This window comes from Canis lupus, chromosome X, assembly GCF_048164855.1.
Source record: "Canis lupus baileyi chromosome X, mCanLup2.hap1, whole genome shotgun sequence".
NCBI lineage: Eukaryota > Metazoa > Chordata > Mammalia > Carnivora > Canidae > Canis > Canis lupus.
This window is the reverse complement of record NC_132876.1, coordinates 37577475-37721653: the sequence shown is the minus strand read 5'-3', so window position 1 is coordinate 37721653 and position 144179 is coordinate 37577475. Positions and strand designations below refer to the sequence as shown.

At 36.0% G+C, this 144179-nt stretch overlaps 1 pseudogene; it reads left to right on the top strand.

Annotated features, from left to right (window-relative positions):
- Window positions 1–74104: 74104 nt before the first annotated feature.
- On the top strand, window positions 74105–74449 carry LOC140628777 (large ribosomal subunit protein eL37 pseudogene; annotated as a pseudogene).
- The last annotated feature ends 69730 nt before the right edge of the window (window positions 74450–144179 follow it).

Here is a 144179-nt window from a genome sequence, read left to right as displayed (position 1 = left end):
ACTATAGATCATTGGAACAGGTAAAGAAAGCTACTGGAAGAACTGAATGTGCATTAAGAGCTAGAAGTACTTCATTTCTATTCAATAATTTAAATTAGATCATATACCTTAGATAAAATTTAAAACCAAAACCTTATAGAAGAAAAGACAAGGGAAATATTTCTGACCTTGGGTTAGGCAAAACTTTCTTGTAACCTTTATATAGGATGCAGAAAGCACAGACCATAGAAAATAATTAACAAATTGGCCTTTATCGAATTTTAAAACTTCTGTTCTTTAAAACATACCACTAAGAAAATGAAAGTGCCAATTAAAGACATATGGCAAAGCATATATCCAACAAAGTACTTTTATTTAAAATTTATAAGGAACCCTTAAAAACTAATATTAAAAAAAGAAAAAAAATTAAAAATGGGCAGAGTGCTGAGTAATTTTCTATTGTATAGATATTCCATATCTTCTTTATCCATTCATCAGTTGGTGGACATTTGGGCTATTTCCATAGTTTGGCTATTATAGACAGTGCTGCTATAAACATTGGGGTGCATGTATCCCTTTGATTTAGTATTTTTTTTATCCTTTGGGTAAATACCTAGTAGTGCAATTGCTGAATTATAATGCAATCTTGCCATTTATGATGACATGGGTGGAGCTAGAGAGTATTATGCTAAGTAAAATAAGTCAGAGAAAGACAAATACCATATGATTTCACTATATGTGGAATTTAAGAAACAAAACAAATGAGCAAAGGGATAAAGAAGGAAAGAGAGATGCAAACCAAGAAATAGATTCAACTATAGAGAACAAAGTAATGATTAACAGAGGGAAAGAGATTGGGGGAATGAGTTAACTAGGTGATAGAGATTAAGGAGTGTGCTTGTGATGAGCACCAGATGGTGTATGGAAGTGTTGAATCACTATATTATACACCTGAAACTAATATCATACTGTATGTTAACTAACTGGAATTTAAGTTAAAACTTAAAACAAACACCTTAACAAAAAAGATATATAGATGCCCAGAAAGCACATGAAAATATGCCCTATGTAATTCAAGTTAAAATCACAATGTGATACCAGAATGCATTTAGTAGAATGACTAAAAAGACTTGGAATACCAAATGTTGGTGAAAGTAGAGATCAGTTGGAACCTTCATACACTGGTGATGGATATGTAAAATGTATCATCACTTTGGAAAATTATCTAGCAATTTTTTATAAAGATAAACACACAATTATGTTACCTGACAATTTTACTCCTAGATACTTTCCCAGAGGAACAAAAACATATATTGCCCCAAAGCAATTTTAATGTTTATTGCCCCTTATTAACAAATACTTATAGAAGCTTTATTCATAATAGCTAAAAACTGGACTTAATCCAAATGTTCATCAGTAGATGAATGACTAAACAAATAATCTTATATCTATAAAATAGTATACTACTCACAAATAAAAAGGAACAAGCTACTAATACACATGACAACCTGTGTAACCATAAAAACATATACTGGGTAAGAGAAGCCTCACACAAGACATTACTTCCTTTGTAATCTCATTTATCAGAAATTCTAGGGGCACCTTGGTGACTCAGTTGGTTAAGCATCTGACTCTGGATTTCAGGTGAGGTCATGATCTCATGCATCATGAGATGGAGCCCCAGGTCAGGCTCAGTAGAGAGTCTGCTTGAAGATTCTTTCCCTCTGACCCTCCCCGTCTCAAATGAATAAAAAAAATCTTTAAAAAGAATAAATTCCAAAACAGGCAAAACTAATCTAGAATGATGGAAGACAGACAACTAACTGCTTGTCTTTAGCTAGAGTTGGGGGAAAGAGTGCAAGGAATGCTTTTAGGGTGAAAAATATTACATACTTTGACTGTGGTTGTGATTACATGGGTACTATTAGGTGAATCTCTTTGAACTGTACCCTTAAATTGGTGCTTTTTTTGGTATATTACACCTCAGTTGAATTTTATTACAGTTTTTAAAAAAGAAATTATGGTAAGCATAAACAAAAAAATGAAAACAAAAACAAAAACAAAACAAAAGCGAGGTATGATACCCAGTCACACAGGCTACTGATGATTTTATATGTCTTAAACCATGATGGGTACTATATTTCTTAAAGATAAATCTGTCTGGAAGTATTATCAATGAGATTGTAAAACAAGAAGAGGGTTTAGAGCAGACTTCCTTGGGAAGTGACATTTGTGATATGAAATGAAGGATGAGCAGAGGTTAACTATGTAAAGGGGGGAATGAAGATGGCACAAGGGAAAATGTCCCGAAATGTAAAGGAAAAAAAAACACATGATAAGAAGACCTGGTGGAAAAATAATGAAGGTCAGCCTGACTGAAACACAGAAAACTGGCTGAAATCTGGTTGAGATGTAGGAAGAGAGGTAACAAGAACCTGGCCATGTCGGACTTTATGGGATGTTAGTCTCACATCCTAAGGCTGTTGAAGGATTTTTTTTAAAGATTTTATTTTTTAAAAAGATTTATTTATGTATTTATTTATTCATGATAGACACAGAAAGAGAGAGAGAGAGAGGCAGAGAGAGAAGCAGGCTCCATGCTGGGAGCCTGACGCAGGACTCGATCCCTAGACTCCAGGATTGCACCCTGGGCCAAAGGCAGGCGCTAAACCACTGAGCCACCCAGGGATCCCCGATTTCATTTATTTTTGTGTGAGAGGAAGATAGAGAAAGAAAAAGAAAGAAAGAAAGAAAGAAAGAAAGAAAGAAAGAAAGAAAGAAAATGAAACGAAATGAAAATGAGCAGGGGAACAGGAAGAGGCAGAGGGGGAGGAAAAGGGAGCAGCAGACTCCTCATGGAGTGCAGGGAGAGGAAAAGGGAGCAGCAGACTCCTCATTGAGTGCAGAGCCCGAAGTGAAGCTCAATCCCAGGATGCTGAGAGATCACAGCCTGAGCTGAACTCAGACAATTAACCGACTGAGCCACCCAGGTGTCCCTGCTGTTGAAGGATTTTAAGTTGGAAACAGTCACATGTGCCATGATCAGATTCACATTTTAAAAAGATTGCTCTCACTGCTGGATACAGGTCAATGCAGTGGGCTAGATTCAGGAAAAGTGTTTAGGTGGCTTCTGCCATAATCCTGAAAAGAGGTGATGGTGTGCTAGGTAACTTAAGGTGTGCTAGTAGAAGTGGTGATGGAAAGTAGTGGACAGCTGATAAAGATGTTTAGGAGGTAAAAATCAAAGGGACCTGGTCATATATTGGATATGGGGGAAGAGGGAGAGTACGGTATCAGGGTTGCTCCCTACATTTCCCTCTTGTAGAATGGGATGTATCAGGATGCCATTCACTGAGATAAGAAACACTGGAAAAGGATGCAGTTTGGTGGGGAAAAGTTCATGAGTTCAGATTTTGATATATTGTTTGAGGTACCTTTTTTTGGACAGCTAAATGGAGCTGGTGGAGTACAGATCAATTTGAGATTTGAAACTTTTTCCATATTTGCCCCTTTTTTCCAGTTTATTTTCCATCTCTGGAAGATTTTTCTCCTTGTCTGAAAACCCAAGACATAAATGTTGTTTACCTACATTTATGTGAGCATTTTGATGGTGCATTTCAATTAAAGTACTGTATCCCAATTCTGTTATTTTGTCAGAGCACATGATTTTATTTTTCAAGAATTTATTTTTCTTTATTAGGAAAAGGCAGGTGAAAAAATTTGATGGTTTCTCTCTTGTGCACTCGGCATGAGTGTCACCTGGCATGTTTTGTTTAACTGTACAGAGCATTTGCAAACAAATTCTTTAGAACTATTGTTAGTTGTGCAATAAAATGGAATAAAGGTGGGTTCTGTACCTCTGATTAATAATGTAGTAGACAGTGGAAAACTTATAATGGAGAATAAATCGAAGAAAAAGTACTAAGAACTAGACTGGATTTAAAAGCTCTTTTCAGGGAGTGAAGCTGAGAAGATGGCAGAGGAGTAGGATCCTCATCTCACCCGGCCCCACCAATTTACCTAGATAACTTTCAAAGCATGTTGAACACCTATGAATTCGGCCTGAGATTTAAAGAGACAACAGCTGGAATGCTACAGAGAGGAGTTTTCACTTCTAACAAGGTGGGGCGGGGGGGAGGCGCTAAGAGCCGGGTTAAGGTCCTGCAGTGAGAGCCTCCAGGACAGGAAAGCCCAGACCTGGAGAGGCGGGAACGTTAAAAATCCGCACTGGATTCTTCCTGGACAGAAAATGCTCAGGAGGGAAATTGAGCAGAATAGCCGGAGGGGCAGTGGAGCCTCCAGGTTCCTGGGGTCACTCACAGAGGACGTGCCCCTGGGGGAGAGCACACTAAACACCGTTGGCTGATCTTGGTAAGGGCTGGAGCGTGTGCCCAGTGGGGCCTCGGGAGCAGCTCAGGTGGTGGCTCCAGGCGAAGGGGGCTGCGCCCTGCTGCCCGGAAACGCGATTCCAGCGGCGCAGGCCCCAGAGCCCAGGGTGCCGGGGGACACAGCCCACGATCCTGTGCTCCCCAGGGACAGGCGGAGGTGGGGAGGGCACAGGACAGGGAGGACTATCCTGCCGCCATGAGCCTCCAAGCTGTGCAGATCAGCGCCCCACCCCCTGCCCCACCCCTGGAGCATCCAACCAGTGCGGAGGGGGAGCTGCGGGAGTTACTGTGGGAGCTGACTCCAGGACTGGAGAGCTGGCCGCTGCCAGTGTGGTTGTCCCTCCTGGTGTCACCCTGTGCCTGGGAAGGGGGGGCCGCCAGGGAACAGAGGCCTCACAGGATAAACCGCTCCCACTGAGCCCACCTGGTGGGGGTGGGGCAGCTCCCCCAGGTGCACACACCTGAGAATCAGCACAGCAGCCCCTCCCCAGAAGACCAACTGGAAGGACAGGAGAAGAGCAAGTTCTTGACCAAGCAGCACTGGAAAGCTCCAGGGGAAGTTGAGGGATTCATAGTACATAGAACCAGAGGATACCCCTCCTATTTTTTTCCTTCCTTTTTCCAGTACAAGTTGTTTTTATATCAGACGAAAATTTTCCATTTTTTTTTCTTTTCCTGCCTTAACTACAATGTTTTACCACCTCTTCATTTTTAAGATTCTTCCTTTTTAACATTCATATTTCTACAATTACAGGTCCTAGATATATTTTCCACTTCTATATTCCTTTCAACATACTCAACTTAATTTTGGAAGATATACAAGATATGTTTTTTTGTTTTGTGTTTTTTGTTTTCTCTGCCTCATTCTGTTCTACAATGGGGGAAGTTTATACCTTCTAAAACATGACCAGCATGCACCCAGAACCAAGTGGTATACCGTGCTGGTTCATTCTGTGAGATTCCTCATTCCCATTCTGCCCCCCTCTTTTATCTTATTTATGTTTTGATGGTCAATGTTGGGGCCTTCTACAAGTATTTCTGGTTTATATAAATTTGGGACTGAGTACCTTCTAATATACAGATCTTAATATACACAGAAAAAAAGGGAATCTCCTTCTAAAACCCCTCAGGTAGACTACATTCTCCCTCCACTAAAACTTCATCACCACTACGATCCCCCAGTCGCCCCTTTGTTTTCTTCTCCTTTTTTTCTCTTCTTTTTGGGATTATTGGCCTTTTACTTTTTACTACTTTGTTTTAAAATTTGTTTTTCACTTTAGTGCTCCTTTTGTTTTATATCATTCTGATCTTTGTTTTCAATTTATGGTCTCTGACCTCAGCAGAATCATCTAGGGTGAAATTTATTTAGGTCATGGTTGATATTCGTGACTCAGCCCCCTCATACAGCCACTCAGCACTGTGCAAAATGACTGGAAAGAATAACTCACCACAAAAGAAAGAATCAGAAGCAGTACTCTCTGCCACAGAGTTACAGAATATGGATTACAATTTGATGTCAGAAAGCCAATTCTGAAGCACAATTATAAAGCTACTGGTGGCTCTGGAAAAAAAGCATAAAGGATTCAAGAGACTTCATGACTGCAGAATTTAGATCTAATCAGGCCAAAATTAAAAATCAATTAAATGAGATGCAATCCAAACTGGATGTCCTAACGACGAGGGTTAATGATGTAGAAGAAAGAGTGAGTGACATAGAAGACAAGTTGATGGCAAGGAGGGAAGTTGAGGAAAAAAGAGAAAAACAAAAGACCATGAGGAAAGGTTAAGCAAAATAAATGATAGCCTCAGAAGGAAAATACTACGTACAACTGGGGTTCCAGAAAGCACCGAGAGGGACAGAGGGACAGAAAGGATATTTGAACAAATCATAGCTGAGAACTTCCCTAATTTGGGGAGGGAAACAGGCATTCAGATCCAGGAGATAGAGAGGTCCCCCCCACCAAAATAAAAAAAAAAAAGTTCAACGCCTCGACATTTAATAGTGAAACTTGCAAATTCCAATGATAAAGAGAAGAACCTTACAGCAACAAGAGACAAGAGATCCCTAACTTATATGGGGAGAAATATTAGATTAATAGCAGACCTCTCTGCAGACACCTGGCAGGCCAGAAAGGGCCGGCAGGATATTTTAGGGTACTAAATGAGAAAAACATGCAGCCAAGAATACTTTATCCAGCAAGGCTCTCATTCAGAATAGAAGGAGAGATAAAGAGCTTCCAAGATAGGCAGAAACTGAAAGAGTATGTCACCACCAAACCAGGTCTACAAGAAATATTAAGGGGGACCCAGTAAAAGAGGAAGTCCAAAGAAATAATCCACAAAAACAAGGACTGAATAGATATTACGTTGACACTAAATTCATATCTTGCAATAGTAACTCTGAACGTGAATGGGCTAAATGATCCCATCAAAAGATGCACGGTTTCAGACTGGATAAAAAAGCAAGACCCATCCATTTGCTGTCTACAAGAGACTCATTTTAGACCTAAGGACACTTCCAGCCTGAAAATGAAAAGTTGGAGAACCATTTACCATTCAAATGATCCTCATAAGAAAGCTGGCGTCTCAATCCTCATATCAGATAAATTAAAGTTTATCCCAAAGGCTGTAGTAAGAGATGAGGAGGGACACTATATCATACTTAAAGGGTCTGTCCAACAAGAAGACCTAATAATCATGAATATTTATACCGCTAACATAGGAGCTGCCAAGTATATCAATCAATTAATAACCAAAGTAAAGACATACTTAAATACTAATACGCTCATAGTAGGAGACTTTAACACGGCACTTTCTGCAAATGACAGATATTCGAAGCACAACATCTCCAAAGAAGACCTTTAAATGATTCACTGGACCACATGGATTTCACTGATATTTACAGAACTTTGTATCCAAGCGCAACTGAATACACATTCTTCTCAAGTACACATGGAACTTTCTCCAGAATAGATTACACACTGGGTCACAAATCAGGTCTCAACCAATACCAATAGATTGGGATTGTCCCCTACATATTTTCAGACCATACAATGCTTTGAAACTAGAACTCAATCACAAGAAATTTGGAAGAAACCCAAACATGTGGAAGTTAAAGAGCAACCTGCTAAAGGCTGAACGGGTCAACCAGGAAATTAGAGAATTAAAAAGATTCATGGAAACTAATGAAAATAAAGATACAACCATTCAAAATCTTTGGGATACAGCAAACACAGTCCTGAGGGAAACACATCGCAAAACAAGCATCCCTCAAAAAATTGGAAAAAACTCAAATATACAAGATAACCTTGCACCTAAAAGATCGGGGAAAGAACAGCAAATGAAACCTACACCAATTAGAAGAAGAGAGTTAATAATGATTCAAGCAGAACTCAATGAAATAGAGACCAGAAGAGCTGTGGAACAGATCAACAAAACCAGGAGTTGGTTCTTTGAATGAATTAATAAGATAGATAAACCATTAGCCAGACTTATTAAAAACAAAAGATAAAAGACTCAAATTAATAAAATTACAAATGAAAAAGGAGAGATCACAACCAATACCAGGAAAATACAAAGGATTTTAAAAACATACTATGAACACTTATACGGCAATAAATTAGACAATCTAGAAGAAATGGACGCGTTTCTGGAAAACCACAAGCTACAAAAACTGGCACAGGAAGAAATAGAAAACCTGAAGAGGCCAGTAACCAGGGAGGAAATTGAAGCAGTCATCAAAAACCTCCCAAGACACAAAAGTCCAGGGCCAGATGGCTTACCAGGGGGATTCTATCAAAGGTTTAAAAAAGAAATAATACCTATTCTACTAAAGCTGTTTGGAGAGATAGAAAGGGATGGAATACTTCGAAATTTGTTCTATAAGGCCAGCATCTCCTTAATTCCAAAACCAAAGACCCCACCAAAAAGGAGAATTATAGACCAATATCCGTGATGAACACAGATGCAAAAATTCTCAACAAGATACAAACCTATAAGATCCAACAGTACATTAAGAAAATTATTCACCATGACCAAGTAGGATTTATCCCTGGGATGCAAAGCTGGTTCAACACTCGTAAAACAATCAACGTGATAGATCATATCAACAAGAAAACAAGAACCATATGATCCTCTCAATAGCTGCAGAGAAAGCCTTTGACAAAATATAGCATCCATTCCTGATCAAAACTCTTCAGAGTATAGGAATAGAGGGAACATCGTAGCATCTTAAAAGCCATCTATTAAAAAGCTCACAGCAAATATCATTCTCAATGGGGAAACACTGGGAGCCTTTCCCCTAATATCAGGAACATGACGGGGATGTCCATTCTCACCACTGCTATTCAACATAGCACTAGAAGTCTTAGCCTCAGGAATCAGGCAACAAAAAGAAATAAAAGGCATTCAAATTGGCAAAGAAGAAGTCAAAGTCTCCCTCTTCGCAGATGACAGTGTACTGTACAGAGAAAACTCAAAAGACTCCACCCTAAGATTGCTAGAACTCATACAGCAATTCGGTAGTGTGGCAGGATACAAAATCAATGCCCAGAAATCAGTGGCATTTCTATATACGAGCAATGAGACTGAAGAAAGAGAAATTAAGGAATCAATCCCATTTACACTTCACCCCAAAGCATGAGATACCTAGGAATAAACCTAACCAAAGAGGTAAAGGATCTATATACTAAAAACTACAGAACACTTCTGAGAGAAGTTGAGGAAGACACATATAGATGGAAAAATATCCCATTGGATATTGGAAAAATTAATATTGTGAAAATATCAATGCTACCAAGGGCAATTTACACATACAATGCAATCCCTATCAAAATACCATGGAGTTTCTTCACAGAGTTGGAACAAATCATCTTAAGTTTTGTGTGGATCAGACAAGACCCCAAATAGCCAGGTGAATATTGAAAAAGAATACCAGAGCCCAGGGCATCACAATGCCGGAGTTCAGTTTGTACTACAAAGCTGTGATCATCAAAACAGTGTGGTACTGGCACAAAAACAGACATAAATCAATGGAACAGAATAGAGAACCCAGAAATGGGCCCTCAACTCTATGGTCAACTAATATTTGACAAAGCAGGAAAGAGCAGCCACTGGAAAAAGGACAGTCTCTTCAATAAATGGTCTTGGGAAAATTGGACAGCCACGTGCAGAAGAATGAAACTAGACCATTCTCTTACCCCATACACAAAGACAAACTCAAAATGGATGAATGATCTAAATGTGAAACAAGAATCCATCAAAATCCTAGAGGAGAACACAGGTAACAACGTTTTTGAACTTGGCCACAGCAACTTCTTGCAAGATACATCCATGAAGGCAAGGGAAACAAAAGCAAAATTAACATTGGGACAGCATCAGGATAAAAGGTTTCTGCACAGCCAAAGAAACAGTCAAGAAAACTAAAAGACAACCTACAGAATGGGAGAAGTTATTTGCAAATGACATATCAGATAAAAGGTTACTATCCAAGATCTATAAAGAACTTATTAGACTCCACAGCAAAGAAACAAATAATCCAATCATGAAATGGGCAAAAGACATGAACAGACATTTCACAGAGGAAGACATAGACATGGCCAACAATCACATGAGAAAATGCTCCGCATCCCTTGCCATCAGGGAAATACAAATCAAAACCACAATGAGATACCACCTCACGCCAGTGAGAATGGGGAAAATTAACAAGGCAGGAAACCACAAATGTTGGAGAGGATGTGGAGAAAGGGGAATCCTCTTGCACTGTTGGTGGGAATGTGAACTGGTACAGCCACTCTGGAAAACTGTGTGGAGGTTCCTCAAAGAGTTAAACATAAATCTGCCCTATGATCCAGTGATTGCACTGCTGGGTATTTACCCCAAAGATACAGATTCAGTGAAACAGCAGGACACCTGTGCCCCAATGTTTATAGCAACAATGTCCACAATAGCCAAATTGTGGAAGGAGCCTCAGTGTCCATTGAAAGATGAATGGATAAAGAAGAAGTGGTAAATATATAAATGGAATATTACTCAGCCATTAGAAACCACGAATACCCACCATTTGCTTCGACTTGGATGGAAGTGGAGGGTATTATGCTGAGTGAAGTAAGTCAATCAGAGAAATACAAACATTATATGGTCTCATTCATTTGGGTAATATAAAAAATAGTGAAAGGGATTAAAGGGGAAAGGAGAGAAATGAGTGGGAAATATCAGAGAAGGTGACAGCCAGAACATGAGAGACTCCTAACTCTGGGAAATGAAAAAGGGGGGGTGGAAGGCGAGGCAGCGGGGGGATGGGATGACTCGGTGACTGGCACTGAGGGGGCACTCGATGGTGTGAGCACTGGGTTTAAACTATATGTTGGCAAATCGTACTCCAATAAAAAAATTAAAATATAATATAATATTATAAAAATAATAAAATAAAATATCTTTTCAGGGATACCCTGGTGGCTCAGTGGTAGAGCATCTGCCTTTGGCTCAGAGCATGATACTGGAATCCTAGGATCGAGTCCCTCATTGAGCTTCCTGCATGGAGCCTGCTTCTCCCTCTGCCTATGTCTCGCCTTTCTCCCTCTCTCTCTGTGTCCCTTATGAATAAATAAATAAAACATCTTCAAAAGAAATGAAAGCTCTTTTCAGCTTTTTTGGAACATCTGGTCATTTAGTTTGATGGTAAGCACAGTACATTATGTAAATTTTGTGGAACATTTTGCAGAGTCAGTGCAGTGCTGTGGGGATGATGTCAATATGAAGGACACTGAGGTCAGAAATTAGCCAGCACCAGAGAAGTGATGCCTATAAACAAAATTTTTTATTTTTAAAAATTAGCTAGGGGTCATTAGGAAACTCAATAATTTATGGTCAGCAGTATTTGTCTTGTATCTACCAAGTGCAGACATGAACTGGATACTGCAGGCGATGTGAAGATAAATAGCATATTATCTAATAATGGGTTGAACAATGTAAAATAAAAATGAACCAAAGACAATGAGTCCCCTTGGAAATTAATCTACTATGATGTTAAAGTGCCATCTAATTGCACATAGTACTAGACTCAAATACCGTAGTAGAGTTTGCTGCTACTCTATATGCTGAGCTCCTCCCTCCCTGCCACTTCAAGGACAGGGATGCTAAGATATATCTGGGGTATTTCTGAAAGCTCAGTGGTCTCATTGTTTTATCTTGAAAAGTGTGAGCACATTTTGCATTCTATTCTTCAATATATTTATGCTTGTTCATATAGGAAATGCTTCCAATCAGTTAAAATACATTAAGAAAGGATTCTTCAGAAAAATGCTGTTGTTTGTCCTGTGACATCATATATCCCCTAGCACAATTCAGAAACCCTAAAACTATGCATAATTTAGTTGAAACACACGATTCTATAGGTAAACTTTAGTTTATAGAATAGACATGCTCAGTGGTTGAGCATATGCTTTTGGCTTAGGTTGAGATCCCCAGGTCCTGGGATCGAGTCCTGCATCAGGATCTTGGCGGGGAGCCTTCTTCTCTCTCTGCCTATGTCTCTGTCTCTATCTGTGTCTTTCATGAATAAATAAATAAAACCTTAAAAAAAGAACTTGAGATCTCTTCTTTTGAAATAATTGTATGCATGATCATGGCATATACCTTTAATGGCCTAATAACTAGGACAGAGAACAGTGAGCATATTCATATAGATAGAGCTCAGTTTATAGTTATCAGTGGTAGTTACTTAAGAAATTATCTGTTGCTTTGTGACTAGTGCCATGAACGCATGAAAATATTTGCTTATCTGGCTCTGGGTAGAAAATTGAAAACAACTTGTAAAAAGTAAGATATATTTTTGAAATGCAAACATTTTTATTATAGTACATAATGGTAATAACAATGTACTATGTATTTGCCAATAGCTTGGAAATAATGATGACTTTTGATAGCTAACTCAGTAGGACTCATACATGATTAATATGAATACCTATCTGGTAGATGGTAAATTGTGATATTATTATACATGTATGATTGAAGCCCCCAAAACTCCTATTAAGATAACCTGGGTACAATTCTAAGTATCTGGAACTTTAATGTGGCTATAATTTTAGCAACAGGAAGCTAATCAACTCTTATATACTGTTTGGGGAAAAAACTGTGTATGTAAAAGAGCAAGAATTATCCTAGAGGGCACCTTGGTGGCTCAGTTGGTTGAGCATCTGACTCTTAGTTCATCTCAGCTCTTGATCTCAGGGTTGTGAGTTCAAGCCCCATGTTGGGCTCCACGCTGGGTGTGGAACCCACTTAAAAAAAATACATCCTAGAAAAGTTATTCTAAAAAGTCTAAAAAGTGGTTGAGAGCCCCCTGTTTGGCTTTGGCTTCCAGGGGTTTCTGATGGGCCAAGAGCCAGTTTTTAGTTCTTATAAATGAGTATTGCACAATTTCATATGCTTTATTTTCATGTGTGTCTAAAGTACCCTTTAAAAAATCAATAGTAAAAGTCACCTTTAGAACACCTAGACAAATTAACATGGTACTAGAATTACTAAGTATTCTAATTCAGTATTGTACAGAGAAGTACCTCTTAGAGGTACATAAAAATAAGAACATTACATGGCTGTCAACTGTGAAAAGCCTTCGGTGAAATCCTTAAAAGTTTTAGGAAGAATGCTGTTTCTGTATCATCAGTTCTTCCTCATTTTGGTAATGAGGTTCAATTGCTATTATTCTTATTTAATTAAAGGAGATTATAGAATTAGCATTAGTTTTACATGTGTTTATAACTTTCTTCTTTGGTCATGGTTTTAATGTTACTTTATTTCTTTCTAATTCCTTGTTATTACCATTTTTTCCCTGCAAGGGGTAAGATGCATACACCTATGGCTATGTTGGCTGCCTAAGAGGGCTGGTCAAAAGTTAGAATACTACTGGTCTCTAACACAGACAAGGGAGCCTAAAGAGCCATTAAGATTGTCCAAAGACTGAATTTGTAGGACATAAAGTTTCTATTCACTAGGGAAATATATCCTGTATTGGAGCAGGAATGATAAACTAGACTTCATTGTGACTTGTATGAAATTTTCCTCAATCTTATGTTCTTTGATTGGTTGTGATTGTATGTATGTTCAGCAACCAATCCTCTAATTACTCATTTAATTTCCTGGGATTTCTGAAATACCGGGAAGTGTTACCCCTTAGAGACATAAGTACTACAGCAATTAAAAAGGAATGTTTACTGTTGTAAATTTATTGACAGTCTCTCTATAAACATCATTTTTATGTGAATATGACTCTCCAAGTTTGACAAAGGTCAGAACCTAATCAGTAGTAAAAGTTACCTTGCTAACAATGCCATTTGCCAAATAGTCTTCTAACCATTTTTGTTGATATCTAGACTTACTGTGATCTATTATAAAACTATCAGAATTTTCATATAGTAAGAACCATGAAAAAAGTATGAAAGCTAATTTAATTTTTAAAATTTTATATGAAAGAAATCCACCCATGCAATAATCTTTTAGAACTATATCGTTCTTTACAAGTTCTTGTGGCTTCCATTGGTATCAGTTAGCTTGCAAATTGTCCCCCAAACCTACTCCAGCCATTCATCTAACTGTACTCTAGAAATGCCAAACCCTGCCCTAAACTCTAAGCCACCTGGAGTTTGTTGTGATTGCCTAATATACTAGAGGTATCTGATAAGGATTTGCTCTGTTTGTTTATTTTCTTCATCAAGAGTAATTTGAAAAAGTCAATGGTTTTACTTTCTGGCATTATTCACCAAAATGAAGTTCTAGCATTATGAGTCTGAAAGTATTCTGATATTTTATATGACTTAACAACAATCATATTTCAGACTGAATCAATGTCCTCAAGTTAAAAGAATTGACCATTCAGCACGTGATGACTTCCAGTTTTAACTTTCTTTGATGATGGAGGTAGTTTCAGAATTTGAAAGTTGCTCACACTCCGTTTAACATTAGAGCTAAACAGAATTACAATCATCCTGAAATAAAGCCTTACCAGAAATAAGTTTTTAAATGAAACAGTTATCTCTCAGAGCTATTGACTGCATTTCCCTTAGGGATTGGTTCCAACTCTCATTTGTGGTCCTTCTGTTACCACTTTGGATGGGATTTGGGAAGATGAAATACACAAATAATAGAAGGGTTACTTTTTGGAATGTGGTGGCATTTGTCATGTTTTTGATTTATCAGTCAGATCACCATTCATATTACCCTTTTAAGTATGGGCTCATTTTTTACAGCTTTATGCCAAAGTTAAAATGTCAGCTACATATCACTATCCAAAAGTTCAGGATAGAATTTGGTGGTGGTGACAGGAACTCTAAAGATATTGATTCTGCTCGGAGTCATTCCTCAAATGCATGTACCGCCTTTAATTTAAATGCAAAAGCATCCTCCAAGAGGATGGGGATTTAGTAATTTTAATGTCTGTGAAATTAGTTCATTATTTAACTCTCAGGATTTGTTCTCTCAAATCCTTGTTTTCTATTCTTCTTTTGCCTTTTGCTCACATTATAAGTCAGTGTAGTCACTTTCTAGGCATATTTTCTAACAAAGTATCAAAACATGTATAGGTACACAATTTAAGAAAGTAATTCTAATGCTTTCATTGCATAGCCATGTTCTCTCTTCTACTACTCTCCTGAATGATTCACCTGAGGGCCTTCCAAGTTGACAAAATAAACTTTGAAAATTTGGGGGAAAAAAAGAGGATGCACAAGATTTGCCACAAAATGTACATGTACCATCACTTTTTTTCTATCTGCTAGCTCTTCTGAGTGTGTATGCTAATATTTGCATTAATTCATCAAACACTGAGTGTCTATTCACAGCGCAAAGTTAGGTGCTAAGAAGCAAAGATGAATGAGACCAAAATAATTTTGAGGTGAATCCTCTTTAATATCCATCTGGTGCAGGCAGACTAATAAGAGTATAGCTATATGGCAGCATCTCATATGGTGAGTAGTAAAGCATTGCATTTGGCCTCGAACTGGATTTGAACTGTGTGGATCCACTTATATAGGTAGATTTTATTTCTTTTTTTTTTTAAATAAATTCAGTTCCAAAAGATACTTTCTCTTCTTTATGATTCTCTTAACATTTTCTTTACTCTAGCTTATTTTATTGTAGAAATACAGTATATAATACACATAACATACAAAATATATGTTAACCAACTGTTTATGTTATCAGTAAGGCTGGCTTCAGGTCAACTTCTGACTATTACTAGTTAAGTTTTTGGGAAGTCAAAGTTATATGTGGATTTTTGACTCCACAGCGGTTGGTGCCCCTAACCCACACATTGTTCAAGAAACATCTTTACAATGATGAGCCAAACCTCACTAAGACAGGTTGCACCTTTGAAGTTCTGTCTCCTGAACAAACGAGGAATAGAATTGGTTTTGTAGCTTCAAATATGTTTATATACCTTGTCTAAGAAACCCTGAGCACCAACCTGCCCACAGAGCAGGTTTGTGAAATCTGTATGTCTTGGACACTGCTTTTGTCTTCTAAATGGATTTATAATTTCTCTTGTTGGAATTAAAGTCCTGGTGTAAACTACTCTCTACTTGTCTAAGCCCTTCCTTCTAGGTGCCACATCTAGTGTTCTCTGTCCCCAGTTTAAGGCTAGTAGCATCTTTAACCTCAAAACTATGGTGTGGAAATCCATGTGATTCCAAACATCACCATTACTTTGAAATCGCTGCTGCCATGTCATAAGCCACTATATCAAATAATCCTTAGCTATCATTAATACAAGTTAGATCCAACATTACTTTGCTCCTTTGTGTAATAGCATTCACATACTTCTTACTCCAACCTCAATTTCCTCACAAACATCAGCCTTATATTCTGTTTTCTGCTTCTTCCTCCTCACTGTTGATTTGTTGCTATGGTCCCATTGTGTCTCACAATTGAAGCAAAATAAGATTGCCTATCTTATAATGGCCTCTGGTTTACAGCAACAGAACCAGTCATATCTTCCTGGAACTATAAAGAACTTATAGTTAGGTTAGCAAATCTAAACACTTCATTTTACAGAAGAGAGAATCTAAGACTCAGAAATTTTAACTGACTTGCTTAAGGTCTATAATCAATAGAAGAGCCAGTACCTGTTTTTCTTTATGTCTCTAGATTTTTAAAAGAGCGAACGACAAAGATGTTACCATGTCCTTCTTGTATATCTCTGAAACATAAAAGAAGTTTGTTCCTATTTCCTACCGAAGCTGTTTCACATTTTCACTACCCCTTTCTCTACCACCTCCCTTTCTTTTTTCCAGCTGGTGACCATGTCTCCTACCTCACAGAGAAAATGTGTTGCACAGTAGATGTAAGCAATCAATAAGTGTCAGCTATAATCACTACTTCTCTTATTTCTTTTAATCATTCTATTCAGGGCTTGGAACCGCTCTCAACATTCTACCCCTTTTGTCACTGATCTACACAATCTATACCCATGTCCATCCTTAAAACTATAGATTTTTTCCTAAATAGAGCACTTTCTCATAGCTAATCCATCCACGTCTGTTCTGGATCCCAGTCCGTTCTACCCTTCAGGGCCCTCCCCTCTTTTGATATAAATTTTGATATTCAGTACATGAAACTTCTTCCTCTCCATTCTGTTTTATTCCCTCCATTTTCTTTTAGCATAGCCACATGTTCAAGTTGCTCTCATTAAAACCAGACAAAACCTCTCAATCCTATTACTCTATCTTTTCTTCCCTTGGAATACAAACTTCTAAGTGTATTCTACACTTAACATATCCATATTTTATTTCTCATTGTTTTTTTCCAGTTACTTTAGTTTGAATTATGTCTCCCAAATTCCACTGATCCTGCTTTTGCCAAGATTTCTAGTGGCTTTTTCATTGCTAAATCTAATGGACATTTTCTCCATAACATATGACACTGCTACCTCTATTGCCTCCTTGAAAATACTTCTCCTAGGACTTCTTTGAGGTCAAACCTTCCTACTTTCTAGGTGTTTCATCTTTCTTTTTTTTTTTTTTAACCTCATCTGTGGGATTTCTCCATTACCGCTTTACATAATAAGTCTTAAATGTTAACTTTTCCGTATACCATGTTTGTAGACTTAAGTTTTCTTCTTTTAGCTTATCTACTTTCTTTTGGATAATCTCATCAACCACCGTGGGTTCACCTATCATAATAAATGGATGACTTCCATATATTTACTTCCAGTATGAAAATTTCACTTGACCTCCAGAATTTATATCCAATTGCCTATCAGATGGGTCCATATGTTTGTACTAGGTATACTGAAGTCTTCAAATTTTCCCTCCAACTCTTTTCCTCTTCATGTGTTCCCATTCTTGTTATTACCCACTACCATTTACTCATTTCTCTAAGACAACAACCTGGGAGTTATCTCTAATTCTTCTTTCTTAAGGATACTTCCTATCAAATTAATCACCAATTCTGTTTCTTCTACATTAATTAATTATTGTACTTCCTTCTCCTTTACCCACTGCTACTGCCTTAGGTTATGTCCTGTATCACTTTATTCCTATAGTTTGAACATAATTATTCAGTAAATGTTTATTGATTGCCTACTATGTGCAGGGCACTATTCTAAGTACTGGTGATGTACTAATGAGCAAAACAGACCAATATCTATTCTTGTGACATTTGCTTTCTACTTGAGGACCGTAAATAAATGAGTAAATAAGTTCAAACAGTGACAAGTGTTATGACAAAAGCAAGGCATAACAGAATCAGGATTAGGAGTATACTTGTGTCTGTTTTAGACAGAGTAGTAGGCAGGGTTTTTATGAGGAAATGCCATTTGAATGAAGATCTGGGTATGACAAGGAGTCAGCCAAGTGAATGGAGAAAGAACATTCTTGAAATAAACAATTGTAATCCTGAAAGGAAAATGAGCTTAATGATTTCACAAATAGCAAAAGGGTCACCAGGACAGAAGCTTAGTTGAGTGGAGTGATAGGAGATGAAATTAGAGGGAAACAGGGATAAGATTATGTAGGCTGTTTTGGCTATGCTACTTAACTTGAATTTCTACTCTAGGTTTAATGGAAATACGAATCAATGAAAGGTTGTGATCTGCTTTACATTTTGGCTTCTGTGTGAAAAATAGACTATAGAGGAACAAGTAAAGACATGGGAGATCAGATAGGAAGCTAATGCAAGGAGTCCAGGTGAGAGTTTAGGATGATAACAATTGGAATGGTGAGAAGTATTTTGATATCAGATATTTTTTAGAGTTAGTGCTGATAGGAGTTGCTGATGAAGTGAGAAAAGAGATGGATCAGGATTTGTTTTTAGTAACTGATCGCTCTTTTTCCAGTTTTGTTCTCCCTTAAACCTATTCTCCTAAATAGTTCCAGTGTTGTTTTTCTTAAGGACTCTTCTGATAATGACACTTTATACCTCTGTGATTATCAACCAGGGATAATTCCCAGCCCCTCAACATGTTTAGCAATGTCTAGAAACATTTTTTGGTTGTTGCAACTGCATTGTAGGGGGAGGTTGTTACTGGTATTTAGTAGACAGAGGACAGGGATGCTGCTAAAGATTCTCCAAAGCAGAGAACAGCTTCTCCCTCAACAAGGTATTATCTAATCTAAAATATTAATAATGCTGAAGTTAATCAATATCACTTCACTCAGTTTAAGTGTCAGTGCTTCTGGAAATCCTCTCCCAGTTTAACAATATAATAAATAATAGCTAACGTTAGGCAATTACTATGTTTCTTCTAGTGTTAAGAGTGTGCATTAGTGAACTGGAAATTGCCATTATCCCCACTTCACAGTGTTAGGCAAGTAATAGAGCAGAGATTTGAACCCAAATGTATTTGACTAAAAGGTTCTTAAAAATTACACAATTCTGACCTCCATTCCCAAGGTTGAAGTAGAGTAGCTCCTCCACGGTAAATGGGTTGATTTTAGAGCTAATTACATTGTATTTTAAGTGTTTATTTGGTTATCCCCCCACTAAATAGTGAGTTCCTGAAGGGCAGGCAATGTGCCTTTTGTCTATGTATCCATAGTGCCTGGAGAAGTGTCTGGCACATTATAAATTCTCAAGAAATGTTTACTGAATGAATACTTACATTCTAGAAATGTGTGCACAGTTTATTATTTCCCCAGAGCGGTTGTTTGGAATCAGTTTAATTCACAGATTCATTTAACAAGTTTTACAGATGGGGATTAGTCTCTAAGGGAGTTAGCAACTGGCAAAATTTACATTTGTAATCACTCAATTGAGATTCTGTGAGTGGTAAGATAGTGAGAGTAGAGGGGGAGATGAGCAATTGTTTTGCTTCTTAAAAGCTTTAAAGTGTGACTTCAGAGAGCAGACAGCTCCCTTTTTGTTGTTGTTGTTGTTGTTGGAGACATTTAGCAGCATTATGTTTTCTAACTGGTTTTCTGAGAAAAGTTTGAGTTCCTTCTCTGGCCCAAGGCTCACTTAAATTAAAAAAAAAAAAGTGTGTGTCCCAGAAAGAGAGTTATGCTAGTCTCTGCCTTTCTTGAAATCAAGAATCTCTGGAACCTGCCAAGGCAGAATTAGATAAGGATTAGCAAAATTTACCTGTTTCATCAGCACAGTTGTGCAATATTCAATGAATCTGGTTCTAAGACAAACCCACAAAATTGTTTTCCATGTTTGTGTATTTGTGGTTAGCATAGTAGTTTTCTACCAACCCTATCTGGCTTTCTATATCTGTCTCTAATTTTACAAAATCAAAATTATTCTTCAGAAAATATTAATCTTATCAGTTCCTTCATAAATTTTGTCTCTTCCTGGGACATACACTCTGGATCCAAAGTCCAGTACAGGTTGTAATTCAGAATTTCTCTCCCTGGCTTGGCTACTAAAAAAGACTCTTTTGAACAAAGATTAGGCAGGCTCCTCTGAGTCCCTTTTTTTGACAAGGCCTCACCCTCAAACTCTGTTGATGGCCTATTTATTCCAGTTTTAGCAAGAATCCTGCTGGGTCAGTTTAGTGTAAATCCCAGACCTTGACATCTGATCTAATTTCTCATCCCTCACTCTAGATATCTTATCATTCTGGTCTGCCTTCTGCAAAACATCTTGTCAAGTCAGTTTAACCAGAATCCCTCCACCCCTAATATTTCTTCCTAGTATTTTCCATACACTGACAACCACCCTGCTCCTTGGCTTCTAAGTCCCTACTTGTTCCTGTAAGACTTGAACTCAATCTCTCTCCCCTGCTACAAAAACCCGATTGTAGTGACCCCCTGTATAAAGTCTGCCTTACCTACTGTAACAATCATCATGAATATTTTTTTCTTTAGCATTACCCTACTCAATTTTAAGGATTTAGATGATCAAGCCATCTTGCTAAATAAGGCTGTGGATCCACCCAGTAAATAATCATTATTCTTTCTATCTAGTGGAGCTCCTCTGAATAACTAGTAATTAATGACAACTAGAGATTTGTTAAGAGAAAGGGTGGGGGACAGAGAAAGGAAAAGAAACTACAGAGAAAGGAAGATGAACACTTAGAAGAATTTAGGGAGTGTCAGGCAATTGTGATTATGATTATAATCCCAGAATTAAAAACAGCAGTCAATAAACAAGAGGGTAAAGACAATTTTGCACATATCCAGGAAGAGTGGCAGGGAACAAGTTTTTAAGGTTGGATCCAAGGAAGAAAAGACATTTTTTTTTTTCCTGGGATAAGTGGCCAAGAAAGAAAAAAAGAAAAGGAAAGGAAATCCTAGAATTGAAGGAAAAGACAGTATATGAGAATAAGGCAACAGAATCAGTTCAAAATTTATAGTGCTCTTAGCTAGATTGACTTGATATTGAATTCTTGAAATAGTTGTCCAAAATATCTTATACTTGCCCTCACCAGGAAGAGTATTAGCTCTAAAACCAAGAGAAGAAAGAGAATCCCATCATATCATTTTATACCTTCCTTTCCAAGGCAAATAAAAAAAGATAAGGTGAATGATGGATCCCTTTACCCCATAGGGTGACTCACTCTGAGGGGTAAGAAGGTCTTCTGGCTGCCAGGTAGAAGGATTTTCCTTAGTCCAATGATTTATCTTCTGGTTCACGACCCCTAGTGCATTTTTCCTCCACGTAGATCTGGATGTCTGTCCATTGGCTGGTTCAATGTTACAATGTCTTCTCTAAGACTCTAAAATAACTCCGAAGGCATCAGGTTCATTATATGTCTTCACAGAATGATGGTTGGCATTACTTAGCTTGCTTTCTTCCATGTACAGGTGCCAATATTCTATATCCATTGATTGGGTCTACAAGCTGCTGGTCAGCATCACCAAAGTCTCTCTTCCCGAATACTGCTTGTGGCTGTCTCCCAGCACCTTTCCAGGATAGCCAGTACCAATGCTCCCACTGAGCCCTCTAGTGGCAGTATGGAATCATGCAGATTTTTCAGGGATTAGTTCACTTACATTAACCTCGTACTTCTTGATTTGGCTCAGCAATTAAATCTAAGCCAAAGTAGAATATAGATCTGTTGAACATTTCCTGGACTCCCAATGAACTCTTATATCCTCAAATGTAGCTTTCCTGTGGTATTTCCTTGTTTCTTCTTTGTAAACACCATCTCAAATTATCTAGGGGATTTGATAACAGTTCCCAAAATATTTCAAGAAAAAAGGCTTAGGGAACTAAAAAAAAAAAAAAAAAAAAAGTCTCACTTATAGGAGCAAGTGACTTTAAATCATCAGGCATTTCTTGAGAGTAATTATGTGAGGTGATGGAGGCGTTACCTTGATGAGGAGAAATCTACAGTATATATATACATATATATATGTAAATTTGTCATGTACGCTTTAAATACTTTAAAATTGTTTTACAATTTTACTTGTCAAGTATACCTCAATAAAGCGAAGAGTGAGAAATAGTGCTTATGAAAGCACTATTCATTTAGTGACGTACCACAGGAAGATTCCCCATATCTTCAGTAACTACAGCCTTATATTATGATTATAGATATTAAGAATGATAACTTTTAGACCTTTTATAAGCTTCAATATTTAATGGAATATTACTAAACATGTCAAGGCAGAGAGGAAACTCAGTGATTCAACATATGCTTGTGGAATTCTTTCAAACAGTGAGATACAAAATGTTGTTGGAATGGTAGAAGAAGGAACAATTACTTCCATTGGGAGTTAGGAATAGGGCTGTAGGGAAGACTTTGTGGAAAAAGTGGTAAGCTGGAGTTTGAAGAGTGAGTCCTATAGGTATAAAGCAGAGAAAGAATCTGAAGTTGAGGAAACAGCAAGAGTAATTTCAATAAAGGAGTGAAATTGCATGGTGAGTAATTTGACATAGCCAGCACTTAAAAATATGTGAGGGAAAATAGTATTAAAAGGTGGAAAGTTATCTAAAGGTAGAAAATTGGGGCCAGATCACAGAGGGCCTGAAATGTCCATGGAATAGGGCAAAAATCTACCTAACATAAATCAGATTTTCAAAAAATTGAAATTGCCTTGTGTTTCTTTGTCTGCATATCTTGATTTCAAGCCTTCATACATGTTGATAGAAGAAAAGGACTGGTCAGTTAAGGGTGATCTTTTTTTTTTTTAATTTAAATTTTAGTTAACATACAGTGCAGTATTGGTTTCTGGAGTAGACTTCAGTGATTCATCACTTACATACAATGCCCAGTGCTCATTATAAAAAGTGCCCTCCTTAATACCCATCCACTCATCTAGCCCATCCCCTACCCAGCTTCTTCCATCAACCCTCAGCTTGTTCTCTATCATTAAGAGTTTCTTAAGGTTTGTTTTCCTCTTTTTCTCCCCCTTCCCATATGTTCATCTGTTTTCTTTCTTAAATTCTACATATGAGGAAGATCATATGGTATTTGTCTTTCTCTGACTGGCTTAATTCCCTTAGCATAATACATTCTAGCTCCATCTACATCTTGCAAATGGCAAGATTTCACTTTTTGATAACTGAGTAATATTCCATTGTGTGTGTGTATTAAAACTTCTTCTTTACCCATTCATTAGTTGATGGCCATTTGGGCTCTCTCCATAGTTTGGCTATTGATAATGCTTCAACAAACATTGGGGTGTATGTACCCCTTCAAATCAGTATTTTTGTATCCTTTGGGTAAATACCTAGTAGTGTAATTGCTGGGTCATAGAGTAGTTCTATTTTTAACTTTTTGAGGAACCTCCAAATTGTTCTCCAGAGTGGCTGCACCAGTTTGCATTTCCACCAACAGTGCAAGATGGTTCCTCTTTCTCTGTATTCTTGCTAACACCTGCTGTTTCTTGTGTTGCTAGTTTTAGCCACTCTGACAGGTGTGAGGTGGTATCTCATCGTGGTTTTGATTTGTATTTCCCTGATGATGAGCAATGTTGAGCATCCTTTCATGTGTCCTTTAGTCATCTGGATGTTTAAAGGTGATCTATATTCTTTTACTTTATAGAACAACTTATTTTATGTAAATATCCAGCCAATTTAAGGTGAAACCTGCTTGTCAGTTTATATTTGCTCTTCAGAGAGATTCTTTTCTCTCTTCTCAAGATGGTGTCAGGATGCACAGAAAATGGTGGGTCCTTATAGCTTGGAGAAAAGTTTCAACTCCTCATGCTGTCCTTTGGGTCTTCTGTAAACTCTACCAAGATGATCCTTATCTTGTGTGGTCACTAGTAAGCCTTTGATGGTATCTGATGAAGTGTTACTTGCCAGTGCTTTCATTCATGAGGTCTTTACACAACGCAGCTTTCTTGTCCAGACCCTAGGCCTTTGGCTTTTTCTAGACTCCTAAAACTCTTCTCTAAGGTGTGTGGGGACTTCTAGATTTCCTAGGTGTCATATTGTTGGCTATGGGAAACTGGAATACTGTTTAATTATGACATGCCTCTACTTCTCCTCTACCAGGACTGTCTTATGTTGAGGCAGAGCCTCAGAGCATGCAACAATGTGGTCTGTTTTTAGTGTTCCAAATGGCCATTCTGATTTTATCTTCCCCCAAACCTATCTGGGATTTTTCACATACCTTTCTACATCTTGTTTTTGTACTGTGGCACGAGTGCACACCATGTTTTCTCAGGAAATCGGGCAACAGCTTAACCTCCATCTTATAGTATGTGAATATCTCTATCTGCCTATTATTCAAACTATTTTTTGTACCCTGTTTTATGACTTGTGGTAAAACAAGAAATTTATGATTCTATGCTTTACTCTTGATATTTAAAGAGAAACATTTGGAATTTAGAAACAGACATATATGAGGAAGCACATATCTAACTCCAACAAAATCTGGCTTCTAAGACCAGTTTTTGTACTGTGGACTGCAAATATACAAACCAAAGTATTTAACTGGAAATCAAGAACTAATCAGTGACCTCACTAATGCTATATCTACTCCACCTCCACCGTTATGACATCTACTGATTCAAAAAGTGGGACAACCTAAAACAAGTAATACAAGAAACCAAAATACATTGGTTTCACATAACTAGAAATACTGCCTCACTTCCCTACTATGTGTGATGCTTCAAAGATATCTCTGGAGGAGGGGCAGAGGACAGGATGGCTTAGAGGCAGTGTCAGGAGAATAATGTAGATGAGAGGTGATGTAGAAATTAGTGGTATCTAGTAACTAAATATGGAATGTGAGAGAAAAGTTAAACATGAATGAATTTCTAGTGGGAAGAATATCGTACATGGCAATTCTACACTGCTATTAACACAAATCCATGACCTGAAGCAGTGACTACCAGATGGATACCAGTTATTCTGAAGATATAAGCCTTGATGGCTAAGGGAGTAGATTAAGTTGATTCTGAGTCTGTTTTACTGAAACAACTAGTTTGGTGGTATTTCTATGATCTGAGTTAGTAAATGTAGTGGAGGGGCAGGTGAAAGAGTGAAGGAAAAAATGATGCTGAATTGGACATGTTGTGGTTTTTTAGCCAGAGGAAAAGCCATGTGGAGTTGCAAAGCAATCACTTGGAAATTAAGTTGTGGAATTTAGGAACAAGATCAAGGCTGGAGATACAGATTGGGAGTTACTGATGCTAGGATGATATTAATTATAGAAGTAGATCATGTAATCAGAGAGAGAGAGAGAGACAGAGAGAGAGAGAGAGAGAGAATGGACATAGCAGAACAGAGAACCATGCAATAACAGAATTTCAAAAGATGGTTAAATTTAATAAGTGGAAGTAGGGTAAAAAAGATCCAGTTAAAGAGATGAGGGGAAAAGATCAAAATATACAAAACAGGCAATACAAATCAACAAAGCTTAAAGAGGAGAAAGACAAGAGGAGAAACTACAAAAGACTGTTAATAATAGCTATTAATAATCTTTGAGAGAGTTGTTTCACTGGAGTGGCATCAAGATGTCAGTAAAATATTCTGAAGGATAGCTAGTGAGAAAGAGCTTCTTTGGAAAGAAGGAAAGCTGAAATAAGAGAAATAGAGGGAAGTACAGTTAAGGGAAGTGGCTTTTTGTTAGGGTGGCGAAGACTTGATATACTAGAAAGGACTTGTAGGCAACAGCAAGGTTGCATGGAGAGTATCAATTGAAGATAAAAGAGAGAAAAATGGAGAGCTGATAATGCAAGTTAGCTATAGCATTGGGATGCCATAACAAGCACTAGAGAAGATGCTTGCCTTCTCAAGGAAAAGAGATACTTTTCTCTCTTTGAGACAAAAGCAGAAGAGTTTAGGATCAGGAAGGTAGGGAGAAATTTCAACCACAAGAGTCACAGTATTTCAATCCCTAGTGAATTTTATAAATACACTTTTAAAGCTTTCTGGATAATCAAAGATTTAGAGTATTGGGCTTATTATCATAAAGGGGAAAACATATGAGACAGAGTACTCGATAAATTTATACAGAAAATTTACAGATACATTCCTGTTGGGAAGAGCAGCTACTTGTGTGTCATATTCCGGCCCTTGCACAATCACATAAGAATGTGCCTTGAGCCCAGAACATTTCCTTGCAGAGAGATAAAGAGATCTCAAGCCTGTGCCAGGCATATCTCTTTGGGAATATCTTTCTCTGTTCCTGTTCTGGGTTTGATTAATATTTCTTTGTTCTGCTTAATCATCTGTGTCACTGGTACCCGGCCAGCCTTCATGATATATCTGTTTCCTGAGGAGAGAGAATAGAGTCCTTTCCTTGCAGCACAAGAGGAGTATGTGAAAACCATCTCCCAATGCAGACTGTAGGGTGAAACCTACTGTTCATGGGAAGCTAACTCTCACTATTGAAGCTGACCTTCTCTGTCTCTTCTCTGTATGAGTAAAACATTGTTCCTTCCAAGGCTTCTGTGAGCTGTATCTTTCATGGTGACCCTGGCACCTGCAAACCATGCAGTGAGTTGACATCCTGGGACTGCTGCTCCTGGAAGTAGGCAACAGGTGTCACTTGCTTGACAATTTCTGGTCAGTTTTTAAAAACTAAAGTGAAGGACTAAAATTTGCTGTATTTGATAATGATTCCCTGAGAACCAACATATTTTGGGACTTTGCTGCCATCTTCTTGGTCCAAACTTTCAACTGAAATTGCATTGCCCAAGACCAATTTATTTTATGGGTTATTCTAGTGATATGTGCCACCTCTGAAATAATAAAAATTAATCTTTCCCTTTTAAAATAATAATGTGTGGTTTGCACCAAACCTTATGGGGTGAAATACTGAAATGCATTGATGAAGTTCTAAATCACATTGAGAGAGCTTCACCCATGGTGAAAAATTGTCTTTGTGGTCATTAAGTGGAATGCATGTGGGGAAAGTGAAGAGAGGGCCAGGAAATGATACTATAATCAAGGGTTGTATATGTTAAGATTTAACATTTAAAAACAAAACTTTTTTAAAAAATTTTCTGGGGTTTGTTGGTTAAACCTACACATAGCTATCATTTCTAGATTGCTCACTATTGTTAGATAATGGACTATGTAGATTTGCATATATCAACACTGCAAAATAAATATTATCTTCCTGAAATTTACAATGATTAGGTAACCTGAGATCACAGGCTGGTAATACAATGGATTGTTAGGTTTTGAGTGCAAATATATGTGGCTTCAAAGTCCATGCTCTAACCCAATATTCCATCCCATTTTTTCTAAGGCCTGGTTAATCATCCGAATTACTTGGAAAGCTTTAGAAATGAAGATTCCAACATAAACTAAGTATCAGATTCTCTGTGCTATACTAAGGTACAGAGAAAGAACAGCACTACATACCATTCTACTCCTACCTCCATACCACCACAGGACATAACAAAATAGCTACACCAAACAAAAACACCAGTTAAATCCCATGGGTAATGATGAATCTTATGGTTCTGGTGGAATCCTAGCCAGATTTCCATTTAAAAGATTCCTTTTTCTACCACTTGTTGTTGGGAAAATAAAAGGATATTCCTCTGGAACATACACAAAAGCAGTAAGACAATGCAGACAGATGTTTTATGTAAGTTTGGACATCCTATTCAATAAGATATGAGGAAGAATTTAAGAGTGCCAGAGTTAAGACCTTGAAAGCTGTTATGGTGGCTAGAGTAGTATGGTTTTCACAACTTTAGAAAGTCCAGTTCATAAGGTTGAAATAACATTTTCTCTTCTTATCAAATTCTCATTAAAATTATTCTGTGAAACATAAATTACAACGTTCTATTCAAAAGTCAATAATACTATTATAGCTCTGTTGAACAAAGATATATCTATGTTTATCTATCAGTTTTCAACAGAGCTAATATACTATCACTGATTTTTTAATACAAAGTTGTAGCTTAGGTTTCACAGAATTAGATACACATTCCTCTGACATATCTGTGATTTGTATATTGTAACATGGCCAGAAATTAAATGGACATATAAATTTTGACAACCTCATCAATTACTATCATATTAGAATTGAGTGCTGGCACCTTGATTTGATTTTATGTGGCTAGAGATAAGGAGTGACAGGATTTGGCAAGGCACCTGTTCACTGGATTAACTTCTCATTCTTTCAAGGACCTAGATTATACAAGTATCCTATAATTATACAACACCAACATCTGTGCTTGAGGAATCATTTAGAAACTGTTAGAGACTTTCTCAAGTAGTTTTAGGTGACTCTATGAAAGGGGCTTTTTTCATCCACAGAGCAACATGGACATATGTTAGTCTATGATAGGTAACAGAGGGAAATAATTTTAGACAATTAGAAAAAAGGATTATATTATCCTTAATATCATACCAAAGAATCATTCATTTAATATGTATTTATTGAGATATTACTGTGTTACCTGGCACTGTTTCAGGAAGATGAGCTAGGGCTTTTAAATTACCTGATGCCTAGTCCTAATCCTTGCCATAGTCTGCAATGGTATTTCCATTTTACCACTTTTGAGATTATTGTACCCAAGCCTGAATTTACATGTAATGCTGGGGAAAAGTCTGTTTTCCCCTGGGATCAAGCCTAAAGCCAATGGCAAAGTGCCCAGCAGGGAAAGGAAAGAAGAATTTAAAAAAATTACGGTATAAGAGAGGTATTAGCATAGATTTTCAAAGATGGAAGGTGACCGTGAGAAATCTTGCTATCTTGCAAGGAAAGGGATTTTTAAAAAAAAAAGAACATCAGCACTTTACTCACTTTTAGAGTTATTTCCAAGGGTAATGTTGGAGTTTTGCACTGCTAGGCATACCCACAGTGTGCTGTATTTTTTTTATCTCTTTCCTGAAAAATAAGGAGATTTATGTTTATTAGACAAACCAGTGCTGTACTGTTTCTGTACAAAATGGAAGGTAAATGTTATTTATTGGTTTAATTTCTCAATTCCGGGAACAAGATGCCTTATTATTTGACAGCAGTGGCCTTTTGTGTTGAGTTACAGTTCATTAGCAGATGATAAGTAAACTGAAAAAGAATAGAGTGGAACATGTATACTAACATCTCAGCAGACATGTTACTGTTTTACTTCTGCATGAATCACTGTGGGGAACAACAAAGAAAGCACTAGATCTGACGCAGTGATGGAGTAAAGACTCCTCAAGTGAGGGTACCTGAGTATCTCTTTTAAAAACTCCTTGGGGCCTATTTTATAGCTTTCCTTAATGACCTAGTTTGGGGACCATCTAGTAGACTAAAATTCCTTATAAATATTTCTAGCACTCTCCCAGGTGAGGGGAAGAAACAGATACTTGCATTATATTAAATTAATATTGAAAGCTGCCGTAGGAAGGCCCATATCTGATTTTTCAGAATTTGGGGGTATAAAGCCAGAGAATCTTCTCTGTACCTTCTAATAATTATACTAATAGTTAGATTAATTTTAATAGTGATACTGAGAATAGATATTTTTTTGTCCACTTACTGTGTTAGGCACTGAATGGGGTGCTTTACATCATATTGTCATTTAAGGTTTATAATCAACAAATAAATAGTTTTTAACTTTGCCGTAGAGATGAAAAATTTGAGGTTCAGAGAATTTTATTTAATTTGACAAGTTACTCCAGCTAGCAAATAGTAATGACAGGATTTAAATCCCAAGTTTTTATAACTTGAGATCCTGGCTCTTAAGTATTATGCTTTACTACCTCCTTATAGTTCTTTACTATATATAGCTAATTGCAATATTTCTAAAATTTCCTTATCTTCCTTTCTTATTTTTTATATATTTCTAATAGTTGCTTTAATCAGAAATCTGGTGAGAGAGAATTACCATGACTTTCTTTGGAAGCAAAGAATGAACATGGGAAATCTATGCTATACATATATATTTCTGGAAATGTCCTGATAAGTATTTGATTCTTGGAGTGTGCACCTCTGGTTACCACCTAATAGTTCCTTCTTATTTTGAAGAAAGCCCAGAACTCTAAATCTCTGTAATACCAACTAGAATGGAACTTCAAAGTAAAACAGAAGATATCAAGACCAGAAATATTTGCCTCAACTCCAAAACAGATCTAGAAAGTCTTTTAATCTACTTCAGTATGGAAGTTAGGCAACTACCAGTTTCCTTGTTCTACTTATGACTTTAAATCTTTATATCACTTTGAGAGTGGGGATCCAAATCTATGTGACTAAATTTTTCAAACCATACCTATCCAAGATCTGATATTTTCCTACTTTTTCTTTAGTTTCAGACATCAGCCTATAAGCATAGTTTTCCAACAAAATTAGTTGAAAATGGTAAACTACCATTTGATAAAGCTCTAGTGTCTGACCCTATGTAGACTATATATGGAGACACTATCAAAGATTAAGTGTGGATCTCATTTCTGGCAGTCCCAAAAGAACACCATAGCTATGTAAGCCACATGCTCAATTCTAGATTCAAGCTTATCTTTAGGAGAGTACTCATCCTTCATAGATCAGGTAAATACAATAAAGCTTTCAGTGAACTATGGAGGAAAGAGCTAAGTGGAAGAACCATGCTCTCTATCAAGGAGCAAAATTAATAGCAATATTCATTGCTTTTCAGGTATTGGCATGTATCCTCGGATGAAATAGTGCAATCATTAGAAACAGAATCCATGAGTGCTGAACTCTTACAGGTAGGATAGGCTGTTCTAAATCCGTCTCTCCAGTACTTTGCTAGCCTGAGTTAACAAGCAGTGCACTGAATTCTGGCCATATAGATTACAGGAATTACCTGAATATGGATGGTGGTTAAAACCATGGGAATAGGTAAGACTACCTATGGAGAATGTCTGGAGCAAAGGGGAAAATCAGAGTGAATCTGTAGGAAAACCCTTCAGGAGACTAACATTTAACTTATGAACAGGAGAAAAGATACTAAAGAGTTTGAGAAGGAACATTCGTGATAGGCATAAGGAAAAACAGAAGATTGTGGTGCTATGTGTATCAAGGGCAGCATTTCAAAATGGGAAGAGGAGTTAACAGGATCAAAGGCTGTAGAGAAGTCAAGTAAAATAATGATTCAGATCATTACAATTTAGTCAATTGGTGACCTTGACGTTAGAATTATTGGGACATATGTCATAGTGTAATGGTATAAGCAGTGACAAAGAGGTGAGAAAATCAATATAATATCAGAGAAAGCAACATTGGTAAAATTAGATAGTAGAGTTAGTAGAGGATTTTGATAATGGAAAATATTTTAAAAACTACTGACAGGTATTGTTCTGAGCCCTGGAAATAAAGCAATAAACAAAACAGATGATGCCTCTGACCTCCTGAGACAATTTTTGGAGAGGACAAAATTAAAAAAAAATTGTCAGACAATTAATAGTTTCATAGAGAAAAGTCAAGATAAGGAGATAAAGATGGATAGGGATGCTATTTTATCAGAATTTGGCCTGGAAATTTTTTCTAATAAAGTAGCATTTTAGCAAGTTTTAAAGGGTATGAAAGATCAGGTCATGCTAATATGTGAAGGTTAGAAAAATTGCTGAGCGGAAGATCTGCTTGTTATGTTTGAACAGGAAGGAACCAATGTGGTTGAAGCAGAATGAGCGAGAATAAAGAAGCAGCCAAGTGTTAGATTGTATAATGCCTTGTCAATTACTCTGAGACACGAAGTCATTGGTGAGATTTGAACAGAGGAGTGATATATTTTTTAAAAGAATCATTCTGTCTGCTTTATAAAATAGAACATGATGGAAAGGTTAAAATCAGCGTATTTAAAGTAGTGGAAGTAATTAAATCAAGTGATAGATGATGGTGACTTGTACAAGGGTCCTAGAAGTAGAGGTAATGAGGAGTAATTGGATCCTGAGTATATTTGAAGCAATTTCTGACAAGATATACTGAAGGATTGAATGTGGTATATTCACATTCAAGAGGTCAGTCAAGGATAACTCTAAGAAATATTGGGCTGAGCAACTAGGAAAATATAATTGCCACATATTGAATCCAGGTGGTATATAGTAAGAGCAGGTTGGCAAAAGATGGGAATCATGTTCAGTTTGAGATATAAAGTTGGTGATTTCATATGTGTATCTTGATTTCAGGTCAATAATATATTATTGACTTTTAGAAAGGTTAGGCTGGAAATACAAATTTGAAGGCGATCAACCTATAGCTCTTATTTAGAGTTGTAGAATTGGATGAGTCCACTTACATAGGTGTTTGAATATAAAAGAGAATATGAAGGACTGAGCCTTAGTTCTTCGTCTTTAGGTATCTGGAAGGAGAGATATATCAAAGGAGAATAAAATGGCGTGACCAATAAAGAAGGAAGTGTCTCAGGAGTGAATACTGAGGAAAAGGTTTTAGAGTAATAGACAGTTTCAAATGATGTTAATCGGTCCAATAAAACAGAAGTTCAGAAATGACCATAGGATTTTAGACTTTGGTCATCATTAGAGTTGGTCAGAGGCAAGTAACTTGGGTTGGAAGCCATGTACAGGATCACTTGATATTGGAAATCACACAGTTGAATTGTTTTCTTCAGCATCCATCAGTCACACATGTGTAAGTGTGAAGAAAGTACATTTTAGGACTTATCCAAGATTGGTGGTTGTGTGGGGAAGAAGCCAAAGAAGGCAAGAGAATTGATGGAACTTATGAAATACTAATTTATTCACTCAGTGCAACTGACATGACCCAGTTTGTACAAGGAAGAAGAAAAAAAAGGAAACATCTAGTTTGTAAGGCCAAGAAGGTTAATAAGTTGTTATAGAGAAGTTAAGGTGCTTGTGATATCAATAAAGTCAGAGTAAGTGCTATGAGAGTAAGATTGCTAGAAAGGTAAGTAATTGTGGTTAGAAAGTGGGATAAAGGAGGGGTGCCTGGGTGGCTCAGTTGGTTAAGCACTCAACTCTTGATTTTGGTTCAGGTCATGAAATCAGGGTCATGAGATGGAGCCTTGCATTAGGCTCTGCATTGAGCATGGAGCTAGCTTAAGATTTTCTCTGTCTCTGTCTCTGTCTCTGTCTCTGTCTTGCTCTCTCTCTCCAGAAAAAAAAAAAGTGGGATAATGGAGTTAAAATTTTTAAAGCTGTAGGAGTTTCAAATAACGGTAAAATCCAGGGGATGATCACATACTTGAGTATTTGAAACAGAGAGTGTAGGTGAAGATCAATGAGGTTAAAGGATAGGCAATGAACTATAGTGTTCATATGTGCTGTGTCATCCTAAATGAATGTGAAAATCACACAGAACTATAACAAGATTTGATAGTTAAAGGGAGATTATGAATTTAGCACTACTGTGTTCAGTGAATCTCAGGGTGGTGTTAGCACTTTGGAAGACTAATATCTCCTAACACAGTCTTTGAAATAACTCCTGTATTTTTTACTCTGTATCTCCAAAGGACATTACAGCATAATTTCATGTTATATCCGTATATGCTTACCACTATTTGATAAGTTTCTTCATTCTGTAAACTTATGTCCTTCAGCTCTTCTAAAGAATTGGAATATCCTTCTTAATACTATTTTCCATAACATTTTCTTGTTATTGTGTTCTATGTTTGGGTTTAGTATATTCTTCCTGTTTTCCTGAGATAAGGCACAGCAGAGGTAAATTTTTTGAAAGCTTATGTGTTTGAAACAATCTTAATTCTACATTCATACTTGTTTGATCAATTTTCTGGATATAGAATTAGAAGTGATAAGTTATTTTCCACTTGTGATGGCATTGCTCCAAAATCTTTTAGTTTACACTGTGATAGTTGGGTGGTCCAGAATGATTCTAACTTTCCACTCTCGTATGTGACTTGTGTTATTTCTAGAAAGATTTAGGATCCTGTCTTTTTATTCACAGTGTGCTGAAATTCAGTGAAGTTGTGTCCTCCTCTGATCCTCTTTTCATTTATTGTGTGGAGGTGGGGATGGGAAGAGAAATATGGTAAGCCTTTTTTGGAAAAAAAGAGATTTATTTATTTATTTATTTATTTATTTATTTATTTATTTATTAGAGAGAGAGCTAGAGAGAAAATATGACTGGGGGAGGGAGAAGGAGGGAATTTTAAGCAGATTCCCTGTTGAGCATAGAGAATTGATCTCATGACCTTGAAATCATGGCCTGAGATGAAATCAAGAGTCAAAGACAACTGACTATACTACCCAGGTACCCCTATGTTAAGCTCATTTAATCAGAAGCTGTGTCCTTCAGTGTCAAAAAATGACTCCAATAATAAATTTCCTGTGTCCTGGGAAATATTATGGAGTCATTTTTTGATAATTTTCTTCCTTCTCTATTTTCTGTTTTTCTTGTTTGTTTGGAGTTTTTTTTGATAGAACTTGTTAGATTTCTTGGATTGACCCTATCACCCTTATATAGTTATCTCTTTACCTTTTGTTTCCATTTATCCAAGGAGGTAGTGAAGTGGTTATATAAGCATTTTATATAAGCATTCTCTTTGGAGCTATAATATCTGGGTTCTAAATCTAGTTCCACTATTTACTAGATTTGGCCTTGAGTGAGGCATCTTTTCTCTCTGTGATTTATTTACTTCATATGGGGAATTAATAGCATCTATCTTATAGTTCATTGTAAAGAAAATGAAATATGAAGTGCTCAAAACATTGTAAAACCTATATAGAATTTGCTATTATCATTGCAATGATTACTTTATCTCTTTGATTCTTTTGTTCTACCTTCTGTATATATCCTCAACTTTTTTTGAAAATTTTATTCATTTATTCATGAGAGAGGCAGAGAGAGAGGCAGAGACATAAGCAGAGGAAGAAGCACGCTCCCTGCAGGGAGACCAATGTGAGACTCGATCCCAGGACCCTGGGATCACACCCTGAGCCAAAGGCAGGTGCTCAACCCCTGATCCACGCAGGTGTCCCTATGTCCCCAACTTTTATTTAATTTCCAAGATTTTTTTCTTATTCTTTTTATTATGTAGGACCCTTTTTTGTTTTGTTTTATTTCGTTGATGCTAAATCTTCTCGCTAAGGATTAAAGGATTAAAAAGACTTTTTTTTTCTTGCATTATCTGTGTCTCTTCTTGTTTCCTTTTTCTGTTTACTCATTTTGACCTGTGTTTTACATTGGAGATTTCCATAAATATATTGTCATCATTGGCCTTTTACTCATTTATGATTAAAATAAGAGCTGCCAATTTATATTTAAGATTGAAAGCATAAAGCTATTTGAAAGCTCTTTGTTCTTTTGTTAGTTAACAGGTGGTCTTTATGGAAGAGTGATTGTACAGAGACATGGGTATGGGAGGGTGGGGACTCCCAATTTGTATGTATTGGTATATGAGGTTACCCTCTATGGGGAGGCACTGATTCTTTATCTCTGATTAAATAATTCATGTCTTGCCTGATTGCTTGTTTTTAGAGAGCCAGAAAGAGTATAGGCATCTAAATGTTCCATATGAAAACTGTCACTTAATCCTACTGTTTTAAAAAAGCTTCTTTCTTTGACCCGCCACTTTGCTTGATGTCATAGTCTGGAGCTTTTCTTTAATTTCTCCAAAAAATAGATACATGGTCACCTACTAGGGTAAAGAAGGGGACTTAGAAATCTAACTTGTTCTTATACACTCTTTAAATAATTCTCCTCTTTTCTGTGCTATACCTCCTCCACATGTCTTTTGAGGTGTCTCAAACTCTCTGAGCCTTTGCCAAGTTCCACGGATTGTATTAGTTTGCTTCTCACTAGCACCCCCTTCTGTAGGTATGCAGACATTAGTTTTTCTTAGCTTTGTTTAGTCGACACTCCTCTATTTGTTTTTTATCTTTCTGAAAATGTGTTATTTCTCATCAATTTTGTCTCCTCTAATGTTTCCGTTGTCTTTGTGGGTTTATGATTTTTAATTCCCCATAGTGTTTAAGGGCACAGGTTCTAGAGCTGATCTCTCAGGGTTTGAATTTTTTTAAGATTTATTTATTTATTAGAGAGAGAGGTAAGGGACAGACAGAGAGGGAGAGACAGTCTTAAGCCGACTCAGCACTGAGTTTGGAGCCTGACATGGGGGTTGATCTTGCCCCAAGATCATGACCAAGCTGAAACCAAGAGTCAGACACTTAACCACCCAGGCGCCCCTCTCTGAAGTTTTGTGGTGCCCTATTACCAGCTGAGAAGTCATAAGTAATTTACTTGTCTGAGCCTTTTTATTTTCATTAATTTTCTCGTTGTTGAAAAATAAGGGTAATAAAACACCTATATCATAGGAATTAGTACTGTAAAGTACCTAGATCAATGTCTGGTCAAAGTACCTGATTAAAAAATGTCATCTGTTATTATTGACAGTATTGTTTCAAGTGAGAACAGACAAACATTCATTCAGTCCATTATGTTTAACCATTAGTTTATTTTAATAATGCAAATGGAATTTAAAGTGAGGACTCGGGATCCCTGGGTGGCGCAGCGGTTTGGCGCCTGCCTTTGGCCCAGGGCGCGATCCTGGAGATCCGGGATCGAGTCCCACGTCAGGCTCCCGGTGCATGGAGCCTGCTTCTCCCTCTGCCTGTGTCTCTGCCTCTCTCTCTCTCACTGTGTGCCTATCATGAATAAAAAAATAAAGAATAAAAAATAAAGTGAGGACTCTATTATTAATTATCCTTGAGAACTTAGAAGGACAAGAAGAGGAGTCGTGAATTTTCATAGATGGTATTTTTAAGAGCCTAGAACAAACAAAGCTTAAATAATTAGTATATGTGCTGCCGAAGCGAGCACAAGCTTAAATAATTAGATACACGAATATCTCTACTGTATTTCTCTACTTTTCTGAACTCATTATCCACTTCAATCCTAATGACTTTCATTAGTCATGTCATTGGTGTCATCTTCTGAGGAATAAGGAAATATCTCTCAGAAGCCCTCAACAAATGTTCACTCATGTCTCAAGTGCCACAATTTACATGATTATCCTTAAACCAAATACTGGCAGTAAGAATAGGACCACAACAATTGGTGTAAATTGATCAAGATTTATGTCTAGGGCTGAGAATAGGATCCTTAGCCCTTAAGTCATATGGGGCAGCAGTAGACACATGAAATAAATTGTGTCTTTGCAAGAAAAAAAGAGGGAGAAGTGGATATTTAGTAGGCAACCGTTACAGAGATTATTCTGTAGGCCATTCTGTAAAGTCATAAATACTGAGTATATCTCAAAATAAAATCAAGACCTATAGTTTTGATGAGCACATTGGGAAAGAAAATGTTTATTTCTCCAATGGATCCTTGCCTAGGAAGTATTCTGTAATGTCTAATTCTAGGCTTATTGGCATTCAAACCAAATTTCTATTACAACTAAAGCTTATCACAGTTTTGCATGTAGCCAGTTTCATAATTCAAACCCAAACAAAAACAGATAAACTTCCACAAGTTAACTACTTTTTTTCCTCTTCAGGAATTATGTATTAGAGAAATGAAAATTACATAAAATATGTGTAGCCATATTTTGTAATCAGATGTGAATGTCGGTCCATTTCTTGATTTCTACTGTTGCCTGAGGAGTATCTGAGAAAAGTGAATGAATCCCTTTCCTGACTTCCTGTCTTCTTGAGTCTTTAGAAAATGAATTATAATTCTCCAGTTTGCCTTACACACTTTAGTTAGCTAATTATAATAACACTTTACAGTTCAGCCTGCTTAAAAATCAAACTGTGGAAGTTGTGATAAACCTACTGGCAATTAAGAGACAGCAAGATGGATTATCTCCAGATGCTCATGGGATTTCTTAAAGTTTGGAGGGTTGCATCTGTTTCTGTTATGCTTCAGTATTTTTCCTTTCATTGTGGAAGCTTTTCCGTGGCCCTGTTGACTTGCAGATATGCAAATGAACCTTATCCAAACATGTTTGGTTTCTGGGATGGAAAGTTTCCAGGAAACAGCAGAAAGCCATGTTACATTCACCTTCAGAGCCTGAAAAATAAATACTAGATCTTATAAGTAAACTTTCAATTTTGGAGAGAGTTTATATTTTATATTGAAAGTTTATATTTTTCAGTGTGTTTTGGATTAGAAAGAGGTAAAACATTCTTCCACTATGAGATGCATTGGTGAGAATAAAAATAATGTCTCTAACCAATGCCAGTAAAACTTTGAATATTCTTTATTTGAGCTTTCCACTTCTTCTTCATTCAAATTTCTTAAAAATATTCATATAATTATTTTTTCCATTTTTTAAAAACTTATATGCTTGTTTTTTTTGTGGGTGTACTCCTTTCTTTTTTTAATTTATTTTTTATTGGTGTTCAATTTTTATATGCTTGTTTTAATTAAGCATTCATAGCAAAAGCTTTTGGCCTAATTTAGATAAACAATTCTTTTTATTGAAGTATAATTGACATACAACATGCTATTAGTTTCAGGTATATATCATAGTGATTTGAAATATTTTCATGCATTAGGAAATGATCCCCATGATAAGTATAGTTACCATCAATACCCATACAAAGTTATTGCAATATTATTCACTATATTCCCTATGCTGTATGTTACATCCCCATGACTTATTTTATAACTGGAAATTTGTATCTCTTAATTCCCTTTACCTATTTCTAAGTTTACTAAAAATATTTATATAATTTTTTCTAGTTTTATTGAGAAATAATTAAAATATGTTACTGTATAAGTTTATGGCATATAGCATGGTGATTTGATTTACATATATTAAATGATGTGAAATGATTACCACATCATAAGGTTCAGCTGACATCCATCATCTCATATAGATATAATAAAAAGAAAAAAATATCCTTGTGATGAGAACATTTAGGATTAATTCTCTTAATAATTTTCCTGTATATCACAAACCAGGGTTAACTATAGTCCTCATGTTGTATATTATATCCCTAGTCCTCATGTTGTATATTATTACATCCCTAATACTTATTTATCTTATAACTGGAAGTTTGTGCTTTTTGACTCCATTCTTCTAATTCTTCCTTCTCCCACCTTCCACCTCTTGAAACCACAAAACAGATCTCATTTACTATGAACTTTTTTTTGTTTTGTTTTAGATTCTACATATAAATGAGATTATATAGTATTTGTCTTTCATCGTCTGACTTATTTCAGTTAGCACAATGACTTCAAGGTCCATCCACATTGTCACAAATGGTAGGAATTCTTCATTTTCTATATTTGAATACTATTTATCATCTATCTATCTATCTATCTATCTATCTCTATCTCTATCTATATCTATAGATATACTATATTGAATACTATCTATCTATATATCTATATCTATGTATCTATAGATAGATGTGAGATATATCTCACAACTTCTTTATCCATTAATCCATTGATGGAACATGTAGGTGGTTTCCATGTCTTGGCTTCTAGGAACATGGGAGTACAGATATATTTTCAAGTTTGTGTTTTTGTTTCCTTTGGATATATTCCCAGAAGAAGAATTGCTGGATCATCTGTTAGTTCTATTTTTAATTTTGATAGGATCCTCCTTACTGTTTTCCATAGTGGCTGTGCCAACCTATAAATCCCACCAACAGTACACAAGGGTTTCCTTTTTACCCATCCTTGCCAGCATTTATTCTCTCTTGTCTTTTTTGCTGATAGCCATTGGAAGCACATAATCAGAAAGCCATAACATACAAAGATATAATTCTTTGGCACAGATACTTCATTGACTTTAAAGATTAAACAGATTTTTGAAGGTTTTGTTAATCCATATATAGACTCAGTTCTGTGATTATCAGTCATAGTTGATGCTGCCATTTTTTTTAAATTTTTTTTATTTATTTATTTATGATAGTCACAGAGAGAGAGAGAGAGAGAGAGGCGGAGACACAGACAGAGGGAGAAGCAGGTTCCATGCACTGGGAGCCTGATGTGGGATTCGATCCCGGGTCTCCAGGATCGCGCCCTGGGCCAAAGGTAGGCGCCAAACCGCTGCGCCACCCAGGGATCCCGATGCTGCCATTTTTGATGGATTTGGAGTTAGAAGTCAGAGAAATGATGGATCATTGAATAATCAGCAGAACAACCCAGCTATTTCTACAACCAAAAGAAGTGAATTAATCATATATATATATATAATATATATATATTCCTTCATATACATGTGATATTCACTAATACCATATCAAGCTCTCAACCCATCAGAAAACAATTGATTCAGTCTATCTTATAAATGATGCACACTGCACACATAACCCCATTATTGTACAGTTTATTGACCAAATCTTTGATTTTATCCAACTTGCTTATAGGAAATTTTCATTCTCCACTGTTGAAATTTATCACTTGAGATTATGATAGATTTGTTTTGTTAACTGTATGTCTAGGACATATTAGTACAAGAAACTAAGCCTATGATAATTCTTTATTTAGTTCTCTGCACTGGAGAGCTGTGTGCTTGTGTACAATCAATTAATCAGTGCACATTTACAAAGTTACTGCTGTATGTTTAATGCAGTGTTCAGTGTGACTCATGGTGGGGAAGAGTTAGAATACATGGTCCGTACCCCTAATTCCAAGTTAGTGAGAGAAGTATAGTGCCTGGAATAAAATCAATAGTTTCATTCTACTACATGATGGTTAGCCTATATATGGAATAATATCTTCATTGCTGGTTGTCATACCAAGAAAATTCATCCAGATTCTAGAACTGTGTAAATAGAAGAAAGAAGGCCTGAGAAGTTAAGAGTTGTCATTGGTATGTGTGAAAGAAAGATTGTGCTTATTTTGTATAGTAGAGGATATAACTAGGACCAAAAAGTAGATATGAATTACTTGAAAGAATTCATATTATTTTAAGAAAAAAATTTTTTTTTACTGCATCTCTGTTGTGGAGGGTTGAGCTAATCATACTCGTCAGTTGATGGCACACTGATATTTCTATTTGTAAAGCCCATACTTGTTCGTTTGTATCTATTTACATTTCTCATTCCCTCAGGTAATTGTTCTAATCTCTTAATATTTGAGTCTTTTGTAAAATGTGTTTTGTTGTTTTGTGCATGTGCATTTTTATTTTACATAAATGGTATTGTTATATAGATCTCATTCAATTTATTTTCTTTTTTCACTTGAGATGTTTTTAAAGTTCTATTTAATTTGCTACATATATATCTTGTTTGTTATTTCTAAATACTGTGTAATCTCCATAATGTGCATCTACCACATTTTACCTTCTCAACCACCCCAGTGATGAATATCAAAATCATGTCCTTCTCTTTACTACCATAAACAGTATTGCAGTGAATAGCTTTGAACATGTATCCTTTTGTACTTGTGTGAGAGTGTATATTCTGTATTATACAGTGTATGTACACTTAGCTTGATGAATAGCTCTATATTGCTCTCTAGAATGACTCCTTCCACAAATAGGGCATGAGAGATCCTGGAGCCCAGGAGTGAGCAATCTTTATCTACAAAGAGCCAGATAGTAAATATTTTAGATATTGCTGGCCACAGAGTCTGTCACATATTCTTTTTTCCTTTTTTTTTTTTTTTTTTTTGGTTACCCATTTAAAAAAAAAACATTTTGTGGGCTGTTCAAAATTGGACAAAGATTTCATTTATCTCTTGGGCCATCCAAGGTATGTGATCTAATTTCACATTCTTGCCAACATGGCAGATTATTCACTACTATAACTTTGGTCAGTGTAATGGATGTAAATGGAGAGCTCACTGTCTTAAATCCACTTCTCTTCAATTGTTTATTATTATTATTTAAGTTTCTTCATCACTAAACTATCTGAATAATTTGTTCAATTTTCTATTATAATTTCTATAGTTTTATTGTTGATATTTAGTAGTTTCCCATATATTGGATATTAACTCATTTTCAGTTTTAGGTACTTTATCTTTTTCCTAATCAATTATCTGTCTATTAATTCTATATATGGTGTCTTTAATTGAACAGAAATACTTAATTTTGATGTATTTTAAGAACTTTGTAATAGTCTGAAGTATAAATAAATGAAATGAACCACCAAAAAGTGTGGAAGAAGAAAAAAAAAAAGTGTGGAAGAGTTTCTGAACGCGGAAGTGTTTCTGAAGAGACTGAATGGCCATCTGACACCAATGTTATATTGTAGTGTTTCAAATATTGGGCGGGTGTGTGGGCTAGACTATTTAGATCCCTTTCAACCCTGAGATTATTTGATATACATGAAGCAGTTTGAGAATAATATTTGGAAATCATAGGATTTAGGTAGTAGAAAGGATATCAGAATTCATCTAATCCAGACTTTTCATTTCCCATGGTAAGTAACAGAGGACAGAGCAGTGGATATGCTTGCTCAAATTTCCCATAGCTTGTTGGTGGCAGAGACTGGACCAGAATTTCCTGTTTCAGGGTCCACTGCACTTTCCATTACCTCAAGATAAATTCTAAATTGAATGGTTCAGCAGTGAACACTGTAGGTGGTTCCAGAGGTGGAAGGATGTCATTGAGGTAGAAAAGATATACAAAAAGAGGAATCTAAGTTTTCCTAGAATTGACTGGGTTACGTTAAATGGTATTGCTACTTTTATATTTATATTTTTTATTTATTCATAATCTATTGTCATTTACATAAATTATTATAAAGTCATTATCCACATGTATTTTCTTCCTCCAAATTATTATCTCTTTCCCATGTACCTCACACAACAAATTATACTATCTCTTCCTTCTGATGTCAGATACTAAAGACCACTGTGCTTTTCCACGTGAGCTACAACTGTGTAATGAACTGAAACATTGCAGATTTCTTAACATCAGGCATTCAAGAGAGCATGGAGGCTGCTTTAGATTCTTTCTTTCCCTCTCTTTCTGCTCCTGCCCCCATCTCAAAAAAAATTAAAAAAAGAAAATCATTCCCCATCACGGTGCTCAATAACAAATACTTTCAAGATCTGTACCCCATTATCTGCTCTAGTGGAAAAGCTTATGAGAAAACATGGAGTTGTTTTTTTTTAAGATTTTATTTACTTATTCATGACAGAGAGAGAGAGAGAGAGAGAGAGAGAGGGAGAGGCAGAGGGAGAAGCAGGCTCCATGCAGGGAGCCTGACATGGGACTCGATTTCGGGTCTCCAGGATCACACCTCGGGTTGAAGGCGGCACTAAACCGCTGGGCCACCGGGGCTGCCCAAACATGGAGTTGTTTAAAGCCACAGTAGGTAAAATCACCTTTTTGAATGAGGTCTTATTTAGATCAATCCTGGCACTACTAGAGAAATAGTGTCTTTACAAATAGTTTCTTTTCTGTCTATAGATATCAGACATTTGGGGATGTACAAGTTGGTAGACCACAAAATAAGATAATGGGACCCTTTTTGTGAGACTTTATCAACAATGCCATAGCTCTTACACTATAAGTATGTATATATGATTTCATAGCATTGGAGATATTTACATTGGTTGCTGATGAGGGACAGAGGCTCAATAGACTGGGAAAATGTATTTGCAATAGTATAGGGTTAGCCATAAGCTTGAGCAGCATTTATAGGCACATGTATATGTCCGGAGTTCAGTTAAGATGCTCCAGGTTTTTTTTTCCCTAATAGGAATATTCTCAGAACTAGTTTGTTTCCTCTTCTGAGAATCACAGCAAGAGATTTCTGGTTTTTTTCCCACGAGCTTTCTTCAGACATAACAGCTAAGTGGAAGGGTACAAAGGCTACTTTCACAATCTTTGCTCAACTACAATTCTTCCCTTTCAATCTACCTCTTTCTGCAATGTCTCCAGCACTCCTGTACACGAGTATGTATTTGATGCAATTTGAATACCCCCACTGTCCTGACAAGATATTCCAGTGCTGGCAAAGTTCAGAGTGACCAAGAACAGTTCTTTATACCATCTATATTTCTCAGTGGTGTCTGCTTTTAACTTGGGGACTGGCTGCTATGTTGAAGCTCTTTTGCTTTGTCTTTCCCTGCATAGAATACTGTTCTGGGATTGAATAGCTTTCCTCCTCACCCCTTCCCGTAGCACTACACCTGCTTCAATTATATTCTTTCCTTTGCCATGTAGCCTGAGGACACAATTTAAACACCCTGCTTATTTCTCTGAAAATCTAAACATATTCCCTGCTTGAATGGAGAGGAAATGAGAAAAGGGAGGGTAGGAGAAAGAATAAGTCTGTCTTCATTTTACCTTCCTCAGGCAGCAAATGGCCTATTTGATAAGTCCTAGCAAGGAAGAAATGCAGATGTGCACACAGGCATTTCCCTACAGTGGTTGAACAGTTCTAACTCAATTCCATTTCCTTTCCAGAGGCTTAAAGAACTGATGAGTAACCAGCAGTTTGAACAATGTGGTAAAGTTACACTCCCTTTCCCTATGCACAAGCAAATGAACCCTTTACAAGTAGCTCAAGCCACTTCCACCACAGTCCATAATTGAGCTGAAGCACCTTATTTTACTCTCTTCTAGGGGAGGGGGCACCAACTTGCCATAGTCCTCTTATTCTCTTTTGGTTTCTAACCCTCAGCTCTAGTTCATCACGAGTGTACGTGAAGCCTAGCTAGATACTGAGATGATGACCAGGGCCATAGTAAACAAGTGCTTCAAGAAAGGCAGAATAGGATCCCAAAACAACATAATCACTTGCTGGTACTATAATGAATTGAGATAAGCTGCTGATCAGGTGAGTTCATAAAATTTTAGTTGTGCCAAACATTACTCCTATTGGTTATCTCTCAGGGTACTCTTCCTGTAACCTTTGGGAAAAACTAAGGTTGGGAAGATGACATTTGTTGAAGTATAGTGTGTGTGATGATTATACATCTTGAATTAAACAGAGGTAATCCCTATCACCCGTGGTGAGATATTAAGTTGGTATAATAAACTTCCAAAAGTATGGTCTTTTCCAGTCTCCTCTAGTAAGAAAAAATGCTATAGTTCTGGTAGTTCATGATTATTTTCATATCAATATTCAACCCCTGGTAGAAATCCCATGTCTCACTACCGGACTTCCTCTTCCCATGAGAACTACTGTGTACTTGGGTCCACATACTGACACAGTTTTGCACGCTTGCTTATGGATGTCAGGTTTGATCCAGTTGGCAGTGAAATGAAATAGGCCAGGCAAAGGTGGGTTGAGGCAAGCCTTTAATGGAAGCGCTCTCAGGGGAGGTTCCACAGCCCTCAAGGGAGTGAAGCTGGGGAAGTCGTGGGGAAGTCGTGCCCAAAGGGAGTATATGTGAACTTTTTAAGGGGAGGGGTAAGGGATTGTGTCTATATGGAATGATAGGTATTAGAGCATATTACTGGTGGAATCAGTATGGGGTGATAACTGCTTATGCCTTTATATGGGGGTTTGGGTAAGGTGTGGTTCCTGTTTCCTGCAAAGGTACTGTCTCCCCATGATGACGTGTCCTTGGTGGTCTGCTGGTGGCGGGAAAGGCCCGAGGTGAGAGTGACAAGATGGAGAGTCCACTGACATTTTTTTGGTGCCTCCCGATCCTCCTTGATCCTGCCAGCCCAACAATGGGTATGAGAGCAGTTCTTTCCATTTTGGAGAAGATAAAAGAGTATCTGTTGTATTATCATTTGACAAACAGGTGAATTAACCTAGCTCTTAGTAGAAGTCTTTCATTATCTATGGGTCTCCCTCTCCCAAAGGAACGTATTTTTAAACGTCTATGGTGTTGTTAAAGAGACAAATGTTATGAAGAATTATTATTGTGGGGTTTCTTTTAATAGTGACATTAAGTAGAATCAGGAACAACCAGGAAAAGCCTATTGAACCTTGCTCTACTGCCTTTCTTCATGAAGGTACTGTAATTTCAGATTAGGATGTCAGTGGTGAAAACTGGAGTTTCAATTCTCCATTGAATATTTCATGGTAAGAAGCATTGAGGTGGTGATTTTCTACCCTTTTATGAAATTCAAATGAAGCCTTAAAATTGCATTCTCTCACTTTCTATTTCAGTTAGCTAATGCTCTACTTGGGATTCATTAAGTACAAGGTTGACATTTCCACTGACCACAGGCTGGACTTCAGTCTACAGATATTATTCTGTAATGCAGTACATATTGCTATCTGTACACAGTGAAGGAAAAGCAAACTGCAAATATTTTATTCAGTCAGATTATTATGTGCTTAGGATATTCATGGTTACAAAAACCTAGGTGACATGTACATCCAAGTGCTTGGCATTGTAATTGTACTGCAGTGTATTTCAACAAGTTTTTATTGGGTATTTATGTGTCCAGCATCGTAACTGTGTTTTTTTTTTTTTTTTTTTACAACACTTGGTACAGCCAGAATAGATAAAAGAGTTTTCTGGGCAGAATTTCTTCTTTCAAAATGTTCACTTCATTAACCTATTATTCTATTAGTCGCTCATTTCTTTTATATCTTAAAATAAATTGCTTTTCAGATTCTGAAGATAATTAAGAGGCTTTGCATATTACAATTAAAGCATGTGTCTTAGTTATGATGGGTAGAATACATGAGTCACAATTGGATTTGGTTTTGATATTGGAGAGTGAGAGAGAAGTGTGGTTTGAGAGAGAAGCATTGGGAAGGGAGAGGAGGAGGAGGAAACCACTGAGTAGCTCTCTCTCCCTTTAGGTTTTGCTAATTATTTGTTTTTCATGTGGGATAGGGAAGTTCTGTGTAAATTCCCAAGAAGGAATGTAAAGTTCTAGAAAGAAGCAGATCCAGGTATATCTAAGTTGATGGAAAAAATTGGATTTTATTGTCAAACACCTGTCTGATTATCGATCAGACACTACCTTTCTCTTTTAACATGGACAATGTCAGAAAGTTTAGAATGTAGTAAAATCTTGAAATATCACCTTGGAATGTGCATATGCCAAACAATTCAGAGGCACAATTAACAAAAATGTCTATAGCACAGTGATTGAATGTTCTCAAGCAGCTAGTCCATTTTTTCTTCACTCTCCTTTTGGTGAATTTATGAGTAAGTTGGAACACTGAAATTGCATACAGATTTTAATGACACTGATGCATAATTTAATAGCAACTCATATTGTTTTTAAGCACCAAGGCTCCACTACTAATTTTCTTCAGAGACTATTCATTCCATATTTGCCATTCACAGAGAAGGCAGAGGATGGCCTTTACTGCAGTAATTTTTGTGAAGAAATAATAAAAAATATTAAGGAGAAAAAATTGTCTTATGGGTTTTATACTGCAGTTTAAGTCTCTACCCTAAACCATCTATTTTTCTTTCTTTTTTTTAGATTTTTATTTATTCATGACACACACACACACACACACACACACACACACAGAGGCAGAAACATACGCAGAGGGAGAAGCATGCTTCATACAGGGAGCCCAATGTGGGACTTGATCCCAGGACTCTAGGATCACACCCTGGGCGGAAGGCAGGTGCTAAACTGCTGAGCTACCCAGGGATCCCCCATTTATTTTTCTTTTAAGATTTATTTATTTGAGAGAGTGAGATGGACAGAGAAAGGGAAAGAGAGGAAGAAGGGCAGTGGGAGAAGGGCAGAGTCTTAAGCAGACTTCAAACTGAGCACAAAGTCTGATGCAGTGCTTGATCTCATGACCCTGAGATCACAACCTGAGCTAAAACCAAGAGTTGAATGCTTAACTAACTGCACCTCCTAGGCACCCCATCCACCTTAAACCATTTAAAGTAGTTTGAAAATTTGCACAGGTAGTATTTATGAGTGGACTGGAATCATAACTTGCTTATTTGTCTTTAAAGAAAACCATGTCACCTTGCATTGATAACTGCCTTCTTAATAATGATAGGTTAAAGATTGTTATTTGAGTGATGTTCTTAAGGTTTTCTTTCCTCTACTTTAAAATTTAGGAGAACATTCTAGAGAATTAGGAAACATATATTGAGCAATCACTACATGAGGGAAACAAAGGATGGATATACTTTTAGTAATTAGGAGAAAAGAAGTTGTTTTTGAATTTGGAATGAACAATACAAATGGAAGAGACAGCATATAGGATATGTTGTGTGTCATTGTTTGAAATGGAGGAAGGCTTTCATGAAGGATATGAATTGGAGAATGGCTGGAAGGTCAGAATTAAGTTGTAAAAAGGCTTGAATGTTGAACTAAGGAAATTGTTTTATCCTATAGGCAGTTAAGAGCCATAGAATACATCAGTAATTCACTTTTTTTTCATGGATAAAGCATTTCAGCATTCTATTAGCTATTCTTTAAAATGGAATGTGGACATTAACTTGGAAATGCAATAGCACTTTAACTGTTAGCATGACAGTCCATGGTAATATACAACATTAAATTTTCCCTATATGATATTTCATAGAAGATCAAAATTGATTCATGTTTCTATTCTCTCTATACTTGGGAATGGTGGTCAATGTTTGTTCTTAATTTTTAGGGAGTGATGCTGCTCATTATCATATACTAGCTTTAATTAAATTCCAACAATGCACCAAGGGAAGTGTGAAACACAGAACTTGGCAAAACAGTCTTTGGCATGTTTAGTAATAATTAGAGGTGTTTCAAGATAAATTTAAAAACTATTAACTTCTTTTGGGTTTTCAGAATCATAAAAGGGACTTGTATCTGAGTGAAATTCAGAGCTTTTTTGAGGGCAGAGACTATGATATATTTCCTCTACCATTGCCAACATCCAGCACTTAATTATATGCCTGGCACATATTTAAAGGCTCAGCAAGAACTTATTGAATGAATGGATAGATAGATGGATGAATGAATGGTATTCTGAACTGCAAACCTTTGAACTTCTCCAATGTGATTTTATCATTTAAATTCATATACTCTTATGACTATGCAACATGGCAATGCATGATCCTGGAATAGATCCTGACGAAGAAAAAATACATTAGGAGGAAAATTGGTAATACTTGAATATCTTCAGATTAGATAATAGAATTATATCCATGCTAATTTTGTGGCTTTGATAATTTTACTTTGATTATGTAAGATGTTAACATTTGCAAAATCTGGATAACAGGTATATAAGAATTATTTCTATTATTTTTGCAATGTTTGTGAAAGTCTGAAATTTTTTAAAATTTCACTTTGTAATATGTAAAGCAAAAAGTCTTTCACTCTTAAAATTATATTATTCTTATATTACTCACATCATCCCCCAGGCTCTCTCCTGCATATACACCTTTATTATGACCTTTTATCCCATGGTCTCGTGGTATTTTCAATGTCTATTAGAACAGTTTCTCATCAGATCTACTTCCCTACCTAGCTCTTATAAACAAAGTTAGTCTTTTAACTGATATTCTTGCATGGTTTCTAGAATTGGCCAGACTTTTGACTTTTCACCATTACCATCATGCCAATGCACAAACCTGTGTCACTGACTTCTCACCTTCTGTTCTTGGGATGCTAAGAGCTATTAGGGAATTAACAAAAATGTGTGGCAATGTCTAATACTTACTACCTTTAGGGGAAGCTCTCCCAAATGCTTTGCAATTTTTTTTTAAGAAAAATTGAATTTTATTTTACCTTAATTTATTTCATATACAGTGTTCTTCATTTCTCTGTATAGATCCAAAATTCTGTCTGGTATCATAAACCTATAGCTTAAAGACCTTTACTTAATATTTCTTTCTTTTTTTTTTTTTTTTGTATCTCATTGACTTCCAATTACCTTCTACTCTTACTCTTTCTACAATTCTTAAACAACCACAGTCTACTTTCTGTCTCCATAAGTTTCTCTATTCTGGACTTTTATATGAATGAAATAATATATTATGTTGTCTTTTGTGGTTGGCTTCTTTTCACCTCACATAATGTTTTGAGGTTTGTTTATGTTGTGCCATGTATCACTGTTTCCTTTATTCTTAAAGCTAAATAATATTCCATTGAATGGATTCCACATTTTGCCCATCCATTTGCTTGTTGATGGTTATTGTGGGTTGCTTTCACTTTTTGGCTGCTATGAATAATGCTGCTATAAACATTCACATAGAAGTTTTTGTGTGTACATATGTTCTCATTTCTCTTAGGTTCAAATATCCTTTAACAGACATGATATTTTAGAGCAGTTTTAGATTCTAAGCAGAATTGGGAAGTACTGAGAGTTTTCATTATCCCCTACCCTCACACATGTGCAGCCTTATCTATCATTAACTTCCTGTATCAGAGTGGTACATTTATTACAATTGGTGAACCTATATGGACACATAATTATCACCCTAAGTCCTACCTTATATTAGGGTTTGTTCTGGATGTTGTTACAATTCTATAGTTTTTGACAAATGTATAATGACATGTATCCACCATCATAGTATCATATAGAATAGTTTCACTGCCCTAAAAATCCCCTTTTCTATGTATTCATCCCTGCCCCTGATACCTGGCAATCTCTGATGTTTTTACTGTGTACATGGTTTGCCTTTTCCAGAATGTATTACAGTTGGAATCATATAGTTTGTAGCCATTTTAGACTTTTTCACTCAGTAATATGCATTTAAGATTTCTCCATGTGTTTTCATGCAGACATCTATATTTATATTTATAATTTGTGGTGTTCTTTATTTTTTCTATAGATTCACATTTCCATCTGGTATAAATTTCTTTCTATAGATTCATATTTCCATCTGGTATCATCTGCCATCAGCATCTAGAACTTCCTGTAGTATTTTTGTAGCTTATGCCACCTTGTGACAAAGTCAATTTTCATTTACTTGAAAATACCTTCATTTCTCCTTCATTTCTGAAAAATACTATCACTAGACATAGGATTCTGTTTTGCAGCTCATTTTTTTCTCTGGCACTAGAATGATGTCCTAGATGTTATTACATTTTCATTGACCTCTACCGTATCTTCTGAGAATTCAACTACTTTTATTTTTTTCTGCATATAATAGGTCATTTTTCTGCATACTTCAAGATCTTCTATCTATTTAAACATTTTGAGTATGATCTTTTCTTTGTATCTATCTACATTGAACTTTTAAAATCTCTAATTTGATCTGTATGTTTTCTATATGATATGCAAGTTTCTTTCTTGGAAATGTTTTCAAATACTTTTACCTGTCCCTTTCTCCTTCTCCTCTCCCTCTGGAGCTACATATATAGATGTTGTTGTATTGTTATATTAAACACATATGCTAGGTTGTTTAATATTGTCCTATAAGTTACTGAGGCTCTGCTCATTTTTCCTTTCTGTTCTTTAGGCTAGATAATTTCTATTGATGTATCTTCAAGTTTGTTGACTCTATTTTTCTCTCTCTAACCTGCTGTTGCTTTTCTAATAAATTCTTCTTTTTAATTATTCAGTTCTAAATTCCTATTTGGCTTATTTTTATGATTTTACTTTCTGCTGATATTCCTCTTCTGTTCATATACCATGACAATAATTTCCTTAAAATGCTAAAACATATGCTATTATAATCCTTGTCTACTTATTTCAAAATTTTTATTAACTTGTGGTTGGTTTTATTGACTTTTTTTCTTATGGTATTTCATATATTCACCTCTATTGTATGTCTTATAATTTAAAAAAATATGGTGGACACAATAGGTTATATGGTATAAAAATCATGGACTCAACTATTTTCCTCAGAAGAGGGCTGATTTTTGTTCTAAGAACAGTTCTCTTGGCTGGACTCAAACCTCTAAATCTGTCTTGCCTGTGGTGGCTACCAGATAAAATTCCATTTGGTTGGTGTGTTTTTAAGACCTTTTGGTCAGAATTCTTGGAGGCTTCTCTGCATATATGTCCTTTGGTGGTTATCCACATTTTGAGCAGGGTTGGTGTATCGATTGGGGCTCACTCTTCTGTATCTGCTTTCTTTACAGGATTTATCACCTTAAAACTCCAACTGTTTTGCCATTACTAAACTCTTCCTTTAACATCTCAAGACAGTAAGAATTATGTTTTCTGCTACAACATGCTACATGGTTCAGGAAGTGCTCTTCAGTAAAGTGGTGCAAAGACCCAGATATCACTAAGTGTAATTCCGATCTTTCAGTAGTTGAGTAGTTGACTTCAGTTTCTGCCTGCCTTCTATTGCTCTCTATTGCACTCTCTAATAGCTGTGTGCGCTTTTTGGTCTTTTGTCCTTAATTAATTACTAATAATTTCTGCCTTTGAATACTCAGTATGACAAGTGCTGTGCCATTAATGGAAGCTTGTATTCATGTACATAGTCTTAAATTTTTCTTTTATACCTTGATTTCTAAGGACTTTTGTTTGAATATTTTTCAAATCTGTTGGTCTTTAGCATCTCTTGTACTTTACCTTATATATTTTAATTCTTTGTTTCATTTATTTAAATATTGTAGGCACTTATTTTCTGTTATGTTTTTGCTATTAATATTTAGGTTATTTCTGGATCTATTTCTCATGGTGGTTTCACTTACGGTGCCTTGCTTTTTGTGTAATTTATTATTTTTCATTGTAGGCTCAGAATTGTTAGAACGCATGGGAAGTTTTGATGCCTTAGAAGAGGAGTAGTCCATAATACTTACAATCTTTTCTTTTGGAACACTTATAGAAGTTTATTCCTCTGTTTCTGCACTTCATTGTATACTTGTTTACATATCTGTTTCAGCTAGGATCGAAGTTGCCTGAACAGGAGAGAAAACTCAAAATTAGAGTGGCTTAAACAACACGTGATCCTAATTTTCACTCCTTAAAAGTGGCTTAGAGAAAATCCAGGTCTATTATATTTTTCTATCACGTCATTAAAAATGGCATCATATATTATTTTCCAACCACCCTTAGTTTGTGTCTTTTACTGTATTGCTTAGTCTAGTTGCTTTAGTTGTAGCCATCATATCTGCATTCCAGCAAGCAGGAATAAAGAAGAAATAAAAAGAGGGGCATGTTCCATCTATTTACATTTATTCCCTGTATGGCTCTTAAGGTATTTAGTATGTGTCATTGGCCAAAACTCATCATGAGCACACTTGATTCAAAGTACACTCAGAAATGCAGTTTTGATTCTGGGTGATGAGATGCCCAGCTAAAAATTAGGGGTTTATTACTAAATAACATGGGGATAAGCTGTATTTGGAAGAAGTTAGTAATTGCTGTCATAATACCTCATCTATGCTACTCTATAATAATTTTATTGATTGAAAGGACATCTTAATAATTTTATACCCAACAGGGGCTAGTTTCCATTGTCTTCCATTTAATATGTGCTCAATAACTGTGTTGAAAGAATGGCTGAATCACATAAATTTTACTACCCCTCCTAGCATTTTTGCATGACTCAGCTTAAAATGATGAGTTATGAGAATTTATTATATGTTATTAATATAGTATTTTCAGGTTTTAATGTTGACCATAGGTGGATTGAGTAGTTTGAGTTGAAATTCAGCCTCCAAATGACTCTATGAGTTATCTATTCATCTGTAAAGATGAATAAGACTTTTTTTAATAAGACTTCTTAAATCCTATTCATTAGAATAAATTTCATTTTGTTATTATGTATACATAAAGTTGAAGGCTATTTACTTTATAGCAGCAAGCACTTTACCATGCATTTCTGGTACTATGTTACAGTGTTGCCACTGGTGATCAAAATCAACATTCATGGGTGATTGCATTTTATAACCACTTTTATTAGGTACTGTTCAAGGTAATGTTATGAATCTCATAATGAGTAATAACCTGATATTCCATAAATAGAAAATGAAGCACAGAAAGTACAGCTGTCTTAGCCAAGGTAACATGTCAGCAGGAAATATTGAATAGGAATATCTAAAAAATCAGTTTCAGGGCACCCCAGGTGACTCAGCGGTTTAGTGTTGCCTCCAGCCCAGGGTGTGATCCTGGAGACCCAGAATGGAGTCCCGCATCAGGCTCCTCTCAGGGAGCCTGTGTCTCTGCCTCTGTGTGTGTGTGTCTCTCATGAATAAATAAATAAAATCTTTTTAAAAAATCAGTTTCAGAATTCATCATCAGAATGCAGAAGCTTTGGATAAGACCTGCTAATGCCATCTAAAACTTATGAATTTTTGGTTTCTTGCATAGTTTTAAGCAGGTAAATCCTTTGCTCTCATTAGCCTAATCGTGAAACTCCTTTATCACCTTAATTACTCCCCTTTGACCGTCTTTTTTCCAGGCTTTTAAATCCTATATACTTCCCCCAATTCTTTAGCACTCCTCACAGAAGAAACACATCAAGATGCTAAGCAGAGCTCTGAGGTTCATGTATACATTAATCTTTGATGTATCAAAAATGTAAATCTTTAAATGACGTTGAATAGCAAGTATCCTAAGACTGGCACTTTTGATCAAGAGATTTTTCTAACTGCTCCAAAAACCTAGCAATGGAAAACAAAATATAATAAGAAAAATATAAGAAAGTAATACCATAAATAACATAAACATCTTTATGGACTAGGAATAGAAAAAAATATACAGAGTGAAAAGCAGGGCTGAATGTGCTTAATTGCTAGTCTCCACGTCCAGATGAAGGCAGAGGTAGCTGAGAGATCATTTCCTGTGAGTTAAATTAGGATAAAAATCCTCCACCCAAGATATGAGTCCAGAGCCAGGCCCACTGCCTAAGACTCGAGGAAGATTATTCCTGTTCAGGAGTGGAAGTTGAGCTAAGTTACTTCTGAACACTGCCAGGAGTTATAATGCTTATATTATGTTTGGTTCCTAGAGGAATAGGTGGACATGGATATAAATCCATGATCAGTGGATTAGCCAAAATACCAAAATACTAGATTGGTCCCTGGATCAGTAGTATTCCATGTAGTGTTCTAGGGTAAGAGTACCAGGTAGAAGCAACTCCAAGGCCACTAAGGCAGGAAGAGAGTAGGGAGAGATAGAAAGGGAGAGTTATTAATCTGAAGACCCAGGCTTAAAGAGATGAAAAATATCTAATATTAAGAAAGACAGGTAGGGGTGCCTGGGTGGCTCATTCAGTTGGGCATCTGCCTTCAGCTAGAGTCATGATCCTGGGGTCCTGGTAGTAAACCCCATGTTGGGCTCCCTGCTTGGCAGGAAGTCTTTCTTCTTCCTCTGTCCCTGCACCCACTCATGTTTGCACGCTCTCTCTCTCTCCTAAATAAATAAAATATTTTTTAAAAGAAAAGCAGATAAAAATCAGCAGAGGATGATTTCATACCAGGTTAAAATAAAATAGAATAATCTGAAGTCTTTAAGTCAAGTATGTTTAAATATCCTTAAAGAAATAACTAATAAGAGGGGTGCTTAGGTCGCTTAGTTGGTTGAGCTTCTGCCTTTGGCTCAGGTCATAATCCCAGAGTCCTGGAATCAAGCCCCAGTTTGGGCTCCTGTCTCAGTGGGGAATCTGCTTCTCCCTCTGTCCCTCCCTCCTGCTCATGCTCTCTATATCTCTCTCTCTCTCTCTCCCTCTCTCTCTCATTTGCTCACCCTCACATAAATAAATAAAATCTTTTAAAAATGTTAAAAAAGAAATAACTAATGAAAAAATAGAAAACGAAAATACAAGAAAAAAGATGTTAAATATTTCATTAGATAATCTGGAGAGCAAATCTCTTTTTTTCCCTCTTTTTTTTCTATATCTCTCTGCAAATCTCACTCTTTAGTGTGTGTGTATATATATTTATTTCTATATATATTAGAGTAAATATATACTAAAGCAGTATATTAAATATTAAATATTGAAAAATACTAGAGAGATAAACAATAAACAAATAAATAAACACTACAATAAACAAGTTAGGGAAATAAGAGTAAGAACTGCTATTGACTTAAAATGTAAATATATTTGATTAATTATTGATATTTAAAGATAATTTTGTGTATGTATGAGTATGTGTGTTTGTTCTTAATAATAAAGAGAAAATTCCAGATTCTAGACCATGATAAAATTGGATATGTGTGTGAGTATGAAAGAGGTACCTTCAAGTAAGCTATTAAGATTTTCTGACCTTTATCTTCTTTGGAAGGATAAGTGTGCCAATTTATATTTTGTTAGAAATTGTTAAAGGTAAGGATGCATATTAAAATTTGAAAGTCTAAAATAATTTTTAAAAATCATAGCTTTCATTTTGAGTTTATCTTTGTGTATGGTGCAAGAGAGTGGTCTAGTTTCATTCTTCTTCATATGGATGTCCAATTTTCCCAGCACCATTTATTGAAGAGACTGTCTTTCTTCCAGTGGATAGTCTTTCCTCCTTTATCGAATATTAGTTGAACATAAAGTTCAGGGTCCACTTCTGGGTTCTCTATTCTGTTCCATTGATCTATGTGTCTCTTTTTGTGCCAGTACCACACTGTCTTGATGACCACAGCTTTGTAGTACAACCCAAAATCTGGCATTGTGATGCCCCCAGCTATGGTTTTCTTTTTTTTTTAAATGGATGAAAGATCTAAATGTGAGATAAGATTCCATCAAAATCCTAGAGGAGAACACAGGCAACACCCTTTTTGAACTCGGCCACAGTAACTTCTTGCAAGATACATCCACGAGCCACTCTGGAAAACTGTGTGGAGGTTCCTCAAACAGTTAAAAATATACCTGCCCTACGACCCAGCAATTACACTGTTGGGGATTTACCCCAAAGATACAAATGCAATGAAACGCCGGGACACCTGCACCCCGATGTTTCTAGCAGCAATGGCCACTATAGCCAAACTGTGGAAGGAGCCTCGGTGTCCAACGAAAGATGAATGGATAAAGAAGATGTGGTTTATGTATACAATGGAATATTACTCAGCTATTAGAAATGACAAATACCCACCATTTGCTTCAACGTGGATGGAACTGGAGGGTATTATGCTGAGTGAAGTAAGTCAGTCGGAGAAGGACAAACATTATATGTTCTCATTCATTTGGGGAATATAAATAATAGTGAAAGGGAAAATAAGGGAAGGGAGAAGAAATGTGTGGGAAATATCAGAAAGGGAGACAGAACGTAAAGACTGCTAACTCTGGGAAACGAACTAGGGGTGGTAGAAGGGGAGGACGGCGGGGGGTGGGAGTGAATGGGTGACGGGCACTGGGTGTTATTCTGTATGTTAGTAAATTGAACACCAATAAAAAAAAAAAAAAAAGATACATCCACGAAAGCAAAAGAAACAAAAGCAAAAATGAACTATTGGGACTTCATCAAGATAAGAAGCTTTTGCACAGCAAAGGATACAGTCAACAAAACTAAAAGACAACCTACAGAATGGGAGAAGATATTTGCAAATGACGTATCAGATAAAGGGCTAGTTTCCAAGATCTATAAAGAAATTATTAAACTCAACACCAAAGAAACAAACCATCCAATCATGAAATGGGCAACAGACATGACAGAAATCTCACAGAGGAAGACATAGACATGGCCAACAAGCCCATGAGAAAATGCTCCACATCATTTGCCATCAGGGAAATACAAATCAAAACCACAATGAGATACCACCTCACACCAGTGAGAATGGGGAAAATTAACAAGGCAGGAAACAACAAATGTTGGAGAGGATGCGGAGAAAAGGGAACCCTCTTACACTGTTGGTGGGAATGTGAACTGGTGCAGCCACTCTGGAAAACTGTGTGGAGGTTCCTCAGAGTTAAAAATAGATCTTCCCTACGACCCAGCAATTGCACTGCTGGGGATTTACCTCAAAGATACAGATGCAGTGAAACGCCGGGACACCTGCACCCCGATGTTTCTAGCAGCAATGTCCACAATAGCCAAACTGTGGAAGGAGCCTCGGTGTCCATCGAAAGATGAATGGATAAAGAAGATGTGGTCTATGTATACAATGGAATATTACTCAGCCATTAGAAACGACAAATACCCACCATTTGCTTCGACGTGGATGGAGCTGGAGGGTGTTATGCTGAGTGAAATAAGTCAATTGGAGAAGAACAGACATTATATGGTCTCATTCATTTGGGGAATATAAATAATAGTGAAAGGGAATAGCGGGGAAGGGAGAAGAAATGGGTAGGAAATATCAGAAAGGGAGACAGAACATGGAAGACTCCTAACTCTGGGAAACGAACTAGGGGTGGTGGAAGGGGAGGAGGGCGAGGGTTGGGGGTGACTGGGTGGCGGGCACTGAGGGGGGCACTTGACGGGATGAGCACTGGGTGTTATTCTGTATGTTGGCAAATTGAACACCAATAAAAAATAAATTTATTATTACAAAAAAAATCATAGCTTTCAAACATGGACAGAAAATATAATGAATAAAGATTATCCATTCAGCAAAAGACAAAATATGAGCATAATAAACAAAACAAATGAGTAATGCACAAAATGGCAAGAATAATTATAAATATCAGTAATAATGATAAAAATGGGTAGACTAAACTTGCCTATTAAAGAATTTCAGAAAAAAAAAAAAAAAAAAAGAATTTCAGGGCAGCCCAGGTGGCTCAGCGGTTTAGCGCCACCCTCAGCCCAGGGCCTGATCCTGGAGACCTGGGATGGAGTCCCACGTCAGGCTCCCTGCATGGAGCCTGCTTCTCCCTCTGCCTATGTCTCTGCCTCTCTCTCTCCCCGTGTCTCTCATGAATAAATAAATAAAATCTTAAAAAAATAAAAATAAAATAATTTCAGATTAAATACACTTACATGTAAATACATACAAAAACTAATTACATGCTGTTTGAACTAAACATGCCTAAAATAAACTGATATGGATAGTTTAAAATGATAGGAGAAGACAGTTGGTATAGTGTTTTTAATCTCCCACATAATCATACTCAAGGCCAAGAAAAGTGATGACAATAGAGGGACAATACATTCAAAATGTACAAGTAAAGATCAAATAAGAATATAGGAAAATTGTGAAGGTGTATGTTTTCAAAAGTACAGATTTTATGTACATGGAACAAATATTGAGAACATTATAAAAAGAAAATTATAGTCATGATCCTGGAGTCCTGGGATCAAGTCCCTGCATTGGGCTCCCTGCTTAGCAGGGAGCTTGCTTCTCCCTCTCCCTCTGCCCCTACCTCCATTCATATCCTCTCTTGCTTCCTCTGCTCTTCTTTCTCTCTCTCAAATAAATAACTTTTAATAAAATAAATTTTAAAAAGAGAATGCTATTATGACTTTAGAATTGGAAATTACTTCTTAAACACAATGTAAAATGTCTAAATTCTAGTAAAATATTGATAAAATGGATGAAATTTTGAAAAACAAAACTTTACAATAGAGAAAGCCTTGAATTAAAATTCAAGGCATGAACTGAGAGGCAATGTTTTCAGTGCTAGTAACAAAAAAAGACTTTGTATCAAGAACTATAAAAATTACTACAAAAAATTACATGAAGACAAACACTTCAATATAAAAAATAGTCAAGAGTCTCCTTCTGTTCAGGCTTTATAACAAAAATACCATAGACTGGATGGCTTATAAATAGATATTTCTCACAGCTTTGTAGGCTGCAAGTTCAAGTCACCAGCAGATTTCTTTGTCTGGTGAGAGCTTTCTGATTCATAATGGCCATCTTCTTACTTCTTACTGTGTCCTCACAAGGTGGAAGGGGCTAGGGAACTCTTTGGGGTTTCTTTTATAAGGGCATGGAAACCATTTTTGAGGCTCTTCTTCAAGACCTATTAACTTTCCAAAGGCGTCACCTCCACATACCAATATCCTCGGAGTTAGGTTTCAACACAGGAATTTTGAGGGGGACACAACCAATATATAGCAGCAAAAGATTTGAAAAGGTAATTAATCAAAGAGAAGATATAAGCAGCTAAAAACCTGTGAAAAACTGACAGCCATAGTCAAAGTGCAAAGTTCAATCACAAAGACTTTCCATCTCCATCACCATCTTCATCAGATGTAGCAAACATTTTAAAAAGTTTGGGATCCCTGGGTGGCTCAGCAGTTTGGCATCTGCCTTTGGCCCAGGGCGTGATCCTGGAGTCCCGGGATCCAGTCCCATGTCAGGCTCCCTGCATGGAGCCTGCTTCTCCCTCTGTGTCTCTGCCTCTTTCTCTCTCTATGTCTATCATGAATAAATAAATAAAATCTTTAAAAAAAAGTTTAACAATGCTGTCTCTAAGGCTTTGAGGAAGAAGGAACCCTCATATACTGCTTATAAGATTACAAATTGTTTTCAACACTTAAAAGAGCATTTGACAATATCCTATAAAGCTGAAGATGTTTCTTCTCTACAACTAGCACTACTCATTTCTAGGTATATTTCTTAGAGAAACTCTTAAGTATATACATAAGAAAACAGTATTTTTGAAGCACTGTAGTAACAGAAAAATAATTGTACATGTTTCTCAATTGAGGAAAGGGTTGTTATATTGCAGTCTATTCATTCAGTGGAATACTATGCAGAAATTAAAATGGATTAACTACATTTACAAATATCAGCATGGATAAATCTCTAAGATACAATGTTTAGTGTAAAGGTAACAGAAGGCAAAGTTGATGTGTGAAGGTCATATGCAGTGTGGCATGTTGCTGGTAATGAGTTTTAATTAAAGGAGAGCTGTTAATTTTCATTATTTTTAAATAATAGTAATAATATTAAAAACTAGCATCCATATGATGCTTTAGAGATTATAAGGGATTTTTTGTGTGTGTTTTACCTGATTTCATCCTCACGAGAAACTTGTGAGTTTGGTACTATTATTATTTCTACTTAAAAAAGTAATTCACCAGTTGATTCTCAGAGATGTCATATGGTGGAAAGGACACACTCAAACCCAAGTCCTTTTTTTTCAAGTTTTATTTATTTATTCATGAGAGACACACAGAGAGGCAGAGATATAGGTAAAGGGAGAAGTAGGCTCTGTGTTGAGCAGGGAGACTGATGCGGGCCTGGATCCCCGGACTCCGGGGTCATGACCTGAGCCAAAGGCAGATGTTCAACCACTGAGCCACCCAGGTGTTCTCAGCCCAAGTCTTTAATACCTACCCAAAGTGGGTGCCTGGGTGGCTCAGTTGCACATGCAACTGACTCTTGACTTCAACTCAGGTTATATTTTCTGGGTTTTGAGATTGTGCCCTGCTCCCTCTGCCCCTTCCCCCCTCACTTGTGAGTGCTTGTGCTCTCTCTCTTTCTTAAAATAAAAACAACTTACCAATGTCAGTCTTTATCCACCAAGTGGTATTCATATAATATTATCATTGTGGTCATCTATTTCATTTATGCCAAAGCATGGTATTTATTTGCTTTCAACTCCTTTTTCTCACTTCATGACCTTATTATTATAGATAGAGCCCTATCAAATGTCTCCCATCTGTGTCTGCAATTCGACTCACAGTTTTTCTTTCCTCCCCATTATTAACTACTGGCTTTTTATGACCACAACCTGTCAGTTCCACTTCCAAAAATGTATGCTAAGTCTCTTCACATATGTCCACTTCTGTTCTCACCCTAATCCAAACCATCATCATCTCATGCCTGTACTACCTCAGTAGCTTCCTACCCCCACACTGACTTGTGCCGGTTCTTCAGGTCCTCACTGACACAAAAAGTCTCCTATACTTTATTGGAAATTTTTATAGAGTGGCATAAATATATAGGATTTTGAAGGGAAGACAACTATATCTGAAAATCTTTACAGTGGTTGCCTTCATATATTGCCTCTCTCATTCTTTTTGCTCAGTTAATTAACTGTCAGCCACCACACACTCATGGAACACTGGACAGAAAAGGCCTGAACTTTCTGACCCACTCTGGCTCAACTATGTGATGTGGTTGACAAAAAAGGCAACTACACTAAAACTCTGTTGATGATGTTAAGACAGAAAGTCTACCCCCTTTTGACAAAAAAGGCATATGTTTAAATTTATAAAATACCAAAAAATTATGCAAAGAAAAATATGGTTAACTCCTACCCACTAATTCTTCCCCTGAGAGTTAAATCTTATTAAGATTTTATTACCATTTCTTTTTTAAAATTTAAACTCAGTTAGCCAACATACAGTGCATCATTAGTTTCGGATGTAGTGTTCAATAATTTATCACTTGCTTATAATACCCAGTGCTCATTCCATACATAATCTCCTTAATGCCCGTCATCCACTTATTTCATTCGCTCACCCCCTCCAGCAACCCTCAGTGTGTTTTCCGTGGTTAAGAGTCTCTTATGGTTTTTTTCTCTCTCTCTGATGACTTCCCATTAAGTTTTCCCTACCTTACCCTATAAGCATTTTATTAGCATTTCTTTAAGAAAAAGTATATTCCAGGGGTGCTTGGGTGACTCAGTCAGTTAAGCATCTGCCTTCGGCTCAGGTCATGATCTCAAGGCTCTGGGATCAAACCCCACATCAGGCTCTCTGCTCAGCAGAGTCTGCTTCTCCCTCTGTGCTCTCTCTCACACAAAAGTAAATAAATAAAAATAAAAAAATAATTTTAAAAAGTATATTCCAGTATATACATATATGTTTTCTACCTTCTACAAATACAGTTATACTTAGTTCTGCACCTTTTATTTTTCTCTTAACATAGCTTGCATGCTTGTCCATATTAGCTCAGATGGATATATTTCATTCCTATTTATAACTATATATTTCATCAAACGTGTTTAACTAGACCCTTCAATATCATCATGTCTACTTTTTTCTGACCTTTTTGAGATATTATTGACATATAGAATATGTAAGTTTAAGGGGTAAAATGTGATTTGGTACACATATATATTGCGAAGTGATTACCATATTAAGGTTAGTTTTCACCTCCATGCCCTCATATAATTACCATTTTGTGTTGTGACAGCATTTAAGATTGAGTGTTAACAACTTTAGAGTATATAATAAAGTATTGTTAATTACAGTTACCATGCTTATACTAGATCCCTAGAACTTATTCATCTTATAGCTAGAAGTTTGTACCCTTTGACTAACATCTCTCCATTTCCCCCACCACCCCAGACCCTGGAAGCCACCATTCTACTCTCGATTTCTATGAGTTTGGATTTCTTATATTCTGTATTAAGTAAGAACATATAATATTTACCTTTCTCTGACTTACTTCATTTATTTTACTTGAGGGCATAATGCCCTCAATGTCCAAACATATTGTTGAAAATAGCAGGACTTCCTTCTTTTTATGGCAGAATAGTATTCCGTCATATATATATACATATGTGTGTGTGTGTGTGTGTGTGTGTGTGTGTGTGTGTATGTCACATTTTCTGTGCCCATTCATCCATTGATAGACACATAGGTTGTTTCCATTACTTGGCTATTCTGAATAATGCTGCAGTGAATATAGGAGTGCAGACATCTCTTTAAGATAATCATTTTCATCTCAAGGTACACTATTTTATTTTTGGAAAGCCCTGTTTAAGGAAGATATTTCTTTTTTAAAAAGATTTTATTTATTTATTTATTACAGAGAGAGAGAGAGAGAGAGAGAGAGGCAGAAACACAGGCAGAGGGAGAAGCAGGCTCCATGTAGGGAGCCCGACATGGGACTTGATCCTGGGTCTCTAGGATCAGGCCCTGGGCTGAAGGCGGCGCTAAACCACTAAGCCACCAGAGCTGCCCTAAGAGAGATATTTCTTACACAGAGCTTAAATTTATTTCTTCATAGTTTCCACCAGCTGATATTTTCTTCAGTCTTATCATCACTACATCTTTGCACCCAAAATTTCTATTGTCCAGATGCCTTATGCCTATCCCTCCTGATTAGCTGAGCTCTGCACATGAATGAAGGGTTTATTCAAGTCCTATATATTCTTTAAAATGTCTTGACTCAGAATGTATAAATCTTATTTATTAGTCCTCCAGTTCACTAAATCTATTTTTTGTCCTATTCATTTTATAACTGAGCATATCCAGTGAGATTATTTTTTAATTTCAGCTATTTTATTTTTAGGTCCTATAGTTTCCAATTGGTTCTTTTTTAGAACCTGTATTTCTTTGAACTTTCATTTTTTCCCCATTTGTTTCAAGAGAATTTGCAGTTACTTGTAAAAACATATTTATAATGCCTGCTTTAAAATCCTTGTCAGGGATCCCTGGGTGGCGCAGCGGTTTGGCGCCTGCCTTTGACCCAGGGCGCGATCCTGGAGACCCGGAATCGAATCCCACGTCGGGCTCCCGGTGCATGGAGCCTGCTTCTCCCTCTGCCTGTGTCTCTGCCTCTCTCTCTCTCTCTCTCTCTCTCTCTCTCTGTGACTATCATAAATAAATAAAAAAAAATTAAAAAAAAAAGAAAAATAAATAAATAAATAAAATCCTTGTCAGACAACCTGGGCATCTGTTTCATTGCAGTATGTCAGTCATTGTCTCTTCTCATTCAAGTAGTGTTTTTTATTGTTTTGTATGGCTATCAATTTACAGTTGTATACTGGACATTTTGTGTAGTATGTCAGAAGACCCTTGAGCTCCTTTAAATCTTCTATTTTAGTAGGCAGTCATCCTATTTAGGCTTTGCCTGTAGATCGTTGCTTAATTTTTGTGAGCTGTAGTTCAAATGATAATTTTCAGAGCCTTGGAATTCTATTCTGATTGGCTTTCTACTTTTGGTTCCACTGGAGCTCTTACTTAATTCCTGCATGTGCTGCCTACACTGCCTAGTGTCATTTAGTGTGAAGTTCAGGAAGCTCTAGGTTTTGGTTGCTTCCACTCTGTAGGCAGTGTCACTGGTGTCCCAGGGATGTGACAGGGACCCTCATATTCTTGCTTCTATGGCCAATTGTGCTGTCATTGATTTGGGTGGGGAATTGTGGATGAGTCCCTGACTGGCCCCATACTCCTATTCTGGAAGATAAAAGGCTGCTGCCACTCTGGGTTTAGGAAAGGGATCCCACTGTTTCTCTTCTGTGGTAGATAGGGCTCCCACTGTGGATGTACTGCACAACATGAGATTTTTACTGGGCTTTGTTAATGTTACTGCTACAGAAGATCTGCCCATTGCTGCCCTGGATGTTGGACAGGGAATGCTTGGTGCTCCCACTATGGCAGAAAAGGGCACCTGCCTCAGTGTACCAATAGACACTGCTGTTGTTGCTATTTCTATGATTGGCCAAGGCTGGTCCAGATGTGAAGTCGTCAGTACGTCTATGTTGGATCCCACTGCTCCTGCTGCTGCTTTGTAGATCCAGCTGATGTTGTCTTGGTTGTTGGGCAGGAATAATGCTGTTGCTGCTGCTGTGGTAGATTAGGTTGTACACTGCCTTGAGTATAGGGTATGGATGATCTCTCTGCTAGGTCTCTGCTGTGCTACCTGTTTTGGGTCCTTTGGCCACAGAGGTCAGGATTTTCTGGTATTCTTTTGTTTTTCTTCTGTGCTCATTGAATATTACAGACTATAGCCCTCACAAAAGCCCAGTCTGGAATATATGGGAGAAAAGGAAAAGCCAAGTTCTTCAAGTTCGAAATTTCTAGCCAGTTTGCCTTTTTCTTTCCATCTTTCAAGATCCTTTTATGATTATCTATTGAATTATTTCCAAAGCATGTAGTTTTATTTAGAGGGGAAGTGCAGGAAAAACCAAGTGCCATCTTTTCCTGGAACTGGAAAATCTATGCCTTTTTATGATATTTAATAACAAGGGGATGAGGGCTTAAGTATTTTGTGGAGTATATGAAACTAACCTACTGGGATCCACGTTAGAGCAAGATATTAAAAGTAAATATCTGCTCTCCTTTCTCCCTTCATATTTAATAGTGTAATTGTGAAGAGGATTAGAGATTTGTTTGACTTTTATTTCTTACTAATGAGGTATCAATTATCACAATGAATAATCATTCTCACTGTGCATATTAGCTCCCTTTTAAACAGCTACACATCAGTTGCCCTCAGTGTAACAAAATGGGGCATTTCTTTTAATTTTCTTGGATTTTTCTCATTCCTTTTGCAGTGACCTTAATGATGTTTGCATTCTAGATTTTAATATTAAATTTTGCAGAAGCATAACAGATGATAATTTGGAAATTCTAGCAAAAAATATTTAACTTAATGTGGAATGAACAATTATACAATGACTAATGAGGTTTTTGACTCACCGAGTTTCTAAAAATTTTACTTACCATTTTGACTAACACGAAAAGATAGAGGATTTAATTAAGCATAACATTTTTGAAAGATCATTGTTTCAGTAAACTTTCATCTTAGCCCCAGCTTTCTTTATCACTTGTGATTCAATAAGAAGTTGATATTTGGTTTTTGTCCCCAGTTCCTGACCTGGAGTTTCTAAAACACTTGGATTGCCTGAGTGAAGGTGATAGGAGTGTCTTTTGTTATTTATAACAGGCCCCTTTCAACCAAACCTAAATTTATGCTAATAGACTTTTGGGGAGACTCTAGACAGCTTTTGAATGGGGATGTTTGCCACAGAAACCAACATGTGTTTAGAGCTTTGGGATTTTTCACCCCATCCCACACCCCTGAACTTCCAGGGAGAGGAGAGGGACTAGAGATTAAGTTCAATCACCAGTGGTCAATGATTTAATCAATCATGTCTATGAAATGGGACCTCCATAAAACCCCTAAATGATAGGACTCAAAGGGCTTCCAAATTAGTAAACATATCCACCTACTTGGAGAGTGGCACATCCCAATTCCATGCTGACAGAATCTCTTGCACTCAGGAACCTTTTGCACTTCACCTTATGTATCTCTTCATCTGGTCTTTCATTTGTATCCTTTATTTTAAACTGGTAATAGTAAAGTACTTTCCTGAGTTCTGTGAGCTATTCTACCAAATTATTAAACCTGAGGAGGGGGCTGTGGAAACTCCCTGAGTTTATAGCTAGTAGATCAGACGTACAGGTGGTAACCTGGAACCTACAACTGGCACCTGAATTTGGGGCAGTCTTGTGAGACTGGGCCCATAACCTGTGGGGTCTATGCTAACTCTGATTAATTAGTGTCAGAATTGAATTAATTGTAGGACATACAGTTGTTGGAGAGTAGAGAACTGGTTGGCATGGGGGAAAAGAACTCATATTTTGGTGTCAGTAAAATACTACAGACCACAGCCCTCATTGTTTCCTTCAAGTAGATATATATCTGGAATTGTAGCTGCTGAAAAACTGTGGAATAGTAAGAAGTATTGAGTAAATAGCTTTAAAATTATCTGCATTGTCTTGAATAATATGTAATCTTTTCTACCTTAAATACTTCTTTTTAAAGATTATTCATGAGAAACACACAGAGAGAGGCAGAGACAGAGGCAAAGGGAGAAGCAGGCTCCCTGCGGGGAGCCCCATGTGGGACTCAATCCCAAGATCCTGGGATCACGACCTGAGCCAAAGGCAGATGCTCAACCAGAGCCACCCAGGCATCCCTGAATTAAATACTTCTTATTCAAATGGAAAGAGTCCACATTTTATTAGAAACTTATATTCTATATTCTCTCTATATATAAATATATACTTTCTATATATACTCTATCTCTCTATATATTCACACATATATACTCATATACTCTGTACACACACACACACACACACTCTATGTTATACTATAAAGAGATTTTCTCTTGTAGGAAAAGGATTGTATCTTACGCCTTTCTATATTCCATTTAGCACATCTCCCTAAAACTACAAAGTGCTCAATAAATATTTGCTCTTGACGATATTGGTGAAATTATCATTCCCACAAAGGACAACCTGAACCTTCTGAAATGGAGCAAATATACCATCACCTTGAACTTTTTTCAGGATGAATGTCTTTTAAGTGACAAGTACAAGTAGGAGCTAGCAGACTGTTTGTTAGCCTTTACCATGAAAGCAGATTAAAATTCTCCAGAGTGTAATAAGTCCCTGGGAGACTGTTCCACTTATTATAAATTTCCTTCATTTATCTCATTACCTGAAGTGACATTTAACATCTTGCTCGGTTGGAATAATTTGATCTAATGCACATTACCTTTCTTATGAATGATGATGGTTCTAGTCAAAGATGAAAGCTTAGTTATAACAATAGCATTCTGTCAAATTCATATAATATTGCCAAAAATGTTGTGAATGGTAATTTAAAGATACTGTTTTTTATCCATTTTGAACTACCACATTATTTTCTTCTACCTCTTTTCAGCCTGTTACCTCCAAATTTGTAACTGATTTTTCTACATAATGAGTATCTTGACTCTCCCATTATCCCTTTTGCTGACCTTATTAACTTCTCTTATTTGATGCTATTTTGTCTGTTAGCTGAGTTGATGAGGTCCACGGTTGGGTATAAAATAGGCAACAAACTTGAGGTCTGCTGTGAAAATATTTCTAGTCCTTATCATTATCTTTGGTATTGGCTCTTGTCAAACTAGTTCCATTGTACTACACTCTGGATGCTATACTATAGTTTTAAGAACCACATATTTGACTCTTTCTTAAAATATTGTGTTTGAATTAATACTTAATTCTCTACTTTCCTGACTTGAGTTGGTTAACCACCAGATGTCTTGAATGGACTCTGGTTGTGCCAATATACTGGACATTTACAGCCACTACTTCTTTAAAAACTACTTGGAGGATACATGCTTCCCCTGGAGGCGTTGGCTTTAGTTCCTGAACTGCCTAGAGCTCCACTTTAGGCTGTGAGCTTCCCCAGTATTTTCAATATTTGATTATCTCAATATTTTTAATTAACCCCAGATCTTTTTGTATACAAGCAGAGAATGCTAATAACCCAAAACCTAATGCAAGGAAATGAAAAGCATCTATTAACACCATAGACTTAGCCTCAGATATATGGATTACAATCTCTCCATGTGACGGCTAATTTTGTGTGTCAACTTGGCTAAGCCACAGAACCTAAATATTTGGCCACACATTGTTGTAGATGTTTCTGTGAAGGTATTTTTTTAATGGGATTAAGATTTAAATCAGTAGACTTTGAGTAAAGCAAAGTTTAAACCATAAACCAAAATGTGAGTGGGCCTCATCCAATCAGTTGAGGGCTTTAACAGCTAAGGACTGGCCTCTCCGAAAGAAAAAGGAATTCTGCCAGCAGATTGACTTCAGACATAAACTGCAACTCTGTTCTGGGTGTCCAGCCTTCTGACCCATCCTGCAGATTTTAAACTTGAATTTGCCAACCTCCACAAGCATGTGAGCCAGTTCCTTAAAAATGTGTGTGTGTATGTGTGTTTGTGTGTGTGTGTGTGTGCATTTTTTTTTCTATTTCTTATCGGGAGTACCCTGACTAATATCTTCCAGAGTCACTAGTAGGGATTAAACCTTCTGAAATAAATCCCTGAATTTTTGAGAAGGAAGAAACCTTTTACTTGTTTTTCCATTCTGATATTTCTAATAAAGGGGATGAAAATAAAATGATTTTTTAAAACTTTACTATGTACCGTCTTGCTTTTATAAGCACCATGAGGTATGGTGCTTATGAGGTAACGTAGTACCATTCTACTTTATATATTTAGAAACTGAAGCTTGTGGAGTTAAATTACTTTGTTCAAGTCACCCAGCTAATGAATGCTAGAGTTAGATTTCAAACTCTGGCATCTACGTTAATATTGTTCCAACTTCATAGCAGCAATGTCCACAATAGCCAAACTGTGGAAGGAGCCTCGGTGTCCATCGAAAGATGAATGGATAAAGAAGAAGTGGTCTATGTATACAATGGAATATTACTCAGCCATTAGAAATGACAAATACCCACCATTTGCTTCGACATGGATGGAACTGGAGGGTATTATGCTGAGTGAAGTAAGTCAATCGGAGAAGGACAAACATTATATGGTCTCATTCATTTGGGGAATATAAAAAATAGTGAAAGGGAATAAAGAGGAAAGGAGAAAAAAATGAGTGGGAAATATCAGAAAGGGAGACAGAACATGAGAGACTCCTAACTCTGGGAAACGAACTAGGGGTGGTAGAAAGGGAGGTGCACAGGGGGTTGGAGTGACTGGGTGACAGGCACTGAGAGGGGCACTTGATGGGATGAGCACTGGGTGTTATTCTATATGTTGGCAAATTGAACACCAATAAAAAATAAATTTATAAAAAAAATATTGTTCTAACCTGAGTTCCACTCATGGAACTCTGTCAGTTATAACAATGATTAAGTCACTTCCTCCTTATACAACTATCTTGGAATATAATGATGCGTACTTATATCTAAAATCAAATTTTGGTCCATATGTCATGAGAATTTCATCCTGTGTGGGTGATTAAGTGGTGGTTGCATATATATTTTGTGTTAAAATCAGGAACTGGTGCCTAACCACAGGAATTGGGCAGATTTGCTTGTTTTAATATAGAAAGCCTGATGTCCCACAAAATTCATCCATCCTTAGCAAACCAGCAGAGTCAGTCACCTTAGGTTAAAAAAACCAGATCTGTAGAAAGTAGAGAAATCAATAGAGAAGAGGTTTCCTTTGCAATAAATGAACCAAAGTTTTGCATGTAATTTAAGACAAACATTTGTACAAATAAATTATTCTGTTCATTTCCTTAATATTGACTTATTAATACTTAATTTTTTGATGTTGTACGTGGTTTTTAGGTTTTTACTGCCCTATATTTCAAGTTTTTAGAATTAAACATTTGTTCTATTATTAACCCACTGACAAGAAGAATCAACCTGTCTAATCAAATATGTAATCACCTACATAATTTTTCCATAAAAATGTAAATTTTGGAAATCTTTTTTTTTAAGTTTGGTCAGGTGATTTTCAAAACTTGAAATTTCTATGATTTTTTTAAAAATTCAGTTTGACTGTGAAATTGATCTGGTTACTATTATTCTAGGGAATGAGTTCCTTAAAAGCAAAGTGACTTTTGGACAGTTTACAATCATCAAATACTTCACCCCATAGAGCAGTCAGCCTACATGCATTGATATAACACAAAAAGAGCTTGTTGAAAACTGAAAGATTCAGTAAATAAATTCATTAATTTGGAAAAATGTCAAAGAAATAATTTGTTGTTTTTCAACATTTTTTCTCCACTTAATCTGGCCAAAGCACACAGAAAAAAAATCCTATTAGGTATTTTAGGTTAGCTAAAATAGTTTACCTTAAGCTATTATTCTATGATGCAATTTCCTATCACGATCTGCTTTACCTTAAAGCTCTGACTATTATCACAGAATACTATCAGTAGTTTTGGAAGGCCTTTGATCTGGAGAGCAAGTAGAAATTATAAAGAAGAAAAAAAATGTTCTTGAAAAACTTTTTTCTTAGGGCTCTCCAGTTACACATTCATTACCTTTTCCTTATCTGTTTATCTATGGGGAAGATTTCTAGATTTGAGGAAGTTTTTCTTCTTTGTCAAATGCCTCTTTATCCAGTAAGCTGCTGCCTCCCCCATGGTTCTTTATCTGCCATCCATTATACTTTTTAAAAATATTTTATTTATTTATTCATGAGAGACATAGAGAGGAAGAGAGGCAGAGACACAGGAGAAGCAGGATCCATGCAGGGAGCCCGATGTGGGACTCTATCTCGGGACTCCAGGATCACGGCCTGAGTTGAAGGCAGACACCCAACCAACCACTGAGCCACCCAGGTGTCCTGCCATCCATTATACTTACATGTAGCCCCATCATACCTGAGGAGTCTTTAATCCCAAAGTGGCTCTGTCAGTGCCATGCTGTATTCTCCATTTTCCTTAGGCACAGTCATGTCTGGTCTATGTATTACAGCAAGTCCTATCTTCTAAACTATGCTAAACTCTTTGAGTTACTTTTCTGGTGGTTTTCCATTCCTTGTCTGTGGATCATCACAGGAAGAGGAGACTTGAATGATTCATAGGATTTGCTCAAACCAGGTAGCGGAGAGAATTCTAAGCAATGAAAATGACACACATAAAGACAGTAGAAAGAACAAGAAGGCTGCCATCACTGGAGCATAGGTAATAAGGTGACAAGTGTCATGAGAAGAGTATGTAATTTTAACTCAAAACAGTGAATAATATGGATGTTTCAAGAAATTTTACGTCTAATTTAGAAAATTCTTGGAGTCAAGTGACTTTTAGTCATGGTTTTTCTTATCACATCTTGGAGGCAATTTTCTATTGGGCCTATGAAAATTAGACAGCTCTATTAAAAACTTCATTCATTCCCCCAAAGAACTTTTGAAGACCCTTTCACAAAGTAACACTTTCCTTAGGGCATATGGATTTCTTCATCCATAGAGGCTATTATTATATATTTTGAGAGCAAAAAAGCATAGAGGATGTTTTTGAGCTTGACTTCCTTGAAAATATCTGGGTGCTAGAGATATATTGTAGCTCTGTAGAAAATAGCAAATGTGGGAATTTTTTGTATATATTTCAAACCTCATTTAGAATCTGGATGTGATTCGAGCTGGTGTCAAGGATGCATGAAATTAAATTTAAGAAAGCTCAGCTTTAAGAAATACCAATTTCTTTCTGCATTGGGTAGTTAAATTCTGGGTAGAAATTAAAACCAGTCATTTTCCTTTTGAAATTAATAACACTGGTGAGTTTTTTTCGTAATTCCACAAATCAAATATGTACTGATAATTTAAGGGGCTAAAGTTACATTCAAGGAGTCTTACAAAAAGAAAAGTAGAAGGTCTGTGGGGTGGAAAACCATCTCATGGGAGTCTGCTACTTTCTGACTAGGGGGCAAAGTCATATTTTTAAGCATGTCTGCAAAAGTCATCCTCATAGAAAGTATGTTTTTAACAGAATGATAAATCAGATTTTAAAATAGTATTCTACTAGATATTTTATTTTAAAAGACTCAAAAACCATATGGTATATTTTGTAAATAATTTAGAGTTTAACTGTTCAAGTTTTCAAATCAAGATATATTTTAGTATTTAATTTTAAAAGCCTCAAATTTCAAAATATACATTAAAGTGGTTTCCATATACACTTTTATTCACATGAATAATACTAATGCAATATATTCAAAAACTTTATTGGAAGAAGATTGTTATTCAATTTTATAAACGAATTGCAAAGGAATTATAAAATTGAACAAGCATCACCAGTAGCTCTTAATGTATTTTTAAATATGGGATTATTCTCTGCAGTGGGATATTTTACAAAAGGTAGTAACATTCAGTTTTTCTTATATTGCAAAGTTTCTAAATTCTAGATGAGACAGTCATTTTCTCAAGATGCTTTGAATTATAAAATTGTGCATTTTCAAATTGCTTGCTCATCTCTTATCATTTGACCTTTTCCACGATCCTATAAAATAATTAGAACTGATATGGTTGATTACAGATGAGGAAACTGAAATTCAAAAAGCCAAGAAGACAAGGAAGATTACAAGGCTAATGGGTTAAGGAGGGAAGACAGGCACTTGGAATCTGTAGCTCCCAATCCATTGTTCTTTCCATTCTGTGTGGTCTCTTCTCAAACTGTCACGATTAGACACTTAGTTCAACCTGATTATTTCCCCAAAATTCAAGGGGAGAGGGGTTCTTAATAACACTATACTTGGGACACAAGACTTAAGCAAGAAGTCACATATATGAAACCTAATATTAGAGAAACTGCTTTGGCACAGAAAAGAGTCTGTTATAAAGGACATGCCCTTCTTATGTATTTTTGTAACAGATCTAGTCTTACATTAATGGCATCTATGAAGTGAAGTTGTGCAATTACTTAATATTTTAAATATTTAAATATTAAGGACCTTTAAGGACCTAAGATTGTACAACTGATTTTTCTATCTTATTAGTTTTGAATTAATTTCTCTCAGGTCTATTAAGAGATAGTTGTGATACCTTTATTAGTTTCATTTTATAATTAATTCATATGAGTCTCAGTTTTAGAAGAGTAAAATAAGTGTATGATGTCTTTCCTCTGCTATGTATTATCCTAGTCTTTCTTTTTTATATTTGGGGCTATTAAAATTGCTATTTTGAATATGGAGTAAAAATTCTTTCTTGTTCAAAGTACTTGGAAATGACACCACGCATTAGTTCTGCATTGATATTTTCAATACAATGCTTTTATTAAATAAATAAGGAATTGATTTTAATTCATGTAAAAACTATATTTTCTAAAAGAAAATAGTATTCCTTTTATATTTTAATATGGCTACCCATATCTGAACGAATTACAAATGCAAAGTTCTTTCAATTTCATTTCTGGCAGTAAAATGAAGAATACTTGCAAGTAATTATTTAACACATCATATGTGATATTCATTATCTTTAAATTTTGTTTGATATGGGGGTCTGCCGCGGAAACAAGATGACGAAAGGGACGTCATCGTTCAGAAAGCGTCGCAATAAGATGCACACGTTGTGCCGCAGCTGTGGCTCTAAGGCCTACCACCTTCAGAAGTCCACCTGCGGCAAGTGCGGCTACCCTGCCAAGCAGAAGAGAAAGTATAACTGGAGTGCCAAGGCTGAAAGACGGAATACCACTGGGACCGGTCGAATGAGGCACCTAAAAATTGTATACCGCAGATTCAGGCATGGATTCCGTGAAGGAACGACACCTAAGCCCAAGAGGGCAGCTGTTGCAGCATCCAATTCATCTTAAGGATTTCAACGATTAGTCAAAATAAACTTTCTGGTTTTAAAAAGTAAAAATAAATAAATAAATAAATAAATAAATAAATAAATAAATAAATAAATTTTGTTTGCTATTGTTTGGAATTGATAAATGCTCTATAATCACAAAAATTAATTGCTTTATTGAATATAAATACTATGTAGAATAAAACCTTAATTTTTATTCAAGAAGTTACCAAGCATTGTTATTTTTGGATTTTTTTTACCACAAAGTATAACATGAAGTTGCTGCTGGTGCTGTAAACTCTAGATCATATATCATGGGCTTTCCAATACAAACCTGAGATAAGAGATGAGAAATTACCTTTAGACAGGAGAGTTTGTGAACCAATATTTTGCTTCTGTATAAGAGAAAAAGAAAAATCGTGCTTTGTGTTTCTGAATAATTTTAATGGACTCTGGTTGAAACTATCATTTATGGAATCTAATATCTGTTTTAAAAAACCTTGGGAAAACTTGAAGATAAAAGGAATTGGAGGCACTGAGGACAGTGATAAATACAGAAATAGATTCATAGGAAGTCTTGAGCCTTTATTGAGTACGCCTTAGGAAATTTCAAGTATACAATACCATATTATTAACCACAGTCACTATGCTGTGCATTAAGTCCTCAGAAATTATCCTTCTTTTGACTGATAGTTTGTACCCTTTGACATATATTTCCACATTTCCCACTCCCCTCAGTCCTTTGCAACCTCCGTTATATTCTGTTTCTATGAAATTGACTTTTTAGAAAAAGTTTCCATGTATAAGTGAGATCATACAGTATTTATCTTTCTTTGTATGGCTTGTTTCACTTAGCATAATGCCCTCCAGGCTCATCCATGTTATCACAAATGGCAGGATTATCTTCTTTTTTTTAATTTTTATTTATTTATGATAGTCACAGAGAGAGAGAGAGAGAGGCAGAGACATAGGCAGAGGGAGAAGCAGGCTCCATGCACCGAGAGCCCGATGTGGGGTTCGATCCGTGTCCAGGATCGCGCCCTGGGCCAAAGGCAGGCGCTAACCCGCTGCGCCACCCAGGGATCCCAGGATTATCTTCTTTTAATGGCTAGATAATATACCATTGTTTATATATTCCATATTTTGTTTATCCATTTATCCATTGAAAGACATTTAGGTTATTTCCATATTTTGGTTATTGTGTGTAATGCTGCAACGAACGTGGGAGTACAGATATGTCATAGAGATACTTTTGTTTACTTCAGTTATGCACCAAGAAGTTGGATTGCTAGATCATATGGTAGTTCTAGTTTTGGTTTTTTGAGGAATCTCCATACTGTTTTCCATAGTGGCTGCACCAATTTGTATTCCCACCAACAGTACACTAGAATTTCCTTTTCTTCAACATTCTTTCCAGTACTTGTTATTTCTTGTCTTTTTGATAATAGCTATCCTAGCAGATATAGGGTAATATCTCATTATGGTTTTGATTTGCATTTTCCTGTTGATTCGGTCTTAAGCATTCTCAACACACACACATGCATACACACACACAAAGTTAGCTATGTAAAGTGATAGGTTAATTATTTTGATCTTGGTAATTATTTCATAATGCACATGTATATCAAATTATTACACTATATACTTTAAATATGTAAAATTACATTCTTCAGTTATCCCCCAATAAAGTTGAGGAAGAAATAAAAGAAATAGACTATGCTTACTTCCTATCTATTAGGAACTGTGGATTAAATCAGGTACAATAAAATGTGACATTATTGAAGTGCCCAGAAGTGATTTCTAGCTTAAAGTAATGCCTAATTTATATAGCCCTTGATTGAGACTTCCCCATATTTCTGTTAAAATACCAAATGTAGGCATGGATTAATATTAAATCTCACATCACCACTGAAAACTAACACTGACCTAATGTTAGATTCTAGAAGGAATTTCTGTTACCTAAAAGTATATGGATGTGGATTAAGAAAAGTCCTTCAGGTTTTGTCTGATGAGCTCTTAGATTTCACTTGATGAAATATTTTTTTTCTCTTAAAGGACAGGAAGATACCAGGAAGTCAGGGGTAGCTATTCTTGTACACTAAAAACATTCAGAAATATCAATAACAAAAACATAACACCATAGGAACAAAGGGATATATTTTATTTCCTAGAAATAAAGTTTTGTTGTGGGGAGAGCCAGGTAGAGAAGAGAAGCACAGAGAGAGGAAGAGTCCAGGAAGCCATATAACCAAATGGCCTATGTGTCAGGAAACCAGACAAAGTGGTAGAAAATAATCCTACTTCCAAATATCAGAACTATACTAAGTGATAACTGCTGAATGTGAGTTTGGGATGGAAACTATGCACATCAACATGCCCCAAAAATTGACTTTAGAAATTAATCTATCTATAGATCAATGAGTAGGAGGCAGTCCTATGGACTGTCAAATGAATCCAGATAAAGCTTTACTTAATTTAAGGAAAAATAGAGAACAAAAACAAACACAACCATCAGCAGAAGCACCTCAGGTTTATGGGAAATATATATAAAAAAAAAGAATGTGAACACAAACCCACAATTTCAAAAGAAGTACATATATTTGAAAAACAAATTACCTACTGAATAATTATGAATATATTTCTGAAAAAAAATGGCATCCTCAAACTGCAAGGAAGAATGGTCTTTTCAAAAAAGGAGCAGAAAAAAAACCCAAAAAACAAAAAAAAAGGAGCAGATAATCATGAGAAACAAGGTCAGATGTAAATGAAAATGGCTGAAATAAGGAAAGATTGCCAAGAAATTATACTATAATAGAACTAGCATTCACATTGAACTGAGTGAAGAAAATAATTAAGATTGTCAAAAATCATTTCTGCCCTGTAAGTGACAAGAATAGTACAGTCTCATACAATAGAGGAAAATGACAAGGACTAAATCAAAACAAATCATTCTTTCAGAGAAAAAGGCAGGAGAATAGACATGTAATCTAAGATGTATAAGTGTTCCTGAGGAAGACATAGAAACAGCAGTTAGAAATAATAAATGTTATAAATTTTTAAAATATGAAATGAAAGAAATTTGTTTTTACAGATGGAAGGTCCCAGTTTTTCTTGCAAATTAAATAAAAAGAAAGCAAAATAAAATAAAATAAAAAAATAAAAATAAAAAAATAAAAATAAAGCCACATTGTTATACATTCATAGAAATTAATCACAGTAATAAAGAAAGTTACATATAAGCATCCAAAAAACCCCCACATACTTCTCTGTAACCCTAATTCCAAAGAAAAGAAAGGTTACTACTAAAGTGATTGTTTGAGAATTGTACATATGGTCATCTCAATGGATGATGAAAAGAGTAATAAAATTCAACATCCATACTAATGTCAAAAATTCTTAGCAATAGTACAAAATGCTACTGGCCAAAATGAATTATAAATATAGATGTAAAAATCCTAAATAAAATATTAGATAATGGAGTTTAGATTTATATGGTAAAATATTAATATACTATAACCAATATTCTAGGAATTCAGCAATGATTCTTGGTAGGAAAATCTATTAATAAAAATAACAGAAATAGATCAAATGACAAGTGTACCCTCATCTCTCTAGTGCAGAAAAGGTAGTTGATATAAGTCACCATTTATTCTTGGTTAAAAATATTCTTAGAAAACTAGAAATTCAAATCTTCCTTAATATATTAATGAATATGTATCTCCATCTTACAGGCTGTATCTTATATACTGTTGAAATTATAATCACATTGGAATAAGCAATAAGGCAAGTCCTCCTGCAAGTCTACTTATTATTTTTCATCATTCCACAAGTATTAATACATTAGAACATAAATAAGAAAGCAAAATCATAGCTTTTGGAATGAATGAAACAAAGGTAATACTTATTGGGAGATGTCTTTGATTGGAAAACTCAGGCAAAATAACTGAAAAATAAATGGATATTGTACAATAATCTGGATACAAATTTAAATCATTAGTTTATAAAATTAAATATTCGGAACACAAAAATTGGAAACTATACTTGTGACAGCTGTGCAATATCTAGAAATAAAATAAGTTGTTTTATACCAATTTACTGAGTAATTCAGTAAATGGAGACACCTAGGTTTATTCTAGAGCAGTGACCTACATTACCAAGCCGTGAACACTTCTAGGAAATACTCCCTATAAGCTCCAAAGACCTTCAGAATTAAGTCATTAAAGATAATTCAATTATCTTTCAAATGAGGAAACTGAGACTCAGAGAAATGATGGCCAGGTTAGTGGACTGGTACTGAAATCCAGGTCATCTGGCACTGACTTAGATATTTTTTCCATTAAAGTGTTTTGGAAATAATCCAAAAAAAAAGAAAAAGAAAAGCCCAAAACACGCTTAGAGTTAATTTCCTTCAGACATTCCTTTCTCTCCTAACATTAAAATGCTGCAGAAAAATCTATTTAATACAGGATCTATATAATTTAATTTTCTCAATAGACTTTTTTAAAAATAAAATTGGGGGCATCCCAGGTGGCTCAGCGGTTTAGCGCCACCTTTGGCCCAGGGCCTTACCCTAGAGACCTGGGATCGAGTCCCACGTCAGGGTCCCTGCATGGAGCCTGCTTCTCCCTCTGCCTTTGTCTCTGTCTCTGTGTGTGTGTGTGTGTGTGTGTGTGTGTGTGTGTGTGGTGTGTCTCATGAATAAATAAATAAAATCTTAAAAAATAAAATTTGAACCATGCTCTATTTAGTGTGATTCACCCCAGTTTTCCTCATAATAATAAATACAGGGCATGCTTCTAATTTCAGTAATGGTAGGGTAGGTAATTAACCCTCCCATTTATGAAAACTAAAGATCTGGATAATAAGTTAAAAATATAATTTTTTAAAAAGAGCATGCAAGTAATAACAATATAGTAAAGAATTGATGGGCTGAAAGCAAAAACAAGAGGCCAAACATGATGCGGTGAACTACTATAGCTTTCAACATTTTCTAATTTAGAAAAAAGGAGCTACAAAACAGGTGTGACAGTTGGCAGTGAGGTGACCGGGATTCAAAGTCCAAGGCTTAAAATATATGAGTGGAGTCTAATGAGCAACCACCTCTATTTTAAACAGGGAACTTAAAGGGCTTTACTGTCACATGAAGGGTGAGCCAAAAATATACCAGACATAAACCAGATCGCCTATGGATTTGCACCTTGAATCCATGACTTACTTGGGTGGTCCAGAGGAATCTCAAGCCTTGATCCTGGATGAAGATAGTCCAAAGTCATTTCCCAGGGGCATACTGAATTTTTTCCCAGAAGAAGATAACAAACCCTCAAATCCCAAATATTTATATCACTTAGTAGAAGTTTGATGAATTACAGGAATCTTATTTTAAAGATATCAGAGAATTATTGAGTGGAAACAACTAATGCTATATAAATTGGAATTCCAGAGAGGGGAGCCTCTCTGATAGAGCTGATGATCATCCACTATTTTTCCTCTTGGGATCATTTACTGACTATGGGCATAGTATGAGGAGGAAAGATCAAACAATATTTTTGGTAGTTGCATGAAGCAACATTTTTGAAACCTGAGGAAACTCTGATACAGTGAGTTTTCACCATGGGATTTTGCTGACTTCTGGGACTGCCTGAGAGTGGCAGGTAAATGAGGCCAGTTGGTTTTGAAAGTCATATTGAAATTATCTGTATTCTTGTAGTGCTTAGGAAACAAAACCTAGCTAGGAGGGGAGCACCAGCTTCAAATGCATGGCTATTCTTTCCATCAAGGCATTTTCCAGAATTCAAAGTTGGGAAGTGAGTGTGGGGAAATAAAGTGCTAAGCTCTAAAAAAAACCCAAAGGCAGTAGTGAATTTTCCAAAGACTTTCATAAATGAGGAAAGGTATGTTTTTAGTAAAAACCCCAAGTCTATGCTCCAAAGCAGGACTGAAACAGAGGTCTATTGAGTGTTACCAAAATGTCAGCCTGGCCATCGCTCAGCTTATTACCTGATTGGATTCACATGATCACTTTCTCACTCAGTCTGCCCAACAGAGAGAAAAGATGTTATTCTCTGATGGAAGATGGCATCATTTAGTGTTTCTGATTTTCTTTTTAAACAATAAAATTTCCTGGAAATGAAGAAAGACGTGAAAATGTGACCAATAAGTAAGAGAAAATATCAAGAAACAGTAAAACTTCATATGATACAAATATTAAAGTGGATTTTGAAATAACTCTGAGTTATATTCTAAAGAAAATAGAGGACAAGATGAACAAGGTGAATAAAAATGACAGCATGAAATGAGCATTTGATAACTGAAAAATATAATATCTAAAGTTAAGAGTTGATTGGATGGGCTAAATTGAAGAATGGACACAGCAGTAACTGTGATTAGTGAATTTAAACAGATTAAAAGAAAATATCCAGGGCAGCCTAAGTGGCTCAGTGGTTTAGTTCCGCCTTCAGCCCAGGGTGTGATCCTGGAGACCCGGAATCGAGTCCCACATCAGGCTTCCTGCATGGAGCCTGCTTCTCCCTCTGCCTGTGTCTCTGCTTCTCTCTCTCTCTCTCTCTCTCTCATGAATAAATAAATAAAATCTTAAAAAATAAAAATAAAAGAAAATATCCAAATTGAAGCATAGAGTAAAAAGTAATAGAGCAGAAGAGAGAGTAAGAGCCACGTGTAGACATAGTGTAAAACATGTATGTAATTGTACTCCCAGAAAGACAAGAGGAAGAAAATGGCAGGATGCAATAATTGAAAAGAAATCCATAAAAAAATTTTCTAAATTGATCAAGAGTATTAATCATAGCTTCAGAAATTTCAACAAGACCAGGCACATCAAAATATGAAGAAAACCAAATGTAAGGACATTGTAGTCAAATTGCCAAAAACCATAATTAAAAAGAAATCCTTAAAGGATCCATAGAAAAAGACACATTATCTATAATATGACTGATGGTTTATTTTGTATGGAAACTGTGGAAGACCTGAATCAATTGAATGACACATCTGAAATGCTTACCAAAAAAAAAAACGAAAATAAAGGCACATGCTCAGTGGTTGAGCATCTGCCTTTGGCTCAGGTTGTGATCCTAGGGTCTTGGGATGGAGTACAGCATCTGGCTCCCTGCAGAGAGCCTGCTTCTCCCTCAGCCTTTGTCTCTGCCTCTCTCTTTGTGTCTCTCATGAATAAATAAAATCTTAAAAAAAGGAAAATAGATTCTATCTTTGGTAAAATCTTCCTTCACAAATGAAATAAATATGTTTATGAACAAAGCATGAGAGAAATCATTGCTATACAATATGAAAAACTAAATGGAATTCTTCAGGCTCCAATAATATGATGAATCTAACAATTTTCTATGTGATACAGAAGCACAGGACTGCAGAATGAAATGTGTAATACCAGAAAGGGTAAATAAGTGTGCAGTTTATAACATATGTGAAAGAAATATGACAGTAGGACAAAGAATGGTAGAAGATAAATGAAGAGAAATTCTTGTAGGTTTTTTGCATTACTTGAAATGTGGTAAAATAAATGATTTAAGGTAGAACATAGTTTAAGTCAAGTATGTGTATTCTAATCCTTAGGGCAAACACTAAAAGGATTATAAAAGAATGTATAACTAAAATTTGGTTGGAGATGTTAAGACACTTTTCTCAGTAATTTTATTTATTTATTTATTTATTTATTGATTGATTGATTGATTGATTTTTAAAGATTTTATTTATCCATGAGAGACACAGAGAAAGAGGCAGAGGGAGAAGCAGGCTCCCTCTGGGGAGCCCAATATAGGACTGGATCTCAGGATCACAGGATCATGACCTGAGCCAAAGGCAGGCGCTCAACCACTAAGCCACCCAGGCATCCCTTCTCAGTAATTTTAGAACAACAGACAAAAAGAAGTCTCTAAAGATACATAAATTTTGAAAAATACAATTAACCTAACTGACACATTTTATTTTTTTTATTTTTATTTTTTTTATTTATTTATGATAGTCACAGAGAGAGAGGCAGAGACATAGACAGAGGGAGAAGCAGGCTCCATGCACCGGGAGCCCGATGTGGGATTCGATCCCGGGTCTCCAGGATCGCGCCCTGGGCCAAAGGCAGGCGCTAAACCGCTGCGCCACCCAGGGATCCCCTAACTGACACATTTTAAATACTCTACCCACCTCACTTCAGAATACTCATTGTTTTCTAGTGCAAAAGCAGTATTTACCAAAATAGATTATATGCTAGACCATAAAGAAAGCCTCAGCAAAATTCAAATCACAGAGTATGTTCTCTGTAAACAGTGGAATTAAGCCAAGAATTAACAAGAAAAAAATAATTAGAAAATCATCAAGTGTTCAGAAGTTAAACAACACACTTCAGAATAACTAATGACACAAAAAACAAATGTGCTGAAAATAAAAAAATTAAATTGATGGTTATTAAATCATTGAATATAAATTGTATATGATGTGGTGATGTGCAAATTAAAAGAAATAAGGCCTTAAATGCACATTAAAAAATAAGAAAAATCAATATCAGTAATTCGAGTATCCATCTAAATAAGCTTAGGCTTGAACAGCAGATCAAATTCAATGTATTTAGAAGAAATAATAAACATATTTTATAAATTTATATAAAATATAAAGTAAATGAAATATTAAAAAGTTACAGTCCAGAAATTTAACAAGGCCAAAATTCAGTTTGTTGAAACAAATTGATATAACTTTAACAACAATGATTAAAAACATATATGAAATATCGAGTGAAAACAGGATAGTTTTACTGATCAGACATTAAAATTATAACATATGATATATGAATTTTCTGTCAAAAAAGATATTAAAAACAGTGATAACTTTAGGTAAATATGATAAATGAATTAAAATCCATAAAGTCCTGAAAAGCAGGACTTACCAAAACAGACACAAAAAGATATATACAGTCTGAATAGTGCTATATCTATTAAAGTAGTTGAAGCCATAGTTAAAATACTCAAAAATTAACCTCAAAACTCAAAAAACCTCATTGGTGACTTTTTTTCAAACTTTTAAGGAATAAATAATGCTAATTATTCATAAACTCTTCAGGGGAATAGCTAAGGAGAGAAGAGTCCAACAAAAAAGGGCAAAATGTTTGGAACAGACAATTCATAATGAAAGATATACAAACAACCAATTAGCATGACAAAAATGTAGTCTGTATAATAAGTCATTAAGGAAATGCAAATTAAAACCACACTGCGATAGCATACCCACTAGAATGGCTACAATTATGAAGACAGTCAATACCAAGTGAGAAGAAATGCTTTTGCCACTAAGAAGCAGAAGCAGTAAGAGTCAATCCAAAAACCATAAAAGTTTGGGAGATCTGGCCTACTGAAACCTCTATGGACAACGAGAAACCACTGGAGGATTTTGAAAAGTGAATGAGCATAAATAATTAACAAAATTAACAAAATAAATGAAAAAGTAAGATAGTTTTAATATATTCAGAAAAAGATTTTAGTAAAAGTATTTACGCGGGGTGAAAACCCTTAGAATACTAGAAATAGAAGAGAAATACCTCAATTTGATTTAAAATTATCTGTATAAAGGAAACCAGAGCAACCATCATATTGATGAGAATCATCACTGGAATGAAAATTAAAACACTTTAGGTTCTACTACAAACACTTAGAATGTCAAAACAAAGAAGGAAACAAAAACTTCAAACTATCCAATGGTGGCAAAAATCACTAGCTATTAGTACAACCACTTTGAAAACCCTCGGACATTATCTGTACAACTGAAACTATGCCATATCCCGTGACCCAGTAATTCTACTTTTAGGCACAAACCTAACAGAAATGCATACATCTATGCACTAAATATATAGATAGAATAATTATAATGACATTATTAATGATAAGCAAGATGAACAATACAAATGTCTATCTGGAGTGGAATGCATATATTGTGAAGAATTTTATGTTATGAAATACGCAATGGGAAAAGAACAAACTACTGTTTTATGTTTTGGATGAATTTCACAGTTGTAATGTTGAATAAATGAAACCAAACATATACAAATAGAAGCCATGATAGTAGTGACCCTTAGTGAGTAGTAATGGCTGAGGGCGTTTGCCCTTGTTAGGGATAGTGCCTAGGATTGGACAAAGAAAGCTTCTAATGTTTTATATCTTATTCTGTGTGGGGTGATTATTCTGGTGTTTTCACCTTGTGGAAATTCCCAGAGCTGTAAATTTAGATGTATACACTTCTATGTACTTCTATTGTGTTGTGTGTGTGTTCAATTCCTGAAATTAAAGGTGTGATATTTTATCACATTCTTACACTATTTCTTACACTATTTTAAGTATTGTCACCTTATACTATGGTTTGTACATCTCAGTTCAAGTGTCCACTCAGTATTTTATTTTATTTTTTTTTCCACTCAGTATTTTAATTCTCAAAATTGACCTGACTCATTTGTCTATTATTGTATATTAGCTTTGGAGCCAATTTATTAAGAACCAAAATGAATCCTTTTGATATTCTTATTTCTTAAATTAAAAATTATATTTCTTAAGACATAGACTTCAATATCCAGAAACATTGTTTATCTCTCATTTATTTCAAGTTTTATTTCATCTTAATCAGTATATACTCCTCAATAGTTTTCATATTTAAAAAAATCTAAATTTTGCTTTTTTAAAATACAAAACTGTGTTTGTTTACCATAAAAAACTTAGAGCATAATGTTAATCAAAAGAAATATGAATCATCTGTATTGCCATCTCAAAGAGATACACAACATATATTGTTTTGTGGTGTGTGTGTGTACTTGTCAAAAAATAATTGCACAGGGATCCCTGGGTGGTGCAGCGGTTTGGCGCCTGCCTTTGGCCCAGGGCGCGATCCTGGAGACCCAGGATCGAATCCCACATCAGGCTCCCGATGCATGGAGCCTGCTTCTCCCTCTGCCTGTGTCTCTGCCTCTCTCTCTCTCTCTGTGACTATCATAAATAAATAAAAAAAAATAATTGCACAGAAGTAGGTATACTTATTTACAATCCATTTTTAATTTCTGCAGAAAATCTCATTGCATGATTTACCACTATTTTCTAAAGAAAAAGATTGGAGTGTCGTTGTGGCTCAGTTGGTTAAATGTCTGCCTTCAGCTCAGGTCATGATTTCAGAGTCTTGGGATTGAGTCCTGCATTGGACTCCCTGCTCAGCAAAGAGTCTGCTTTTCCCTCTGCCTCTCCCTCTGGCTTGTGCTTGCTCTATCTCTCTCTCTCTCTCTCAAAAATAAATACCTTTAAAAATATTGTATGAACCTTAATTTGTTTACTCAAGCTTCTACATTTAGAAATGTAAGATATTTCCTATTCTCACAGCATTATCAAATTAATTATAGCTACACTCCATGCATTCTTAATTATCTCCTTAGGATAAATATATAGAAGTGAAATTACTGGAACAAATGAAATATCAATTAATATTGGATACAAATAGCTACATTGCTTTCAAGAAAGTTTATAAAATGTTTACTTCAACTAATAGTTTATATGAATATCTGTTTTCATGTCCCCATGAAAATGACATATTATCATATTCTTGGTTTTAAAGTTTGCTAATTTGATTGGCTAATTAGTTTATTGCTATTAATTTAGCTTGTATTTGTTGATTTCTTGAATGTGAACTTTATAAAAATACATTTAATTGGGCTTCTGTGTTTATTTTTCTGGCTTTTATGTTTATATATTTTGTTTGTTTTCTACTGGTCTGTTTGTCTTTTATTACCTAATCATAAGAACTCTTCAAATATTAAAATATTAAAACTTTGTGAAATATATTACAAATTTTATCACCACTCAGATCAGAAACCAAATTTCCTATGTTAAGGATGTAGTTTGATCCATGTGGATAGATCATATGATATCTGACTGTCTAATCCAAAACCTAAATTTTTTCTAATCTTAAAAGATAATAAGATAAAAACCGAGGGAGGCAAGCCATAAGAGATTCTTTTTTAAAAAAAGATTTTATTTACTATTCATGAGAGACACAGAGGGAGGCAGAGACATAGGCAGAAGGAGAAGCAGGCTCCCTTCTGGGGAGCCCGATGCCGGACTTGATCCCCGGGCCTATGATCATGCCCTGAGCCAAAGGCAGAAGCTCAACCACTGAGCCTCCCCAGAGACCCACAACTCTTAACTATAGAGAAAAAAACTGAGGGTTGCTGGAGCAGCTGGGAGTGAGGGAATATGCTAAGTGTATGATGGGCATTAGGGATGGCACTTGTTTGGGTGACCACTGGGTGTTATATGTTAAGTGATGAATCACTAAATTTTGCTTCTGAAGTTGATACTATACTATATGTTAAATAACTTGAATTTAAATAAATAAAAGAAGAAGACAATTTTTTATTCACACTGAGATATCATTTCCAGTTTTTTTTTCAAATATGCCATTCCATTCACAGTAAAACCATGTAGCTATTCCACAATATAAGCAATAGAGGAATTATCAGGAGGAATGATAAGAGGTATTCTATATATGCAAACTTCACTTCTAATTTGGGTTTATCCTATAGTATGCTATGCAGGTAGAATATTTTCATCCTGTGAATTCTTGGCATACTTTGAAACACAATATTATTTAGTAATAATGGAAAACTCCCCAAATGGATCTGTGTGTTTCATAATTCTAATAACAAATCTATTTCTTAGATCTATGCTATGTGAATACATAATCAATATCAAGCTTGCATAAATCCTAAGGATCCCAGTTTATTTTTTTTAAGATTTGATTTATTTATTCATTCAGAGAGAGAGAGGGGGGCAGAGACACAGGCAGAGGGAGAAGCAGGCTCCATGCAGGGAGCCAGATGTGGGACTGGATCCCAAGACTCCAGGGCCACGCCCTGGGCTGAAGGTAGGCACCAAACTGCTGAGCCATCCAGAGATACCCAGGATCCCAATTTAGACTTTTTAGTTATCCATGATCACTAAAGGAGACTGTATAATACTCTAGGATTAAACTGCATTCAGTATATAAATAGGTAGGAAATTAATTATTTCAAAAGTTATTATTTAAAGATACAAGAAAGAAAGAGGATTATAGACCCATGTAGGTTTGAAATATGTATTGGTATTCTTTTCTTTTTGAGCAAGGAGACCAGCATAACTTACCCCAATTATCCTGTATGTATGCAAGCATGCATGTGTGTGTGTGTGATATACATATATACATAAATATTGAAATATAAAAATAACAAACTTCTGGTTCAAGATAGCTGTCTCTTTATAGATAGATGATAGATAGATAGATAGATAGATGATAGATAGATAGAGATTTCTTTTCCCCTATCCAAATCCTATTGAAGTGACAAAAGAAGTGTGGAAAATTATATATAGTCTGATGGGAATGGATTTGGTATGAAACTTAACAGAGCTGAGAAAATATTTCATAGAGGTAAAAAGATGATACCTAAAAAATACGCAGTTTCCCAAGATAGGCTAAGATGGACTTCTATGTCAGTATTAGAAGTAATGGGGACTGGAAGAAGGAGGATAATCCAGATAATTAAAGAGATGAAACAGCTGTTGTTGGTTCCCTACCACAGCAGATAATTTAGGCCTTGACATCCCACTGAAAGCATATAGAAAGTCAAATCTAGAAAGCTAGTGTTAAGTGTGTACCAAATATCAACTGCCACTTGAACTCAAAGACGTTATTGTGTAAAATGACTTTGTAAAGCTGGTGGTTTATTATTATATTAAACAAACCTGCTCTATGACCAAATAATTCCACACTTAGGAATTTATCCAAAAGGAAGGATAGTATACATCCACAGTAACTTTTTTTTAATTTTTTTTTCAATTTATTTATTTATGATAGTCACAGAGAGAGAGAGAGAAAGAGAGAGAGAGGCAGAGACACAGGCAGAGGGAGAAGCAGGCTCCATGCACCGGGAGCCCGACGTGGGATTCGATCCGAGGTCTCCAGGATCGCGCCCTGGGCCAAAGGCAGGCGCCAAACCGCTGCGCCACCCAGGGACCCCCACAGTAACTTTTTAAGGAATTTTTGTAGTAGCTTTATTCATAAGAGCTCCAAATTGTGCACAAAGAATTGATACACAAAGTACGTTAAATGCACACAATTTGATATTATTATGGAATTTCAAAAATGATATTGACAAGCACACCAGTTGATTAATCTTATAATTTGGTTAGCACAGGAAGTCAGTCACAAAAAAATGCATGCTATGTTATTCTTTTAGACTGAGCTCAAAAACAGCTAAAACTAATAAGAAAATAGAAGTAAGGAAAGTAGCTGCCTTTGTAGGGACAGTAATTGCCTGGAATAGGGATGAAAATGATTTTCTGGAGTGTAGAAAATATTTTTATATTTTAATTAGATTGCTGTTTACCTGGGTGAATATATTTGACAAAATTCATCAAATAGCAGTCTTAAAAATCTTGGCATTTCAATGTATGTAAAATTTACCTTTGTTTTAGTTAGGCTAAAACATATAAAATGTGTCATTTTAATCATTATTAGATGTACAGATTAATGGCCTTAAGGACATTAATATTGTGCTACAACCATTACCACTATCCATCTCCAGAATTTTTTTTGTCTTCCCAAATATAAACTCTGTTCAAGTCTCTCCTTTCAGTTTTTTTGGATATATATCCAGAAGTGGAATTTCTGGATCATGTGGCAGTTCTATGTTTATTTTTTTAGTACCTTATTCATGGTGTATAGATCTTTTAGTGTCATTGCATTCAGTTTACTAGTATTTTGTTGAAGATTTTTTCATCAATATTCACAAGTGATACAGGTCTGTAGTTTCCTTGTATTACAGAGTCTTCCTTTTCAGTATTTTGGAAGAGTTTGAGAATGATTGGTGTTAATGCTTCTTTAAACGTTTGATAGAATTCAGCAGTGAGGACATCTGGTCATGGGCTTTTTTTCTTTTAAGATTTTATTTGTTTGAGAGAGAAGGGAGGGGAGAGAATGTGCATGAGCAAGGAGAGGGGCAGAGGGAAAGGGAGAGGGAGACACTCAAGCAGGCTCTCCCCTGAATGCATACATAGCCTGATGCAGAGCTTGATCTCAGGGCCCTGAAATCATGACTCGAGCTGAAATCAAGAGTCAGACAGTTAATTGACTGAGCCATCCAGGTGCACTGCTCATGGGCTTTTCTTTGCTGGGAGGTTTTTGATTACTGATTTAATCTCCTTAGTTAAAAGTCTACTCGGGATCCCTGGGTGGCGCAGCGGTTTAGCGCCTGCCTTTGGCCCAGGGCGCGATCCTGGAGACCCGGGATCGAATCCCACGTCGGGCTCCCGGTGCATGGAGCCTGCTTCTCCCTCTGCCTGTGTCTCTGCCTCTTTCTCTCTCTCTCTGTGACTATCATAAATAAATTAAAAAAAAAGTCTACTCAAATTTTCTGTTTCTTCATTATTCAATTTTGGTAAGTTATGTATCTCTAGGAATTTGTCAATTTCATCTAAGTTATCCAATTTGTATACAATTGTTCAGAGAATTTATACATAATCTTTTTAGTTTGTAAAATTTATGGTAATGTCCCATTTTTCATTTCTGATTTGTTATTTGTATCTTCTTTCTTTTTTTGTCAGCTAGCTAAAGGTTTGTCAATTTTGTTGATCTTTTTTGAAGAACCAAATATGCTTTCATTGATTTTCCCTATTGCTTTTGTGTTCTCTATTTTATTTATCTTGTTCTAATCTTTATTATTTCCTTTTTCCTGTTCACCCTTGACTTAGTTTGTTCTTCAATTTCTTAAAGTGTACAGTTAGGTTGTTGATTTAAGATTTTTTTAATATAAGCTTTCATTGGTATAAATTTCCCTCATGGCACTGCTTTTGCTATACTCCATAAGTTTTGGAATGTTCGGTTTTAATTTTCATTGGTGAAGATATTTTCTAATTTCCCCTCTGATTTCTACATTGACATGGTTGTTTAACAATGTGTTGTTTAATTTACACATATTTGTATGCTTCCAGTTTTCTTTCCCCTGTTGATTTCAGTTGCATTTCATTTTGATAAGAAAAGATACTGTGAATTGTTTTCATCCTTTAAAATTCATGAAGACTTGTTTTAGTCTAACGTATGACCTATCCTGGAGAATGATCCCTGTGCATTTGTGAAAATGTATATTATTCTGCCGTGTTGTGTATGTCTGTTATGTCTAATTGGTCTATAGTGTTGTTCACATCATCTATTTCCTAATTGGTCTTCTGTCTGGCTCTTCTTGTTTTTTTCTTTTTAAAGGATATAGAATATATTTGACCACAGAGCAGTGGGCAAGATAGCAAAAGGGAAGCTGTTTTTCTATCATTTCATTTTCAACCTGTATTTTTATATCTAAATTGATCCTTTGGGGACAGCTCGGGTGGCTCAGCGGTTTAGCTCTGCCTTCAGCCCAGGGCGTGATCCTGGGGGCCCGGGTTCGAGTCCCACGTCGGGTTCCCTGCATGGAGCCTGCTTCTCCCTCTGCCTGTGTCTCTGCCTCTCTCTGTGTGTCTCTCATGAATAAATAAATAAAATCTTAAAAAAAATAATAAATGAATTGGTCTTTTGTAGTTAGGATATCGTTAAATGATGTTCTTTTAAAACCCATTCTGTCAATTTGTGTCTTTTGATTGAGAAATTTTATACATTGACATTTAATTATTGAGGGAAGGACTATCCTAATTTTGTGATTTATTTTCTTTATGATTTATAGCCCTTCTCCCTTATATCCTCCCTTACTGCTTTACTGCCTTTGTGTTTAGTTGACTGCTGTTTTTTTATTTTATTTTTTTGTGGTGACACATTTTGATTCCCTTTTCATTTCCTTTTGTGAATACAATATAGATATTTTATTTGTTGTTACTATGGGTATTACATAAAACATCCTAAAGTTATATCAATCTTTTTAGATGTCAACTTAATTCCAGTCACATACAAAAACTATTCCTTCAGCGCCGTACCCACCCATTTTATATTATTGATATCACAAATTACATATTTATGTATCATGTACCCATAAACATAGATTTGTAATGATTTTTTTATACATTGTCAATTATTAATTCAACTAATCTCTACTTCATTCTTTCTCTCCTTTTCTGGGTATCGTATAACATATAAATTGGTCTTCTTGATGGTGTCCCATAAATCCTTAGACTTTGCTGACTTTTCTTTATTCTTTTCTTTTTTAATTCTCAGACACAATGATTTCAAATGTCCCGTCTTCAAGTACACTGTTTTTTTCCTCTGCCTGTTTAAGTATGCTGCTGAACACCACTAGTGAATTTTTCAGTACAGTTACAGTATATTTCTATGCCTGAGTATCTATTTGCTTCTGATATTTTCTATTTCTTTGTGATACTATTATCCTTTGCACATATAATTTTCCCAATTTCCTTTAGTTCTTTGTCCATTTTTGCCTTTAGAAATTTGAGTATATTTAAGATGATTGTTTTAAAACCATTGTCTAGTATGCCCAATGCTGGTGTTTCTTCATGGATGATTGCTGCCACGTTATTTTCTTCCTTTCCATTATTTTCTTCCTTTCCAGTATGTTTTCTTATTTATTTATATGCCTTGTAGATATTTTGTTGTTGTTGCAAATTGTTTATTTGAAAAAAAAGTCAGTGACTTCTTCCAGTCTTTGCAGACTGGTTCTGCATGGAGAATGACCTTCACTAATTAGCAGGTCAGGTTCTGAACCTTGGGATCAGCCTGGGATGAAGGCTAAAGGTCTGCTCACGTCTTCTCTGGGTGTTCATTTTCCCTTGTCCTATGAGTGCCTTTTTTGATTATCTTGTAGCCATGGCTGCTTTTGAATGTCTTAATTTCATAAAGAATCTCAGCTTAACTTGTCATTGGTGTTTTAGATGTTCTATTTGTAGTCTTCTACCTGTAATCTTTTTACCCATATGCCATGGATTTATAGTCCCTCTGCATCTTTCATAAGCCATGCCTACTATTTTCAATGGCTTCCTGACCTATGATTCAAACTATGGTGTTATTCCTCATTTGACTTGGATCAAGCAAAACATACCACTCCCTCAGGCAGCTACCAGACAGGGTTAGATATTCTCTGCTACCCCTGGGTGATAGAGAATTGGAAACTGGGCTGCTTCTTCCTTCAGATTGTGTTGCTATGTGCCCAGAACAGTATGGGGCAAAGGCCAGTAAAAATGCCAAAAAATTTCCTACCATCTTTTATTCAAAAATATTTTTTTAAATTTCTGTTTTTCTTTTTCAATAAGATTTTTATTTATTTATTTGAGAGAGAGAGAGAGAGAGAGAATGAGCAGGGGGAGAGAGGCACAGTGAAAGGGAGAAGCAGACTCCCTGCCGAGCAGGAAGCCTGACATGAGGCTCAATCCCAGGACCTCAGGCATGACCTGAGCTGAAGGCAGATGCTTAACTGACTGAGCCACCCACGCACCCATTTCCTACCATCTTGAATGTGTTTTTTTTTCTTTTTTAAAAGATTTTATTTAGGGATCCCTGGGTGGCGCAGTGGTTTGGTGCCTGCCTTTGGCCCAGGGCACGATCCTGGAGACCCCGGATCGGGTCCCACATCTGGCTCCTGGTGCATGGAGCCTGCATGGAGCCTGCATGGAGCCTGCTTCTTCTTCTGCCTGTGTCTCTGCCTCTCTCTCTCTCTCTCTCTCTCTCTCTGTGTGACTATCATAAAAAAATAAAAATTTAAAAAAAGACTTTATTTATTTATTCATGAGAGACACAGAGAGAGAGAAAGAGAGAGAGGCAGAGACACAGGCAGAGGGAGAAGCACGCTCCATGCAGGGAGCCCGATGTGGGACTCGATCCAGGGATTCCAGGATCATGCCCTGAGCTGAAGGCAGACGCTCAACCACTGAGCCACCCAGGAGTCCCTGTGGTTTTTTCTTGATTGAGAATTTGCTGTATTGGTATCAAAAATTGTCTATTTTCAAGCACTTCTATAAAGTTGTTTATTTAAAAAAAAATTAAAAAATTTTTTTCATGATAGACTGATGGCCTCAAGCTTCCTAGTTGGCCATCTTGATGATGTCCCTCTTTTTTATCTGAATTTTTAAAAAGACTTATTCTCAGACTTCCTTTAAAAATATATTGGTGGTCTGTAGTTGATACACTTAAAAAGGCATAAAATGAAGAGATAAATACAGATGATGCAAATACTAAAAATAGAAATCAGGTTTAGCACTACCAATATAAGAAACATAGAACAATATGGTGAAAATGGTGTTGTCTGATGTGTGGAGAAGCTGTTTTCAGTGAGTAGGGGGCAAAGAGAAAGGGAAGGGAGGAGAAGAGTCAAAATCTATATTTAGAGAAAAAATGATGAATTTTCCATTGTACATTCACATGAATCAATAAATACCATATTTTTCTTAAGCAAGCTTAAGTTGAATTGCAATTGGAGTCGACTCAGTATATCTAAGATAAGCCTAATGATATTTGTCCAAGTTTTATAGAAAGAAAATACCCTTTATTAAACACATTAATGAGTGAACAATGGACACAGATTGTAGGAGATGCCAATTTTTCCTAAATCAATCTATAAAATCAATGCAACATCTCTCGAAATCCTAAAAGAAGTATATTTTTGTCACATTCTTCACTAGATAATAGCAAATTTTTTTAAAAGTTCATGTTTATTAATGACAGCCTAGAGTACATCACAGAAGTGTAGCATTTAAAAACTAGAGGTTGTTTGAGTGATGAGATTGCCAAGGAAAAACAAATTCCTCCACATTTGAAACCCTCTCAATTCTACTAGCTCCATGGCTTTGAAACAAGAGCTCAAAGGTTTTCAACTCCAAGTATTTCTCATAGGAAGAGGACCTAAGCTTGAGGTATTCCAAATATTAACTTTTGCTTCGTATGCAATGAATATGTCAGGGTCTTTGGCAGGAAAGGTCCCTTGCCTCTAGTGTAGTGATAGTGAAATACATAATGTGCTATGATTATGCATATATTAAATGCATATTTTTTAATAAATTAATTTTTTATTGGTGTTCAATTAACCAACATACAGAATAACACCCAGTGCTCATCCCGTCAAGTGTCCCCCTCAGTGCCCATACCCACTCACCCCCACCCCCCGCACTCCTCCCCTTCCACCACCCCTACCTAGTTCGTTTCCCAGAGTTAGAAGTCCTTATGTTCTGTCTCCCTTTCTGATATTTCCCACACATTTCTTCTCCCTTCCCTCATATTCCCTTTCACTAGTATTTATATTCCCCAAATGAATGAGAACATACGCTGTTTGTCCTTCTCCGATTGACTTACTTCACTCAGCATAATACACTCCAGTTCCATCCACATTGAAGCAAATGGTGGGTATTTGTCGTTTCTAATGGCTGAGTAATATTCCGTTGTATACATAAACCACATCTTCTTTATCCATTCATCTTTCGATGGACACCGAGGCTCCTTCCACAGTTTGGCTATTGTGGACATTGCTGCTAGAAACATCGGGGTGCAGGTGTCCCAGTGTTTCATTGCATCTGAATCTTTGGGGTAAGTCCCAACAGTGCAATTGCTGGGTCGTAGGGCAGGTCTATTTTTAACTCTTTGAGGTCTCTTTTAACTCTTTCTCACTGTTGTGAGGTGGTATCTCATTGTGGTTTTGATTTGTATTTCCCTGATGGCAAGTATGCAGAGGATTTTCTCATGTGCATGTTGGCCATGTCTATGTCTTCCTCTGTGAGATTTCTCTTCATGTCTTTTGCCCATTTCATGATTGGATTGTTGGTTTCTTTGGTGTTGAGTTTAAGAAGTTCTTTATAGATCTTGGAAACTAGCCCATGATCCGATAGGTCATTTGCAAATATCTTCTCCCAATCTATAGGTTGTCTTTGAGTTTTGTTGACTGTATCCTTTGCTGTGCAAAAGCTTCTTATCTTGATGAAGTCCCAATAGTTCATTTTTGCTTTTGTTTCTTTTGCCTTCGTGGATGTATCTTGCAAGAAGTTACTATGGCCGAGTTCAAAAAGGGTGTTGCCTGTATTCTCCTCTAGGATTTTGATGGAATTTTGTCTCACATTTAGATCTTTCATCCATTTTGAGTTTATCTTTGTGTATGGTGAAAGAGAGTGGTCTAGTTTCATTCTTCTGCATGTGGATGTCCAATTTTCCCAGCACCATTTATTGAAGAGACTGTCTTTCTTCCAGTGGATAGTCTTTCCTCCTTTATTGAATATTAGTTGACCATAAAGTTGAGGGTGCATTTCTGGGTTCTCTATTCTGTTCCATTGATCTATATGTCTGTCTTTTTGCCAGTACCACACTGTCTTGATGACCTCAGCTTTGTAGTCCAACCTGAAATATGGCATTGTGATGCCCCCAGCTATGGTTTTCTTTTTTAAAATTCCCCTGGCTATTCGGGGTCTTTTCTGATTCCACATAAATCTTAAAATAATTTGTTCTAACTCTCTGAAGAAAGTCCATGGTATTTTGATAGGGATTGCATTAAACGTGTAAATTGCCCTGGGTAACATTGACATTTTCACAATATTAATTCTGCCAATCCATGATTATGGAATATTTTTCCATCTCTTTGTGTCTTCCTCAATTTCTTTCAGAAGTGTTCTATAGTTTTTAGGGTATAGATCCTTTACCTCTTTGGTTAGGTTTATTCCTAGGTATCTTATGCTTTTGGGTGCCATTGTAAATGGGATTGAATCCTTAATTTCTCTTTCTTCAGTCTCATTGTTAGTATATAGAAATGACATTGATTTCTGGGCATTGATTTGTATCTTGCCACGCTACCAAAATGCTGTATGAGTTCTAGCAATCTTGGGGTGAGGGCTTTTGGGTTTTCTATGTAGAGTATCATGTCATCAGCGAAGAGGGAGAATTTGACTTCTTCTTTGCCAATTTGAATGCCTTTAATGTCTTTTTGTTGTCTGATTGCTGAGGCTAGGACTTCCAATACTATGTTGAATAGCAGTGGTGAGAGTGGACATCCCTGTCTTGTTCCTGATCTTAGGGGAAAGGCTCCCAGTGCTTCCCCATTGAGATGATATTTGCTGTGGGCTTTTCATAGATGGCTTTTAAGATGTCGAGGAAAGTTCCCTCTATCCCTACACTCTGAAGAGTTTTGATCAGGAATGGATGCTGTATTTTGTCAAATGCTTTCTCTGCATCTAATGAAAGGATCATATGGTTCTTGGTTTTTCTCTTGCTGATATGATGAATCGCATTGATTGTTTTACGAGTGTTGAACCAGCCTTGCATCCCGGGGATAAATCCTACTTGGTCATGGTGAATAATTTTCTTAATGTGCTGTTGGATCCTATTGGCTAGTATCTTGTTGAGAATTTTTGCATCCATGTTCATCAGGGATATTGGTCTGTAATTCTCCTTTTTGGTGGGGTCTTTGAATGGTTTTGGAATTAATGTGCTGCTGGCCTCATAGAACGAATTTGGAAGTACTCCATCTCTTTCAATCTTTCCAAACAGATTTAGTAGAATAGGTTTGGTTTCTTCTATAAACATTTGATGGAATTCCCCTGGGAAGCCATCTGGCCCTGGACTCTTGTGTCCTGGGAGGTTTTTGATGACTGCTTCAATTTCCTCCCTGGTTATTGGCCTGTTCAGGTTTTCTATTTCTTCCTGTTCCAGTGTTGGTAGTTTGTGGCTTTCCAGGAATGCGTCCATTTCTTCTAGATTGCCTAATTTATTGGTGTATAGCTGTTCATAATATGTTTTTAATATCATTAGTATTTCCTTGGTGTTGGTAGTGATCTCTCCTTTCTCATTCATGATTTTATTAATTTGAGTCTTCTCTCTCTTCTTTTTAATAAGACTGGCTAATGGTTTATCTATCTTATTAATTCTTTCAAAGAACCAACTCCTGGTTCTGTTGATCTGTTCCACAGTTCTTCTGGTCTCAATTTCGTTGAGTTCTGCTCAAATTTTAATTAACTCTCTTCTTCTGCTGGGCATAGGGTCCATCTGCTGTTTTTTCTCTAGCTCCTTTATGTGTAAGGTTAGCTTTTATATTTGAGTTCTTTCCAGTTTTTTAATGGATGCTTGTATTTCCCCCTCAGGACTGCTTTTGCTGCTTCCCAAAGATTTTGAACGGTGGTATCTTCATTCTCATTAGTTTCCATGAATCTTTTTAATTCTTCCTTAATTTCCTGGTTGACTCATTCATCTTTTAGCAGGATGGTCCTTAACCTCCACGTGTTTGAGGTCCTTCCAAACATCTTCTTGTGATTTAGTTCTAATTTCAAGGCATTATGGTCTGAGACTATGTAGGGGACGATCCCAATCTTTTGGTATCTGTTCAGACCCGATTTGTGACCCAGTATGTGGTCTATTCTGGAGAAAGTTCCATGTGCACTTGAGAAGAATGTGTATTCAGTTGAGTTTGGATGTAAAGTTCTGTAGATATCTGTGACATCCATCTGGTCCAGTGTATCATTTAAAGCTCTCGTTTCTTTGGAGATGTTGTGCTTAGAAGACCTATCGAGGGTAGAAAGAGCTAGATTGAAGTCACCAAGTATAAGTGCATTATTATCTAAGTATTTCTTCACTTTGGTTATTAATTGGTTTAAATATTTGGCAGCTCCCACATTCGGGGCATATATATTGAGGATTGTTAAGTCCTCTTGTTGGATAGATCCTTTAAGTATGAGATAGTGTCCCTCTTCCTCTCTCACTACAGTCTTCGGGGTAAATTTTAGTTTATCTGATATAAGGATGGCTACCCCTGCTTTCTTTTGAGGACCATTTGAATGGTAAATTGTTCTCCAATCTTTTATTTTCAGGTGTAGGTGTCCTTCTGTCTAAAATGAGTCTCTTGTAGACAGCAAATAGATGGGTCCTGCTTGTTTATCCAGTCTGAAACCCTGTGCCTTTTGATGGGGTCATTAAGCCTGTTCACGTTCAGAGTTACTATTGACAGATACGAGTTTAGTGTCATCATGATGTCTATTCAGTCCTTGTTTTTGTGGATTGTTCCACTGAACTTCTTCTTAAAGGGGAATTTTAAGAGTCCCCCTTAAAATTTCTTGCAGAGCTGCTTTGGAGGTCACATATTCTTTCCGTTCCTGCCTGTCTTGGAAGCTCTGTATCTCTCCTTCCGTTTTGAATGAGAGCCTTGCTGGATAAAGTATTCTTGGTTGCATGTTCTTCTCCTTTAGGACCCTGAATATATCCTGCCAGCCCTTTCTGGCCTGCCAGGTCTCTGTGGAGAGGTCTGCTGTTACCCTAATATTCCTCCCCATAAAAGTCAGGGATTTCTTGTCTCTTGCTGCTTTATGGATCTTCTCTTTATCTTTGGAATTTGCAAGCTTCACTATTAAATGTCGAGGTGTTGAACGGTTTTTATTGATTTTAGGGGGGGGATCTCTCTATTTCCTGGATCTGAATGCCTGTTTCCGTTCCCAGATTAGGAAAGTTTTCAGCTATGATTTGTTCAAATACATATTCTGGCCCTCTGGCCCTTTTGGCGCCCTCGGGAACCCCAATTAAACGTAGGTTTTTCTTCCTCAGGCTGTCGTTTATTTCCCTTAATCTGTCTTCATGGTCTTTTAATTGTCTGTCTCTTTTTTCCTCAGTTTCCCTCTTTGCCATCAACTTGTCTTCTATGTCACTCACTTGTTCTCCCACCTCGTTAACCTTCGTCGTTAGGACTTCTAGTTTGGATTGCATCTCATTCAATTGATTTTTAATTTCTGCCTGATTGTATCTAAATTCTGCAGTCATGAAGTCTCTTGAGTCCTTTATGCTTTTTTCTAGAGCCACCAGTAGCTGTATAATAGTGCTTCTGAATTGGCTTTCTGACATTGAATTGCAATCCAGATTTTGTAACTCTGTGGGAGAGAGGAGTGTTTCTGATTCATTCTTTTGAGGTGAGGTTTTCCTTCTAGTCATTTTGCTCAGTGCAGAGTGGCCAAAAACAAGTTGTATTGGGAAAAAGAGAAAAAGAGAAAGAGAGAAGGAAAGAAAAGAGAAAAAGAAAAAAGGAAAAAGGAAGAAAAAAAGGAAAACAGAGAAGAAAAAGAGAAAGAAAAGAAAGAAAGTTAAAAAAAAAGGGTTGGGGAAGCAATCAGAAATCAAAAAAAAAAAAAAAAACCACGGGGGAGTATCTTCTAATTCTGTGGCGGGGCCACCTCTGGAGCCCTGGATTCAGCCCCCACAGGAACTCCGGAGCTCTCAGCCTGCAGGGCCGCTGATCTGCTCAGCTCGGGGCAGGAGCGTCCTTGCTCTCCTGGGCCCTCCCGGCCTCCTCCTGTCTCGGGGGGATCCTGGGCTGTTTCCCGGCACCCTGGGCTGTTGGATTCGCGCTCCCGGCCGCGCAGCCCCCTCCGCGGAGCCGCCGCCCAAGCCCCTCCGAGCTGCTCTGAGTCCCGCCGGGTCCCGCCGTGCGCGCTGCAGCCCTTAGGGAGCTCGGCGCACTCTCCTGGGCGCGCAGTTGCTCTGTTACTGTCCCAGGGAACCCGAGGGCATCCTCGCCCTCCTGGGTCCTGCTCCAACTCCCTGCGGGCACCTTTCCACCTGCTTCTCCGGGACGGGGCTCTCCTGTTCTGGGGACACTCGCCCCGGCCTCAGCCCGGCTCCTCGTGGGGCCCCTCCCCCTTGGAGGCCTTTGTTTCTTTATTTCTTTTTCCCCGTCTTCCTACCTTGATAGAAGCGCGAACTCTTCTCACTGTAGCATTCCAGCTGGTCTCTCTTTAAATCTCAGGCCGAATTCGTAGATTTTCAGGATGATTTGAAGGTTATCTAGGTAATTTGGTGGGGATAGGTGATTTGGGGACCCTATTCTTCCGCCGTCTTGCCCCGCCTCCTCGATAATAGCAAATTGATGTCTTAAAATAGGCTCCAGTCTGGAACTAATTGTGTTGTTTACCACATTTACTATGCACTTGGGATTTTAGAAAATTTTATGATAAAAATCATACATAATTCACCATATTTACCAAGTGACAGAATTATCATGAGTAGTTTTGTTTTGTAGCTTATAGTATGACTTCATTGACTTATAGTTACCTATGAGTACATAAAGGATAGCATCTTCAAAGCTTATTATATGTTATTACAGGTTGCAAGCATTATTTGAGACCATATTTCCTATTTACTATATTTTGGTTGGATTTCCACTGGAATGATATTTATTTTAATTTTTATATACTTTCGGTTTATTTTCACTGGGTATGATGTTATTGAGGCTTAGGATATTCCCAATGTGAAGAGAATTTGGACATTTGCAATTTTAATTCAGAAAAAAAACTCTTTTTTTGGTGCAAAATGCTGGTTTTATTAAAGCACGGGGACAGGACTCATGGGCAGAAAGAGCTGTTGCCCCAGGTGTGTGAGGGGTGGCTGATTATATACTTGGATTGTTGTGGGAGGTAAGGAAAAGGGAGGGTTTTTTAAAAAAATTTTTTTTATTGGAGTTCAATTTGCCAGCATACAGCATAACACCCAGTGCTCATCCCATCAAGTGCCCCCATCAGTGCCTGTCACCCAGTCACCCCAACCCCCCACCTACCTCCCCTTCCACTACCCCTTGTTTGTTTCCCAGAGGGTGTCTCTCATGTTCTGCTATTCTCACTAATATTTTCACTCATTTTCTCTCCTTTCCCCTGTATTCCCTTTCACTATTTTTTAAATTCCCCAAATGAACGAGACCATATAATGTTTGTCCTTCTCCAATTGACTTATTTCACTCAGCATAATACCCTCAAGTTCCATCCACGTCGAAGCAAATGGTGGGTATTTGTCATTTCTAATGGCTGAGTAATATTCCATTGTATACATAGACCACATCTTCTTTATCCATTCATCTTTCAATGGACATTGAGGCTCCTTCCACAGTTTGGCTATTGTGAATATTGCTGCTAGAAACATTGAGGTGCAGGTGTTCCAGCGTTTCACTGCATCTGTATCTTTGGGGTAAATCCCAAGCAGTGCAATTGCTGGGGTGTAGGGCAGTTCTATTTTTAACTCTTTGAGGAACCTCCACACAGTTTTTCAGAGTGTCTGCACAAGTTCACATTCCCACCAACAGTGCATGAGGATTCCCCTTTCTCCACATCCTCTCCAACATTTGTTGTTTCCTGTCTTGTTAATTTTCCCCATTCTCAGTGGTGTGAGGTGGTATCTCAATGTGGTTCGGATTTGTATTTCCCTGATGGCAAGTGATGCGGAGCATTTTCTCATGTGCTTGTTGGCCATGTATATGTCCTCCCCTGTGAAATGTCTGTTCATGTCTTTTGCCCATTTCATGATTGGATTGTCTGTTTCTTTGCTGTTGAGTTTAATAATTTCTTTATAGGTCTTGCAAAAAGTTGCTGTGGCCAAGTTCAAAAAGGCTGTTGCCTGTGTTCTCCTCTAGGATTTTGATGGATTCTTGTCTCATATTGAGATATTTCATCCATTTTGAGTTTATCTTTGTGTATGGTGCAAGAGAATGGTCTAGTTTCATTCTTCTGCATGTGGATGTCCAATTTTCCCAGCACCATTTATTTTTTAAAATTTTTTATTGGAGTTCAATTTGCCAACATTTAGCGTAACATCCAGTGCTCATCTTGCCAAGTGCCCCCCTCAGTGCCCATCACTCAGTCACCCCAACCCCCCGCCCACCTCCGTTTCTGCTACCCCTTGTTCATTTCCTGGAGTTAGGGGTCTCTCATGTTTTATCACCCTCACTGATATTTTCACTCATTTTCTCTTCTTTCCCTTTATTCCCTTTCACTAATTTTTATATTCTTCAAATGAATGAGACCATATGATGTTTGTCCTTTTCCGATTGACTTATTTCACTCAGCATAATACCCTCCAGGTCCATCCACATCGAAGCAAATGGTGGGTATTTGTTGCTTCTAATGGCTGAGTAATATTCCATTGTATACATATACCACATCTTCTTTATCCATTCATCTTTTGATGGACACCGAGGCTCCTTCCACAGTTTGGCTATTGTGGACATTGTTGCTATAAACATCAGGGTGCAGGTGTCCCGGTATTTCATTGCATCTGTATCTTTGGGGTAGTAAATCCCCAGCAGCCCAGCACCATTTATTGAAGAGACTGTCTTTTTTTCCAGTGGATAGTTTTTCCTGCTTTGTCTAATATTAGTTAACCATAGAGTTGAGAGTCCACTTCTGGATTCTCTATTCTGTTCCATTGATCTAGGTGTCTGTTTTTGTGCCAGTACCACACTATCTTGATGACCACAGCTTTGTAGTGCAGCCTAAAATCTGACATTGTGATGCCCCCAGGTATGGTTTTCTTTTTTAATATTCCCCTGGCTATTCAAAAATACTCCTTTCATGTTCTTTTTCTCTATTAGAAAAATATGATTGGATAGAATAAAAGAAAATAGATCTGATCATTACTTTCTGTCTGAGGCATTTCACAGTATGACATCTGGCTGCCAGAGGATGCAATTCATGGTCTCCTTTTTGTACAAGAGCTGCATGGCTACCTCTGAGCAGCAGGCTGTCCTTAGTAAGAACTTTATCAATCAAGGTTCAGAAACTGCAGGTCCCCTGTCTGGCTTAGATTATACTTACAGACTTTCAGAAGACTATGGAGAGCCTTTTATCAGAATCATTTTTTTCAGTCTTGGATGAATTATATAATCTATGTGGGAGAACACCAAGGGGAATAAGACAAAATAGCGTTCCTTCTTGGGATGCATCTGCTGTTATTTCTGGATCACTGGTGACAGTTTTATTGATTATACATTCTCAAAATAACCTGTGGAATTATAACTCTAGTAAGAACTCCTTGAGAAGAGATCAACATACATTATAAAATTGTATGTCAACATTTTTGTCCATCCCTTGATACAGATAGAGGTGGGATTATGGATGTTAGGTCTCTGGGGAATTTTTTGTTAATGGTTTATCCTTAGCCTCATTTACCTGTGAAATGTGACCACACCTATCACAGCTCTTTTGTTCTATGTCTTCATATCACTTCCCACATGTGAGGAAAATATAAAGTTTCAACAGGAAGCTTTATATAAGACCTGTTAAGGTATAGACTTCAGACAGAGCTGAGTTCCTGGGATCAATATTACAGACAAGTTAATGCTGAAAGGTGAGTCTCAGATATTATTTAACATAATCCTCTTATTATTTTATTCAAATTTTATTTCATCTAACCAATATTTCCTTCTCTGGGTTATTTTGTACTTATTCATTGTGTAAGCTGAGACAGGGCACTAAAGTGAATACGAAACTGTCCTTGGTCCACTCTGAGCTAAGTGATCAGAAAGTGAACTGAGAGATCAAAGCCTGGTCACCTCCTTGAATGCATTACAGAATCATGCTATTTCTTGAGCTTCGCACACACTGGATTGTGGTTACTTAATGTTCCATGATTTGTGTTATGTAACAGTGAATGGGATGATGATACTACATGGCATATGTATACATTTTAGAATAGAATATAATTGTTTTCCGTTACAGTTTTTTTCAGTTTAGTTGCACATTTCATCCACATTTGGTTGTTTAGGGGGCCGAATTTTGCTTGAGTACAATGCTTAGATTGATACTCTGCCAGCTTCTTGTTCTTTCACACTTTATGGTGTATTCAAGCTAGAGTTAAGCTATTCATCTATCACTTTTGTGAGATCAATTTCAGAATCTGCCTTTTTTGATAAGAACAATTTCTAATTTCATATCGATAGCTTCCACAACCTCCAATCACAGTTCTATCCACTCCATTTCAACACTGCTGTGAATTACTTATATTCTACAATAGCAGCACTTCAATTTAGCTTTTGAAGTGTTGAAGCAAAATAATTAAATTGAAGTGTTTACCTTTGCTCAGTCTAGTTCTTTTTCTTTTTTCTCCAGTAGTTTTGGAAGTTTTTGATAACAGAGTTCTGCTGTTGGTCTCATTGCAGGGCTCTTTCTTTTTGCAAGCCAATAACAAGAAACTGATACTATGGCACTTTCATAAAAGCAAGTAAGACGATTCAACCTATGTTGTCTCGTGCAATGTCTACCATCAATATTTACTTGAATGGTTGATTTAAGAGTGACTTAACCTTCATGAAACTGATATCACATAGAGCCTGGTTTGATGGTAGGACAGCATTTTAGATTGGTTGCAGGCAAGCATGCTCCCTCAAATTTATCATTATTTTCTGTACAACTACCTGGTTACTGGGCTAAGTCAATCACCATCTTCAAAGGTCAGCAGAGGTGATATTTTCCTTTCACAATTATGAAAATGTGAATTACAGCTGCCACAGCTCAAAGATCAGGAGTAACCTGTCTATACATATTATTTATTGATTTCTTCATTTCCTTGGGGTCTTGCCTCAACCTGAATTCCCAAGTATATGCCTACTGCTTAGAACAGAACTGTGTTGTGTTGCATTATATCCCTAGGTGGTGAAGAATATAGTAATTTCTCTGGAATGTGTTTGTAACAAAATAAAACCTATATCAGTAAGTCAGGTGTGTCTTAGCCAATTATTCTAATTATCTTGGGGAAAATCTAAAAGAAATCTGGTGAGAAATAGGAAAAACCACGACTGCAATTTTTATTGGGATTATATACTCTATAGATTAATTTAATGAGAACTCATTTTTATTGATATATAAATGACATATAACATTATATTATTGTAGGTATAAAATGAATTGACACTTTTATACCACTGTTAAATGATCGCCACAATAAGTCTAGTTACTATTCATCACCATGTAGTTGCAAAATTTTTTATAATTAGAACTTTAAAAATGTACTCCCTTAGCAACTTTCAAATATACATTATAATATTATTGACTACAGTCACCATGCTGTACATTATATCCCATGACTTATTTTATACCTGGAAGATTATACCTGATGACCCCTTTCATTCATTTCACCAACTTCTAACCCTCTGTCTCCCAGCAACAACCATTCTATTCTCTCTGTCTGTATTTTGGTTTGTTTTGTTCATTCATTTTGTTTTTGAGGTTTCATATGGTGTTTGTCTTTCTCTTATTTATTTCACTTCAAACACTCAAGGCCCATCCACATTGATGTAAGTGACAAGATTTCATTCTTCATTTGTGGCTGAGTAGTAGTCTATTATGTGTGTGTACATCTTTTTTATTCATTAATTCATCAATGAACACTTAGTTTGTTTTCATATCTTGGCTATTGTAAATAAAGATGCAATGAACATAGGGGATGCATACATTCTTTTGAATTAGTGTTTTTGTTTTCTTTGGGTAAATACCCAGAAATTGAATTGCTGGATCATATGGTTCTATTTTAATTTTTTGTGGAGCCTCTATGCTGTTTTCCAGAGTGACTGCAACCAATTTACACTCTTACCAACAGTACATAAAGGTTCCTTTCCTCCACATCCTCACCAACACTTACTATTTCTTGTCTTTTTCATGATAGCCATCCTGATAGGCATGGGGTGCTATCTCATTTTGGTTTTGGTTTGCATTTCTCTGATGGTTAGTGATGTTGAACATCTTTCATATGTCTCTTGGCCATTTATATGTCTTCTTTAGAAAAATGTCTATTCAGATCCTCTACCCATTTTATAACAGACTGATTGTTTCTTTCCTATTGAGTTGTATGAGTTCTTTATATATTTTGGATATTAACCTCTTATCAGATACATTGGATTGCAAATAAGTTCTCCCATTCAATAGGTTACCTTTTCATTTGGTTTACGGTTTCCTTTACTGTTTTAAACCTGTTGTGTTTCTATATACTGACAACAAAGTATCAGAAAGAGAAATTAGGAAAATAATCCCATTTGCAATTGTGCCCCAAAGAATAAAATACCTAGGAATAAATTTAATCAAGGAGGTGAAAGACCGTATACACTGAAAACCATAAGATATTGATGAAAGAAGTTGGAAAGACACAAACAAATGGAAAGATATTCTGTGCTCATTGATTCAAAGAATTAATATTGTTAAAATATCTATATTACCCAAAGTAATCTACAGATTCAATGCAATACTTATCAAAATCCCACTAGCATTTTTCACAGAAATAGAACAAACAATCCTAAAATTTGTATGGAAATACAAAAAACCCTGAATAGCCAAAATCATCTTGAGAATAAAGAATAAAGTAGTTAAAATAGTAAGGATTCTATAAATATACTATACTTATAGTATTCTATACTTTGGATGTAAGATTCAGTCTATTCCATACTCCAGGGTGCAAGAAATTAAGATCTAGCTTTTGGAGCAGCATTTATGTATATTTTGAATTTTTAAAAAATTTTATTTATTCATGAGAGACACACAGAGAGAGGCAGAGACACAGACAGAGGGAGATGCAGGCTCCTCACAGGGAGCCTAATGCGGGCCTGGATCCTGGGACCGGGATCACGCCCTGAGGCAAAGGCAGATGCTCAACTGCTGAGCCACCCAGGCGTCCCTGGAATTCTTATCTAAAGATTTTTCTTCTGATCCACTTATTTATTTATCCAATAACTTATTCATGCCCATATGGGGTCATATATATTTATTTTATACTTTTGATTAAAATCTAACATGTTTTGCTGCTCAAAATAAATTTATTTTTATACAATAAAATATAAACATAATATGTAATAATATACAGTACCGTATGTAATGATCTATAATGTATATTTCATATAATAAAATATAAATATTAAAATACTTTTGTATATAGTACTATGTTATTTTTTAAAAATTTTATTTATTTATTTGAGAGAGAGAACACAAGTGTGGAGGAGGGGCAGAAGGAGAGGGAGAAGCACATATGTCACTGAGCAGAGAGTCGGATATGAGGCTTGATTCCAGGACCCTGGGATCATGACCCAAGCTGAAGGGAGACAATTAAGCACCTGAGCCACTTATTCTAATTTTGGCCATTGGGAGCTCTTTCAGATTGATTCCTGCGTCCCTTTGACATGCCTCCAACCTTGTGTATCTTGAGAACAGTCTTGTGCACTATAAGATGCTGCAAGCCCACCTTCAGTTTCACTTGCTCCAGACTTAAAATCAGCCATTTCTCCAGTGAGCTCTGGTTTCTTTCATTGGAAAGTAGTACTTAGAAACAAAAATCTAGGCACAAGGTATGCTTTGCTACTGGATTATCATTCTGTCTAAGTCTTCTCAATAGACGCAACAAGGAAATGTTTGTACTTATACTAACCCATGCTTATATTTTCTGAAAAATGAGTTTAGTTCCCTGTTCCCCTGTTTTCTTATTTAGCACTTTACTCTCTCGTTTGGTTGTTTGGAGTTTTGTTTGGTTGCTTTTGGTTTTTATTTTGTTTGGTTTTTATTTATTTCCCAGTATTCTTTAAAACCTACCCATGCTATACAACTGTAAGTATTTTTTATTTTCCTCTCTCTTTTCTTTGATTTTTTAGATGCATAATTTTAATTTTCTTATAATACATTAACACTTATAAATCAATTTATTTACCTTCATCTTCACCTAGCTTTAGTTTTATAATGTACACTTATGTTTTTAAATATTCAACATTGGTCCTTTTGCTGTCATCACTTGTATAACAATTCATCTTCTAGTAGATTGCTCAAGAAAGGCTATGGGTGAAGAATTCCTAAGTTCTTTTTAAAAATATTTCAATCTTTATTGAGGTATAATTGGCAAATAAAAATTTATATATTTAAGGTGTATAACATTATGGTTTGGTATATGTATTCATTGTAAAATGATTACCAGTTAAGCAAATTAACATATCTATTGCCTTTCATAATTACTTTTATTAAGGTGGTGAGAAAACTTAAGATCCACTGTCTTAGTAAACTTCAAGTATATGATTCAGCATTATTAAACAATCACTAAGACCTACATTAGATCTTTAGAATTTATTTATCTTATGACTGAAAATTTGTGTCCTTTGGCCAATCCCTCCCCATTTTCCTCAACACCTAGCCCCTAGTGACTGTGGTTCTATGCTCTTAAATTCTCTTATGTTGAAACTTTATTTTATTAACACTGATATTTATTTTTTTAATGATTTTTATTGGGATGCCTGAGTTGCTCAGCAGTTGAGTGTCTGCCTCTGGCTCGGGGCATGATCCTGGGATCCAGGATCGAGTCCCACAACAGGCTCCTTGTGGGGAGTCTGCTTCTCCCTCTGCCTGTGTCTCTGCCTCTCTCTCTCTCTGTCTCACATGAATGAATAAATAAAATCTTTTTAAAAATAAAAATAAAATTTATTTATTTATTTATTTATTTATTTATTTATTTATTTATTTATGATACAGAACACAAGTGAGAGGGCATGGCAGAGGGAGAAGCAGACTCCCCACTGAGCAGGGTGCCTGATGTAGGCCTCAATTCCAGAACCTTGGGATCATGACCTGAGCCAAAGGCAGCCTCTTAACCCACTGAGTCATCCAGGCACCCCTTAATAACATTGATATTTAAAAGACACCTTGGCTGGATATAAAATCCTTGATTCACAATTTCTTTGTTAAATAGTTTAAGATTTTAAGTAAACATCATATTTTTGGGTGTTTTAAATTTATAGCAAAATTAGGAAAATGGTATGGAGTTCCTATAAATTTCATATCCAGTTTCCTGTTATTACATTTTTCTGTATCATGGTATATTTGTCATGATTAATGAGCCAATATTGTTATACTATTATTAATAGAAATGAATACTTTATTTATGTTTCCTTAATTTTTATTTAGCATTATTTCTGTATTTCAGGATCACATCCAGAGCACCATATTATACTTAGTTTTCATGTCTCTTTAGGCCCCTCTTGGTTGTGATAGTGTCTTAAACTTTTCTTGGTTTTGATAGCCTTGATAGTATTCAGGAGTATTTATCAAGGATTTTGTAGAATGCCCCTCCACTGGGCTGTGTCTGGTGTTTCTCTCATGATTAAATTGGAATTATGGATGTGAGGGAGGAAGGCCACAAGAACTAAAACGCCATTCTCATCATATCATATCAAGAATATCAAGAATACATATTACAATATAACTTATAATTCTGATGTCAACCTCAGTCACTTAACTGAATTAGTTTTTTTATGGCTCTCCATAGGATTCATTGATTTAATCCTCCCCACAGAAAACCCATGGCAACCACTGATCTATTTACTATCTCTAGAATCTTGCTTTTATTTAGAATGTAATATAAATGGTATAATACAGTATGTTGCCTTTTAGAGTGGCTTCTTTTACTTAGTAATGTGCACTTAAGATTCATCCATGTTTTATTTAATATTTTATTCATTTATTCATGAGAGACACACAGAGAGAGGCAGAGAAAGGCAGAGGAAGATGTAGGCTCCCTGTGTTTCGCCTGGTGTGGGACTCGATCCCCGGACCCCAGGATCACACCCTGAGCCACTGAGCCACCTAGGCGTTTTTGTGTGGCTTCATGGCTCATTTCTTTTTATTGTTGAATAGTATTTCTTATATAGATATAACACAGTTTATTCATTCATGTATTAAAGTACAACTTGGTTGCTTACAAGCTTTATTTATGTGGTAGGTGTTTGTATGGACCTAAGTTTTTAAATAAGTTGAAACCTAGGATCATGATTGCTAGATTATATGATAAGATTATGTTTAGCTTAGTAATAAATTAATAAATTGTCTTCCAAATTGGCCATATCATTCCATTTCGCATTCCCAACAGCAAGAAATGAGATTTCCTATTCCTTGTGTTTGTTTTTAAAGTTTTTCATATTGTTAAGTGCTTGTTTTAATATATTTAATTCTTTTTGTAGTGTAGACTTGCAGTTTTATTCTGGTTCAAGGGTGTTTTTCACGGTTGGTTTACTCAGTTGAGTGAAATTTCATTCCCTATTTTGTAAATATTTCTTTATGTATATTACATTCCTCTTCCTCATTTTATGGCATTGGGGTGATTTACAAGATTCTTCATTTAATGTTACTCTTTATTGTCAATCTAGCAGAGTCCAGGTTCTACTCTAGTCCAGAATAATATTTTGTTCTCTGTTTCAGTTTGCTTATTTTGATAGTAAAAGAGGGTTTTGAATGTTGTGAATCTTTGATTTTAAATTTGTCTTTTATTTTTCAGGATGTTAAATTTACATTTTTTTCATCTTTTTTACACATCATCTAGTTGCCACAGACTGTTTGTTTTTTTTCCTTCCTTTTACCCTTTATTCATCCCCAGAAGCTAAGGGATTGTAAAACTGTCCTTTCAAATTTTATATATCTCTATAAATTGCCTTTGGCCCTTTAAATCAAATTTATTTTGAAATTTCCTACCTGTACTCATACTCTATTTTGCCCGGACACGTTATCACTGTGTTTTGATTTAGGGTTGGTTTAATCTTTTAGGTACACATTCCAAATCACCCTTAGGACCTTTGCTAACTCCAGGCATCCTCACAGCTTTTCCCAGTCTGCATTTGCTTGTTACAAAGCTCGGTAGCAGGGCAGAAGTGTGGAGGAATGAATGTGAATGAGTGTGTACTAAGTATTGTTGATTTCACTTTGTTTCCCTCAGTCATTTTATAGTTTAAGTATTCTGTCTTGAAGTAATGCTGAGGTGTGATTTTGATGTAAAATGTTCATAGCTCTGAAATTATTTCACATAGTTAGAAGAAGAAATTTTGGGAATTGATAACTATATTATCTGGAAGTTCCAGCTCTGCCTATCTCTATTTTATTAATGCCCATTGTGGAGTATTAAATTTTTTGGAGATAATTATAAGACACAAACCTGAGACTCAGGTTTGAATTATAGTTTTGGCTTTTCTATTTATGTTGGGCAAGTTATTTAACCTGTTTGAATCTATTTAAAATGTTATTGTGAGGAATAATAAAAAATAAAAGAAGTGCTAACTGTAAAGCATGCCACCTGTAGAAGTTTACTGATATCAAATCTTAGTGGCAACATATCAGTGTCAGAGTTATAGTTGGTTGCATATCTTCTATTTTTGGACTTTTTCTGCATTAAAAACTCACAAGCTCCATTTAGTAAGTCCATCCATTACTAAAATATTGTATTAGAGTCCAAACCACATGTTGAATTATGGAAAGGAAACATTAGAGATTTATGAACTATAGGAAACTTTGTATTTAAATTTAATTTCACAGACCAAAATATATAATTTAGTAATAATCAGCCAATAATAATAATAATAATAATAATAATCTGTCAAAACCAAGGTTCTTGTAGAGAGGGAGGAAGATGGCAGCAGAGTAGGAGGACAGTAGGCTCAGCTCATCCCATGAATACAATTACATAACTTCAAATCACCCCAAATGCCCCATAAATCACCCTGGGACTGACAGAACAAACTCCACAACTAAAGAGAAAAGTAGCCATATGAAAGAAAGTAGGAGGAGTAGAGACTGGGTTTAGGGGAGAAATGGATCATGGTTGATGTGGAGGGGAGAGTGCTGTGGTCATGGAGAAGGGTGAGAGAGAGAAAGGAAGAGGAGCACACAGGGGAACACACAAGGATGATGTTGACCTATAACCATTGGCATGGAAAATGAGAGGTTGAATTTCATAAGTTCTTGCAGCCAATAGGACTTAAATCTTGTCATTTTAAAGGTCAGCAGGCTTGGCTGGGATAGCGCACAGAGGGCACTATGCTGATTTTAGAGAGAAGGCAGCCAAACAACCCTGAGGACATACAGTGTGGAAACAGTGATCAGAAGAGCACCTGGGGCACACAATGGGAGTGTATTTATTCTCCTTGGGGTATGTTCCTCAGAGGCAGCATTCATGGAGACACTGCTCCAGGAACAAAGGAAATGGCCAGCACCATTTCCCTCCTTTGCCCCTCTGCATAAACACAGAGCCACCTGTGGGACTCAGCACAGTGTCTGGCTGCCTAACTTGCTTACAGGAAGCCCCACTCTGCTGTGCTTGGATGGAACAACCTTTCTTAGTCATGCTTACCTTGGTCCCAGAGCAGTGGGCCCCTCTTGAAAAAAAGATTAGCACAAACCTCTGCCCACAAAATGTCTTGAGGCTGGAGAATTTTGCAGGGCCTCAGTTCTGGTGGGGTTAATGACAGGTTTCATTTCACAAGAAGACCAGAGCTCACCTAGTGAAAATTTGCCTTATTCAGGCCAGAAACCAAACACTATTGACAACAGGCAAGGACAGCCTCTGCAGATGACTAGGCTGAAGAATACAGCAGCAGAGGTCACAAAGCACATACTGGAGGCACTCCCTGAACCACAAGGCCCTGGGTACTACAGGAACTCTTTTTCATAAGGCCATTACGTTCAAGAGCAGGAGACATAAATGGCTTTACTAACATACAGAAGAAGTCAGAGACTTAGTAAAATGAGAAGATAGAGGAATTTATCCCCGAAGAAATAATAAAATAAGGCTATGGACAGAAATTTAAGCAAAATGGATGTAAGCAACATGCCTGATGAAGAATTTAAAGCAGCAATCATAAGAATACATCCTGGGCTTAAGAAAAGTATTGAAGAGGGATCCCTGGGTGGCACAGCAGTTTGGCACCTGCCTTTGGCCCAGGGCGCGATCCTGGAGACCCGGGATCGAATCCCACATTGGGCTCCTGGTGCATGGAGCCTGCTTCTCCCTCTGCCTGTGTCTCTGCCTCTCTCTCTCTCTCTGTGACTATAATAAATAAATAAATAAATAAATAAATAAATAAATAAATAAATAAATATTGAAGACATGAGACCCTTACCACAGAGATAAATGTGCTAAAAAAAAAAAAGAATCAGAGATGAAGAGTACAATAAATAATAAAAATGCTTGATGCAACAAAAAAGCAGGCTGGAAGAAGCAGGGAATTAATTAATGCCCTAGAAGACAAATTAAGGAAACCAATAAAGCTGAACAAAAGAGAAAAAGAAGAAATATGGAACATGAATATAGACCTAGAGAACTCAGTGACTCCATCAAATGTAATAACATTCATATTATAGGAGTCTCAGAACAAAAGAGAGAAAAAGGACCAAAAACTTACGTGAAGAAATAATAGCTAAAACTTTGCTAACATGGAGAAGGAAACAGACATTGAGATCACAGAGAATCCCATCAAAATCAACAAAAGCAGGCCCAAAAGACATATATATCAACATATATATCAACAAAAGACATAATGTAATTATATTTGGAAATGATAGCAGTAAAGAAAAAGACTTAGATGCAGCAAGACAAAAGAAGTCCCTAACTTACAAGGGAAAACCTATCAGGGTAGCAGGAGATTTTTCAACTCCAACTTGACAAGTTAGAAGGGAGTAGCATGACATATTCAAAGTCCTAAATGAGAAACATCTGCAGCCAAGAATCCTCTATCCAGCGAGGCTATCATTCAGAATAGAAGGAAAGAGGGCAGCCCCGTGGCTCATTGGTTTAGCGCCACCTTCAGCCTAGGGCCTGATCCTGGAGACCCAGGATTGAGTCCTGTGTCAGGCTCCCCACAGGGAGCCTGCTTCTCCCTTTGCCTGTGTCCCTGCCTCCCTCTCTCTCTGTATCTGTCATTAATACATAAATAAAAAAAAATTTAAAAAGGAGTTTCCTAGACAAACAAAAACTAGAGAAGTTCATGACTACTAACCCAGTCCTGCAAGAAATATTACAGGAGACTCTTTGAGTGGAAAGGAGAGACTGAAAGTTAGAAAACATAAAAGCAGTAAAAGGAACCTTTTTTTGTTAAAAAAAAAAAAATCTGTCAAGGGGCAGCCCGGGTGGCTCAGCGGTTTAGCGCCACCTTCAGTCCAGGGCCTGATCCTGGAGACCCAGGATGGAGTCCCTCATCAGGCTCCCTGCATGGAGCCTGCTTCTTCCTCTGCCTGTGTCTCTGACTCTCATTCTCTCTCTGTGTGTCTCTCATGAATAAATAAATAAAATCTTTTTTAAAAAATCCGTCAAGAATTCACAATATAAAAGGATATAAAACATAATAATATACCCAAAATGTGGGTAGGAGAGGAGAAAAGAATGAGTTCAAACTTAAATGACCACCAACTTAATATAGACTGCTATTTGCAAAAGAGGTTATATACAAACATAATGGTAACCATATATCAAAAACACTAATAAACATGCAAAGAATAAAGAGAAAGAAATCCAAATATATCACTTAAGAAAATCAGCAGAACATGAGACAAAGATAAGAAAGGATCAGAGAATATTTCCAAAAATAACCATAAAACCAAGTAATAAAATGGCAATAAATACATATCTATCAGTAATTACTGTGAATATAAAAAGAATAAGCTCTCCAATCAAAAGACATGAGGTGCCAGAATTGATTTAAAAAAACAAGACCCATCTATATGCTGCTTATAGGAGACCCATCTTAGACCTAAACATACATGTAGACTACATGTGAGGGGAGGGAGAAACATTTATCTTGCAAATGGATATCAAAAAAAATCAGAGTAACAATACTTGTACTGAATAAATTAGATTTAAGAACAATGACAATAAGAAAAGACAAAGCAGGATACTCTATAATAATAAAGGAGATGATCCAACAAGAAGACATAATAATTGTAAATATTTATGCACCCAATTTGAAAGCACCCAAACACATAAAACAATTAATAACAAACATAAAGAAGCTAACTGATAATAGTACAATAATTGTAGGGGATGTTAACCCCACTTACATCAATGGACAGATCATCTAAACAGAATTTCAACAAGGAAATAATGGCTTTGAATGACATACTGGAACAGATGGATTTAACATATATATTCAGAACACTCCATCCTAAAATAGCAGAATACACATTCTTTTCAACTGCACTTGGAACATTTTGCAGACTAGATCATGTATTGGCCCACAAAACAGGCCTCAACAAATACAAGATTAAAGTCACACTGTGCACCGTTTCTGACCACAATGCTATGAAACTAGAAGTCAATTACATTAAAAAATGTGGAAAGACCAAAAAAAATGTAGAAAGACCAAAAATACATAGTGGTAAAACAACATGCAACTACACAATGGATGGATCAACCAGAAAATAAAAGAAGATAAAAAAAATACATGGATGCCAAGAAAATGAAAACATGATGGTTCAAAACATTTGGGAGACAGCAAAAGTGGTCCTAAGAAGGAAGTACATAGCAATAAAGACCTATGTCAAGAAGCAACAAAAATCTCAAATATACAACCTAACTTTACACCTAAAGAAGCTAGAAAAAGAACAATAAACAAAGCCTAAAGTGAATAGAAGGAAGGAAATAACAAAGATTACAGCAGAACTAAATGATATAGAAAGTAAAAGATACAGTAGAATAGATCAATTAAACCAGGAGCTGGTTCTTTGAAAAAAAAATAATAAAATTGATAAACCTCTAGCCAGACATATCAAAAGAAAAGAAAGTCAGATGCTCAATGGACTGAGCCACTTAGGTGCCCCTAGAGAGAAAGACAAATCATAAGAGACTTGTAATCATGGGAAACAAACTGAGGGTCACTGGAGGGGAGAAAGGTAGGGGGATGGAATAACTGGGTGATGGACATTAAAGAAGGAACGTGATGTAATGAGCACTGGGTGTTACATAAAACTGATGAATCACTGACCTTTACATCTGAAACCAATAATACATTAGACATGTGATCTAACATGTAATCTAACATATAGATTATATGTTAATTGAATTTAAATAAATTTTTAAAAAATTAAAAATAAGATAAAGGACCCAAATAAACAGAATCATAAATAAGAAAGGAGAAAACTAACACTAGAGAAATAAAAACAATTATAAAAGAATATTACAAAAAAATATATACCAACACACTGGAAAACAGAAGAAATGGATACATTCCTAAGAACATACTGAAACAGGAAGAAATAGAAACTTGAACAGACTGATAACCAGCTAAGAAATTGAATCAGTAGTAAAAAGAAATTTCCAACAAACAAAAGTCCAGGCCAGATGGCTTCACAGGCAAATTCTACTAAATATCTAAAGAAGCATTAATGCCTATTCTTCTCAAGCTATTCCAAAAAAATAGGAAAGGAAGGAAAACTTCCAAATTAATTCTATGAGACCAGCATTACCCTGATACCAAAATAAAATAAAGACATCCCCCAAAAGAACTACATGTCAATATCTGATGAACTTAGATGCAGAAATCCTTAACAAGGTACAAGCAAACCAAAATCAGTGCAACATTAAAAAAAATCATTCACCATGGTCAAGTGGGATTTATTCCTGGGTTGCAAGGATGGTTCAATATTCACAAAACAGTCAAAGAGATAAATCACATTCACACAAAAAAAGGATAAGATACATATGATCATTTCAATAGATGTGGAAAAAGCCTTTGACAAAGTATATGTATTCATAATAACACTTAACAATCAAAGCTTAGAGAAAACCTACCTCAGCATAAGGCCATCTATGAAAAACCACAGCTATTATCCTCAAAGGGGAAAAAATGAGTGCTTTTCTTCTTCATCCAGGAACAAGACAGGGATATCAACTCTTACCACTGTTATTTAACATATTCTGGAAATCCTAGACATAATAATCAGACAACAAAAAGAAACAAAAGGCATCCAAATCAGCAAGGAATAAGTAAAACTTTCACTATTTGCAGATCCCATGGTAAAATACAAAGAAAACCCAAAAGCTTCCACTAAGAACCTGCTAGAACTAATACAGAAATTCAGTAAAGTTGCAGTACACAAAATCAACCTACAGAAATCTTTTGCATTTTTATACACCAAGAATGAAGCAGCAGAAAGAGAAATTAAGGAATTGATATTATTTATAATTGCACCAAAGACTATAAGATACTTAGGAATAAACCTAACCAAAGAGATGAAAGAGTTGTACTCTGAAAACTATAAAACACTGACAAAAGAAATAGAAGATGACACAAAGAAATGGAAAGACATTCCATACACATAGATTAGAAAAACAAATATTGTTAAAATTTTATACTACCTAAAGCAATTCAGAGATTTAATGCAATCTCTATCAAAATACCACCAGCATGTTTCACAGAGTGAGAACAAATAATCCTACATTTTCAATGGAACCACAGAAGACCCCGAATAGCCAAAGCAATCTTGAAAAAGAAAAGCAATGCTGGAGGCATCACAATTCCAGACTTCAAGCTATATTACAAAGCTGTAGTCATTAGGACAATATGGGACTAGCACAAAAACAGAAACATAGATCAATGGAACAGAATAGAAATCCCTGAAATGGACCCACAATTATATGGTTAATTAATCTTTGACAAAGCAAGAAAAAATATTCAATGGAAAAGAGACAGTCTCTTCAACAAATGGTGTTGGGCAAACGGGACAGCAAGATGCAGAAGAATGAATCTGGACCACTTTCTTAAACTATGTGCAACAATAAATTAAAAATGGATTAAAGACCTAAATGGGAGACGTGAAATCATAAAAACTCTAGAGGAGAACACAGTCAGTAACTTCTTTGACATCGGCTGTAGCAACTTCTTTCTAGATATGTCTCCTAAGGCAAATCAAAGAAAAGCAAAAATAAATTATTGGGACTTCATCAAAATAAAAAGCTTCTAAACAGTGAAGGAAACAATCAACAAAACTAAAAACCTACAAAATAGGAGAAGATATCTGTAAATCACATATCTGATAAAGGGTTAGTATCCAAAATAAATATATAAGGAACTTATAAAAGTCAATACCCAAAAAAGAAATAATCCAATTGCACACACATGCATATATATGTATACACACAATGGAATATTACTCAGACATATAAAAGAATAAAATCTTGCCATTTGTAATGATGTGGATGGAGCTAGAGAATGTTATGCTAAGCAAAACAAGTCAGTCAAAGAAAGACAAACACAATAGGAGCCTAAGAGAAAAGAGAGAGAGAGAACCAAATCAAGAAAGACTCTTAACTATAGAGAACAAGCTGATAGTTACCAGGGGCGGGGGTGTGGGGAAATGGTATAAATAGGTGATGGGGATAAAGGAGTGCTCTTGTTGTGTTGAGCTCTGGTGATGCATGGAAGTGTTGAATCAATATATTGTACACCTGAAATTAATATTACTTTGTATGTTAACTGGAATTTAAGTAAAAAAAATTTTAAAATATTTATAATGTTATCTAGCAAACAAAAAAAACCCCAAGTTTCTTCTAGTAAATGCCTAACTGGAAAAATAGATTATTGAGATAAAACATTTCTTAATTTTTTTTTCATTTTATGACTCTGGAATCAATGTTTACAGAAAAGTTGACCAAAAGAACATTTCAGAGCCTCTTATTTGACTAATGTTCTGGGAATGAAATTTCATTTGCATGGATGAATCCACTCTGACATTTTTTTGTCCTAGTCCATTTGAAACTATCATCATTTTGCTCTACTGATTTTATTTAACTTATTATTCATGTAGTAAGGAAATAAGTAATGTTCTAGTTCCACTATTTTGTTTTTGGTTCACTACTAATTTATCCATTAAAATATTTTTTCTCACAATTCAAGCTTTGTAATTAATATGCCAGAATTTTAAATTGTTCTAATGGTGATGTCATGAATATTTTGGGCAAAAAAATATAATGAGGTACAGCTGGATAATTTTTAGTTAGAAGACTATGATGAAAAAAATTAAAACTCAGCTTTTGAACAGTCTTTTTCTTCAAATTTAAATATGTTATCATTCCAAATAATATTTGAATTGAAAACTTCCTGTCTTTTGGGAATTTAAATTTTATTAACAATGATTTTTCCAGGTTACTTGAAGCATAATCTTTTTATGGATATATAAGCTACTTAAGAACATAGTATTTTGTGGGAATACTAATAGTTTCTGAAAAGAAAAAAAAACTCAAGTATTTATATTTAGCTGTAATTGCACAAATGTATTAAATTATGAGTCAAAACATCAAAATTTTGTAGCATAGTCCACCATAAAATTTGACTGTCATCTCTGGTATGTTTCCTATAAATCAAACTGGCACTACTAAATGCTTATGACCCTAGGTTAAGCTTTATTGCCTACCCCATGTAGGTATAACAAAGTACTCAGATATGATGTGTTGCTGCTATCTGGCAGGTTTAAAAGATAAACACCTCGTTTCATAACTTTAGTAGAGACTAGTAGAACATTTAAACATGTTTATTTTTTCAAAAGATACATTAATAAGCATTTTGGTTTATTTTGTTCCCTAAAGAAAATATTCTCTCTCTAAGCGAGGAGAACTAAGTACCTGCAAGTTTTAGCTAAATCTGTGCCACTGTGTCTAATAGAACTACTACATAAAAGCAGACATGTATTCATTAAATATAACAGAAAATCATATTCATTAGCCTGAATATATCATGAATGAATTGCCTTATCCAAAACAAAATAAAGCTCTTTCTGCAATTCATAACATGCAAAATTTTGTTGGTGCTCATTAACAAGAAAGATAGCAATTTCGATTTGATAGCTGACTTAAGATCCCTCTACTATAGTTAAGGTTTTGACTTTTTGTCAGTATCTTGCCCTAGCATGAAATAAAAAATAATCTGCTTCTTCATAGCCTGAACTTGTACTTTATGGGAAAGCTGAATGTACGTTATTGAATGTCAACCTTTTTGGTTAAATAGATGCTATGTGCAAAAATAGAAGCTAGCAAGCACTGGTTACAATTTTAATTTTTCTTTTTGTTTTTCTTTTATGGTCCCTGAACATTGATGACATTTTTGGAAAAATTACCAAAGGTACAAGTCAGTTCTCTTTACAATATCTCTGAATGCCTTCCCAGCCCAACCAAGTCAACAGAGTACTCTAAATCTTGATTCAAATGGTCACTAATAATTGATGTGAATACAACCAAAATATATTTCCAAGTTAATAGGGAGTAAAGTACATCTTCTACCTTGATTTTCTCCTACATAAAGATTTGAACACATGAAGTAGCAGGTGGTTCAATGCCTAATAACTGTTTCCGGGCCAGGAGGTCTTATTTTGGAGTTCATGGATCCTGGGCTTTTGCTAATTAAATTCAACTGGTATGTGGAACTGGATCAGGAAAATTACATCTCTTTTCCCCCATCCCCCCAAATTAGCATTTCCTTTGATTTTGAAAGTAGGCAACAGACCACTGTAATAAAAAGACCTTAATGTATGGCTTTGTCAGCAATAGACAACACAGATAATTCCATGTCATGTAAAAAGTTATAATTATATTGAAATAAAATTTGAGGTCATCTTATTTCAAATTTATGATCATTTTAGAACTGGTAATCTTGTTATCAAATGTGTTAAAATGAAAATATATTACCATATTTTGTAAATTTAAAGATATTTTGATAACTATATTTCAATATAACTTTTTTTCATTTGTAAATTAGTATATTAAAAGTACCTACTTCAACTGGTTATTCTAAGGATAAATAGGTTAATATATACAAGGTGCTCAGATAGTATCCGAAACACAGTATATGCTATTATTACCTGTCTTTAGAGATTGTGTCATCCTACTGGATATACAGAGCATGCTTCCATGAAACTTACACATAGGAGACAGGATGTAATGTGTACCAAAATGAATGATAGAAATGATAATTATTTTAGGAATCTAAAGAAAGGGAGAAATTAGTGTTGTCTAGCATTCTTCTAGGATGTCACGAAGGAGACATTGGGTTCAGCTGGGTTTGATGGCAGAGCTTCCCATAGTATCCTCAAGCTCATTAATGTTGATTCACTATACTGTATATGTGCATTGGTGAGTGTAAACAATGGCTCTGGAATGAATTATAGGAACACTTGGGAGGGTGCTTGAGATGGTACAAAAAGATGAATTTGTTTCGAGTTTCAAAATTTGCCTATCTGATTACTGCTGGTGCTATTATGGAAAATTGGTATAGTTTCATAGGCAAACAAGAAAAGCAATGTAGCAGGGTATGGAAAGCATGGGTTCTTGAATCAGTTGCACATGGCTTTAAATACTGCCTCTACAGTTTTTGGAAAATTTCTTGACTTCTGTAACTTTTTTCACATGAAATTCTGTTTGCTTTGAACAAATGTTTATCACTTGTTTATTTTGTGCTGGGTACTATGCTAGTTTCTAAAGATAAGGCATATAAAATACATAAATCTTCATGGAAGTTAAAGTCTCTGAAATGAGAAAATTATGCCTACTTCTTAGGGTTGTGTTCGAGATAAGGCATATTATGAATTCATGTTGTAATATTGTGAAATGCAAAGAAAGCAACATATTTAAACTGTGTGGCACCATGCCGGACCTACAGTAGGTCCCGAATAAATGGTAGCTGGTTTGGCTGGTATAAACTCTGAAAAGTATTCAAGGGAGTCTAATACGCAGACAGATTTGACAACCACTGATCTGGAGCAGTGGTTCTCAAATTTGACTGCATGTTGAAATCACCTGGGGAACTTGCTAATTATTGCTCATGGGTCCCACCCTCCAGAAATTCTAGTTTATTTGATCTCAGCTGTAGCCTAGGAGTTGGAATTTTTTTATTTTTTTAAAATTTTTTTTTAATTTTTATTTATTTATGATAGTCACAGAGAGAGAGAGAGGGGCGCAGAGACACTGGCAGAGGGAGAAGCAGGCTCCATGCACCGGGAGCCCGACGTGGGATTCGATCCCGGGTCTCCAGGATCGCGCCCTGGGCCAAAGGCAGGCGCCAAACCGCTGCGCCACCCAGGGATCCCGAGTTGGAATTTTTTTAAAAGCCCTTCAGGTGATTAGAATCTGCAGCCAAGGTGGAGAATAACTGAGAAAATTCTAAGTGTCCAAATATGCTGAATATAAAGCATTTGACTTTTACTTTTCACTATCTGCCCTAAATATTTGATGATAGCATTCATGAGAATTTTGACAAATGCAACTTTACAATGAAAAGACTCCTTGTATGACATAAAATTAGAGAAAAGTAAGAAACATGAAAACATAAAGACTTCTAACTCTGGGAAACGAACTAGGGGTGGTGGAAGGGGAGGAGGGTGGGGGTTGGGGGTGAATGGTGACGGGCACTGAGTGCCCGGGTGGAGTATAAAGAGGTCCAGGTGTATGCAGATGACAACAGCTTATTGTTCATGGAGACTTCAGCCAAGACAGCTATGAACGTGAATGATCTCTTCCTGGCAATAGCTAAGAAGTTTCCAGAGTAAAACCCAGAATCTAGGGGGTGCAGCAGGCCGAAGCTGGGGTGTGGATCTCCATGAGCAGTCCCAGCAGAACAGGAGCCAGTGTTGTAGCAACTGAGGGGGTGGCTAGCAGCAAACAATTTTGGAGCTAGCACGAGAGCTAAGAAATAACCTCCATCCCCACCCCTCAGCACACAGCCCCTACAGTAACAGCACACTGAGCCCTGGCTCCCAAGGGCTGCCTCCTGACAGCTCCATCATGGCACTTTTTAATGCTTCAGCAACCAACACCAGGCAGCTGTTGCCACTGGCCTCCTACCCTTACTCGGGTTTGGGGGTCAGATTCCCCCAGGACTTACTTTCCAAAACAAACTTTCTTCACTTTGTATTATAGGTGCAAGACAGTGAACTACTTATCTTTCCTCCTCCTCCTCCTCCTCATTTTTTTCAGAAAAGATTTTTTTGTCTCCTGCCCCTTCCCCTTCTGCTTTTGGTCAATCCCTGTTCTTGATCCCCTTTTCCTCCTCTCCCCAGGATGGAGAAGGTGGTGAACCCAGGAACTGAGGAAGGAGGTTTCCAGTTCAGTCACATTAAGGGCCCTGGGGGGGATGGGGAGTAAGGCTCAGAGCAGGAGGGAGTAAGGAAACAGTTCCTTTTTGTTTTTATTTGGTTGGAGTCTCTCATATTTGAAAACACTGCAGCCTCCATGAGTTGGCCTTGTGGAGGGTGTTTCCGGGTAGAGGTGAGAATGGGAAGGCAAGCTCTCGGGTACCAGGTAGGAGTTGTTGTTAGCTAACTGGGCAGAGGTGGAGGAGGTGGAGATGCAGTACCTATGGCTCTGGAACTGTTCCAAGGCCTAATATCCCCCTCACCCAGCCTCGGAGCTCCTCCCCCATAGTGGGGGAGACTCTGGACCCCAGAGTCCTCCAAAGAATCTTCACTGGTTGCCTGCATCTTTGGCTCTGCTGTGATCTAATTAGAGGAGGGACCAGTTTCTGATACCCATCCTCTGATTTATACATATGCATTTTTTTTCCTCTGGCCTTTAGATGGCCTCAGCCCCAGCCACTCTATTCCCCTGCAGTTTGCACTTTAATTGGTGGTAGTTCAGTTGGGATACTTGTTTTATGAGGGTTTTGATGGATTTACCTGCCCTCTCACCTTTTTAATTAAATGAAAGCCAAGGTAGTATAAGTATGAGGTTTTGGGAGGGGCTAAGAGAACAGAACCAGTGGCAGCTACTTAAGCCCAGTCTCCACTGCTTGCTTCCTCCAACTCTGATTCTTAACCTATATTCTTGCCAACCTAGCTCTCAAGAGTATAGGTTTGCCTTTCCTGGGGAATTAACTGAGCAACTGGAGAGTGGTCTCAGGATAGCCTAGGCCATGTTATGGGAGTGAAGAGGGGTCAGGAAAGAGAGAGGAGTTTTCTCTCCTTTCCTAAGGTTCACATTCAATTTGATCTACCCATTACCATGTATTTTCTACTTCCCTGTAAATAGATATGATCTTTATTCCCACTGTACAGTCTGTTCTGTCCTCCACCTCCCATCAGGCCCTAGATCTTTTCTCCTTTGTTAGTACCTTCGGTTTAGTCCCTCCATCCTTATCCTCAGACCCACCCCCAGCCAGTGGTTTAATCCACATACTACTAGAGGCTAATACCACAGAGGCCTACTTGTGGCTCCCTCATATGGTAACACCTGTTCCTGTGGACAGGTAACAACAGCTGGCACTGAAGGTCCATCACAACTGTCTCACATTACCTGAGGACACTGGTCCTTTCTAAATCTCTAGCCACTCTTCACATCCCTCATCAAGTATTTTAGGATGTCTTTGAGAAGCCATCGAGGCAAGAGAGAACTCTAAACTCCTTGGTTCCAGCCCAGAGTTTGGGGAAAATTGGAGGAAGAAGTAAGATAGGAAAAGTCATGGTGACCTAGGATTGGAACCTTTCTGCCCTTTGGTTTTCAGACTGCCTTCTGTCCCAGAGCAGCTGAGAGATCCTTGGAGCTGAGACTCTGAAGGACCCAGCTTAGGTTCTTCCACTTAGGACTCATTTCCCTTTCTTTTCCAGGGGCAGCCTTAGTTCCCGTGGCCCTGAAACACACATACATTTTCCCCTTCCTTTCCCAGCACCCACCAGCCCTACAAAGCACCCAGTGCATCCTTATAAGTGGAAGAACTAGGATAGCTCTCTTAAATTCCTTAGAAATGAAGTTTTTTTGTTTCGTTTTTGTTTTTGTTTTTTTTCTCTGCATCTTTCCCCATGGAACAGGAGTGAAGTGTTTCATTGCCTTGGGGCTGGGAAAACATTTCTCCAGCCTTCTTCTCCCCTCCCCAGCCCCCTTTGGAACAGGATTGGCCTCAGCTTCTGGGCCTATCTGCTGCCTTCCTTCGATATCCTACCAGCTCTTTTGCTTTCCGTTGAGCTCTCTCGGGCTTGGGGATCTTAGTTTTTATTTCCCAGCTCTTCTTTTTTTTTTTTTCTTCTGATCAGTTTTTTTTAGGGAGGGTGTCCTTTTTTTTCTTCTAAGAAAGCATTTGCCTTTTTCCCCTTTTCTTCCTCTCCCAACGTAACAATCGTGGTAATAGAATGCGACTGCTGATTTACCGATGTATTTAATGTAAGTAAAAAAGGAAAAAAAAAAAGTACACTTGACAGGATGAGCACTGGGTGTTATTCTGTATGTTGGCAAATTGAACACCAATAAAAAATAAATTTATTATAAAAAATAAATAAATTGTAAGCTTTTAGTTTCAATAAAACTTATGCTACAGCCAAAATTTTATTGCTTTAAAAAATATGAAAACATTCATTTATCACGTATTTTTATATTGTTACAATGAAGGAATATATGAAGCCAGGCTTGATTAGCAGCACTCGAGGACAGAAATTAAGGTGAGTGTGTTCTGTCATTGTTGTCATCCTTGCCATTATCATGTCAGCACTATTTATTGGGTTTTACAGCCAGACACTAAGAAAGTATGTGTGTATGTATACTTCTCATAACTACCATATAATATAATATTACCCCATTTAGATATGAGTAAAAAGATGTTTATGATAAATAACTTGACCATGGTAATAAACCTATGATGTTTTAAAGCCTTGGTTTAAAACCAGTTCTGCTAGACTCCAAAATATACATGTGTAATTACTTTATACTGTCTCGTAAAGAGGTGACCCTGTGCCTGTATTTTAGAAGTCTTTCTTTGCTTTGACCAGAAAATATTCCCTCATGCTCTTGGCTGTCATTTGGCTTTTGATTTGTTGCTTTTCTAGGTTTCCAATGTTTATGTACGCTATCAGTGTGGCTCTCAACCTAGTACTGACCTGCAAGTTGATCTGACATTTAGAATGTTTTAATACTTGCACAAAGGTAAATACAGTGATTGTATATTACAGATAAGAAACCTGAGGCTCACAAGTTAGTTAACTTGCCATAAGTAACAACTAGTTACTATTGAAAACAGTACTAGAATTCAGGAATACCAAAGTGCATTCCTTCAAGCACTGCAAGGGACTCCTAGAACTATTCCACCCAGCTCCCCTTTCCATGTCATTTCCCATCCCCCTCCCAGACATCCAACAACTATCTGCAACTGAACCACATATTCACAGGAAAAAAAGTATCTCCATCAAGGCCTCAGCTTCTTAGGAGAAACTAAAGCCCATCAGTTTAAGATCATAAAGAAATTAAAGTTAATTTGATCTTTTTTAAGACAGCTGATCAAAAGAAAGGAAATAGTGTTATGGCATTCATTTTGTGCTTCATGTAATCAAGAAAAAGCTTAATACAATTTGTTAAATGAGTTGAATTCTACAAAGTTTCATTTCAGAGATGACTACATAAAGGAAGGAAATGGTTTTGGAGCTTAAATTTATAGGTTGCCTTTATTTAGAAAATTTATTTGTATGTGCTATTTTATTTAATAAAACAAAAGTAATAAAAATAATCATATGTGTAATGCAACAACTCCCTTTTGGTAGATTTTTATCTCCGACTTGGAATTTAATGTTCTCCTCCCAGCTTCTACCTGAAGATGCTATAAAAAGCAATTCACAGCTATACTTGCTATGGTATTTTTCTTAAGGACATATCCACAATGTTATTTAATGTCCTGCATAAAGGCATGCATACATACACTCATACATACACATTCCTTTCACACTTATTTCTAGTTAGAGCTAAGCTTCCCATAAGTAGTAGTTTGGTTTATAATCAAGAAAATATCTTAAATTTGGCTCAAAATTGTCTAAAATGTCAACAGTATTGAAAGTGATTTACTAGAGATCGAAAGTTGCCCATGGAATATACAGATTGCTTTTCAATAAAGTGATAATAAAGTAATTAGACCAGCATTTCCCAAAGCTCCTACTAAAGAACATTAATTTCATGGGGTATTTAAATTTGGTGTGCAAAAAAACTTTCCTAATAAGTTTGAAAACACTAAGTTAAATAAATGTATATGCATTTTTTTTTCTTTTAGGACTTCTCAGTGACTTTAATGTACTAGTACACATTTTGATTTCCCAAAAGGAAAAGATATTATGCAACATTTCCCAAGCTTATTTGACCACTTAACCATTGGTTTACAGGGTATCCCATAAACACAGAAGAGAAAATGTTGCTTTAGATATCTTAATGAATAATGAAGGTTTGGGGAATTTGTATTTAGTATGAATTAATGGAAAAGAAAGGAAGTAGAATTGTAGCGAGGCTTGATTAGCCTGCTCCTCTCTAATCCGAAACAGCTGTTTTAATGATTTTGAGGGATATTAAGATATTCTTGCTTGGTCAGGACTGATCTGGATAAGAGCCAGATTACAGGTCCATAGGGAATAGACATACCACAGGAATGAAAAGCACCATGGGACTTCATCTCAAAAGAATGAAAGGAACATTTCTAAATACAGATTTCTTTTTTTCTTTTTCTTTATTCCTCTATGATTCAATTTATACAATGAAAAAGAAAAATACTAATCCATTATGGTGATAGAAATTAGAATAGTAGCTAGGTATTAACTGGGAAGGATACAATGGGAAGTTCTAGGTGATGGAAATGTCCTATATCTTGATCTAGGTGAAGATTTATATATATATATATATACACATATATATTACATATATATCAATTTATATTTATACTTATAAATGTATATGTAAAATATATCAAGATGTCTACTGAAGATATGTATATATTATAGGATGTAACATTAACACCAATAGAGTAAAATTTAAACACTTAGATAATGAGTATTTATGTATATATACTTCTATTTTTTCTTGCCTATTCAATACAGATTTCTTAATAGAAATTTCTTAATACAGCTATTTAATGGGAACTCTGCACTACCCTGGCAACCATATCAACACAAGGAATGGAAAAGTGACTGCACATTCATACATAATATTTACAGGTTAGCACATATATTTACCATTTACTATTAGAGAGTCACATACTAAAGGAAGGATGGGCAATGGGAGCAATCTGCCTCAGTGAGGAAGATTTTATCACTAAGGTTATTTGCCAATGCTGATGCATGGTGATATTTAAAAAAAACTTTCAGGAGAGTTACCATTATTTTCAAATTCTCCAAAAGCGATGTGCTCCCTCAGTGCCTGCACCTGGAGTGAACCACTTCCAGTAGCCTGTACTTGGTATCTTACTGCTAGTATAAGTTGTCTTCAAATAAATCCTCACTTAAGATATTAAATTACTAACAAACTCTTAAACAATGACTCATTCATGTCTTTTGAAAACATCTAAAACAAATTTCCACCAATACCAGACATTTTCATATATGCTAAGATTTATTATTCAAAACCAAAAGTAATGTGGAAAAAAATTCAGTAAAGCTTCTAAAAAATGGCATGAGTTTGACTAGAAGTGAGTAGTTATAAAGCTTGGCATGCTTACTTTGAAATTCACTCAATAAACTATTAAAATCAAATGCCCTGGAAATTTTAGTTGCATAAATTTACCCCCAGATGATCATCTCCTTCATTAAAGTAATACTTAAATTGATTATACACTGCATCTCTTATTTCTTATATTTTAAATGTAAAACATATTTAAAGTGGATGAAAATGGTGTCCCTACCAGACACCAAATTAGAAGGGCCATTATAAATTGAGCTCCTCTAGGGTTTCTTTTTCTACCTCTTCTCTCCTATAACCCTAATTCTGTTTCGAGACCTTATATTTCCTTTCTTTCCTCTCCAGAGATTTTCACTAGCTTTGTGTTATGCCCTCCAGTCTCTGACCCAAAATTACTTTTGCCCCTATAAGTACAACCTCTTCTTTGCGTCTCGGAAAGAAATGACACAGTATAAGCTTATTCTTTTATCTGCTGAAAATTGAGAAAAAAAAAAAACACCTCAGGGCCTGTTAGAGAAATAGAGGGTTCAAATGTCTTTCAGCAATATAACACACAGCCCTGAATGTGAAAAGGACAGTAGTGGTCCTTTAGAGGTAATAGAAATGTAGAAAATATAATTGCTAATTAATGATGGGATTAAGGTCAATGATTGCTAAAATAAGACAAAAATTTATTTGTATTCTGTATTTCATTTCATGAATTGCTACTAAAGGAATGAAAAAATCCATCTGCTCTATTTAGTTCTAATATTAATATATTATTATCTAATAGATCAATATTATAATAATTATTTATAAAAGAGAATACTCCAGAAATTCATCAAGTTAAGGATTTTGTCATTTAAAAAATCCTGAACCTGGGACACCTGGGTGGCTCAGCAGTTGAGTGTCTGCCTTTGGCTCAGGGCCTGATCCCGGGATCCTGGGATTAAGTCCCACATCAGGCTCCCTGCATGGAGCCTGCTTCTCCCTCTGCCTGTGTCTCTGCCTCTCTCTGTGTGTCTTGTATTAATAAATAAATAATTTTTTTTAAAAAATAAAAATAATAAAAAATAAAAAATCCTGAACACAACTTCCAATAGTATACAAAAACTAAGGCATATTCGAAACTGATAATTACTTTCAGATTCTAGATGCATGGCATAGCATTACCTATGTCAATTGCATCTAGAATCTGAAAGTATAATTATAAACTACTAAATTATCATATACATAAGATAGATATCATTATTTAAAATAAATCAATAAAAATAATAAAAATGTCAGCTATTAAAAAACACAAATAATCACTTGTTTAAAGAGGACTGAACTGAGAAAGTGTATTTCTAGACATTCTGTTGGTAACCAGCTATGTGACCTTGGGCAAGTCTCTTAACTGCTCTGGCTTTCAAATTTATCTATAAATGAAGAGTTTGAGGATCATCTTTAAAGTCATTTTCAGCTCTTTTAAAATAGATCATTTGTAATATGATCAGTCTTTGACCTATGACACCTCATTTATGAAGTCAGCTCTTTTCTGTTTCTTCAAAGATAATTTTTCATCTTAAAATTTTCCATGCTATCCACGGAAACTTTTTTAGCTTTTTAGACATTTTATTAATAAACTTCTGATATCATTCTAATGTACAGTTAACAGTGCTTAGGTTAATTCTCTAGGATATATGATAGTATTAAAAGGAACAAGAATAATAACAAAATTCTTAGGAGTTAATCATCTGTATCTCAATTTGAACTATGATACACTATATTCAATTTTCTGGGTAAAGAAAAGACCACCACCTCCTTCCATCTGTGACTACTGCCAGTCAATTTCATATATTCAATTCTGAAACTTTATAAGCGACATGAAGCTAGCCTAACTATAAATTTTTCTTGTTCTTAGAGGTGGTCTGGTTTAATTCTTCATATCTACCACCTTGATAATTACTGATGTCTGGCTTAACTGTGCTTTAATTCAGAAATTACATCAGACTCAAAATTTTCTCTGTTAGCTTTTAACCTTTTTTTAAAGTTAGGTCTAGATTCTCATTTACTTGTAGGAGAAGTGTTTTTTGAAAATGTTGGCAATGTGAACATGTATATTAGAAATATTTATTTTCTTAGATTTGGCTCAATGTAGCAAACATATCCAAAAGCCAAGGGAAGCACCAGTGCTAAATGCAGGTATTTGTAATGAATGCATATTTTCTCTCTATCCCTTGTATTAAGTGAAAACTTAAGTTTCAGTTGTTTTCTCTACTGTGAACATCAGTGTTAGGAATCACAATTCTACCAGCCATCCAATCACATTTAGAGCACTAATTTATTGTTATTTCTACATCCCTGGATTATTTTATTTTTTTTAAGATTTCATTTATTAATTCATGAGAGACACAGAGAGAAAGAGAGACAGAGACACAGGCAGAGGGAGAAGCAGGCTCCATGCAGGGAGCCCGACATGGGACTTGATCCTGGATCTCCAGGATCACGCCCTGGGCCGAAGGCAGGCGCTAAACCACTGAGCCACCCAGGGATCCCCTCCCTGGATGATTTTAATGTGGAAACTTTATTTAAAGAATCGCATCTTAATATAGCTCCTAAAGAGTAATATTTGAATTTACTGGTAATTTTTTTATTTATAAAAGAATATGCTTAGAAAACACCTTGAAGCCATTAATAACTCCTCTTCAATGAAGTCACCATTTTATTTATATTTTTGAACTATCTCCATCTTAGATGAGTAAACATGTGATATTTTAATTTTTGTCCCCTTATATTTCATTTATATTGTTTAAAGCCTTGTTTCAGTGATTGCTTCAATATTCCAATTCAACCTTTCAATATTGAACTGCCATTTTAGCTTGGCTGTTAGAGAAAGTTAAATACATATATCAAGAATATATGGGAAGTGATTTATAACTACTTCAAGTCTTGCTTTTCATGTGCTTGTACTAATTAAATTATCAAGGTAATAAAAAAAATCTCCCAACAGAGAAGCTCAGGACCAGATGGCTTCACTAGTGAGTTCTTCTAAAAGTTTAGAAAAAGAATTAACACCAAGCCTTTTCAAAATTTTCCAAAAAATTTAAAAGGAGAGAGCACTTCCAGACTTATTTTATGAGACCAGAATTACCTTGATACCAAAGCCAGACAATGACACTACAAGAAAAGAAAAGAAAAAAACTACAGGCCAATAATCCTAATGAATATCAATGCAAAAGTCTTCAATAAAATACTAGCAAACCAAATTTAACAGTACATTGAAATAATCATATACCATTACCAAGTGAGATTTACCCCTGTGATACAAGAAGGTTCATCATACACAAAGCAATCAATGGGATACAGCACATTAAAACAAATAATAAAAATCACATGATCATCTCAACAGAAAAAAAAATTTTACAAAATTCAATAGCTTTCCATGATGAAAACAAACTACTAATAAGTGGAAATTGTCTCAATGTAATAATGACAATATATGAAAATCCTATAGCTAATTTATACTCAATAGTGAAAGATTAAACACTTTTCCTGTAAAATCAGAAACAAGAATGTCCACTCTTACCACTTTAATTAGCATAGTACTGAAAGTCTTAACCATAGCAATTTAGGTAAGAAAAGTAAATAAAAGACATCCAAATTGGAAAGGAGCAAGTATAATCATCTCTTTCCAAGATGTAGAAATCCCTAAAAAATTATTTAAAAATTTGTTAGGACTAATACACATCAATAAATTTACAGATTAGAAATCACTCAAAAATCAGTTGCATTTCTATAAACTAACAACAATCTGAAAACAAAATTAAGGAAACAATCCCATTTATAATAGTTAGAAAAAATAATAAAATACTTAAGAATAAAGTAAACCAAAGAGGAGAAAGACTTGTCAACTGGAAACTAAAAATTTTGTTTAAATTTTTAAAAATTGCTGTAAGAAATTAATGCACATAAATAAATGGAAAGATATCATGTGTTCACAAATTAGAAGATTTAATACTGTTAAAACATCCAGATTACCCAAACCAATCTGCAGAGTAATGCAATCCCTATCAAAATTCTAATGATATTTTTTGAGAAATAGAAAAAAATCCTAAAATTCATATAGAATCTCAGAGGACTATGAGTAGCCAAAATAGTTTGAGAAAGAACAAAGCTGGAGGCCTCAAACTTCTTGTTTTCAAAACATATTATAAAGCTACATTAGTAAAAACAGTATGATACTGGACAAAGACAGACATATACACCATTGGAACAGAAGAGAGAACCCAGAAATAAACTCTCACATATATGGTTAACTGAACAAAGAAACTATACAAAGAACTATACAAAGCAGCCAGGATTGCTCGATGGGGAAAGGATAGTCTTTTCAACAAATGGCATTGGGAAAACTGAATATCTACATGACAAAGAATGAAATTGGACCCTTGTATATACCATATACAAAAATTAGCTCAAAAAAGAATTAAAAACCTAAACATAAGCTCTAAAATGATAAAACTTCTAGAAGAAGATGGGGGAAAGGTTCATGACATTGGAATGGGCAATTTTTCTGGATATGACACCAAAAGTACAAGTAACAACAATAGAAGTAGAAAAATGGGAGCTTATCAAACTTTAAAACTTCTGCACAACAAAGGAAACAAGAAATTAAAAAGGCAATGTATCCAATGGGAGAAAATATTTGCAAATCATATACCAAATAAATGGCTAATATCCAGAATACATAAAGAATTTTTAAAAGTCTAAAAAGATCAAATAACTTGGTTAAAAATGGGCAAAGGAGCTGAATCAATATTTTTGCATTGATAATTTTTAAATGGCCAACAGGTATATGAAAGTGTGTTCAGGGCATCTGGGTGGCTCAGTCAGTTAGGCATTCAACTCTTGATTTCAGCTCAGGGTCATGAGGTCTAACCCTGCATCGGGCTCTGTGCTCAGTGTGGAGTCTGTTTGTATTCTTCTCCCTCTGTTCCCCCCAACCCACCCTCTTTCTCTGTCTCTAAATAAATAAATAAATCCTGTTTTAAAAAAAAAAAGAAGAAAAAAGAAAATGTTCTCAACATCACTAATCATCAGGGAAATGCAGAACAAAAACCACAATGATCTATCAACTGACACTTATTACTATGACCACTATTAAAGAAACCCCAGGAAATAACAAGTGTTTGTGACGATGTATAGAAATTTGAACCCTTGTGCACTATTGGTAGAAATAGAGTGGAGCAGCTGCTTTGGAAACAGTATAGAGAAAAAAATTAAAAATAAAAGAAACAGTATAGAGTACCTTCAAAAAATTAAAATTAGAACTACCATTAGCAACCCCACTTCTGAGTATGTATCCAGAAGAACTGAATATAAGATTTTGAAGAGGGATTTGCAGCATTATTCACAATACCCAAGATGTGGAAATCAGCACCTCAGTGTCCATTAATGGATGAATGGAAAAAGATAATGTGTTATACATATATATAAAATGGAATATATATATATATATATATATATATATATATATTCTGGAATACAATTCAGTTTTTTAAAAAAGGAAATTCTGTCATATGCTACAACATAGATTAACCTTAAGGACATTGTGATAAGTGAAATAAACCAATCACAAAAAGACAAATATTATATGATCCCACTAACATGAGTTACTTATAGCAATCAAAATCACAGAAGGAAAAAGTAAAATGATAATTTCCAGGGACTATGAGGGTAGGGGAAACAAGGACTTGTTATTAATGGGTATAGAGAGTTTAGTCATGCAAGATGAAAAAGTTCTAGAAATCTATTGTACAACAATTGCGTATGGTTACTGTAGTGTGTGCTTTAAAAAGTATTAAGAGGACAAATGTATGTGGTTTTTACCTCAGTAAAAGAAAACATGATGCAAATGTTCAAATTGTGCTACATAATTAACTTTACTCTTTACCAGAAGATTAAATTGTAATGCCTTCCATTTTGGGAAAATAGCCATCACATGACCAGCTGCCCTTCCTCAGGGATTTCCCAGTCAATGCCCTGTGCCTGGACCATTCCTTTATATAGAGGTCTAGTGCCAAGCTGTCTCATGGTTTAGAATCTTTCTTCTTTATTAGGTGAAAATTTCCCAAGTTTTGGATGCATAGTGAACTTCCTTGTATTACTTAAGCATATGTTCCACGGTGCACTTTGCCAGTCCCACAAATATATCTGCCCCTAGCTGGAAGGGAACATGATCTTTCTGCCTGCAGTAGGAGAGGAGTGTATACAGTCCCTTGCCCTGCCTTGGTATTGGAGGGACCCACTGGTCATAGGGGACCATAGCAAGGTACAGATGCTGATCTTATTGCATCTCTTCTTTTTGTGAGTAAAATATTGTTCCAACCTGTGCCTTGTGGGCCAAGATCTGTGGGTTCCTACCTCTGGTGGTCTGCGTTATTCTTTGCTTCCTCCACTTGGTGGTGGTGATTGGTGGCTGGATCTTCCTGCTCAACAATATCAGTGGCTGAAAAGAATGTATTGAGATTTGCTGTGATTGGAAAGTGAAATATGTGTATATATTTGAAATAATCTCTTTTGAGTCTATACTGAAACCTATCATCAAGTTAATAGGTCATCCTTTTTTTTTTTTTTTTAGGTCATCCTTTTTAAGACTAGCTCTTCGAATGTGGGTTTGTGAGAATGTATTTTTTCAAAATACTGCTAATTTAAGGGGAAATTGGTGGCAAAACCAAACTATAATTTTTATTTTCTTCTGCTCTATGAGGTAGTAATAATTTGTAAAGGAACATAAAGCTTTGTGAAAAGATGCATTTAAAGCAGTATGTACAGTCTATTGATTTGCATTCTTTTCTCTATTAGGAAGAACATAGATATTGTGAAATGTGGTCTTTAATGTTTCTGCAAAAACAAAATCTCTTGCCTATATATCACAGAGCTATGAAATTCAGCAGTGGAATGAGTACAGGATTATAATCAGCCAGATTCTTTTGTACTTTTCCTCAAGAAGTCTTTATTTTCAAGATTCAGTTTACCGTAAAAATCAGTTTCTTGTTTCTTATTGGTGCATAGGCTTTTAAAGTGTATGTTTTGTCTGTTTTGAATAAAGCCAAATACATACCTATTCTATTATGCTCAGCTACTCAATTTCCATGTACGTACATATCCAAGACAAGAGAGGGCATATGTTCACCAAAAGAAAAGTACTCAAATCTTCATAACAGTTTTATTCAGTGTAGGTCAAAATTGGAAACAATGCAATTGCCCGTCAAAAGTATAATGTATAAATGTGATATAAACAATAGAATGTTAGATATCAGTGAAAATTAAATACCACTTCATTAAAATATATAAATTGACATTACAAATATGATGTTGAGTGAAAGGAGCTACTCACAGAAGAATACATACTGTGTGATACCATTTGTATAAAATTCAAAAGCTGGAAAAATTAATCCATTGTAACTGAAGTCCAAATAGTGGTTTCTTCTCAAGAGGGTGTCTATAATGGGAAAGGGAGTGTCTATAATCAGAAGGGACATAAAGGAACCTAATATGACAGAGTATGAATAATGTTCTATACCTGTATTGGTATATGTATCCTAGAACTATATACATATTACTGTGGTCTACTCACTTTTTTGTATATAAGTGCTTTACTTACTTCCCTATATATAAATCCAAATTAAAAAGTAAATACCCAAAGGATACAAAAATAAATACTGATTCAAAGAGGCTCATGCTCTGATGCTTATAGCAACACTATCAACAATAACCAAATTATGAAAAGGGGCCAAGTGTCCATTAACTGATGAATGGATAAAGATGTGGTATATATATACAATGGAATATTACTCAGCTATAAAAAAGAATGAATTCTGACCATTTGCAACAACATAGATGAAGCCAGAGTATATTATACTTAGAGAAATCAGAGAAAGACAAATACCATATGATTTCGCTCATATGTAGAATTTAAGAAACAAACAGAAGAACATAGGGGAAGGGAAAAAAAAGATAGGGAAGCATACCATAAGAGACTCTTAATTATAGAGAACAAACTGAGGGTTAATGGAGGGAAGTGGGCAGAGGTATAGGCTAAATGGGTGATGGGTGTTAAGGAGGGCATTTGTTGTGATAAACACTGGGTGTTATATGTAAGTGATGAATCACTGAACTCTACATCTGAAACCAATTTTATCATATATGTTAACTAGAAAAGGAGCTACTATAATGTGTGTGTGTGTGTGTGTGTGTGTGTGTGTGTGTGTTGAGGTGGTCAGTTTGACTTTTTTTGGAAATAGCCTCAAAGAAAATCTGTATTCCGATAGGATTTTCACAATTTCAAGGTCAGAAACTCAATTTCATCACTTTATCAGAGGAAACTCAATTCTTAGAGGTAGCTAACTGAACTTCTTTTAAAAAAATATTTTATTTATTTATTTGAGAGAAAGAGAGAGTGAGAGCATGAGCAGGAGTGGGGGCAGAGGCAGAGGGAGAAGCAGAATCCTCACTGAACAGAGAGCCCAAAGTGGGCTCAATCCCAGGACTCTGAGATCATAACATGATCCAAAGACAGATGCTTAACCGACTGAACCACTCAGGCACCCTGCTAACTGAACTTCTAAGACAATGATTCTTAAAAGCAAAGACTATCAATATATTTGTTAACACTAAGCAATAAAACTGCCAAGTGTAAGAGAAGATTCCAATTGGCTAACTTACGTGATGCCTGTCCAGGGAGGAAACCAAGTTAATATTAGTTTCTTGATGACAGATCAATTCAGTAATTTCAAGAAAGTGTGTGCATGTTTGAATTACTGTGGAAATAAACTTCTAGAGGATGCAAAAAGAATAAGAGAAAACATTCAGGTAGAGGAGTTTAAGTGCACTATCAGTAGACTGATTGTACTATAACTTGATTAACTAAAATTTGCCTTTATTTCCAGTGCTGAGTAAAAGTGAATATGAAATTGAGACAATAGGTTCATTGAGAAATATTTTCCCAGGGCAATAATTGACTATAACTTTAATAAATATCAGTATTTGTGCCAACTTAAATTCATATAGTGCTATTCAATTTGATGTATTCATACGTAAGTACACATTTTATACTGATGTGTCTATACATCGACATACATTCATTCCCAGAGAACAGCCATAGAAGAAAAGTCCTGAATCTTTTATCTGAATATGTTTAGATCACTGTTTTCCATGCCATTTAGAAACTATTCAGGGGCACCTGGGTGGCTCAGTTGGTTAAGCAACTGCCTTCAGCTCAGGTCATGATCTCAGGGTCCTGGGATCAAGATCTGCATCAGGGCCACTGTCAGCAGAGTCTGCTTGAGGATTCTCTCTCTCCATCTGCCCCTCCCTCTGCTCTCTCTTTCTCTCTCTCTCTAAAATAAATAAAATTAAAAATCTTTTTAAAAAAGAAACTATTCAGCAGCATTAGGGCCTAGATGGAAAGTAACCAAGTATACTTAAAATTAAAAGTAATTATTACACTTATTTTTCTATTTTGACTTGAGATATCTTACCATTTCCCCCTATTTTGACTTTCTATCTTTAATTACAAGTATACCAGAAGTCAAGTTCCACCTACTGATAATTTTCTCCCTTCTGTTTGATTTCCCAAACATGTGCCCAACAGGCATCACATTCACACAGATGCTAAACTTCCTAAACATGCCATATAAGAAGCAAGTTACATTGGAAGAGTCTGTTCTCCCAGCTAAATTTACTCCATCTCATATTTCCTAGTCAGTCGAGCTTTATTTGAGTCTCTTTGGATTTTGAGACCACATTTAGCTCTCTTTTATTCTAGCAAAGATAAGGAAACATGTCTTTTCTCTTTACACTAACAAATACAGTGTTGAAAATTTAAAGAAACTGAAAGAAAACTGTATAAAAATGAACTGATGATGTTACAGAATATGTCTCAGGCCATCTTAGATTGAATGTAGACTTTAGTTCCTTTCTCATCCTGTAACCTTGCCTAGGTTGGCTGCAAAACATAAATGGCATAAATTGTGTTAGGAAAATATGGGCAAACTTAACTAGGTAGGCCAATGGGAGCCACAGATCCTCCCACAATCTCCTTAGTACTCATATGTTAATGTATGAAGAGGATAAGGATAGACACTAATTTACCTCTGAATAGTTCTACAAATGAACAAGTCCAGTTTACACACTAAACCTTATTATCAGGCTGTCAAAAGCATCTTTGGATCTGATTCAGGGAAATTACCTCCACTCAATTTCAAAATGCTTTGATGTATTCTTTGGTGTATTAGCCTTTTCTCTTTTGTAAAGTACTAGTGTCATGAAAATTCTATCTCTTCCAGTGGCTCATTTTTGATAAAAATGAAAAGCAATGTTTCTCAAAATGTGTTCCACAGACCCTGTAGGAGATAGAGTTGGTGTTCTACCAAGATCACCTTGGACCTCTCCCAGTCCCCCAGCTTAAATGTGAGGGTTTTTTTTAATAAGAATCTTCAAGTAAAACTCTTTAAGGGACTGATTGATTTACTGGATCTACACACAAAACATATTCCTGAAGAGCTAGAAGTACATGGGAGTTAATATCTCCTTTGGGTTACCCCTAAGCCTATGAGTGAATGGGGGCAGAGCATGAAAACATAGCTTTTCTTGATTCAAGTTGGGACAGACTCTGAGGTATAGTTTATGTTCCAGAGTTTTTCCTGGGATCAGACTGAGTCTGGGAGTTTACCTAAAATGTGACTCCCATTTGACTTCTTCCTTTTTACTGTTTTCCCCTTTTATTTTTTCCTGTAAGCATCTTTTTAATAAATGAATCCTTTATTTAGGATCCACTTCATAAACTAAAAACTAAGACAGCCCCTTTTATCACAGTAACCTGTGATGCCTATCATAATTGTTGATTCCTGGCCCAACCCCAAAGAATAAAATCCATTTTTACCACACATTCTGTATAATGCATATGCATAGTAAAACTTAGGAACCAGTGGTCTGAATCATAATTATTAAGCAGTTATGGGTGATTTTCAATCTGAGTTTCTATTCCAGCCTACTGACTTAGCTTACCTAAATGATCAACACCATCTTCGATACCTACTTTCATATTACTCCCTCAATATCCAGAATGACAAACATAAATAGACATTTTTCTACATATTTTACAAAATAAATTCCAAACTTCAAATTGTTTATACATAGTAGAGGATTTAAAGTGAAATATAATATTCACTTCTCGATTTCTGAATTTATATAGTTATGAAAAATATCATCTATAAAAGGTGAATAAATCTAATCTCGATTTTGAATATCATTTGAGAATAAAGTTCCTGAGCTTGCTTAATTTTCAAGTTCTTCTACAATCTTACATTAGTCTAACTATACTATATTTGTGTGTCAATCTAATTTTCTGTTACTTGGTGTTTTTTGAGAGAACTATTGGTGACAATGACCTGAATTGTATTTTTTATAAAATCTCTTCAACTACTCTTTGAATAGAGAAATATCACTACCCACAAGCTTTATCTCCAATAAAGCCTTGGAATATGGGAAGGACTATGTCTCAATTTTGAAAGGATAGGGTAACTCATGAAGCCAAAAGGTGTGTGAATCTTTTAAATGCTGAATTCAATTTAGGTGAAAGCAGAAGTGGATTTTGAACTTCCTGTAAGTATGAGCCTGTACATAATTTTGCAGGGTGGGTCACAAGGCACTTTAGTTGTAAAGATTAATTTACTAACTCTATAAATAGTCCCTTTTAAAAAATCACTCAACTTTTTTTTGAGGGAGCAAAACTCTTCCATTCTGAAAGGATTAACATTACATTTATAATCAACACTTTTTTATTGTACTGAACCTATTCTAGATTCTTTGTTTTCTGGAAATATTGTGGAGAATGAATATCATCTCTTCCTTAAGTCTTTGTTAAATTCACCAGTGAAACCATCTGGGGCTACTGCTTTTCTTTTTAGAATGTTATGAATTAGTGATTCAATTTCATTAGTATGCATGTCTATTCAGATTACCTACTTCTGTGTGAGTTTTGGTAGTTTGTGTCTTTCAAGGAGTTAAAAAAATCTCATCTAAATTACCAAATTCTTGGACTTAGAAAGGTTCTCACTATCCCTTTATTATCCTTTTAATGTCTGTGGGATCAGTAGCGATAACCCTTCTTTCAGCTCTAATATTATTAATGTGTGCCTTTATTTTTTCTTGTGTAGCCTGGATAGAGATTTACCATTTTTAAATTGATTTTAAAGAAAGAACCGGAATTGGATCTGTTGACTTTTTTTTTCTTTATTGACTTCCTCTTTTCACTTTAACTGATTTTTTGCTCTAATTTTTATTGTCTCTTCTTATTGCTTTTGGCTTTAATTGTTCTTTTCTAGTTTGAGATGGAAGCTCAGACAATTGATTTTTAGATCCCCTTTTCTTTTTTTGTTATGCACATTTAGTGCTATAAATTTCCTCTAAGCTTTGCTTTCTCTATATCCCATGAATTTTGCTAAGTTGTATTTCACTTTTTTCTCAGTTCAAAATATTATTTATTATGAGACGTTTTCCTTTGACCCTCGTCTTATTTATGTGTGTTTTTTGGTCTCCAAATATTTGGGGATTATCCATCTCTTTCTGTTATTGATTTCTATCATAATTCCCTTGCAGGGGACATATTGTATATGATTTCTATTTCTTTGTGTTTATTGAGGTGTGTTTTATGGTCAAAATGTGCGAATATTGAACCACCCCTGCAATCCAGGAATAAGTCCCACTTGGTCATGGTGAATGATTTTTTAAGTGTATTTTGGGAATTACTTTGCTAGTTTTTTGTTGAGGATTTTTGCATCTATGTTCAGTGAGTATATTGGCCTTTTTTAGTGGTGTCTTTAGCTGGTTTTGGTATGGAGGTAATGCTGGCCTCACCGAATGAATTGGGAAGTTTTCCTGTCTTTTCATTTTGAGGTAGGGGGAATAGTTTGAGAATAGGTATTAAGGCTTCTTTAAATGTGTGGTAGAATTTGCCTGTGAAGTCATCTGGTCCTGAACTTTTGTTTGTTGGGAGTTTTTTTTTTTTTTATTACTTATTCACTTTCTTTTTTTTTTTTTTTCTTTTCTTCAGTGCACTCAGCCAGTAGGTCTATGCTAGGTCCCCCGAAGCACTGTGGTGGCTAGAGGATGCACACTGCAGTGGCTGGGGTTGGGTGAGGCTGGATACAGCACTTGGTGATGGCTGGATATGTCTGGGCCAGGTACACCATGGTGGCATGGGGCACATGGCTGGACATGACAAAGTGCAGCAGCTGGGCATGGCTCAGCAGCTGGGCCTGGCAGCAGCTGTGTAACTGGCATGTGGACACAGTGCATGGTGAAAACAAATAATTATTTTAAAACAAACTATTAACCAGGTCTTGCTTTGAATTCCTTGGAATGAAATAAGTATGTTTTTATGATGATTCATTTCCACACAGTAGCAACAACTGATTAGCATAATTGTTGGGTGTTTTGGAGGAAGAGAAGAAAAGCCATATTGGTCTGCTGGCTCACTAATAGGGAGATTTGGGTTGAGGGGAGACCAAGGAAATAAGAAACTTCTTGCTGCTTAGGCTTTGTGCTTTTCATGCTTGATTCAATTACAGCAGTTATAATAACTAATTTATTTATTTTTTATTAACAAAGAGTTAGGAATCACTACTAGACATTATCTAATCATTAGATTCAACTGGAGAGGTGACTGCATCATAGATCTCTGCTTTCATTTATAAAGATTTATTATTCCGCAAATGGCTGATTCTTCTAGAAATTATTCAAGGTTAGCTATATACAAATTGCTAAAAAATCACTTGGTAGGTTTATTATCTAATTTTTCCCCCTCATTTTCTATGTGAAGCTAATTTAAATAAAACTGTATAGTTAATGGGTTGAAACTTAAGCACACAAGATTTTATTTGGGACAAGTGATCTTGTTTATGATATCACCCTATTTAACAGGAGATTTCCTAGTTTCTATATTTTAACTGACATCCTTTGAAACTGAGACAAACTTTCCAGGAGAAAAAAACTTACCAGAATGTTGCAAATTTCTCCTTAAAGATAGTCAGGATCGGGATCCCTGGGTGGCATAGCGGTTTGGCGCCTGCCTTTGGCCCAGGGCGCGATCCTGGTGACCCAGGATCGAATCCCACGTAGGGCTCCCGGTGCATGGAGCCTGCTTCTCTCTCTGCCTGTGTCTCTGCCCCTCTCTCTCTCTCTCTCTCTGTGTGACTATCATGAATAAATAAATAAAATCTTTTTTAAAAAAAAGATAGGATTTAAATAATGGCATTTTAAAAAAGAGCTAATGAATAAATGGATGGTGTACTGGTATTGTCGATTTCAAAGTATCAATAAATTATCTTTTGTACCGTATTGTGGAGAGTATAACAAAGTAAAATATAAACAAATTGATTATTTTTTCTGAAACTGCAGCATATTAGTTCAATCAAATCTTTACATATCACTGTGATATTTGAGATTTACTGTGCTGTCCCTGAGGTCCTATAACTAGATCATGAGGTGCTTGCTCAGTCATTAAAGAATATAAATTGTGTTCAGTGTTGCCTTACAATGAAATACCATTTTGTTGAAATGGGGTAATCCATATAATGTATATATGGTAATTGTCAGCTAAATAGAAGAGCAAATGAACTGAATCATCCAATTAACCATGTAGATAAGTGAAGATATATTTTGGTCAAATAAAGGTACTCAGCTTGCTCTCAGGAATCACTTAAAGAGTGTTTGCTCACTGTGGTGTAAATGAGCACTTAATACTTTTAGAGGTGCCCCCTGAGATGATACCTATGCTGTCTTGGCAAAGAACTATATCTCTGTTGCTTAATTCAGATGACTAACGGCTACAAGGAGTAATTTGTCCTGAATTAGCAGAATATCTTATTATCTATATTACAGTAAGTTTTTTAAAAAAACAAAATTAATACTTTAATTTCCATCATTATTCAGATGTCTTAAGCCTCTGTCAACCCCTGTACAATGAGGAAAAATGGTTTACTCTTTTAAAATATGCCTAGGATTAAAATAAAGTTAAATAAGGGGATGAGCCACCTGAGTTGCTCAGTCAGTTGAGCATTTAACTTTGGTTCAGGCCATGATCTCAGGCTTCTAGGAGCTCTGCTTCAGGATCTCCCCACAGTAGGAGTCTTCTAATCCCTCTCCTTTTGCCCCTCTCTCTGCTCATTCTCTCTCTCTGTCTCTCTCTCTCAGATAAATAAATAAAATATTTAAATAAATAAAGTTAAATAAAATCCCTTTTTATTTAACTATTATGCTAACTTCCCAAACTCTAAATAAATAAATAAGTACATAAGAATTTATAGATTTCCAAAGAGTAATTATTTTTATGATTGAGTTATTTAAAATTATTTTTACCAGTTTTCTTATCAATCAAAAGCTTATCTCCTTTCAGATTCACAGTGATTTTTAAAAATAAGTATGTTATTCCAGGATCAATTCAAGTACTGTGAGATGCTTTATGTATCTGGTTATTGTGGAATGAATGCTTGTGTCCTCTCAAGTGTGACGGTATCAGGAGGGTGGGGTCTTTGGGAGGTAATTAGGTTTAAATGAGGTCACCAAAGTAGGGTCCTTCTGATGGGATTACTTTCCATATAAGAGACCAGAGTTTGCTTTTGCTTCCAAACTCTTCATGCTTGTTCTCTCTCCCCACTGTTACCACTATATGAGGAGATGACCATTCATAAGACAGGAAAAGTAAGTGTCCCTAGCAGGAACTGAATTGTCCAGCACCTTGATTTTGGACTTCCCATCCTCCAGAATAATGACAAATAAGTGTCTGTTGTTTTAGTCACCCAGTTTATAGTATTTTGTTATAGCAGCTTGAGCAGACTAAGACACTGACTAACTTTATTTTCTCATGATGCAAA